This window comes from Somniosus microcephalus, chromosome 6, assembly GCF_052327205.1.
Source record: "Somniosus microcephalus isolate GS21.2 chromosome 6, FLI_Smic_1.0, whole genome shotgun sequence".
Taxonomy (NCBI): Eukaryota; Metazoa; Chordata; class Chondrichthyes; order Squaliformes; family Somniosidae; genus Somniosus; species Somniosus microcephalus.
Genome location: NC_140992.1, coordinates 189,128,178 through 189,272,356, shown reverse-complemented (window position 1 = coordinate 189,272,356; position 144,179 = coordinate 189,128,178). Strand labels below are relative to the sequence as shown.

Here is a 144,179-nt window from a genome sequence, read left to right as displayed (position 1 = left end):
TGTGTCTCAAATCACAACTGAACAACAGCAGATGGTGGAGACAGGGACAGCCATGGAGACTCCTCGTTGGAGTGTGCAGGACTCTCCCAGCTCTGCTCAGCTGCATGCAGATGCTAAGCCTCAGGGGCCATCGAGAAAGAGGGTGATCCAGCAATGGTGGTGACTGTGAAAGGAATGGATTGGTCATTGTAGGGATGCTTAATGGTGTGGCTATGGGGTGTTGGCAACCTGGCGAAGCATGTGGCAGTCATATGGGTGGACTACATAAAGTTAAGTAAATCTGGCCATGATGAGGCCACCCCGGGCCTCCCGGGCAGCAAGGTGCCATCTGCACCGCAGGTTCCTCCAGCTCCTGCCCTTTCTCGTCTTCCAGCTGATGCTCTTCCTCCTCCTGCTCTGAAGAGGCTGTGTGCTCAGTGCCTTGCTCCTCATGCAGCGCTAATCCTTGCTGCTGCACTATGTTGTCCAGGGTGCAGCAGACCATGATGATTCTGGAGACCCTGGCTGGTGTGTACTGAAGGGCTCCTCCAGATCTGTCAAGGCATCTGAATCGCATTTTCAGCATGCCTATTGTCTGCTCTAGGACACATCTGGTGGTGATGTGGCTTTCATTATATCTCTCCTTGGCCTCAGTACTTGACCTCCTCAAGGGTGTCATGAGCCACGTCTTCAGTGGATAGCCCTCATCTCCAAGCAGCCAGCTGGATGGTATGTCTGGAGGTGCAAAGAGCTGAGGGTGGACTGGCGCAGGACGAAAGAGTCATGACAGCTACCAGCTAATTTTACACACACATGCATGATGATCTTCCAACAGCTGCACATTGAGGGACTGGAAGCCCTTGCGGTTGACAAAGACTCCTGGGTGATGATGGGGTACCCTGATGGCCACATGTATGCAATCAATGATGCCCTGCACCCGTGGGAAGGCAGACAGAGTGGCAAAGCTGAGCGCCTGCTCAGTAACACTGGCTTCATCAGTGGCAAAGTTGATATGATCGGCTGACTTGTCAAAGTGGGCATCTGTGACCTGTGTGTTGCATCTGTGGGTGGCCAACTGTGAGATGCTGCAAATGTCTACTGCAGATCCCTGGAAGGAGCCTGAGGCAAAGAAGTTGAGGGTGCTGGTGACTTTGACAACCACTGGTAAGGCGTGTCCACCCACTCCTCTGGGCTGCAGGTCTTCCGCCAGCAATGTGCTCAGTCATATTGAGGAAGCTCATCCTCTGCCAGTATACCTTGTGTTGGGGTATTGCCTCCAGCACTGTGCAGCCCTGCTGTAAAGAATTAGCACATGCTAGCGGGGCTGGGGTTATTAGTCTCTGGCCAGTCAGAAGCCTCTGAGCTGCTCCAGGGACCCCCTTGTAGTTTTGAAGCGCTCCCCTATTCCTGAGTTCTGACCCCCGGACTTATTCGGTGGTGATGTAGACAGAAAACAACATGACTCGTGGTTTGGGTGCAAAACAGACCAGTATTTATTGAAAACAAAAGAAAGAAAAATCGATATGGCTCTTATGCCTGGTACAGCACTTTTGCTTAAACGCAGTACACTTAGTGTCCACTAGAGGGCTCCCTGCTCAGTGCAACTCTCCTTTGATTAATACACACAGTACACTCAGTGTCCACTAGAGCGCCCCCTGCTCAGTGCAACACTACCTTATTTTAAATACAGTACTTTAATATAGATTTTAAAAAAAAAATAGTTACACTGCATTCACCACAGCACTTCAGCTTGATGCAACACCCCTTTTAATACAGTTTTACATACAGTACTTTAAAACAGCTACTCCTTTTTAATACAGATTTAAATACCAAATTCAGTGTTCACTATAGCGCTTCTCTGCTAGGTGCAACACTGTCTTGCTTAAATAGGGGAGGAGAAACGGACACAATGAAGGAAATTGACTAAAATCACAATTCTAACAAAATTCCCACTTTACTCCCACCCCTATACCTATTCTAAGTTGCCTTGTGGAAGGCCAGAAAAATATATGCTCACCACTGGAAATGCCTGCTCCATGTCCTGCGAACTTAGATCTTCACTGCCCCGAAGTGAAAAACACCCCAGTGTTTTAAAAGTAAACTGCTGGTGTTTCGCTTCTATAGGCAGACTCCCACGCTGTAGAGGGACACGGAGGCGAGGCCAGAGAGAGAGAGAGATGCTTCTGGGAAGCTATCTTTTATACCCCCATTTGGGGCCCACCCAGATCCTGATGTTTCTGGGCTAAAACAAAAGGGATCCAACTGCCCCATTGTCCAGTAATGGGTTTGAATGTGTTCTCCCATTCATTTAAACGGTTTCTCCTCAGTTTGGATGTGTCCACTTGATATACAAACAAATACTAATAGCATTCAATTTCTTTGTAAACAAAGCATTGTCCTGTGGTCATCTGGAACCGCAATTGATTGACAGTCTTGAGTGCTTAGCAAACAAAGTTCCTTTGTTCATGCTGGCAGTTTCAAGCACTTGATCTTAGAGTCAACATTGTAGAACGTTCTGTAAACAGGCATCGATTGTCCTGCTGCAGGGCGGGGGGGGGAAACTCCCCTTTGATTGACATATTTGACTGCCATTGAACCTTTCTTCACAGACACACAAACACAAGCTGTTTCCAAGTCCTTTGCTTTCGGCCATGTGGTCTGACGGCCATCTTTGATCCCTGGAATCTTTTAAAGGCACATCACCCAGGGATTCTTTAATCAAGGAAATTAATCTTCGGAGCTGTAAATTATTGCGAATTCTTACAGTCGGGTGGCTGACTGTGAGATGCTGCAAATGTCTGCTGCAGATCCCTGGAAGGAGCCTGAGGCAAAGAAGTTGAGGGTGCTGGTGACTTTGACAACCACTGGTAAGGCGTGTCCACCCACTCCTCTGGGCTGCAGATCTTCCGCCAGCAATGTGCTCAGTCATATTGAGGAAGCTCATCCTCTGCCAGTATACCCTGTGTTGGGGTATTGCCTCCAGCACTGTGCAGCCCTGTGGTGATGCCCTCTGTCCTGTGGAGCATCAGGCTGTTGAGGAGAAGGCTGGTGGTGTTGTTGTTGGTGCTGCTGGTGTACCTGGTGCTCCTGGTGCTGCTGGTGTTGGGGCTTTTCATGGTCAGATTTTGAGGACCAAGGTGAGACAGTATAAATGGCACCCAGGCTGATGGAAGAGATGGCAGGTGGAGTAGAGTTGACAGAAGCAATCTGTCAGTGGTGAGAGAGGTTCTTCCAATGAGGTGACACTGGATGGAAACTTTGCTGGAAAAACTTGCAGCCTGCAGAAAGCTCAATCTGTGTTGGGAATGTAGTCAGCAACAGCTTCTGCCTGAGGAAAGTCATCAGCTGTCAGGTGGGAGCTATTACTGTACATTTGATGCTGTCAATTAATCAGCTGGAGCAATGGCCACTCAACTCCTGCCTTAGGTTGACAGATGTGGTTCCCGAGCTGTGTGAAACCCATGGCTATGCAGGGAAATTTAAATTGTAGGGAGAAAAAGGCTCTTAAGTGTCTGTAAACAAGCTGATAATGATTTCAATTAGGTCGCCCGCCTCTGCCGGTCGGGTCACTGCTGCACCGGCAAAAACGCCTGTGGGAAAGGCATGTGTGGATGGGATGTTGGCAGGTTCCCATCCTGCTCTGACTTTTTTCAAATTTCCCACTCGACCCGCCTCCATTCCCATCTGCTACCACCCCGGAAAATTCTGGCCAAAGTTTTTTTTAAAGTTGATAATGATTTTAGTAATGATTCCTGCTGTTTTAATGGATTTTCAATTCCTAAGGAAGTTTTGAAGGTACAAAGACTTGGAAAAAATAAATTGAAGCTTCGTTCTTCTTTGATCGGAAACGTTTAAAAAAAAATTCATGTGAAGTGATGCAATTGCATGCGTCTGACAATATTTTGCTCCGCCTTCTTATAAACCTGCAAAGAGTTAACCCTTTCTTGACAGCTGTTTTTCAGTTCACCACACAACAACTTTTATATTGCTGAATGAAATTTAAAGATATTGGACATAATTAAATTTAAATTTCTTAATTTTAAGTGGATATTTCCCCACGGTGCAGAAGGAATTTATGAATTGACAAATTAACCCCTTGGGCTCTTAAGCAGAGCCACATTGGATTCTATGTTTTCTTATCTTTCACACAGGTGACCATGGGTTTTTAGACCACATGAATATTGATGGTGTAGCAAAGGATCCAGCAGTTTTAAAAACTTAAGAATTTATCTGCCGACATCAAATATCACAGCACGGTGATGATTTGGACTAAAGGCTTTACCTTTCAAAGACTTGGGCCTAGAAATTCGGTTGTGGGGCCGCCAGGGCTTTAGCGCCCGAAATTTTGCGCCGGCGTTAATGCCGCTGCGCCCGACGAAAATTCGGTTGCCCCGGGCCCAGACGGCGGCGGGCGCTAATGGAGGGTTTTTGCGCCTCATTATGGGCGTTCAGTGCAGTTTTGAGGTGCTAATCCCCCGCTGCAGCACCCGAGGCGGTGCGGCAGGCTGGGGTACTGCAGGCCTCCTCCTTCTGTTAAGGAGGAGCTGCCTGCAGCCGACCGCTGGCCGGCCGATTCGCCCGACAAATGAGCCCGGCACCTCGGGGAAGAGCCGGGCTCGCGGGCCACACACATCAATGCCGCGGGGGGGTGGTGGAGGAGTCCGGGGAGGGAGGTGCAGGCAGGCGGCCGCCGGGAAAGCGGCCGGCCGCTGCTCCACCTTTATGCGCCGGCGCAAAGGTGTGTAACATCCCTTTCAACAATCGTTGGTTGCGGCTGCCACGGGTGAGGCGGCCGCAACTGAATTTGGGCTTGGGGCTGGGTTACCACGGCAACCGGGACGCTGCGCACACCGATGATGTCATCGGTGCCGGCGCAGCGCTACCGGCTAACGCCGATGGTAGGGCCCAACGCAATTTCGTTACCAGCTATAATTCCGGCGCAAGACCCTCTAACGCCTCTAATTGGGCGCTAACCCCACCGAATTTCTAGGCCTTGGCCTTAACCCATTCAGGGTCATGTGTTATTTTTCATGACAGAATGCTTGAGGAAGGGGTGATATGGAAGTTACCTCCAAACTAATTGCAAGCACTTTTATCTGTAATGTGAAACCGCCATGTAAAACCACCATGCCTGGGCATCTCTTGTTTCTGAAATTGGAACTAATAGAATAAATTAATAAGATAAATTGTGTATAGCAGGAACAATCTACCTGACGTTAAAGGGATAATTCCATTTTCATTAAAAAGAAACTGGTGGAAAGCAGTCTTTGTCATCCTGCCAATTGCTGTGTATCACGGAAGAAAGTCTTTGGTGAAATAAAATTGAACATTGACAAAACCGGTCAGTCCAACAATACTACCATTTGGATTTGGGATCATTTTTGAAATGACAAAATGAACTCAGGCACATAACTGGGACCAGGTGAGAATGTTTGATCTATGTTTTAAAGATATTGAATATTGTATTGGACTGTAATGTTCCTTCAGGGCTCATGAATGAGATAGAATGGCAATTAATGGGTTGTGTAAAATGGAATGAGAGGAAGTGTTTGAAGATTTAAGATAGAAACAGGAAAATTACACCACCAAATGGGAATTTTCCTAACATTCTAGTGAATGTCTGGAAAATGCAGATGAGAATAATTTTCTCTTGGAGATGTTTGTGTCCTTGCCTATGAACTTTTTAAGAAAACTACATTTGATAGTCTGGCCACTACTTGAGTCATCAGGACCATGCAGCGGGAGATGAACAAAGATCTCCAGACAACCCCACAATCTTTTTATAAGACCACCTGAAAGCCCAAGAATGGCTTGCATCGGATGGCACATGTGGCATGATATTTGTGTGTGTGCAGATGTGATTTGATACGTATGAAGCAACTAGCATGCGGAAATGCATTGTGAATTTGCACTGAAGAATGGGTCTCAGACATGCTCAGTTACTTGACAACAACACAATATGAAATGGCTAATGTGGCTCAAGAGAGTAAGACACCTTTGAAATCATCAAGGCACTGACACATACACCATCGAGAAACTATCTAATTAATGAAACAAGCAGGATGGAGTTAAACACACGGATACCTGTCAGAGGGATTGAAATTGAAACTGAAGTGGAGAGCAATATAGAATTTGGATTGGACAATTGGGGGCTAGAGAGAAATCATATGTAGTAAGATATATCCACAAGATGGGTACAAGTAAAGGGAGAGCTGGAGAATTTTTCAAGCCCATGATTTATGATTTTCTTTGTCTGCACCATGATCTGTTGCTTGAAATGTATGTGCTTGGTCAATGTGCTAATAACTTAGAATTAGTGCACATCCTGCAGAAGGAAAATAAATAAGATTGAGTGAGTGGTCAGAGAAGGAGCTCCTCCCCCTCGAGCCGGGGGCTGTAAGATTATCATGGATTAGCTGTTTCTAGAATACTTGCTTTAATATCTTATAATCATTAATATCTTATAATCATCAGTAATGGATTTTAAAATCGTGTGTAAGAATTAAAAGTAGAAGTCTGTAATCATCAATTGTATGCAATGATAACCTGAATTATATATGTAATGTAACCCTTTTGCTTATAATTAAAAGACTGTGAGTAAGCGGTAAGCCAGACAGCATGGGGTGAGAAAGTGAACTGCTACAGTTGAATAGGGAAGCTGTGGGTGAAAGTTGGATATTAGCCAACAGTAAGGATGAGGCATGAGTGCAGCTAGCCTGGGAATGAACATTTCAAATTGTTGGAATGTTATAATGTTTGCAGTGAGTTAAAAAAAATAGGCCTTTCACAGGGCCAGCAAGGGCGTGTGTCATCACAGTATGGAGACATGTTCTTTGTGTTGCCATAATTGCCCCAGATATGAGTCTTGATGGTCAAAAAGAGATGATGTAAAGGGGGTCATAAGACTAGAACCTGTGCAAGCCAAGATGCTGCAGACGTGGCATCTTTATGATTGGATTTTAGGTTTTGGGTGTAAGCCAATGATTGGTTCAATAAGACTGCATAGGTTTTGAATGAGAGTAAGGGTATAAGAAGGGGGTCTCAACAGCCACAAAGTGTAGAAGATTTCAGAATGAATGAAGTAGACACCTGAGAGACAAGGAGAGGCAATGGACAAGAGACACAGGGTGCAGCTTACTTATGGTTGTGGTTTCTACCCAGAGGATAACAGGATAATATAAGTCTCAATTATACTCTGTAAACTGCTGCTTGAATACTGTAATGTATTAAGTCTTGCTTGTGCTGAATAAAGTTAAATCACTGTCAGCAATATGGGTCAACCTCGAATCATTCGGAACCAGGGTCCTTCTGGGATCTTACATGAAAGAGTTGGAGAAGGGTCTCAGTGAAAGAGCGAGGCATTAGATGGCACAGTATCTCTGTGAAAGAGTGGGGAGTTCAGCATTACCAACCCCACTGCCTCATAAATCAGGAGACAGACTCTTAAAAATCATGAGATTTGTTATAGAAATCATGAGTTGCTATTTTTCTCCAACCTGACCCCTCGCTGACCTTTGCTCCTGGACAGAGAGTGCATGCCGCAACTTTATTGCACGGAAAGGGAGTACATTCCGCCGTCACTAACTGCTTACTGACATAAGAACATAAGAAATAGGAGCAGGAGTAGGCGGATTGTTGGCCCGCTATCGCGCCACATGCAGGCTGGCCTTGCTCTACTTTTGACTGTTACTGTTTCCGGAACATAATCTCCTCCAGCCCTGCAACCCTCCGAGATCTCTGCATTCCTCCAATTCTGGCCTCTTGAACATTCCTGATTTTAATCACTCCAGCATTAATGGCCGTGCTTTCAGCTGCCTCAGCCCTAAGCTCAGAATTCCCTCCCTAAACCTCTCCACATCTTTCTCCTCCTTTTAAAATGTTCCTTAAAACCTACCTCTTTGACTGAGCTTTTGGTCACCTGCCCTAATATCTCCTTATATGGCTCGGTCAAATTTTGTCTGATAATCGCTCCTGTGAAGCACCTTGGGATGTTTTACCACTTTAAAGGCACTATATAAATACAAATTGTTGGTGTTGTTGCTGTTGGAGCTCCCCACACTTTCATAGAGACTCTGTATCCCATCCAACTCCCACCCTTTCAACAAGTGGTAATTCACGGATTTCTTCATCTCTAAAATTGAGCTTATCCGTGCACCTGCCTCTACTGCTGTCACATCTAGCCTTATGCTCACCCTGCCCCCGATTCCCTACCAATATGTAGTTTCTCTGTTCTCGGGCCTTTCAAACCATATCTTTTCAATGTTGCTAACATCCTGGTCCCTCCACCCTCTCCTCAACAACTTCCTAAGCACTCAATTACCTTTCCTGACCCATATTCTTCTGCACATTACTCCCTTTGCTGAGTCACAAACTCACTTGCTTTGAAAAACATCAGCATCGCCTCCTTCCTAAAAAAGCACACAATTTACCCATGTATTCTCTCTTGCTGGAACTCTATCTCTAACCTCCCTTTCCTCCCACCCTTTGTTTCCCCTCATTTTACTTACCTAGAAGCTGCTCCTCACTGGGTTTATATGCAGTCTAAGAAATCATGAATTGGAAGAAATAACTTGAGACAAAAAAGTCTCTTCAATAACTGGACAGACGTTTAGAATTTGTTTATCGCACGTTCTTGGTTCCCTGTGGATGTTATAACATTCTGCACTTAGGCCGTGACCTTGTTTCCAGATTAGCTGTTTGCTATTTGTGTGCTAGAAAGGTTGTTGACTGTATCTTTGATAATCTACCCTAGGCCCACCCCTAAAAAGAGAATAAAAGAGATATCTAAAGATCTTTTAGCACAAACGGTGAAGGGAAAAGAAGAGCTGTTCGCACACGCCAGCCGTCTGTCCGATTGGGACCGATACCAGCTGCTTGTCATAGTCGTATGTCTACTATGTCTATCTTGATTGTGTGTTGTACTTAACTTAAACTGCCACTCCTTAATAAAATGCCTTACAACTCCTCAGACCCTTTGGGTAATATGTGTGTGACCTGTGATCCAAATCGTACAGCAGGGACAAGGTCAGATTCCATTAGTATGCTGATGAGATCTTTCAATCACTTCATAGGACTTCACAACTACATGCACGCTGTCAGACTACCTGACTGACATTAAGTCGTGGTCGTGTCAACATTTCCTCCAGTTAGGCTGGAAAGACTTAAATCTCATCAGAAAAGTTATTCTGTTGCCACAGATTACAGCCACTCCCTGGCCAATCACTCAGGCCAAATCAGCCTATGCAAAACCTGGCTGTCCTATTTGATGTAGAGCACAGCTGCAAACATTGCCTCCTACCCATCACCAAGACAGCTGACTTCTCCCTCTGCAGCATTATCTCCTCTCTCCTACCTCATCCCCACTGCTCCCAGAATCATTAGCTACACTTTAGTCACAACTAGATTCGATTTTTCCAACATCTTCTACAGTAGCCTCCTATCCTCATTGCTCCATAAACTTCATGTCCTGCACGAAGCCCTGCTCCCCTGCTCAGCCCTCATCCCTACCCTCCTCCACTCCTCATCCTCAATGGGAAGTGCAGGGGAGTAAGGATGATGGCTCAGCACAGCACAAGATCACTGCTCCCAAAGCACTGATTTTAAACTCTCGTCGTCGTCTTCAAGTCCCTCCATAAACTTACTCACTCTACGTTTGCAACATCCTCCAATGTTATATCACTTCCTGCACCCATCAGGGCATATATGATGCATAGGGGTATGGTACCATAATTACCGGGCTTGTAATCCAGTGGCCTGGAATAATGATCTGGAGATAGGAGTTCAAATCTGAATTAAAATTCAGTTTTTAAATAAATCTGTAAAACACTAAAATCAGTAATGGTGACCATGAAACTGTCATATAAACACATCTGGTTCACTAATGTCCTTTAGGAAAGCAAATCTGCCATCCTTACCCGGTCTGGGTATGTGTCTCCAGATCCACAGCAACATGGTTGACTCTTAACTGCCCTCTGAAATGGCCTAGCAAGCCATTCAGTCGTATCAAAACTGAAACGAAAAATTATAATAAGAATAAAACCGGACGGACTACCCGGTAGCAACCTAGGCACCGGATTCGAAATGACAAAAGCACAGAATCATAAATTTCAGCTAACATCCGAGACTCCCCCATCACCATCCCAATCCCATCAGCAGGACAGACCCACAAGAGGTGGCAGCACAGTGGTATACAGTCGGGAGGAAGCGGCCCTTCAACATTGCCTCCAGACCCCAGGAAGTCTCATGGCATCAGGTCAAACATGGGCAAGGAAAACTCTTGCTGATTACCACCTACCGCCCACCTTCAGCTGATAAATCAGTACTCCTCCATGTTGAACACTACTTGGAAGAAGCACTGGGGGTATCAAGGGCTTAAAATGTACTCTGGGTGAGGGACTTCAATGTCCAATACCATGAGTGACTTGGCAGCTGACTGAGCTGGCCTAGTCATGAAGGACAAAGCTGCCAGACTGGGCCTGTGACAGATGGTAAGAGAACCAACACGAGTGAAAAATCTACTTGACCTCGTCCTCACCAATCTACCTGATGCAGAAGCATCAAACAGTACTGGTAGGAGTGACCACTGCACAGTCCTTGTAGAGACAATGTCCCGTCTTCACACTGAGGACACCCTCCATCATGTTGTGTGGCACTACCACTGTGCTAAATGGGATAGATTCAGAACCAGCAGATCTAACAGCTCAAAACTGGGCATCCATGAGATGCTCTGGGGCATCAACAGCAGAAAATTTTATTCCATCACAATCTGTAACCTTATAGCCTGGAATATTCCTCATTCTACCATTAATATCAAGCCAGGGGACCAACCCTGGTTGAATGAGGAGCGTAGAAGAACATGCCAGGAGCAGCACCAGGAGTACATAAAAAAGTGGTGCCAACCCGGTGAAGCTACAACACAGGACTACATACTTGCTAAACAGCAGAAGCAGCATGCTATAGATAGAGCTAAGAAATTCCACAACCAATGGATTAGATCAAAGCTCTGCAGTCCTGCCACATCCAGTCGTTGAATGGTCATGGACAATTAAACAACTAATGGGAGGAGGAGACTCCATGAACATCCCCATCCTCCATGATAGCGGAGCCCAGCACGTGAGTGCAAAAGACAAGGCTGAAGCGTTTGCAACCATCTTCATCTAGAAGTGCGGAGTGGATGATCCATCTCGGCCTCCTACTGAGGTCCCCACCATCACAGAAGCCAGTCATCAGCCAGTTCGATTCACTCCACATGTCATCAAGAAATGGCTGTGCGCACTGGATACAGCAAAGGCTGTGGGCCCCAACAACATCCCGGCTGACGTGCTGAAGACTTGTGCTCCAGAACTAGCTGCGCCTCTAGCCAAGCTGTTTCAGTAAAGCTACAACACTGCTATCTACCGAAAAGGTGGAAAATTGTCCAGGTGTCTTGTCCACAAAAAGCAGGATAAATCCAATCCGGCCAATTACCGCCCCATCAGTCTACTCTCAACCATCAGCAAAGTGAGGGAAGGTGTCATCGGCAGTGCTATCAAATGGCACTTACTCACCAATAACCTGCTCACTGATGCTCAGTTTGGGTTCCGCCAGGACCACTCAACTCCAGAGTTCATTACAGCCTTGGACCAAACATGGATAAAAGAGCTGAATTCCAGAGGTGAGGTGAGAGTGACTGCCCTTGACATCAAGGCAGCATTTGACCGAGTCTGGCATCAAGGAGCCCTAGTAAAATTGACATCAGTGGGAATCAGGGGGAAAATTCCACTGGCTGGAATCATACCTCACATAAAGTAAGGTGGTTGTTGGAAGACAATCATCTCGGCCCCAAGGCATTGCTGCATGGATTTCTCAGGGAAGTGTCCTAAGACCAACCATCTTGAGCTGCTTCATCAGTGACCTTCCCTCCATGATGAAATCAAATGTGGGGATGTTTGCTGATGATTGCACAGTGTTCAGTTCCATCTGCAGCTCCTCAAATAATGAAATAGTTCGTGCCCGCATGCAGCAAGACCTGGAGAACATTCAGGCTTGGGCTGATAAGTGGCAAGTAACCTTCGTGTCACACAAGTGCCAAGCAATGACCATCTCCAGTAAGATAAAGACTAACCACCTCCGCTTGACATTCAATAGCATTACCATCGTCAAATCCCCCACCATCAACATCCTGGGGGTCACCACTGACCAGAAACATAACTGGACCAGCCACATTAATACTGTGTCTACAGTAGCAGGTCAGAGGCTAGGTATTCTCTGGCGAGTGACTCACTTCCTGACTCCCCAAAGACTTTTCACCATCTACAAGGCACAAGTCAGGAGTATGATGGAATACTCTCCACTTGCCTGGAAGAGTATAGCTCCAACAACACTCAAGAAGCTTGACACAACCAGGACAAAGGAGTCCGCTTGATTGTCATCCCATCCACCATCTTAAACATTCACTCTCTCCACCACTGGTGCACCGTGTCTGTAGTGTGTACTATCTACAAGATGCACTACAGCAACTCTCCAAGGCTTCTTCAGCAGCACCTCCCAAACCCGTGACCTCTCCCACCTAGAAGGAGAAGGGCAGCAGGCGCATAGGAAAACCACCACCTCCAAGTTCCTCTCCAAATCACACAGCATCCTGACTTGGAAATATATAGGCCCATATTTTCCGGCCCCCACGGGTGTGTACGGGTTGTGTACACACCCGTAGGGGCCTCGCAAGTGCCGGTTTCAGATCATCCAGCTGCCCTGGAGATGGGCCTCCGTGGGCAGAGACTTCCACTTTCTGCACAACCTCCGCCCGCTGAAAGCCTTCAATAATCTTATGCCTGGTAAAAGCATAAGAGATTAAGGCCTAGAAATTCACTGGCGCCCCGGCAACCTCGCCAGGGCGCTGGAAGTAACGCCCCGGAAGAAGTCGCGGCCGCCCGCCGCAAATTCAGTTTGCGCGCCCCAGAGGGAAGCGCGGCACTACTCGAGGCACGCTGTGGTACTGCAGGCCTTCCTCCCCTTCTTAAAGGGGAGGGGCCTGCTGCAGTGCGCTGGAAGAGCGCGAATGCCGGCAAAAGAGCCCGGCACCGAGGAGAAGTGCCGGGCTCTTGGGACACAGCCGGCACTCCACGGGGGGGGGTGCTCAGGAGGCCGGGGACAGCGGCGCGGAGAGGTGCTGGCAGGCGGCCAGCAAAAAAAATGGCTGCCCCGCACCTCAGCGCCTCTACCACCGCAGGTAGGCCCCCCTGAACCGGTCGCAAATTGCGACCGGCGTTAAAGCAGGGGGCGCTACCAAATTTCACGATCGGGGTGGTAGCGGGGCGCTGCGCACACCGATGACGTCATCGGTAGTGGCGCAGCACTAACGGCTAGCGCCGCCATTAACGTCCTGCTAAATTTAGCGGGAGGCGTGGCCAGTGGCGTAAAACCCACTAAGTGCCCTCTTTGGGCGCTAATGCTTGGCACAACCCACTGAATTTCTAGGCCTAAAAAAGTAAAAAAATACATTTTTTCCACTCATTTATAATTTTAAAATACTTTTAAAAAAGGTAAGTTTATTTTTAGCCCTGTAAAAAACTTTAATTATATTTTTCCAAAAATAAAATTTTTGTTTAAAATATTTAATTTACTGTAATTTTAACTCATTTTAAATTTGACGTGATTTAAAAAAAATTATTTAATGTTTTAGTGTGTTTTCTGAGTGATCCCCATTCACACTTTTGACATGTCTACGTGGAGACCTGTCAAAAGTGTGAAGGAGGATTCCCTTCTTTGATTGGTTCCCCATGGCCCACGTGATCCCAGGGACACTTGCGAACTGCCTGTGCCACTGGGATACCTGGGCCTCTGCGAGCGCGCACTAGGAGAGTTCAAGGATTTTGACCCAGCGACGATGAAGGAATGACGATGGCCTGGATTTTCCGATCGGAGGCTTCCTGCATGCACGCACACTAGGAGAAGCCCAGGAGCGGAAGTGTCGAGACCTATGGAGCGAGCAGGTAACTTCGTAAATTTTTTCCAGATCAGAGGCAGCCGCACGCAGGAAGCCTCCGATCGGAAAATCCGAGTCATCGTCATTCCTTCATCGTCGCTGGGTCAAAATCCTGGAACTCCCTCCCTAACAGCACTGTGGGAGTACCTTCACCACACGGACTTCAGTGGTTCTCAAGCAATTCTGAATGGGCAATAAATACTGGCCTTGCCAGCGACGCCCACATCACGTGAATGAATAAAAATAATTTTAAAAAGTTCTCTGCCTACACCCTACGACTGGTGGCAGCCCTTTAACTGCCTCAACCCTGCTATCTGGAACTCCTTCCCTAAACGCCAATACCACACTACATTTTTTCATGCGCATGAAGGAGCCCCAGTAAAACTGAAGTCAATGAGGATCAGGGGGAAATCTTTCCAGTGGCTGGAGTCATACCTGGCAGGAAGATGCTTCTGGTTGTTCAGAGGCTAATCGTCTTAGTCCCAGGACATGGCTGCAGGAGTTCTTCAGGGCAGCATCCTAGGCCCAACAGTCTTCAGCTACTTAATGACATTCTCTCCATTATAAGGACAGCAGTGGGGCTGTTTGCCAGCGATTGCACAGTGTTCAGTTCCATTCGCAATTCCTCAGAAGCAGTTCATCCTTGCACACAGCAAGGCCTGGACAACATCCAAGTTTGAGTTGATAACTTACAAGTAACATTCATGCCACACAAGGGCCAGGCAATCACATCTCCAACAAGAGAGAGCCTAACCAGCTCCCCAGGACATTTAACAGGATTACCATTGCTGAGCTCGCACCATTAATGTCTTGGGGATAACCATTGCCAGAACCTGAACTAGAACAGCCATATAAATGCTGTGGCTACTAGATCACATCAGAGGCTGAGTATTCTATGGCGAGTGGCTCACCTCATGACTCCCCAAAGCCTTTGCATCACCTACAAGATACAAGTCAGGAATGTGATAGACAACTCTTCATTTGCCTGGACAGGTGGGTGCAGCGGCAACAACACTCAAGAACACACAGCAGTCCGCTTGATGAACACCTAATCCGCTGGTCTAAATATCCACGCCATCCACAGCAGTGCACTGTGGCTGTGGTACGTACTATCTGCAGCATTCACTGCAGCAATTCTCCAATGCTTCTTCAGCAACACCTCCATCACCTTGAAGGACAAGGGCAGCAGGTGCATAGGAACACCATCAACTCCGTGTTTCCCTCCAAGTCACATACCATTCTGAGTTGGAAATGTATCACTGTTCTTTCATCATCATTGAGTCAAAATTCTGGAACTCCCTATGTAACAGCACTGTGGGAGCACCTACACCACGAGGACTGCTGTTGTTCAGGAAGAAGGCTCACCATCACCTTCGCAAGGGCAACTAGGGGTGAACAATAAATGCCGGCCTTGCAGTGGCGCCCACATCCCAAGAATTAATTTTCAAAGAGATATTTGCAAGGCTCATGTTTTCAGCCAAGCTTTCAGTCTCCTCTTCCGCCATAGTTCAGCCAGAGCAAATATAAGCTTTAAAAGCAGCTATGCTAAATATAATCGGGATAACACGGAAGAAAATTATGTGAAATATAAAAGCTATAGGAAGGAAGCAAAAATGGAGACTAGGAACACAGGAAGAGGAGTATGTCATTCAACTCCTCGAGCCTATTCCACAGTTCTATCAGATCATGGCTAATTTGTACCTCAGCACCATTTACCCACCTTTGATCCATATCCCTTGATACCCTTACCTAATAAAACTCTGTTGATCTCAGTCTTAAAATATTCAACTGATTCAGCATCCACAACCTTTCGAAGGAGCAACTTCCAGATTTCCACTACCCTTTATGGCATAAAGTGCTTCCTGATTCCACTCCTGAATGGCCTCGCTCTAATTTTATGATTCTGCCCTTTTGTTTTGTATTCCCACCCGCATTTTAAATACTTCTCTCAACTTTGTAAACTCAAGGGAATACAAGCCACGTTTATGCAACCAGTCCACATAATTAAACCCTTTACGGTTTGGTATTCTGGTGAATCTTTGCTGTACCCCCTTCAAGGCCAACATATCCTTCCTGAGGTGCAATGACCTAAATCAAATCCAGTACTCTAGAAAGGGTCTGACTGAAGACATCCAGAGGCTCTTGCTCCTCCACAGTTCCTAGTCTCTCACCATTAAGGAAATATTCCAATCTGACTTTTTAGATGCAAAGTGGTTGCCCTCACATTTCCCCACATTGAACTCCAACTGCCAGAGTTTTGTGCACTCACTTAATCTGTCTATGTCCTTTCATAAGTTCCTGCTCCCATCCACATAACTTACTATACTCATAACTTAGTGTCACCTGCAAACTTGGATATACAACTCTCTAGTACTTCATCCAAGCCATTGATATATATGGTGAAAATCTGATGTCCAGTACATAACCCTGTGGAACATCACTTGTCACATCCAACCAATCAGAGTACATTGCCTATACATAGGAACTATATTGCTGTCTAATAATCTACAAATAATGAAACAATAACTAATAGCTACAGCTGTAATATATACCATGATGATACTGGAATGTGTTACATCTCGGATGCATGGTGATTGGATAACAGCATAACACATATACATGCACATGGGGGTAACACCTTCACCGCTTGGACAGTAAACTGGCACAGTGGATTATTGGCCTGTTATAGAACTACACCAGATTTTCTTTTCCATTGTACTCAATGGAGTTGATATGGCAGCAGAACAAATCAATATAAATAGGATCACGAGTAGGCCATTCAGCCCCTCAAACCTGTTCCACCATTCAGTGAGATCATGGCTGAACCGTATCCTAATTCCATCCACCAGTCTGGCTCCATATCTCTTAATAATCTTGGCTAACAAAAATCTATTGATCTCTGATTTAAGATTAATTGCATCTACTACTTTTTGTGAGAAATAGTTCCACACTTCTACCACCCTTTCTGTGAAGAAGTGTTTCCTAACTTCTTTCCTGAATGGCCTGGCTCTGATTTTAAGGTCATCTCCCCTTGTCCTAGACTCCCCCACCAGCGGACCAAGTTACTCTCTACCTACCCTATCAATTCCTTTCAAAATCCTAAAAACCGCAAACAAAGCACCCATTAACCTTCTGTAATCAAGAGAATACAGGCCTAGTTTATGTAATCTCTGTTCATAATTTAATCCTTGGAGCTCAGGTAACATTCTGGTCAATCTGCTCTGCACTCATTCCAATGCCAATATATCCTTTCTAAGGTGCGGTGCCCAGAACTGTACACAGTACTCCAGATGTGGTTTAACCAGGGCTTTGTATAGCTGTAGCAAAACTTCCTCTCCTCTATATACTAGCCCTCTAGTTATAAAGGCTAATATTCCATTAGACTTCTTGATTATTTTTTGTGCCTGACTACTACATTTTAGTGATCTCTTCACATGGACCCTTAAATCTCTTTGGACCTCCACTGTTCCTAACTATTCACCATTTATAATATATTCAGATCAATCGTTTTTGGTCCAAGATGGATGACCTCACACTTACCTGTGTTGGAATCCATCTGCCACAGTTTTGTCCACTCACTTAATCTGTCAATTTCTCTTTGTAATTTTATGTTCCCACCTACACTACTTACAATGCCACTAATCATTGTGTCATCACCAAACTTTGATATATGGCTATGTATTGTGTTATTTGTCGTTAATAAAAATATCAAATAGTTGAGGCCCCAGCACATATCCTTGTGGGACACCACTAGTCACTTCCTTACAATTCGAGTACATACACATATCTCTGCTCTCTGTATTCTACCACCGAAGCAATCTCCTAACCAGGTCAATAATTTGCCTTTAATTCCATGAACTTTAATTTTAGCTAACAATCTTTTATGTGGAACCCTTATTGAATGCCTTCAGGAAGTCCATCTAAATTACTTCCACGGACATTCCCTGGTCTACTACTTTAGTTACTTCCTCAAAAAAATCAATTAGATTCATTAGACATGACCTATCCTTTACAAATCCATGTTGGCTCTCTAATCAGCTCAAATTTCTCTGGTGTTCAGTCCTTAATTATAGATTCCAATAACTTCCCTAGAACAGATTTTAAACTAACAGATCTATTATTTCCTGGTTTCCCTCTCTTGACTTTCTTAAATAATGGTGTTACATATTTTCTCCATTAACATTTTTTTACTGATATTAAATCCATGATGTTCCTCTCCATGACTTATTTCAGGTTCCCTTGCAGTACTGGTATTTTGTTCTATTCCTCTAGTGTGAAAACAGATACAAATTATTCATTCAACAAGTCTGGCATTTTCTTATTATCCATTATAGTCTCACCTGAAGGAAGAAAGACTTGCATATATATCACGCCTTTCACAACCTCAGGATGTCCCAAAGTGCTTTACATCCAATGAAATACTTTTGAAGTGTAGTCACTGCTGTAATGTAAGAAATGCCGCAGCCAATTTTCCCACAGCAATGTGATAATGAGCAGATAATCTGTTTTTTTTAGTGATGTTGGTTGAGGGATCGATATTGGCCCCTGCTCTTCTTTAAAATAGTGCCATGGGATCTTTTACGCCCACCTGAGTGCAGGTGGGGCTTTGGTGTAACGTCTCACCTGAAAGACGGCACCTCCAACAGTGCAGCCCTCCCTCAGTATGCACTAGGAGTGTCAGGCTAGATTTTTGTGCTCAAGTCTCTAGTGTGGGACTGAAACCCAAAAATGTCTGACTCAAAGGCGAGAGCGCTACCCACTTTTTAAAAATTATATTATTTACTGAACATAAAGAACATTTGCAACATCGTGGTCATTCCATTGTATCATTCAAATCCATTCCACCGCTCTGCACAGCCATTCCTCCACCACATATTAACATCAAAACCTGAAGTTTGATTTGTCTCCTGCAACATATAGTAATCGATTGTACTTTAAAAATTGATCGTAAAATACTATCTTTAAATTCCTTTCTGAATAAAACATCCACAGAGCCTTATAATAATCTTTTAGCTTATATTTAAAATACTCTTTTAGATTGATTCTCCTCCCCTTAAAAAAACAGCATTCCTTCATTGCACAATCACGAATCTAGCCAAACAGAACATTAAATTAATTGCTGTTCCGCTAGACTCGGGCAGACACTCCTGCAATCCCCATCTCAAAATTGAGTCCCACGGGATTCCCATTCTCGCTCTTCGGTCCCCACCCAGCAAAAAAACCTCACACAACTGTCGAACATAGTACTTAAAATCATTTAATTGCGGACATAACACCAGTAAATGGGACAGAGTCTCATCCCGTGTCCCACACACTGGGCAAGTTGCCCCCTCTACTTGTGTAAGAATTCGCAAGAGCCAGCCAGGAGTGGAGGCAGTTTTTGATTTAATAAGTGGTCTGGATCTGGTGAAAGCATCAGCTCGTTTCTCTCATTGTTTTCAGTATGTGGGTAGCCCTGCGGATGTTAGCAGCAGCGTGTAGGCTGACCTATCGGGGTATAGGTGGCTGGGTTAGGAAGGTTGTGAAGAGAGAGCAGGAGGAAGGTTAGGGAGGTAAAGGCAGCTTATAAGCTGGCCTGGGACCTAAGGATTGAGGAAGTAGATCATGGCCCCTGTAGAGCAGGTCCAGTAGCAGAAATCCGGGACAAGGCACACAGGGGATAGTTTTGGACCCAGACCAAAGGCAGGTCCGAGTCCAAAATTCCCCATTTAAAGCCACCCGGGTAAGAGAACATGAGTTTGCCCACCAGACAAGTTCAAGTTCACCGCCTGTAAAGACAGGCACTGTGGCTTGTTTTAAGGGTAAAGTTGTCCAGCCCACAAATTGGGACACTTCCCTACCCCAGTGCGACCCTAATTCAAACCAAAGTTTAAATTTGGAAAGGTTATGTGGCTTAGAAATGGAGAAACAGCAGCCTGGGATCAGAAATCAGCAGGCTGCTGCCCATCCATTCACAGATCGCTTGGAGACTGCCCGCGCATGTGCAGTCGCTGGTCTGGAGACGGGAATCCCCCAGTCGTCTGAGCAGAAGGTTCGCGCAGGCGCAGTCATGCGCCTGAGGGGAGAGTTTTGCCAGGATCAGGTTCGCGCAAGCGCGGTTCCACAGCACGTACCCCCAGCGGATTTTCTTAACTTTTCCCGCACAGGCGCAGTCGAGCGCCTGAGGGAAAAGGTTCCCCAACACCGGGTAGGCGCAGTCGCGGACCCGGAACTCCGAGAGGCCCTTAGCTCTCCCGCGCAGGCGCGGTCGCGCGCCCGAGGGGAGAGTTTTGCGAAGAGGAGGTTCGCGCAAGCGCAGTCGGCCGTTTAAAGATACCAGCTTCCCAGAATAGACGCGCAGGCGCAGAAGCCTGCTTGGAAGACCCAGCGGTTCTTCCAACCTTTTTTAAAGAGACCAAACGCGCAGGCGCGGTTGCCTGCGCTAGTGTAGCAGTTCCCCAACCCTGTAAAATGCTTGTTCGCGCAGTCGCCTGCGGCACCCCAGCGGCTCTTCCTAAGTTTTCCTGCGCAGGCGCAGACGCCTGTTTGAAGCCAGAGGCTTCACAGCCTCTGCAGCGGGACTCCGAGAAGGAGGTCTGCGCATGCGCAGTTGCCGGCGGGCCACAGTGGCTCTTTTGCAGGAGGTTTGCGCAGGCGCACTCGCCTGTTTAAAGGGACCAGCTTCCCAGCCAGCCTCTAGAATGGTTTTCCCCATGATGTGGGACCCTGGGGGTGCAGGGATAGCAATTCCTCTTGCAGGGGAGCTGACACCAGGTTTTAAACAGGGGGAGGAAAATTTCCAGCCACCAGCAGCGGGTGGTGAGAGTATACCTGCCCCCAGCACAGGAGCGGGCAGGGAAGAGCAGACAAGCCCAGAGAGAGATTTGCACCGGCAGGCTGCCAGGTACATTATACAGTGCGGGCTATTTGGACATGGGGGAGAAGGTTCCCAGCCAGCTGGGGCTGTGACCCAAGCTCAGAGTCTGCCAGCCAAAGTTTCCCCCAGAGAGACACCCCTCAGAAGGTCTCAGCGGGTGCCCCAGCCTAAGAAAGCATGGTCACCCACTTTACAGTGGAGTAGGACGGTTTCCCAAGCCAGGGAAAAGCCAGAGAACAGAGGCCCCCACTCAACAGCCATAAGCTGCGGGGGACCAGAGACAGGAGGCAGTCCAGCTTCGCTGCAGTCAGCAGCAATCTGCGACAGTGCCAGAGATTAGACTGGCCGTCCGGAGACGGGCGGCATTTGTATTATAGCTATGTGTGTGTATATAGCTTGCTTTAAGGTGTATTTTAAGTTTTGTTGATTTAACTAGTTTGTTAAGTATGTTTAAAGAGTTTAAGTTTACATGTGTGCCGAATGTTTGTATTTTGGTCCGAGGTCAAGGGACCCGACCATGTCTCCACCTAAGGCAGCAGGTCAGTGAGACCTGGCTGCATGTCCCTTTTAAGTTTTTGCAGGAGATGGGAAAATGAAGCAACCATGTCCGAGCTGGACATCGAATGAAGATACGGAATGTTGGGGATCACCGCGCCACTGGACGAATCCAGGAGACCCCGCAGCAATCTTCGGGGAAAACCGGACAGAGTCTGGAGGAACTTGCCTACTCCTCCTACGGGGAGGAGATGGCCCCAGCTGGGTGGGGCATGGCCCCCAACCCAGCACTATCTTGACTGAAGTTCACGTGCGGGAGACCTCGCTGTTGAGGAGTCACGATGGGGAAGCGCGGGCGCCTTGTGATAGGGACGCGTTCCCCGGGGGTGGGTGGTGATGGCCCGGGAATGATTGTATGGAGGAGGGGGAGACCCAAAAGTCGCGTGGGTGTGGTCGGGGGAGGGAGGAACTCACCCGGGGGCCCACGGGCCAAGAAGAGAAGTTGTGGCTGGGAAGGATGAGTGGGTGGCCGGATCAGTGTGGGGCCAGAGAGTGCCGCCACACAGGCACCCATCATTTTCTGCAGCCAGTCGAGGGAAGACGGGAGGGGGAGGGACTGGGAGTCATGAGATCCCATACTCCCCGGTCTCGGTCTGTGGAAGGTAATTTTAAACGTGAGGGGTACCCCGCCTCCACAAAAGGACAAGGGAACGGCTCGGGGCTGTCGGAGCAGGCTGGTCGCTAAATCCATTCTGCCTGTTTTAAAGTTTAAGCCGATCAAAGGAGGGTGGAAGGTACTTTTACTGCCCGAGTGGGAGGAGCAATACCCACTCGAATTTCGCGACCCATCATCGGCACGTGATGATCGGGGTTCACTTAAGCGTGTTGTTTAATGATTTTTTGTATTTTGTGTTGCAGCCCCAAGTTGAGCAGAGGCGTGAGGTCCTCTCCGTGCTTGGGACCAGTTTGTGACAACTCCAAGTTGAGCAGAGGCGTAGGACCCTCTCCGTGCTTGCGATAATTTTTGAGTACATTGTGTAACTAAGATTGCAACATTTTGTAATAACTTATGATGGAAAAAAAAAGGTGATTGTAAATTTGGTTTACACTGTATAATTTTACAAGCGTGTAGGGGTATGAGACCCCTTAGTGAAAACTGAAGTATCTGTAAGATGCCTACCGTACCATGGTTTTTTTCTTGAATTTAAGGGGAATAGACGGGACGGGGATCAGTGGCAGATAGCTATTAGGTAAATACAGGGGATGGTTGTTTGTGGGGGGTCAGAAATTATTGCTCATTTCTTCAAGAGGATACTACAAGCAAGCTGGAAGTATCCAAGGGCGGACTGTAAGAATTCACAATAATTTACAGTTCTGAAGATTCATGTTTTTGATTAAAGGATCCCTGAGCGAGGTGCTTTTAAGTTTCCAAAGATAAAATGGCTGTCACACCACATGGACAAAAGAGGTTTGGAATGCAGCTTTCTGTGTCTGGAAGTAAGGTTCAATGAAGACAAAGGACAATGCTTCGTTTACAAAGCAACTGAATGCTATTAGCATTTGTTTAGATACACCTGAAACTGCAGAAGAGACGTTTGCACCTTGAATGGGAAGCGTTAACATCTTGAATGGGTTTCCAATCACCCAGTACTGGACTATAGAGCAGATGTATCTCCCTTTTGTTTCAGCAAAGGGGGCTCTGAAAATCACATTAACTCAATCTAACCACTTTGAGTTAGCCTATCACAGCTTTGGGGTTAATTTTGCACACAGCCTGTTAAGTCTGTGAGTTGTTCAAGTAATTAATACTCAGACTTAATCAGTAACAATAAAACAGGTCTTTACTGGTTGGAGGTAGGGACTACACTGAATACAAGATTACTGCACAGTGCTTATATACCGGTGTGTTCACCCCCGGTATTACGTCTACAGCAGCCTGAGAAAGTAGTACATCTCTTAAGGTGGAACAGGCTTAAGCTCTCTTAAGGTGGAACAGGTTACATACACAACACTCCTCCCTTCTTAGCTTTATAGTCATCCCCCCCATTTAACATAACGTAATAACATATATACATATATAACTTCATGTTTAACGTAACATATCACAGATTCAGTCTCTGCGGAAAACAGTTCACAGATTCAATCTCTGTGGTGTAGTCGGTTCACGTTACTCATTCAATAGTCCTTTCATGGATTTAACAGCTTGAACTTCCGAACTGATTTGGCTCCGTTCGGAGGGACCACGTGTGTGATCTGGTAGAGGTGATAATGGTTCAGATGGGTCATCTTCTGTTTTTACTTTTCCTTTTCTGCTTCTTGGAGACTCTCTGGGCTCCATTGTCAGCTGCCACAGCTGCCAGCTGCATGCGCAGTTCCTCCTTCTCTTCCTCCTTTTTTCGTAGTAGAGCCACCTTCTCCCGATGTTCCGTAGACTTTTGGTGCTCCTCCATGATTTCTGTATGGTGGGAGTCGAAGTTACAAGTTGGGCAGGACAGGACATAGTAATATTCGGAGTCGTCCGACAGGTCAGCGAGAGGGTCGTCTATTTCCTCCATACCCAGCTGGACGTTAGCCAGCTCTTGTTCCAAATCCAGACATCTTTCCTGAAGAGACTTCTTCATGTGTACCTCTGCATCCAGCTTTTTCTGGGCTTTCAGCAAGTCGTTTACTAGTGACCTCATTTGTGATTTTAATACTTCAACTTCCTTTGGAGATTGATTGATCGGACTATGCAATCCCTCTACCGGAGCAGCTGTTTCAGCGGTCTGTTGTTCTACATTGACGTGAGTCAGTGTACATTTGGCATCCAATGGCTGCTCTGTTGCAGTCGTTTCAGTCTGTGTCGTCACATCAGCCATCTCAATGACTTTTGAGAGCTCCGAACCCTTTTCCTTTGAAGATCGCAGCTCGTGTTCAAGTTTTTCCCATTTCAGAGTCTTGTCCCTCAGCATATGAAGGAGTTGGCTGACCGTTAACTCTTCTGACACCAGATTATGGCACGCACCTTCAGAACCTGAATCAGCTTTGATTCGTTCGGCCTCCTCGCGCAGATGGTTGGTGTGCTCCTGCTCCATTTTCTCCATCAGTTGCTTCTGTTGCCTTTCCAGATTCTCCCACTCTGTAACAAAGAACTTTTTTTATTTCATTCATCTCTTGCTCAAAACGGCGAATCATTTGTTCTAATTGCTGTTGTAGTTTGAAATGGAGTTGAGTTCGAGCCCAGTGTCCCTCAAAAATGTGCATATCAGTAGACTTGACAGACTCAGAATTCTCTGTTAAACTATGTTGTTGTTGCTCAGTGGAATTCTGTGCTGAAACTTTGTCTTTTGCACATGGATTGGTCTTACCATCATCAGTTCTAGAGTCTGGGCTGATTATCTGCACCGAGTTCTCACTCTTTATGGCTTTTAGCGAATGCCAGTCCATATTTATGTTTCTAAACCACTCCCGGCCTAGTAGTGGTGGACCTCCCTCCGGTAGCACATATAAGTCCATTATTTGACTTCCTGCGCCCTTGTTGGCCACTGCAACCTTTATTGTCCCGATGGGGTACACTCTCTGCCCCGTGTAGGTTGTCAATATAATCTCCGTATCCTGTAGGGGAATATGTTGGAATAACCTTCTGTAATCTTTCTTATTCATGACCAACAATGCCGATCCAGTGTCCAATTCCATTTTTACTTGGACTCCTTCTATCTGAAGAGTAACCCAAATTGTCTGGAGGTCTGCACCCTTACCAACGTTGAGTACCCTTAAGCTAGCCAGTTCAATACTGCTTAAGCCAGCCAGTTCATTACTGCTAGCATCTGCATCGGACTCCTGTTCGGCCACCTTGTGTACTTTTGCATATTTTCCTTGCGGTGACTTCTTGTTGCTGGTCTTCTTCCCTGACCTGCATACTCTAGCTATATGTCCAAGCCTACCACAAGTTCTACATTCTTGGTTTTTAAACCAACACTGGTTCTGATCATGCGTTGTCTTTCCACAACGATAACATTTGCCAGAACTCACACCCAATTTGTGTGCACTGAGCTCCGGTGACCGTAGCTGCATTACTGCCGTGCCTCTCGCTGCGGCTTCGTGTGCTGCTGCCATAGTGACCGCCTTCTCAAGCGTCAGCTCATTCTCCTCGAGCAGTCGCTTTTGTGTATCCTGTTTAAATAAACCACACACAAATTTGTCTCGTAGTGCATCTGTCAGTCCCGTTCCAAACTGGCAATATTTCGCTAATTTACGCAATTCCAGCAAATATTCAGCATTGCTTTCATGCTGTAGCTGCCTTCTGTCGTAAAATTTAAATCGTTCCACTAGCATCAGCGGCGTGGGGTTTAGATGATCTTTCAGGACAGTAACAATCTCATCGAACGTCTTATCCGCCGGTTCATCTGGTGATAACAGGTGTTTCAATTGCCCGTATGTTTTCGCACCCATTAAATTTAATAATGTTAGAGCTTTATCTTGGTCACGGATTTTATTGGCCTTACAATAATTTTTTACTCTTTCAACATATATGGCCCAATCTTCGAGGTCACTATTAAAGGTGCTAATATTCCCGTGTTTAGGCATTGTAGATTTGCAATTTCTCAGATTTTATTTTCTTTACTTGTTATCAAAGATGGCGGCTTCCCGCTCTTGCCGTCGTCCTCCGCCCACAAAATGGCGGTTTTCCCGCGCTTGGCGGTCTTCACCCGTCCCCCGACGCCGTCTCCCTTCAGCCCCCGAGTGCGGCCCTTATCTTCGCCGCGATCGCCCGAGTGCGGCCCTTATCAGCGGATGCGATCGCTGGATCGCGAAGTGGCTCCCGACCGAAGCGGCTCTCGGCCCTTATCTTCTGTGCGATCGATAGCCCGCGCTGTGCACTGCGGCTCTCGCACCTTGAGCTTCTGCAGCCGCCGCGCCTTTCAGTCCGAGTGCGGCCCTTATCTTTGGTCCCGATCGCTGGCCCGCGCTGCGCCTCGCACTTGAAGCGGCTCCCGGCCTCTGGCTCACCCGCTCGCGCGGCTCTTGCTCGCTCCCTCCCGGGCTCTGGCTTACCCACGAGGTTATGGAGGCTTCAGGGTCCTAATGCCTGTCGCTTCCAGTCGCTGGAAGCTGTCAGGATTTCTGCTGCCCTTCAGTTTTGAGTGGGGTGTTGAGGATTGAAACCTCTCTTCAACGTCCTGTCTTTGGACGAAGCCGCCGTGGAATAACTGCCGCAGGGTTCGAACCGACTCATCGCCAGTGTTAAGTCTGTGAGTTGTTCAAGTAATTAATACTCAGACTTAATCAGTAACAATAAAACAGGTCTTTACTGGTTGGAGGTAGGGATTACACTGAATACAAGATTACTGCACAGTGCTTATATACCGGTGTGTTCACCCCCGGTATTACGTCTACAGCAGCCTGAGAAAGTAGTACATCTCTTAAGGTGGAACAGGCTTAAGCTCTCTTAAGGTGGAACAGGTTACATACACAACACAGCCCTTGCAAGGCACGGATGTGAGGGGCTCACCAGGTATAAAAAAAGGGCTGAGCAGCCAGCTCACTCTCTTGGCTCTTGGCTCTTAGCCTCTTGACTTCCTGGGACGATAAGGTGAGCTCTCTCTCTCTCTCTCTCTCTTCGCTGGACCATGTGAGCAGAGATTTTCTGACTCTCAACAAGGCAACCTAGCAGGAGTTAAGGGGGGATGGTGATTTAAGGGAATTGCTAAGATTGTTTAAATACATTGTAGCCATTGTACCCCTCGTTTTTGCCGTGTGTACCCCCTTGATATATAGTTTTACAATTTTACTGTGTTCGTGTGGGATAGTTTGATATTGTGATTATAGTTTCTTTTAGTTAATAAAGATTGATATTTTTCTCTCATCCAAACCACGTGTTCCGTTTTAATATCATTAATTATAAGTTCCTCCACTCAGAACTAAAGGAGGGGTAGCGATTCGAAACCGCTGTTTTAAAATTGGTTTATAGTGCAGCAGCAAAAAGGACTGCTGGCCAGGTAGATTACCTTAAACCAGTTTAAACGAAGCCCCCGAAATCCTTACACTTGCCCAATCTTACACAAGACCGTCATGGTAAAAATCCAGTTATGAGCCAATTTGAAATCCAGTTTAATCCACTCTGGACATTTAAAATTCGCCCACATTCCCTTCCAAATCCTGTTGAAGTCCAGCTGTGGGTATATACTCTGACAAAACTCCTGACCAGCAGGTGTCTTGAATCTCCATTCTCTAAATACCTCATAGAAATCTCGAGTATTACAGTTGTCAAATTGTACCAACTCTCCCCCTTTCTCCAGCAGAAAGCTTGGAAAAGCGGGACACATTTTACTTCCTTTGGAGATTTCTGCATTTATTTCTTCCATTCAATCCTGTGGCATTGCCCTCACAATCTTCTCATACATGATCCCTATTGTTTTTTCCTCTACCTCCTGATCCTTTTCCCACACCATGTCCCTCACTATCGCTTCCGGCAACCAACCTGGAATTATGACGTATAATACATCTTTCACACATATAATACCAGCTTTTATAAAAGCTTGATTAAATAATACCTCTCCTTCAATGTTGACCCACCTGTTCAAAAATAAGGGCTGTTCTAAAAATTCCACAGTACCCTTGGGCATAAACTGCACACTTTTTAAAAATTGGGCCGATGTCTCGACAACCCCTTTATAAAACCTAGGGAGAGGTTTAATTGATTTCAAAAACATATTATTGTATTCCATATACAATATCCCCATCCCTCCTATCCCACTTTGTTTTTAAAAAATGCTCGAAACAACTCTTCCAAAAACTTGTATTTGACTTCTGAAAAAATCTCTTCACCCATTTGATGCTAAAGGATTTTTTCTGGGCAAACTCCTTGATTTCTCCATCCAATGATGGTATTGTAAGCAACCAAGGCTGATTTCCCTTCCCATAAAAACCTCACGCAAGCCTCTCGGATGGACTTTTCCGCCCACTCAGGAATATCCTCCACCGTCAATAAGTACCATAGCTTAGATGGCAGGAGAGCGGACACTACTGTCGCTCTTCCTTGCACTTTCAACCACCTTCTTTCCCACCTTTACAAAATCTTTTTAATTTTCATAACCTTTGCTTCCCAATTTAATCGATCCACTTCATCCCTGTCTTTCTTGCACCCCATATGCACCCCCGGAACTTCCAAAACCTCCACCACCTTAAAGGGACTTTCCTCCAACCATTCCTCCCTACCCCTTCCTGCAACCAGGCATTGGGACTTACTATAATTCACTCTGGCACCTGAAGCTCTACAATACTCCTCCACTACATCCATAGCTTTCCTCACTGACTTCCCATTTCTCATGTTAAGGTTGTGTCATCTGCATATTGGTGTATCACCGACACCAGCCTGGAACTGGGAACCGCAATCCCAACTACACCTTGTTTCTTTCACATCATGTAACCTAATGGTTCTGCTACCAATGTGTACAACAATGGGGACAGGGGACAACCCTGTCTCACTGACCACTATATTGGAAAATACTTGGATAAAAAACCATTACATTTAACACAGCTAAATATGTTTGAATAAAAAAATCTTTATCCACTCAATGAAATTTTCCCTGAAACCAAAGGCTTCCAAAACCATCAATAAAAACTCATGAGAGACCGTATCAATGGCTTTCTCTTGATCTATCTTTAATACATAAGTCTCCCTCCCACTCTCTTCCATGAGCTCCATCGCATCTCAGATTGAGACCACAGGGTCTGCGATCTCCCGGCCTATGACTCCATAGGACTGAGAGGGCAAAAATATCTGCGGCAACACCTCCTTCATACGATTTGCCATAACCCTCGCCAAGATCTTATGATCCACATTTAATAATGTGATGGGCCTCCAATGCTTCAGATCCCTTCCATCCCCTTTATTTTTATAAGCTAAGCTTATGACACCTCTCCTCATAGATGGGGCCAGGCTTCACTCAATTTTAATGTCCTTAAAAACCTCTAAGAGCAATGGACTTAAAATCTCAAAAAATTCTTTATAAAATTCTGCACTTAGTCCATTGGACCCTGGGTTCCCTCCCCCCACCTTCGTTCTATTTATTGCTACTTTTATTTCCGCTAATCCTACTTCTTTGTCACACATGCTTCTCTCATCCTCCTTTAAGCCCTCTTCAATAAAAGCTCTAACCTTCTCCATCGCCAAATTGGAAATGTCTTCTTTTGTGTATAACTCTTGATAAAAGCTGCTAGCCGCCTCTAAAATCTCCCCACTTTCATTAATAATCTTCTCCCCAACCTGCAACTCTCCAATTAATGATAATCTCTGTCGCAGCTTCTCTTGCTCTAGAAAATATCTAGTGCATCTTTTGCCCTCCAATGTATCTTTAGCCTTTGCACGGAGAATGGCCCCTTTGCATTTTTCAGCTTGCAATAATTCCCACTCTTCCTTTAAAACCCGGAACTTAGCCTCAGTTCCCTTATCCCCTCCGTCAACTGCTTTACAGACATCTGTAAACCTTTTGTTTATATTCTCTTCTCGACGCTGGTTAGCTGCCACTCTCTCTTTCCCATAACGTACCAACATTTTTTTTACCTCATATTTGAAATTGTCCCACCAAACTCTTCTTTCTTTCAAGAACAAAGGTTCCTTCTGAGCATTCTTTATTATATATAAAATCCCATCTTTATAAGCAATTTCTTTCAGGTATTGATTGTTTAAAATCCACACCCCTGAACCGATCTTAACCCTGCTGTTCCTAATTCTAAGAACCAAAGCTGAGTGGTCACTAACAAATAATTTTTGTAATAAATCTTCATCACCTCAGAACTTAACCCTTCCCGCATTAACACAAAATCTATTCGGCTCTGTTTTAAAACATCACCCACCAACCTGTTCTGAAGAACTCTCTTTTTATGGGTTTCCGGTCCCTCCATAAGTCTCTCAAATTTAAATTTGCCATCATTTTTACAATCATCCTTCTGGAGTTATCATCCGTAAAGATCATCTGGGCTGAAATGTCCATACAAAAGGTAAATTGTGCTTGACTAATCTACTGGAATTTTTTGAGGATGTAACTGGTAGAATAGATAAGGGAGAACCAGTGGATGTGGTGTATTTGGAATTTCAAAAGACTTTCGATAAGGTCCCGCATAAGAGATTAGCGTGTAAAGTTAAGGCACATGGGATTGGGGGCAAGGTATTGACTTGGATAGAGAACTGGTTGGCAGACAGAAAGCAAAGAGTTGGAATAAACGTGTCTTTTTCCGAGTGGCAGGCAGTGACTAGTGGGGTACCACAGGGATTGGTCCTTGGACCCCAGCTATTCACAATATATATTAATGATCTGGACGAGGGAACTAGATGTAATATCTCCAAGTTTGCAGATGACACAAAGCTGGGTGGGCGTGTGTGCTGTGAGGAGGATGCCGAGAAACTCCAGTATGATTTGGACAGGTTGGGTGATTGGGCAGAAGCATGGTAGATGCAATATACAGTAACGTGGATAAATGCGAGGTTATCCACTTTGGTGTCAAAAACAAGAAGGCAGATTATTATCTGAATGGCAATAGATTGGGAGAAGGGGAAGTGCAACGAGACCTGGGCGTCCTTGTGCACCAGTCGCTGAAGGTAAGCATGCAGGTGCGGTAGGCGGTTAAGAAGGAAAATGGTATGTTGGCCTTCGTAGCGAGAGGCTTTGAGTACAGGAACAAGGATGTCTTGCTGCAGTTGTACAGGGCCTTGGTGAGACCACATCTTGAGTATTGTGTGCAGTTTTGGTCACCTTATTTGAGAAAGGATGTTCTTGCCATGGAAGGAGTGCAGTGAAGATTCACCAGGCTGATACCTGGGATGGCAGGAATGACATATGAGGAGAGATTGGGTCGATTGGGCTTGTACTCGCTGGAGTTTAGAAGAATGAGAGGAGATCTCATTGAAACTTATAAAATTCTAACAGGACTAGACAGACTAGATGCAGGAAGGATGTTCCCGATGGTCGGGGAGTCCAGAACCAGGGGTCACAGTCTAAGGATAAGGGGTAAGCCATTTAGGACAGAGATGAGGAGGAATTTCTTCACCCAGAGAGTGGTGAACCTGTGGAATTCTCTACTACAGAAGGCAGTAGAGGCCAATTCATTAAATATATTCAAGAAGGAGTTAGATATATTTCTTAAGGCTAAAGGGATCAAGGGATATGGGGAGAAAGCAGGGACAGGGTACTGAATTTGGATGATCAGCCATGATTGCATTGAATGGCGGAGCAGGCTTGAGGGGACAAATGGTCTACTCCTGCTCCTATCTTCTATGTTTCTATGTTTCTATGAGATACAAATACATTAAAATCCCCCACTATACAAGGGTTTTCCACCTCTGCCACTTCAGTGAATAACCCCCGAAAATACTCGCGACGCTTGCAATGGTCATTCGGTGCATAGATATTAAAGAGATTGCAATTAAATTCCCTCATTTTTACCCTTAGCCGTAAAAATCTCCCCTCCACCAAGGCAACGTTCTTTTTTGTAGACGGACTCACCAAAACAGCCACCCCTCTACAGTTATTGCAAACACCTCTCCCTTCCAAACCTTCCGAACTCTTTCGAGGATATCCTCATCCTAAAAGGTTTCTTGCAGACACAATAAGTCAGTGCCTTTAAAACACTGCAACAACTGCTGCAATTTCTTCTCACCCCTCCGTCCGTTCACATTAATCGAGACCAATGTAATCATGGCTCCGAATAAGGGAAGTATGCCTGATAATCTCCCCATCATTTAATCTCTGGCCCTTCCCTCCTCTCATGCTCCCTCCCAACTTTTTGGGCAGCTGTTGCTTTTTCCTGCAGCCTCTGGCTCTTTTTCACCTCCTGTTTGAACCTTCCCTGCTGTTTCAGCCTCTTCCTTGCATTAAGTTTGGGCCAAGGAGCTGCCCCTTTTCCTTCCTTCTGCTCCTCATTAACCTTTCCCTTTCCACACAATGCCACCCCACCCCCCACTTCCATGTCTCTGTCCCCCTCTAATTCCTCACTCTCGAGCTCTTTTTTAATTTTCTGTTCCTGCTCCCCATCAAATGCATAATCCGGCTCCCTGTCAGATACACCATCTCCTATAGGGAGTCTTCCTGCTACTGTGGTTTCTCCAACAGTGCTGTTCCCTTCGACCTCATCTCCACCGCTGACCCTTGCTCCCTGATCCTTCTCTCTCTGCGACAATGGCACAGCTATATTGCTCCCTTCTGGCATCTTTGTCCGCCACTTCCGTCTTGCTGCTGCTTTAAGGCTCCTGCCTCTTGCACCCTCTCCTTGTGTGATGAAATAACTCTGTGTTCTGGCATTTGTATTGTCTGTTGTTGTTGTACTTGCTAATGTCTGGAATGTTTTACAGATGTAACCACTAATGCTCCTCCCTAGCCCCGCCCATCTGGATCCTCCGGATTGGTGTGAGTCTTACTCATAAGGGCTGGGTCGGTGATGAATGATGGCTGCCTTGTGTTAACTTGATGCCATGTTCTTACTTAATAAAAGCCTTTAGTTTTAAGCTTTAACCTCTTGGATTCAGGCAGTTATTTGGCACATCACCTTGTCTTGCCCCCTCCTGCTCACCGAGATGTCCGACTCCCCATCTTTCTTTGGAGTACTTTATATTTACCACGCACCCCGCTCCCGCCTCTTCTCCCCCCGCGGACACCAAATTCTTTAGGGAGAGCTGACCGTATTATGGCTCGACTCTGCCCTCGACCCGTGCTACCCTCTGCTGTCTTTGTCCTTTTCCACTGTACTTGGTGTGTTTTACACCATCTTCATCCTGTTTGCTGCTCCGCAATTTTCTGCCTCTTCATGCACTCTTTTCTCCTTCAATTCACCAGCTGTGTCCTCCACCTGCTCCGCTCCTCCGGCCATTCCACTCATACCTCCTGCTCCTTCTCCCATCTCCTCGTCACTCATAGAGCTTCCTTTTGCCTCACACTCACAGCAGGTGGGCCTTTGTGACACACCCCACAGCTCTCCACCTTGCAGCTCCGAGCGATGTGTCCAGACTCACTGCAATTATAACAGTCCAATTCCGGACAAGTTCTTACAAGATGGTCATGTCCAAGACAATAATAACAAACCTTCACTTGGTTATCATGCAGTACTCGGAAGTACTGCACTCCTTCCATTGTCTCAAATTTCATGCTGTACGGCAATGACTTCACTCCCTCTGGGAACCGCACCTTTATGTAACGGGTTCCATCTGCTACCCGTGTTCCTGGATAGTATCTCCTCTTTACTGCCGAGCAAATTTTAATGTCCCACGACTCCAAAGTTTTGATTAACACATCGTCCTCAATATAAACTGGCAAGTTTAAGAATGAGACCACCACCTCTTCCGAATATAGCAGCGATACCTCCAAAACTTATCACCAACCTTCAAACTGAGTAAAAGTCTTTCCACCTCCTCTCGGCCACTGACCGTCACCTCGAACCCAACATTTGGCTTTGGTCGGCAGGCAAAGCAGCTTCCGTCAACACAGTCCTCATGTACTGCATGGATAATATCGCAAGCTCGTATCTCCTTATCCTCGCACTGAACCACCACCGTGTTTTCTTTTCCAACAACAGTTTCTCCCCTGATTAAATTCATCTTGGGAACACTATCCTCTGAGTGGCCCAGCACTCCGGGCCCCTCAGCAGCCACCTGGCTGCTGTTTATGGGGCAAAAAGGCCATAAAACCTGAAAAAAACAACCAAAAACCCACCACCAACTTTTTACAAGCTCACTCCAACTCCCTGCAGTAATCAGGCAACCAGCAGCACCTGCTCACTCCTAGCCCCTCTCAACTAGAGAGTGCTAGCCACGGAGCCACAGCCAACACACCTACACCTGTCTTTAATGGGACCACATTCTCCATTAGCATTAACTTTCTCAACATTATTAAAAAAAATACTGTTAGCTTTGATATTCCTTACAAGATTCTTCCATGCTCCCTTTTGGCAGTTCTTGTTATTTTCTTTGTATCCCTTTGTTGGTTTTCATAGCTCTCCCAGGCTACTAGATTTCCAACTAGGAAGGCTATGAAGTGCTATAAAAAGGGAAATAACAAGTGGTTTTATAGAAGTAAAATGATCATTAAAGAAGGGATGCTTACTTAGCAATAAAGGAAGCATTTTGTACTTGGCAGTGGGAGAATGGCACAGATACTTAGTAAGTATGTTACACAAGTTTTTACAGAGAAAGCTGAAAGTAGGAGTGTCTGAGGGGCATGTGGAACAGCCAGTGCTGGAGATAAAATGATTGATTATCCTTACGTTTGCCCATGAGAATGTTCATGTCCCCAGGCGCAAGGGTCAGGCGAAAGGGCAGAGACTCGGATGACCTTCCCTTCAACACAGCGGCAGTAATTCTGGGCATTGCCTTGGGGGGTGAAGTATAACCTGTACCTGAAATAAACACAGGCCTGTCAGATCTATTCTAAAGAGGCAGGAGAAGTTCCTGGCAAACCACTTCATTTCCTAATCTCTATACTTGTTGGGTATCCCAGCACAGGGGCATCCAGAAAAGGTGGTTCTGTGGCCTGACCGTGAATCCCCACCCATCAAAGGGTTTATGGGGTGTCCCAAGGTAGGCTGAAGAACTGTAGGTGAATGCTGTATGAACGTTTACACCCCGAAAATAAAAGTGGGAGCCAAAAGATCCCGATCCCCGAGGCCTGCAGCTGATACCTGCTCTGGGCCCTGGCTGAGGGCGGGCGTGCACTCGAGCTGCCCTCGGAGCATTTAAATGGTACAGGACAGGAAAGCCAGATGATTCCTGTGTTGAACATGAGCGTTGCCCTTGTTTAGAGTCCAGACATAGGGGACCCATGACAATCAGCGCAAAATATTCAAACTGAAACTGTATTTAAAAAGTTAATGGCCTAGAAATTCCATTCGGGTTCTTCCACTTTAATTTCAACGGAAGTTTGGCGGAACACCAGGAAAAATAAGCTATTTAGCCATTTCCAGTGGTTTTCCTGAGGACTCCGCTGATCTCCCTTGAAAGTTATGGCGGGATAGCCCGAGAAGCCCCCGCGGAACTTCAGGGACAGTGGGACTGTGGTAAACCACTGTTTGTATTCCACTGTGTACATGCCTGGACATGCCTCGGCTGACTCCTCCCACAAGTCCTAGTATAAAGGTGACTGCTCCCCAGCCCTTTGTATTTCTGGACCGGTCGACCACTCGAGGCAGACCTTCATTCTTTTGTTAATAAAAGCCTTTAGTTACTCTCTTAACTCTCAGTCTTTTATGAGTAATTGATAGCACATCAGGGACTAAAGATAGAAAAGTCAGCAGGTTATGCGACATAGGGAGGTTGGGGTGTTGATAGCAGAGGAATGAAGGACAGTTTTGCTAAAGGAGTAAAGGGCAGCAAATGTTACACCCTGTTCAAAAAACGGAAAGGGAAATTATTGCCAATTAGTGTTACCTGGGTTGTGAATAAAATTCCAAGCCGGGATCTTTCACCCAGCCCTCCCAATTATTCGGCGTATCTGAAGTGGGCAGGGAGAGGTAGTTGTCCAGGGATGCACTGTGCAGTATCCCCACATTGCCGCAATGTGCCCTGTCATCTGCCACTCCGCAGGCCTAGCAGTGGACAGCAAATCCACCCATAAATGGAATGGCGTATGGAAAGCCAATAATGGCGGGACATGGCCTTCAATGATTTCCTCCCTCCCAATTTGCATCATTATTACACTTGAGGCTAGGGATGCTTATTAGTCCCATCGCACGATGGCATGCATATGTCGCTAGCCTGAAAGGCAACAGGGTCATGTGAAAGTACCCTACCATCCTACTAGTACTGGGCACTGGCTCTGCATGATAATGGTGGGAAATTAGACCTAATGGTACCAATATCACCTGTGTAGCACTGAGAGCTGTCTGTCTATATCACTCACTAAACCTGTCAAATCCAGAAGAGACAGCCTTCTTCACTGTGGTACCTGTGACCTCTGTACCCGAAGTTTCCATTGGTGGATGCTAAAATGGTCTTTCGGGGATGAGGGCCTTTGCTGAAGTTCATCCCGGATCTGCCACTTGCGCTAGGGTGATTGTAATGTAGAGAAACCAGCCATCCTGCTGCTTGGGATGGATGTCGTGGATTCCTCCAATTGACCCGCAATGCGCTAAGCATTGTTGCAGACTGTCCACTGCAAAAGTACATTTTATGCTCCACAATGATCCTTTCATTAAAAGCAGGAGTCATGTGATCTGTGTGCCAAGACTCTTAAGTCAAGGGTGACGTCTTCAGATACTCTCGCCAGTAATGTTGTCCTCCAACCCCTGCTCCTCTGGGCATCGCCCTCTGGATCATTCACTAATGCCCCTTGGGTGGATATCTCTGGGCTGGTGCTTTGTAGGGAGAGGATGAGTGATAAGAGGGTGAATGACAATGAGTGCAATGAAGTGCTAGCAGGGCCAGAAGAAGAAAAGCTTTGGATATCATCGTCCTCTGTCTCTTCTTGCTGTGTTACATCTAGACGAGGAAGTGAGAAGAGGTTAGAATGGGCTATTAAAGAGCAGATTTCAAAGGTGTCTTTCAGTAGAAGCAGAAATATGAGCATTTCATGATCTAGTTTGCTGACAGGTGCCATATGATACCATAGCATCAGAAGGAAGATACACAGAATGTCATAAAGCTGCTGCTTGCACCTGTCCTCCAGATTCCCCATCTCTAACTTTGTTTGATGGGTAAGTCACAAGGCAGATTGCCAGGGTTCAAAGCTTTCTCCACATAGAGATGAGAGGGTAGAGGTTGGAGGGCTCACGGCTATAGTCAACACATCTCCCTAGCTTATGGGCTGCCCTCTACATTAAGATAAATGTAAAATGTATGAATGCTCCTTGGATGTCATGAGATGCAGTCAACCCCAAGTGTCATCAGGCAGGCCACAATGGAGGTGATGATCGGTAGATGATTTTAGGATTGATTCAACGATTCTGAGTGGGAAAGCTTTATCCACATTAGGACTGATTTTCTGAATGGGGAGCTCTCTACACATTAGGACTGATTTTATGAATGGGAGATATCGTTGTACATTAGGACTGATTTTCTGAATGCGGAGCTCTATCCACAGTAGAACTGATTTTCTGAATCAGGACTTAGTATAGAGTAGAACCAACTCTGTGAATGAAGCAGCTCTGTACACGTTAAAATTGATTTTCTGAATGAGGGAGCTCTATATATTAGAAGCAATTCTGTGAGTGGATGAGTAATATACACATTAGGATTGATTTTTATGAATGGGGAGATTTATACACATTGGAACCAATTTTATGAGTGGGGACCTCTACTTTTGAGTTAATTTTTTGAGTTTGCTTGCTGACGGGGAGCCTCATTTGCCAGTAACATATATTGAGAAGTCGTAGCCACTCTGCTCACAATTTTCCATCCAAATGGGCAGCATGCCTGCGAGTTCCTGATATGTGCTGCCAGCATCGAGACTACAAACATTGCTCCTATTGTCTGCTCTCAGGTTACCTTTTATCCATCAGTTCAACACCATTAAAAAAGACACCAGAAAGACATCATCAATGGCCAGTGGGAGCAGTGCTGTGATTGGTTCAGTTTCCATTGTTATCCAATTACCTGGTTTATTTGGGGGAGGGGAGCACATATGTACAAGGGGTGAATATTCACAAATCTTTGAATGTGGCAGGGCAAGTTGATAAGGCAGTTAAGAAAGTGTATGGGATAGTTGACTTTATAAATAGGGGCATTTAATACAAAAACAAGGAAATCATGCTAAACCTTTACAAATCACTGGCTAGATATATCACTCCCCCATCCATTCGCTGCAATGCTGCAACCCTCTGGGATGTCCAGTGAATCATGGAAAATGAATGTCTCCCCATCGACCAGGCTGTCAACAATATCCATCACCACTGCTTGAACTCACAAAAGCCCTTTTGAACCCATGGGCTTAACCTTCGACAATATGACTTGAACCCTGATGATGCTTGGAAGGCGGAATGTAGTTCACAAGAAGTCACAAACAAACGCCTCGTGAAAGAGCCGACATGGAAGATCCCTGGTTTAGACCTTTCACGAAGCTTATGGGCAACTCTAAACTGCATCCGCACAAACCATGGCAGACATGGATACTTGATGCACAAATGAAAAATTGAAAACTTTCCAGTGTGCGACTGTGGTCACCCAGAACAGACCATGGATGTCCTGATTTTTATATATGTAGTCTTGCAATTTTTGTGCATTGCGGTTTGAATTTTCTGTGTGATCAGGGCTTACTATAGTCACATTTGACAGGAGAATTTGGGCCCCAGCTCCAAAAGGTTGGACATCCTTGTTTTAAGTTGACTCAACTGTGTTGTTGCATATATATTGAGGCATGGTAACATTAGCAAAGGCCATTGAGCATGCAATTGTTTTCCACTATGTTACACAGTAACCTAAATAGTTGACCATCTGCTCAAAGCTGAGTAGCCACAAAATCATTCCTTTTCTTAGCCTGAGTCTCCAAACAATAGTTATGAACAGTGTGAAGGTCCCAGGAGTATAATACAAACTTCATATTTTGAAGTAGAAACTGCAGCTGCTTCCTTTCTAGGTAAATTTCTGTTTATTTAAACGGTAAAGGGTAGTATGTCTTAACATTTAAGCCTTTCATTACTGGAAAAACAGTTGAAGTGAAAAGGTTTATTGTGTTGACCACTAATGGGAACTTATGCTTTAACATATAACCTGGTGATGAGGACGATTGCTGTGCATTTTTTATTATTTATTCTTGGGATGTGGGCGTCACTGGAAAGGCTGACATTTATTATACATGCCTAGTTTCCCTGAGAAAGTGATGGTGCGTCTTCTTGAACCACTGGAATTCTTTGTAGCAGTTCGATACAACTAAATGGCTTGCTAGGCCACTTCAGAGAGCAGTTAAGAGTCAACCGCGATGGTGTGGGACTTCAGATACATATTGTTTTGAATGGGTGCTAGAATTCTGTACAGTGTTTTTGAATGGGTGCTAGAATTCTGTAGTGTTTTTGAATGTGTGCTAGAATTCTGTGCAGTGTCTTTGAATGGGTGCTAGAATTCTGTAGTGTTTTTGAATGTGTGCTAGAATTCTGTAGTGTCTTTGAATGTGTGCTAGAATTTTGTACAGTGTCTTTTAATGTGTGTTAGAATTCTGTGCAGTGTTTTTGAATGTGTGCTAGAATTCTGTACAGTGTCTTTGAATGTGTGCTAGAATTCTGTACAGTGTCTTTGAATGTGTCCTAGAATCCTGTACAGTGTCTTTGAATGTGTGCTAGAATTCTGTACAGTGTTTTTGAATGTGTGCTAGAATCCTGAGCCCTTGCTATATAATGAGTCTAATTCCGATTCCGCCGAAGTTGTGCTGGCTCTTTTCCAAAATCCCTCTATTAATTCCCGCATGATCCTCCCATTTAACCCCGCTGTCTCTGGTTTGCACCAGTCCAGTAGTCCCACCTCAGTCAGATTCAATATTACTGGCACCACCTTGTGTGCACATCATGTTACAATATCATCCAAACTGGGATTACCACTAACACATTTGTCGGTCCTGGGGTGTGTTTGGGACAGACAACCCGGGTTTCTTGCTTTATTCGTGGGGGGTTGGGGGTGGGGGGCGGGGGGGGGGGGGAGTTTAGGACGGACTTTCAATTCCACCGTATTATTCCATTTTCACATTCCTGCACATGTGTGTAACCCTCCGAACCCGTACACGACTTTCCCTCCCCGTCCACGAACCATTGGTAGGGACTGTCATCTAATCCATACACTTGGATACTTGTCCCATCTATCCAGTGGACGGGAACTCCACAAAGCGGCTCTGTGGATATAAAACTATGGTTTGATAGCATCCCCTAAGGGTTTATGCATCCATAGATTCCCTCATGCTGCTGCCACCACTATGCCCAACAGAGTGTCTCCCGCTGCTCGGGATTGGGTCAGGCTTCCTACATTTCCCCGAGGGTTCCCTATCTGATAATGCCTTTGAATGTTTACCTGGTTCTGCTTGTAAAAACCACACCCTTGGCCCAGTGGGGCGATCTTTGCATTTTATGCATACCCTCCCTACCTTCCTGGACTTCATAACTGGTAACCCATACTGGCCCTGAACACGCGGTTTCGCAATCACCTTTGATGCACTGGAAGGTAATGTTTTGAGTGGTGTCCCGGGGTGGTGTCTCCGGGGCAACTGCAATCGAACTATTATAGGGAAAATAGTTAGTGGTGGTCCAGCCTGCCGAATAGGCTGATGTGGAATCTTCGAGATAGAGCAGAATCCCGATCATTGCCCAGAATATGGCAGCATGGTGGCATAGTGGTTAGCACTGTTGTCTCACAGCGCCAGGGACCTGGGTTCGAATCCGGCCTTGGGTGACTGTGTGGAGTTTGCACATTCTCCCCGTGTTTGTGTGGGTTTCCTCCGGGTGCTCCGGTTTCCTCCCACAGTCCAAAGATGTGCAGGTTAGGTTGATTGGCGATGATAAATTGACCCTTAGTGTTAGGGGGATTAAATACATGGGGTTACGGGAATAGGGTGGGATATGTGTTGGTGCAGGGGTTACGGGGATCGGGTGGGATATGTGTCGGTGCAGGCTCGATGGGCCGAAATGGCCTCTATCTGCACTGTGGGGTTTCTGTGATTCTGTGAATAATTATTTCATTTTATATAGTTCAGGCTCTCAATACTGATTTTTTTTAAAAACAAAGCAAAATGCGACTTCCTACTTTTCTTTTTCTGTATAGGGCAATTTTCGACTCCTACCACTATACTTCAAGGGTGTCTTTTTATTTATTTTACTACGTCGTGGGGTAGGAGGGGTCTGTTGGACTCGTCTGTGGATAGGACGTGGTTCCGGACCTGGGGGTGAGGAGATTTCTGAAGCTGCCATGTCCTGTCCACCTTCATTTGAATTATACTGTACCTATGGAGCTGCCAATTCAGGCAGGGGCGCCTCATTGGGTGGTGGTGTCCCGTTAGGCACCCCTTCTTCATCATCCCATAGAAGCGGATGATTCAGTCTCACCATGCTCATGATCATGGCTTGCTGTCTTCTTGACCTGCTTGTGGGCTGAAAAAGCTTCATCTGATTAATGTGAAACCATTGATTTTCTTAGGTAACTGAACCGCATATACCGTAGGACTAACTTTGTCAACAATGTTATATGGCCCCTTGGTGAGGGGTTCAAAAACTCCCACCCTCGCATAGTTTCGTACCATTACCTGGCTCTCTACTTCCCACTCCTGGGGTTTACTCGGAGCCAGGTGTAATCGGTTACATTGGTGTGCCTCCCCAATGTTGTGGGCGGCCCTCAAGTTCAGTTCTTTCAAAGTTCATCACAGGTCACTCAGTAATTTGTCCCTAGTGACTTCTTTCATTTGTTTATCAGTCAGAGTGGGGACCAACAGGTGTGTGGGGGTTTGCATGGGCCTCCCTGTTACCAATTCATGAGGGGAGAGAACTGTTCCTTTGGATTTGTTACTACATATCCCCATAAGGATTAGGGGAAGCACCTCATCCCACTTAGTGTGCTGTTCATTGAATTCCTTTCGCAGGGCCAACTTCAATGTACGGTTCATTCTTTCCACAGTCCCTGATAACTGCGGGTTATGGGTCACGTGCCATTTCCCTTCAATTCCAAGCAATTTCAGAGAGGCTTGCATTACCTGCCCTGTGAAATTACTTCCCTGGCCTGACTCTACCACATCTGGAGAATACCTCTCTAACTAGGGTCTTGACCATCCATGAGGCTGTGGCCAACTTGCACGGGAAGACTTCTACCCACCTGGTAATCTTGCACCATCAACACTCATCTGGCCCCCTGCTCAAAAGAAAAAACAGACAATCCATTGTGGCTTGCCTAGTGCCCAATGGGTTAATTTGTCAATTCCTGATTCCCTTCTGTCACTGTGAGGAAATATTCACTAAAATTAAGAAATTTAAATTGAATAATGTCCAAGATCTTTACATTTCATTCAGTTGTGTGGTGAATTAAAAGAAAACCCAGCTGTTAGCGGAAAGGGTTAACTCCTTTCAGGTTTGTAAGAAGGTGGAGCAAATTGTCAGGCGCATGCAATTGTGTCACTTCATGTAAATATTAAAAAAACTTTCCTGATCAGAAAAGACAGTTTGGTTTTCACAATTTGAAACTAAGTTTAGTTAACATTTTTCTAAAGAAGACTAACCAAGATACCATCAATCTGTGTCAACTTGTGTCACACAGCTTCTCGCAGCTTTCAGGTAAATTGAAAACAAAATCTTTGCGCCTTTAAAATTGTGTTACTACTACAAACATTTTGTAAAACAACTTCACACACACAAAAGCATTTCTATTTTTTTCCAGGTCACACACACTTGAAATTGGTAAGAAATGTTAAAAATACCAATTGTTGTGATTGCCTCATGCCTGGAACTAGAGGCTTTCACACATTTTACACCAACCAGAATTTCACCGTGGCCACAATAAAAGTCTGGTTTAAACAGGTTAATTAACCTCAATAACTCCAATTCAATTCAAACCAATATTCCAAACTAACCAGTACCGCTTGAAAAGAAACATTCATAGAAGTTTTTTCAGACACCGCTACACTAAAAGTAGAGAAGGGGCAGAACCTTTCCTTTTCTCCTTTCCTTTTTTTCACCATCGGCTACTTGTCAAAAACTTAGAAAGTGGATGTCTTGGACTTGCAGTAACCAAATTAAGAAGACAGTGCTTTGTAAACATTCAAATTGAGTTAAAATAAAATCAAACAAAAGCCTTTTTTTTGTAATCCAATTAAAACGAAATACTTTCAAAAAAGTTCAAATTCTTTTTCTACCAGACATGATTAGAAACCATGGCAACTGTAACTTAAAGGCTGAAGTTTATCTTTTGTAAAACAAACTGCCTCCACAGCTTGCTGTACAAGCTTGCTGTCCCAGTCAAAATATATCCATAGCAGTGTCTTTAACTTAAACTGCAAATCACAAAGTTTCTCCCAATTCTAGGCGCACAATCTTAAATTGAAATGAACATATTTAACACATCCACACTTTCACACACACTTTCACACAAACTGAAATTCACACAGCTTCTTTAAGGTTCCTTTCACTCAGCAAATCTTGTGTTTTATTTGTCTCAGCACAATCGGTAAAACTATGGGCCGGATATTCCGATCCCTACGGGTCTGTGTACACTCCCGTAGGGACATCGGAAATGCCGGTTTCAGGCATGCACTGAAAACCAGCATTTCCGATCTGTCAAGAATGCTCTTGACAGATCGGACGCCTGCCCTGGAGAATGACTTCTGTGGGCGGATAGTTCTGCTTTCTGGAGACCTTCCGCCCACAGAAAACCCTTGGGCCTAGAAATTCGGTGGGCTGCGCCACCAGTTAGCGCCCAAAGAGGGCACTTAGTGGGTTTAGCGCCACTGGCCACTTCTCCCGTGAAATTTAGCGGGGCGCTAATGGCGGTGCTAGCCGTTAGCGCTGCGCCACCACCGATGATGTCATCGGTGTGCGCAGCGCCTTGCTACCGCCCCGATCGCGAAATTTGGTAGCGTGCCCTGCTGTAACGCCGGTCGCAATTTGCGACCGGTTCAGGGGGGCCTACCTGCGGCGGTAGAGGCGCTGAGGTGTGGGGCGGCCATTTTTTTTGCTGGCCGCCTGCCATCACCTCCTCGCGCAGCCGTCCCAGGCCTCCTGAGCCCCCCCCCGCGTTGTGCCGGCTGTCTCCCAAGAGCCCAGCACTTCTCCTCGGTGCTGGGCTCTTTTGCCGGCACTCGCGATCTTAGCTCACGCTGCAGCAGGCCCCTCGACTTTAAGAAGGGGAGGAAGGCCTGCAGTATCGCAGCGCGCCGTGCCGCAGCATGTGGCGCTGCGGCACGTTGTGCTGTGAACTTCAGTTGCAGCGCCCCAAGACGGATGCGGGGCACCTCGAGTAGCGCCGCGCTTCCGTTTGGGGCGCTCAAACTGAATTTCCGGCGGGCGCTCGCAACTCCTTCCGGGGCGGTACTTCCGGCGCCCTGGTGAGATTTGGGGCGCCACCGAATTTCTAGGCCTTAGAATTCTTACGCCGGGTAAAAGCAGTAAGTGCGTAGATTTTTTCCAGATCGAAGGCCTCCGCACACAGGAAGCCTCCGATTGGAAAATATGGCCCATTAAGTTACTTTTTTTTCGCCTTTTAAATTGTCTCAGCAGCTTTCCCTAACTCTCCAAATCCCTGTTTTTTCCCTTTCTTTGCTGAGTTTTCAGATTGGTTAGCCGGCAACTTCGATCATTTTCCCTCTTTACCTCCCACTCCTTAATCCGCTTATTACATTCAGTGTGGTCCCCACGAGAACTCTGTTCCTCTAGAGCCTGTTTCTGGGTGACCCTTAATGCAAGCTTCAGGTACTCATTGATCTTTTCTGCCTGCTCCCAATGTCTCTGTTTGGATAGTTCTTTTGACAAGGCCTCACACTGATTCTGATTATTAATACACTGGCTTTTGAGTTGTGCTTTATTACACCACTTCTCCTCCTGTTCTAACTTTTCCTTCAGTCTGTTTCTTTGTTCCCTTTCTTCTTCTGTTTCTTTCCTTAACTTGATCTTTGCCCTTTCATCAGATTTAACCTGCCCCGATAGGCCAATAAACAAATGGATTAATCTTTGCTGACACATGGGTGGAGAAATTCGGTATCGCCCCGTTTGGGGCGCAATTATAAGCCGGGTGCAAAGTTTAGCGCCTGGTGCTAATTATCGCCTCTGACTGCAAACTTGGCTTCTATCGCCCCTGGAGGTGATTGGAGCGCTAAATCAGGCGCTACATATCTCTTTTAAGGTGCTAACGCCGAGGAGTGAGGCGCTACCTCAGAGCGCTGGTGAAACTCATGTGATGTCAGTCAGCAATGGAACATAGACACACTGGCGCCAGCCAGTTCTTAAAGGGGCGGATCGATCTTGCTCTCCATCCACACCCTGCTCATTGCAGCCTTGAACCTTGGCCTGGAGAGACCTGTACATCAAATCTGTTGGAAAGAACAATGAAGAGGCCCAGGGAAAGAGCTCAAAGTGCAGTCCCCATTACCTCTTCTAAATTTATGCAAGGAAGATCAAATCAAAAAGAACCTGCAAAGTGCTGCCCAGTACCAAAAACTCCTCAACACAGCTTTGAATATCTCCTGCAGTTTCTCTTTCTCACACAGAATGCGTGGTGCAAAAATTTCGCCGACAAAAAAAGGCAGGAAGCGGTCGCCTTTAAATAACGCTCTCCCAGTCCCTTCCCAACTGCAAAACGCTCCCCTCAACCTGTCGTTGCTAGCGGCAGGCGGTCAGACAGGGGCGCCACTCAATATCCATTCCAGGGCGCTACCAGGGCGTTGCATGCTCGACTGACGTCACGATCTGCGGGTGCAGTAGATCGTGGTGGTAGAGTTTAGCGCCGCCGCAAAATGTCTAGTCAATTTTGTGCGCGGCGCAAACATCGCCGCGCACGGACGCTAGTTGCTTTGCGCCCCATTAGCGCCCTCTTAAGGCGCTAACGGGAGGCGCAAACCAACTGAGTTTTTTCCCCATGGACCCTTGTTCAGCCTCCAGTACTGGATCATCACTGTCTATAATGACCCGTGCCCACCCCTCCCTGAGGAGTAACTTCGCTCTCACATACTTCGTGACGAACTCATCCATTGTTTTTGCCATTGTTTGTTCCGAACGAGTCCCTGTTCGGGTGCCACTTATCTGTATGATGTTCTGATTGTCTGACAGTTTATAGAGTTCAGACTCATGGAACAGATAACACAAAACCCAATGAATTTGTGAAACTACTTTTACTGAAAAATCCACAAGATGTTACAAATAATTACCAGAATACAAACAGTACTCAATTCATGAACTTATCACAACAAGAATCTGAAATCATTTACTTTAAGCTCAGGTGATTATAGGCAAAACCACATACATACTATTCACCAGATGAGAGGTCAATTCAACAATGATTAGACATATGACTACTTTAACTGGCAACTGACTAAATCACCATCGACTATAGCCCCAACTGCAGCGCCAAATCTTTTGAAACAGTACCTTTTATACCCCCAAATTTGGCAACCCTCCCACTGCCTATGTGTCCCTAACTATACGGCATAATGGTTGGCAGTTGTTTCCCAGACCCTCTTATCATTAGTCTGTTAGGCAACTGTGGGCCTTCAAGGCTAGGTACATTCCATAGTCTGAAGATATTTCTGTTATTGCACTGATTTCACAGTCAATAGCATGTTCCCACAGAACTTCAATAAGCTTGCTTTCTATATCTGTTGAAAGACAATTGGCAGCTTTTACAGCTTACAAGTCAAACAGTTTATTTTGCAAAGTTCTCATAGCAACCAGTCTTTGTCCTCGTGTAGCATGATGGTAAAATTTGGTCAACTTTTATTGCAAATGGAGATTCAGTTAAGTTTACCACGACAGTGTTACAGGGTGCTAGAATTCTGTGCAGTGTCTTTGAATGGGTGCTAGAATTCTGTGCAGTATCTTTGAATGGGTGCTAGAATTCTGTGCAGTGTCTTTGAACGAGTGCTAGAATTCTGTACAGTGTCTTTTAATGGGTGCTAGAATTCTGTACAGTGTCTTTGAATGAGTGCTAGAATTCTGTACAGTGTCTTTTAATGAGTGCTAGAATTCTGTACAGTGTCTTTTAATGGGTGCTAGAATTCTGTACAGTGTCTTTGAATGGGTGCTAGAATTCTGTACAGTGTCTTTTAATGGGTGCTAGAATTCTGTGCGGGGTTTTTGAATGGGTGCTAGAATTCTGTACAGTGTCTTTGAATGGGTGCTAGAATTCTGTACAGTGGATTTGGGTGTTAGAATTCTGTACAGTGTCTTTGAATGTGTGCTAGAGTTCTGTACAGTGTTTTTGAATGGGTGCTAGAATTCTGTACACATGGTGTGAATAGGCAATGGATTCAATCCACTGAGTGTAAAAAGGAAATTGACATTCAACACAGTGGGTGTGACTAGGGCACTGAAATTTTATGCAATGTACAGCATCTAAATAAGCAGTTAAATTCTATACACTGCATGTGAAGGAGGCAATACAATTTTATATACTGGATGGAAATGCACATTAAAATTACGTACAGTGTGGGCAATTGACTTCAACAGAAATAAGAATTGGGACAGAGGTAAAACGGCCTGTCGATTCGTTGTCACCCATTTTACATTAACGCACAAAGCCAAAATTACCCCTAGTGGGAGCGAATAAGGCCCCGAATTCCATACAAAGGGTATGAATGGAGACTGAAATGTTATATACTGGGTGTCAATGTGGGACTCAAATTCTGTATACTGGATGTGAATGAGGCAATTTATTCTATAAACTATAAACTGCAAGTGAATGGGCATGGAAATTCCTTACTGTGGGTGTGGCTGGAGCACTGGGATTGTGTTTATCTCACTTTCCTATGTGGGGGACTCCTTCAAAATTTAATGCACTCACAGTGATCTCCAGTAAAATATGAACATTCTTCTGAAGTTTCGTGCCCTAAATACCAAAAGCGATCAGAGCAAAGAGTACTGTATTATCAATTCAGAAATATTAGCACAGAGAACAGAAATTATGTTTTAGTAAGTTAACAAATACAGAAAAATGCAGTAATCTAATGACCTCGCAGACTTCCTGGGATTCTCTTGTTGACTCACTTATGGTGTATGCTGCACATATATTTGAAGGCATCCTTTAAAAAGAACATTTGATTATTATACAATGCTTTTCAAATTTTCAGATTGGCTCAGAGCAGATTACGCAAGGCCTCATTTGAACGTTGTCTTCATGAGCTGTAAGAAAAACAGCATGAAATTTATGGGACAAAATGCTCATTGAAAAATATAAGATGCTGATGTGTCAGTAAATTTATTGCATGGTGTGATGCGGAACCATGTTGAACAGGAAGATTTATATTGTAATCTCACCAAGGTGCTGGTAGGGCCACTGAAATTGCCCTCCGCACCCATGGGCTAGGAAGTGGGAATGTCAGGCAGAATTTCTACTGCTGTCATTGCTGTTACAAAGTGCACGTGTAAAAAATCAGGTTACAGCAGGATCAGGAGCTGCCTCCCACAGCTTAATGGCTTGGCTAGCCTTACAAATGAAGAATGGCAATTTGGAAGAAACACATGCAAAGATTATGCCTCCTTGCTGGATTTCCATACTGCAATACAAAGTTTTAAAGTTCATGGGGGAAAAATTCAGTTGGTTAGCGCCACCGGGGGTGCTAATGGGACGCTAATGACTTACCGCCCGAGCGCAGTGATTTTAGCGCTGCCCGCGAAATTCACCTGGCGGTTTGTGGTGGTGCTAAACACTACCGCCATGATCTCCTGTGCCTGGCATGCAATGCCCCAGTAGCGCCAGGGACTGGAAATTGATTCTCACCCCCTGCCTCAGCGCCTGGTGCTAGGAATGACAGGTAGAGAGGGACGTTTTGCCGTTGGCTGAGAACTTGGGTGAGCGCCATTTAAAGGCATGTGCTTCCTACTTTTTCCTGTTGGCAACATATCGTGCATACGAAGGTTGAGAGAGGCATCAGGAGACATTTAACGCTGTCCTACAAGGAGTTTTGTTCCTCAGCAACACTTTTCAGGTTCCCATTTCTGTCAGCTTTATTACTACCATATTAAGAAGATTAAATGGGGGCTGCACTAACACGGGGCATCATCCTCCAGTTTCATCTTCAGAGGCAGCAGCGGCGCAGAGAGATTGGCAAATGTGGCCAGAGGAGGGTCAACCGGACGCTGCAAAGGAGACCTTACCCTCCCAGGGTATTCCCGGAGCAATTCTCATACATCCATTTGTCCGAGGAGCAGTGTTTTAGAAGGCTCCACTTCAGCAAGGAAGTGGTCACAGAGCTCTGCCACCTCCTGCAGCCAGAGCTCCAGCCTCAACTCAGGAGCAGGACGTCTCGTTGATGGCAGTGAAGGTGATGGTAGCTCTCAATTTCTACGCCAGAGGCTCATTCCAGGCTTCAACTGGGGATATTGCGAACATCTCCCAGTTCGCCATCCATTGTTGCATCCAGGAGGTCACAAATGCTCTATACCAAAGAAGAAGGGAGTACATCACATTTCCCAAGACCCGAGACAAACAGCGTGAATGCGCATGTGGCTTCGCAAGGATAACGGGCTTCCCCATGGTTCAGGGCACCATTGACTGCATGCATGTGGCATTGCGGGCTCCTCATGAAAATGCAGGGGTTTTCTGCAACTGCAAAGGCTTCCACTTTCTCAATGTCCAGTTGGTTTGCGACCACAGACAGCCCATCCTCACAGTCAATGCCCGCTATCCTGGCAGGAGCCACAATGCAATCATCCTGTGCCAGACTGGTGTCCCAGACCTACTCCAACCACCACATCAATCTCGTGGCTGGTTCCTCGGGTACAAAGATTATCCACTCTGCACCTGGCTGATGACACCGCTCTGTAACCCCAACACTCCTGCTGAGCTCGCATACATTGAGAGCCATAGCACCACTAGGAACCTCACTGAACAGACAATCGGCGTCTCAAAGCAATAGTTCTGGTGTCTTGACCACTCTGGAGGAGCCCTGCAGTACTCCCCCGATCAAGTATCGGTTTTCATTGTTGTGTGCTGCATGCTTCACAACCTCACAATTCTAAGGACCCAGACATTGCCACCAGGCATTGGTGCACTACCAGGAGAAGGAAGAAGGAAGAGGGAGAGGAGGAGGAGGAGGATGAAGAGGAGGATGAGCAGCAACAACGTGAGAGGGAGGCGCTCAAAGTTAGCACCCATGCACCATAAATTCAGTGGTAGCACCCCAAGCAGAAGGTGGGACACTACTGGCAGCGCTCCACCTCCTTCCTGGGGTGCTACAACTGAATATTGCGGTGCTATGTGCAACAGCACCACGTGCGTCGGCACATAGCGCTGTGGTATTACAGGCCTCTGTGATAATAATAATAACTTCTGGGAAGTTATGTCATCACTTCCTGTGAACTATGAACTATGAACTGTGTACATACCTCACTTCCTGTCATATGTCACTTCCTGTTGGACTGGTATAAATACTGGACTGTTCAGTATTGTAAGAGGCTTCTACCAGAGGCATGGTAAAGACCTCTCTTGTATATAGTGTGTTTGTAAGTTGCTTAAAGCTTACCTTAAAGTTACTTGATGTGTAAGACTCCTTTTCTTACATCAATTTAAGCAACTTAGTATTTACACTCACAAATACTAGACCTTCGGACAAACTCGGAGTTAAGGATCCAGGGAACCACCCATCATGGAGAGAATCCTTAGACCTATTCGTCTGGACTTGGACCCGAATACACCAGCAGCTGGCAGGGTATGGAAGCATTGGTACCGTACTTTTGAGAATTTTCTGGATGAATGTGAAGCGGATGCTCCTGCTAGATTGAGGATACTTATCAACTATGTGACCCCAAAAGTGTTCGAATATGTTGATGAATGGGATAATTACAATGAGGTGATTCGGGCACTTAAGAAACTGTATGCCAAGACTCCAAATGAGGTCTATGCTAGACATCTACTGGCCACTGCCCAACAAGGGCCAGGGGAATCGATTAACGAATTCCTTCAAGAACTTCGCAGGCTCAGCATAGATTGTAACTTTCAGGCAGCCTCAGCTGAGCTGTACCGCGAAGAAATGATTCGTGATGCTTTCATCTGCGGGATTGCCTCTCCATTTATACGCCAGCGTCTACTAGAAAGTAAAACCCTTGAGCTACAAAAAGCTTTTGACCTAGCTTGTTCTCTGGATTTGGCAAAGAGAAATGCAGACCTCTATCAGCTGCCCAGATCTCGATCTGCTGCTGTAACAGCAACCAGACAATTCAAGCGGTCTCAGGTGAACCCTATCATGGGGGAATCTAATTCTGATAATTCTGATGAAGAAGAGGAGGATGACCCCACTTTAGCAGCCTCTTGGCAATCTAGGAGGGAATGCTTCTTTTGTGGAGATGCTTTTCACCCTCGAAAAACCTGCCCTGCTCGCAATGCAATCTGCAGTTATTGCAAAAAAAAAGGACACTTTGCTAAAGTTTGCCTATCAAGGACCTCTACGAGGGCCAATCTAGCTAAGGCCTACCGAACTGCCCCAATTAGGGCCTATCAAGATGCTCCAGCTAAGACCTATCAAGCTTCCTCTCGAGCTCTCTCCCAAAGAAGCACACCGAGAGTTTTAGCCACTCTCTGTGCAACGACACCAATTACAGCTGCTTGCCCACAGAACCTGTCTCATGCAGCTACAAAAGTTTCAATTAAAGGGCATACCTTAGATGCCTTAATTGACTCAGGAAGTACTGATAGTTTCATTAAGGAACAGATTGTTGCGAAATTGAAACTACATGTCTTCCCATCGGACCAGGCAATTGCGATGGCTCAGTCATCACTGAATACCAGAATCTCCGGCTTTTGTATTGTTGATATGACACTTAATGGTCGCATGTATCCCTCCACCCGACTTTCGGTACTCAAGGACTTATGTAGTGATCTCCTCTTAGGGCTGGATTTCCAGAAACAGCATAAGAAACTCACTATTGAGTTCGGCGGATCCAAACCTGGTCTTACTATTTCTAATATGCCGTCTAAATTACCGTTTTGTGCATTATCAGCAGCTTCACTGGATGAACCCTCATTATTTGCCAGTATTCCGCCTCGATGCAAACCAATAACGAAATCGCGGCGCTTTAATCAGGAAGACCAATCTTTTATTGAGGCTGAAATCTCTCGACTTCTAGCAGAGGATATCATCGAACCATGTTCATCGCCCTGGCGGGCTCAAGTCGTCATTGTCAAGAACCCTCTAAAACCTCACAAACAGCGACTATGCATTGATTATTCGCAAACCATCAATCAATATACCGACTTGGACGCCTACCCATTGCCACGCATTGATGATATGGTTAATAAACTGTCCAAATACAAAGTGTTCTCAACTTACGACTTAAAAAGTGCCTATCATCTGGTACCCTTGAAGGTCTCAGATAAGCAGTACATGGCCTTTGAGGCTAATGGACGGCTGTACCAATTTCGTCGCCTCCCATTCGGGGTTACTAATGGAGTGGCTGTCTTCCAATGGGCAATGGATGGCCTGGTTAAACAGGAAAACCTAAGGGATACTTTTCCCTATCTTGATAACATTACCATTGCAGGTCACGATCAACAGGAACACGACGCCAACCTCCAAAAATTTTGGGATGTCCTCCATCGCCGTAATTTAACCCTGAATGAATCCAAATCTGTTGAGTCGCAACCGACCATCAACATCCTTGGCTACTGCGTAGGCAATGGTATCATTAAGCCAGACCCAGAAAGACTTCGCCCGCTCCAAGAGCTCCCGTCACCTAAGAATCCGGCTTCTTTACGTCGGGCTCTCGGTCTGTTTGCATACTACGCTAAATGGATTCCTCATTTTTCGGACAAAATCCAACCCTTGCTGCATGCTAGATCATTTCCACTGGGAACAGCAGCTGTTGCAGCCTTTAACCTTCTCAAAAAACAGTTGGAGAAAGCGGCTCTTCACTCCATCGATGAGAATCTCCCTTTCGTGGTTGAATGTGATGCCTCGGAGGTGGCGATCTCGGCTACTCTGAATCAGGAAGGTCGTCCTGTAGCATTTATGTCCAGGACCTTACAAGGTGCTGAGCTACATTATCCTCCGGTTGAGAAGGAAGCCACAGCCATCATAGAGGCAGTACGGAAGTGGAACCATTTTCTAGCTCGCCAGCACTTTACATTAATCACGGACCAACGATCAGTCGCCTTCATGCTCGATAATCGAAAACGAACCAAAATTAAGAATAATAAAATACAACTTTGGAGGATGGAACTGGCCTCTTTTGGTTATACCATTCTCTATCGGCCAGGCAAGGAGAATGTGGCCCCGGACACCCTCACACAGGCATTCTGCTCCACTATGTCGTCCTCGACTCTCATGGATGTCCACAATGGATTGTGTCATCCTGGCGTTATGCGCATGCTACATTTCGTACGATCACGGAATCTCCCTTTTTCCACTGGAGATGTAAAGAAAATATGCTCAGAATGCCGGCTTTGTGCGGAATTAAAACCTCAGTTCTTCCGCCCCTCAGATGGTATACTCATACATGCAACCCAACCGATGCAACGACTTAGCATCGATTTTAAGGGCCCAGTGCCCTCTTCAGCTCGAACACATATTTGCTCACCATGATCGACGAATATTCACGTTTTCCGTTTGCCTTCCCCTGCTCCAATATGCTGGCGTCCACAGTAATCTGCTGCCTTGAGCAGGTATTTTCTCTCTGTGGCATGCCGGCTTATATTCACTCAGATCGGGGTCCATCCTTTATGTCAAGGGAACTCAAGGACTACCTCTCAGAACGGGGAATTGCTACAAGCAAAACAACACCATACCATCCCATCGGAAATGGGCAGGTAGAGAGGTATAACGGTATCATCTGGAATTCCGTATGCATTGCACTCTATACGGTCCCTGCTTTCTACAGCCACAAATACTACACCTCATGAGCGGTTCTTTGGATTCCAGCGTCGCTCATCTCATGGGACATCACTCCCATCATGGCTAACTACTCCTGGACCTGTATTACTCCGAAGATACGTTCGGACGTCTAAAAATGACCCTCTCGTAGACGAGGTCGAACTAACCGATGTCAACCCCACCTATGCAAACATACGATATTCCGACGGCCGAGAATCTACCGTATCATTACGGGATCTGGCTCCCTGCCCACCAGGACCTAGTGGGACATCGGGTGATGGCATTTCACCAGGAAACTCTTGGGACCTATCGGGTACCCCTCTCCAGGGTCCTGATCGGACACCAACTAGCTTGGTGCCGGTAGAACCCCGTACTCAAAGTTGCGACCCTCCCAGTACCGCGCATGAAAGTACTGATCCGCCACAGACCAGCTCTGCACCTCCCTCTGAACAGAGGCAGTCCGACTTTGAACCTATTGGGGCTCGTACATGGAGCCATGATCTCCCCGACCCTTCACAGGGTAATCCAGGCCACACAGGCTCTGATCAATGGCCAACCGCATGTAAGCGGACCAGCGACCCTCTACGACGGGAACCCAAACGGGTGCGACTCTTCCTCGTTCGGCGGCTGCGGAACAAAAGGTAGACCACAGCCTCCTAATCCTGCAGGAGGGAAGAATGTGATAATAATAATAACTTCCGGGAAGTTATGTCATCACTTCCTGTGAACTGTGAACTATGAACTATGAACTGTGTACATACCTCACTTCCTGTCATATGTCACTTCCTGTTGGACTGGTATAAATACTGGACTGTTCAGTATTGTAAGAGGCTTCTACCAGAGGCATGGTAAAGACCTCTCTTGTATATAGTGTGTTTGTAAGTTGCTTAAAGCTTACCTTAAAGTTACTTGATGTGTAAGACTCCTTTTCTTACATCAGCCTCCCTCCCCTGATTAAAGGGGAGGGTCCTAACGCTGCTCGCACCGGGACCCTGCTGGACCACTGGGGAGCAGGGTGCTGGGAAAGCAGCCCAGCACTCAAGAGGATTGCCAGGCTGAGAGATCGCGGCCGGCACCCCGAATAAAAAAAGGGAAGGGGGCCGGTGTTGGCAGTCGGTCCAAAAAAATGGTCGCCTGACACCTGCCCTTTAACTTGCGCTGCCACGGCTGAAAAATCGCTTCCTTGACCCTGTCGGACAAATCGTCCAGTGATAGGTCAGGGGGTGCAAATGAAGTTTGTGGTCGGGGCACGAGTGGGGCACTGCGTTCGGCGATGACATCATCGCCGGTGGCGCAGCGCCATGGGACGCTACCGACTACCGCCGCCGCTAACCCCCGCTGAATCTTGCAGAAGGCGTTAGCGGCGCCATGCCCGGGCGCTGGGGGTTTTGCGCCCTGTTAGTGCCCCCAATTTTATTGAAAACAAAGAACTGCTGAATGTAGAAGAAGTGGTGTTTGGCATTAAAGGAGAAGTCAAGCTTCTTGGAGGCAACATTTAGTGGTGGAGACATAGGAGTTTCAGTTAGATAAAGAGAGATAACAAAGACAAATAATTCAGTGGATGAAGGACAAAAGATTGAAAAAAAGATGTGTTACTTGTTGGTTTATTTGCAAGCAACATAAAGAAACTGTCTTTGAAGAATTGAAAAAAGCTTTTTGTTGCATTGAACGCTCTGTTGTAAACTCATTTGTGTAATTATTTACAGGGCAAGGTGCAGAGTCAGGCAGGTCTAGAAAGGACAGTAATGATAGGAGAGGAAAATTGTGAGCAAATCAGACTTAAAGGGATGGGGACAATTAAGCGCAGTGTCACACTAGGTGACAAAAATTCAGAAAGCCTTTGGAGAGCTCAAAAGCCATCTCAAGCCCTTAGCAACATTTGCCAAGGCTGAAGGGAGAGGGAATTAAGAAATAGTCTGCAAAAATAAAGGGAAAGGGAACCCTAGGTGTAGGCATGAGTCTGCAGACAAGTGGTGGGGAACCACAACACCCAACCTCTTGTAATAATAATAATAATAATCAACTTTATTGTCATTGTTAGTGCACAAGTGCAGTACAACGAAATGTAGGCTTGCGGCTCCCGAGAGTGTACATTTAGATTAAGACATTTGAACATTCAACATACATTTGGCTTGTAATACATTAACATAAACATAACCATAATAAAGTGCATTGGCAGATGTGCAGGCTTTAGAGTGTGGGGGACTACGGTCTCCCGTGTAAAGAAATAGGCAACACAGCGAGCTACAAGAAATAGGTCTTTACTCCAACTCTCACAATACAGTACTGAATTCGTGAAGCCCGCGAACCTGTGATGACTCACAGATTGGTCACCTGCTGGAACCTGATTGGTTTTCCTTCTATCCGCAGCAGGCAAGTCTGAACGTGCCTTATTCCTCTCAGCTTGCAACTGTCTTGTGGGGGGAGGGGAATACAGCAGTTAAAAGGGGATTATACAGGTTTATCTACATACACACAATGTTTCCCCAATGTGGCAACGCCACATACGCACCCCCAGAATCCTCGTTAACTATAAAAATCAGTCTCTGCGGAGGTTTGACCAAGCGGCCGTAGCGGCTGTAGTAGCCATCTGGCGTGTGAGGAGGGCTGTCTGGGAGGTCGGCCGGTTGGCTCGTCGGCTGGTCTGGTGGCTGGTCTGCCGGTGGGCTGGCTGGACGGGCTGCCGGCGAAGGTGGGGCGGCGGCCGGAAAGTAAGGTTCTGGCGTGTCTTGGTCCTCTTGTGAGGCTGCCGCCAACGCGGGAGGTCTGCCCCGCCGTGGGGGAAGAGCCGGCCGAAACGGGAAGCTGAGGTCCAGGTGCGCCGGTTTGAGGCGGTCTACTGAAATAAGGTCCGGCTTCCCGCCGACATCGATAAGAAAAGCTTTGTCCCCCGTCTCCAATACTGGGACGGGGCCGGTGTATGGTGCCTGCAGCGGGCCTCTGTGCGCGTCGCAGCGCACGAAGACGAACTCCGCATGTCGTAAGTCTCGAGGCACGTAGGACGGCTGCGGGCCGTGTTGCGAAGTGGGCACTGGACGGAATTGCTGGGTCGCGTCCTGGTGCAGGGAAAGCTGTCTGGCGGCCGACCACGGCTCCGTTGTCAGGGGGAGGAAGTCGCCTGGTACTCTGAGTGGTTGGCCATAGACCATCTCGGCCGCAGAGGCGCGGAGGTCCTCTTTGGGCACGGTACGCAATCCCAGGAGAACCCAGGGTAGTTTGTCGATCCAGCTGGTGTCGGCCAGGCTGGCGCGGAGGGAGGCTTTCAAAGAACGATGAAAGCGCTCGCAGAGCCCGTTGGCCTGCGGGTGGTAGGCTGTTGTCCTGGGCAACTTGGTGCCGAGGCCGGCGATGATGGCATTCCACAAGTGGGAGGTGAACTGGGGGCCTCTGTCCGAGGATATGTCGGTCGGCACGCCGAACCGGGCCACCCATGTCGAGACGAATGCTCGCGCGACGTCGGTCGTGGTGGTGGAGGCGAGGGGAACCACCTCGGGCCATCTGGTGGTGTGGTCGACGATCGTGAGCAGGTGTGTAAAACCGTGCGACGGCAGCAAGGTGCCTACCAGATCGACGTGGACGTGGTCGAAACGCCTCTCGGGCACCGGGAAACACTCCAATGGCGCCTTGGTGTGCTGCTGGACCTTAGCGCGCTGACACGGCACGCATGTGTTGGTCCAGTCTCTCACATCCTTGTGGAGTCCAGGCCAGATGAACTTGGCGGACATAAGCTTCTGAGACGCACGCATCCCTGGATGTGAGAGGCCGTGGATGATGTCGAAAACTCACTTGCGCCAGGCGGATGGAACGACCGGCCTAGGCAAGGGGACTGAGACGTCGCACAGGAGGGTTGTGCCAGCTGCGTGGAAGTGGATGTCGGCCAGGGTGAGGCTGGTAGTTGATGTCCTGAGGGCCTGGATCTCTGCATCGGCAGCCTGGTCTCTCGCCATGCTGGCGTAGTTGACGCCCAGGTGCACTACGTGGAGCGAGGGTCTTGAGAGGCAGTCGGCCACCAAATTATCCTTGCCGGCGACGTGGCAGATGTCCGTGGTGAACTCCGAGATGAAGTTGAGTTGGCGCTTTTGGCGTGCGGACCAGGGTTCGGTTACTTTGGCCATGGCGAAAGTGAGTGGCTTGTGGTCCACGAATGCGGTGAACGGCCGGCCTTCCAGAAGGAAACGGAAGTGCCGGATTGCCAGGAACAGGAGCTCTCTGTCGAACGTGCTGTAGGCCTGCTCGTTCTTGCGCAGCTGTCGGCTGAAAAATGCCAGTGGCTGCCACGCGCCTTCGACCCACTGTTGCTGGACGGCGCCGACGGCGTAATCCGAGGCGTCCGTGGTGAGGGCGGTCTTGGCGCCCGGGATGGGGTGGGCCAGTAGTGTGGCGTTGGCCAAGGCGCTTTTGATCTGGTGGAAGGCTGTCGCCATCTCGCTGGACCAGGTGAGTTGCTCTTTGCCCGTTTTGCCCCTGGTGGCTTCGTAGAGGGGGCGCATGAGTGCGGCGGCCTTGGGCATGAACCGGTGATAGAAATTGACCATCCCCAAAAATTCCTGCAGCGCCTTAACCGAGGTGGGCTGGGGAAAGTCCGCCACCGCCTGCACCTTGGAAGGTAGGGGAATGGCTCCCCTTGGCGAGATTCTGTGGCCAAGAAAGTCAATTTGGGCTGCTCCGAACTGGCATTTGGCCGGGTTGACGATTAGCCTGTGTTGGCTGAGGCGCTGGAAAAGGGAGCGCAAATGCGCGATGTGCTCAGCCTTGCTGGTGCTGGCCACGAGGATATCGTCCAGATAGACGAACAGGAAACTCAGGTCCCGTAGGACGGAGTCCATGAGCCGTCGGAAGGCCTGTGCGGCATTCTTAAGCCCGAAGGGCATGCGCAGGAACTCGAACAGTCCGAAGGGGGTGATGACCGCCGTCTTCTGGACGTCTGCATGGTGGACGGGGACCTGATGGTAGCCGCGAATCAGGTTGACCTTGGAAAAGACGGACTTTCCTGCTAGGTGTGCCGAGAAGTCTTGGATGTGTGGAGTGGGGTATCTATCGGGCGTGGTGGCGTCGTTGAGCTGTCTGTAGTCACCGCAGGGGTGCCAGCCACCGCCCGGCTTGGGCACAATGTGGAGGGGGGACGACCAAGGGCTGTTCGAGCGGCGGATGATGCCCAGTTTTTCCATCGTGGCGAATTCTTCCTTGGCCACCGCCATCTTGGCTGGGTCCAGGCGTCTGGCTCGAGTGAACACTGGTGGTCCCGTAGTGGCGATGTGGTGCTCGACCCCATGCTTGGCTGCCGCGGCTGAGAAGGTCAGTTGTGTGAGCCTCGGGAAATCTGCGAGTAGGCGGGCGTAGTCGTCATGCGCCGGGGCGGAGCAGGACCCAATGAGGGCCGGGCTGTTGCTCTGCTGGCAGGCCAGTGAAGCGAAAGTTGCTGCGTCGATCAGGCGCCTGTCGCGGACGTCGACCAGGAGTCCGTGGGCGCAAAGAAAATCAGCGCCCAGCAAAGGATGTGCCACCGAGGCCGTCACGAAATCCCACGTAAATCGCTGGCCGTTGAAACAAACCTCGGCCCGTCACTTTCCGAAAGTAGCGATGGCTGCGCCATTTGCCGCCACGAGGGGTGGGCCGCTGCGGCCTGCCTGGATGTCGAGCTGGGAGGCAGGAATTATGCTGCATTGGGCTCCAGTGTCGCAAAGGAATCTGCGCCCTGAAAGAGAGTCGGTTATGTACAGCAGTTTACCTGCGGTGCCGATGGCCATCGTGGCGGTGGGGGTGCGTTAGAGCGGGCCTAGGCGGCGGCGCGGGGCTGGCGCGTTGGGCTGGGTGGCCATCTTGGTTTGATCGAAAGAGCAGGGTGCTCTGCAGCGTTGGGCCTTGTGGCCGAAACGCGCGTGGTAGTAGCATAGTTCTGCCGCCTGGCGTGGCAGCGCGCGCTCGGTGGTGTCGGGGAGCCTCGCGGCTGCACAGCCGAGTTGGGCGACGGCGAAAACTTTGTCTGCGGCGGCTGCCAGTTGTACGCAGTCCATGATCGGGGACCCCGCGAGGGCAGTCTGTTCCTGCTGAGGAAGCAGGCTGAGGAAAAGGGCCCGAAACAAAAAGCACTGCGGTTCAGAGCCCAGGAGCGCAAGCATCCGGCTCATCAACTGGGTCGGGGTAGAATCGCCGAGGCCTGGTAGTGAGAGAAGCCTGCGGGCCCTCTCCTCCTTGGACAGGCCGTAAGCCTGCAGCAAGCGGCCCTTAATGGTTGAGTACTTGCCGGTCTGTGGTGGGTTCCCCAGCAGGTCGAAAACTTCGGCGGCGGTAGAGCTTGCTAGTGCTGAGACTCCGTGGAGGTACCTTTCTTCATCGTCTTGAACCCTGCGAAGGGTGTATTGGGCCTCCGAGTGTGCGAACCAAGCTGGTGCTTGGTGTTCCCAGAAGGTGGGGCGCTTCAAGGACGCGGCGCCGGCCGACATCAGGCTGCTGCTGGTTGCCATCGGGTTGTTGCTGGCCTCTGTAGGGCTGCGTGAGTCGGGGGCTTCGGCCGCCGACATTCGGGGTCACCAATGTGGGGGACTACGGTCTCCCGCGTAAAGAAATAGGCAACACAGCGAGCTACAAGAAATAGGTCTTTACTCCAACTCTCACAATACAGTACTGAATTCGTGAAGCCCGCGAACCTGTGATGACTCACAGATTGGTCACCTGCTGGAACCTGATTGGTTTTCCTTCTATCCGCAGCAGGCAAGTCTGAACGTGCCTTATTCCTCTCAGCTTGCAACTGTCTTGCGGGGGGAGGGGAATACAGCAGTTAAAAGGGGATTTTACAGGTTTATCTATATACACAGTGTTTCCCCAAGAGTTTATTTGTGGAGTTCAGTAGGATGACAGCAGGAGGTGTAACTTGTGGTGGTACTGCTTGAGATTCTTGTGAGGTGAAAGCCCTCTGCACCACTCCATGGTATCATATCTCCGTAGGCCAGCATTGCAGCAGGCCCCCAAAGAGGTTCAGCCAAGTTTCAGGCCACAACTGACTGTTACTATCTCTGTGTGTGCTAGTTTTAAGTTGCATGGTTGCCCCAGCTGCCTTTGTAGATGATGGCACAGCTCTGCATCTGCCTCTTTGTTGGCCCAGCCATTAAAGAGACTGGCTCCCATAGTGATTGCCACGTATGTGTACCAGGGCTTGCAGAAATGTTGCTGGATATTTGGCAGGTAATGCTAAGTCTTGATCACCTTGCCATTCATTCTTTCATGTAGTACAACGTAAAGTCTGACTTGCCATCCAGTGTAACAGTTAGTCAGGGTATAGTAGTGACATCATCTGCTGACACAGCTTCCTTTTGGGACTGGATCCTCCACCAGCATTATATCTGCCAAAGTGAAGGAGTTGTTGCTTTTTGCCTACACTACTTGTAGTGCTTTGTGTTACAGGTAGATATTTAATTTCAGTAACCTTAACTTAATCTAGATCAAGTAAGTAGTTAGGAAACTACAGTGTAAACTAAGTTACCTAATTACAAATTTAATTAAATAAATCAAGGTCATATAGGAATGGCAGTGCAGGTCGTGTGCCACAACTGCAGCATGTGGGAGTTTGTGGAGAGCATTGTGATCCCGGACAACCATGTTTGCAGTAAGTGCCTGCATCTTGAGGAACTTCAGCTTAGAGTTTTTGAGCTGGAGTCTGAGGTGCAGACATTGTGGGGCATCAGGAATGGGGAGTTACCTGAACACTTTGATCCAGGAGGCAGTCACACCCCTTAGGTTAGGTAGTGGTACAGGTCTGGTTAGTGGTCAGGGACAGGAGGGTGTGACTGCGACTCAGGCAGGTAAGGCGACCCCAGGTGCAGTGCTGGAGGAGCCTCAGCCTTTGCCTTTGACCAACAGGTATGAGGTTCTTGCTGCCTGTGTGGATGAGGGAAAAGCCTATAGGATGGATGAGCAGGCTGACCATGGCACCATGGTGCAGGAGGCCATTCAAGTGGGGGGGGGGAGGTGGGGGAGTGAAAGGGAATGTTTTTGTGCTAGGGGACAGTATAGTCAGGGGGATAGATACTGTTCTCTGCAGCCACGACCCGGAGTTCCGAAGGTTGTGTTGCCTGCCCGGTGCCAGGGTTAAAGACATCTCCTCATGGCTGGAGGAAAACCTAGAGTGGGAGGGGGAAGATCCAGTTGTCGTGGTCCACGTAGGAATCAACGACATAGGTAGAACTAGGAATGAAGTTCTGATGAGGGAGTTTGAGGAGCTAGGATCCAAATTAAAAAGCAGAACCTCAAAGGTAATAATCTCTGGATTGTTACCAGAGCAATGCACAAATTGGCATAGGGACAAACAGATTAGAGGTTTAAATGCGTGGCTCAAAGAGTGGTGTGGAAGGGGCTTCGGTTCATGGGGCACCGGCACCAGTACTGGGGAAAGAGGGAGCTGTTCCACTGGGACCAGTGTCCTGGTGAACTGAATAACTAGGGCAGTAGACAGGGCTTTAAACTAATGAAGGGGGGTGGGGGGGGGGTGTGGGGGAGCGGCCTGGAGAATTCAGGAAAGAGTAAATTTAAAATCAGCGAGAGAAATGTCAATGCTCTAGAGCAGAGTAGAGTTTTGGGCAAAAATAAGCAGAGTGGGTCACAAAGGGACAGAGAGCAATAAAGGAAAAAGGCATCAGTAACTAAGGTGACATCAGGGAAAAAGAGAAATAAGTCATAGCTAAAGGCACTATATCTGAATACGCGAACAATTCTCAACAAAATAGATGAATTAATAGCACAGATAGAAATTAACAGGTTTTAATCTAATAGCCATAATGGAGACGTGGTTGCAAAGTGGCCAAGGTTGGAAACTAAATATTCCAGGATACATAACTTTTAGAAGGGATTAACAAAATGGAAAAGGAGGAGAGGTAGCCCTGATAATAAAGGATGGGGTAAAGACAGTAGAGAGAAAGGATCTTAGCTCCAAAAATCAAGAAGTAGAATCAGATTGGGTGGAGCTAAGAATCAGCAAGGGGCATCAAGCATTGGTGGGAGTTGTTTATAAGCCCCCAAACAGTAGTTGTAATGTAGGGCAGCGTATAAATTAGGAAATTAGAGGTGCATGTAACAAGGGTAATACAGTAATCATGGGGGACTTTAATCTACATATCAACTGGGCAAACCAAATTTGCAGTAATAGTGTGGAGGACGAATTCATGGAATGTATGCAAGATAGTTTTCTAGATCAGTATGTTGAGGAACCAACTAGGGAACAGGCTATTTTAGATCTAGTATTGTGCAACGAGAAAGGGTTAATTAATAACCTTGTAGTAAAGGGGCCTTTAGGGAAGAGTGGCCATAATATGATAGAATTTTATATTGAGTTTGAAAGTGACTTAGTTAAATCCGAAACTAGGGTCTTAAATCTAAACAAAGCAAACTATGTAGGTATGAGAGGCGAGTTGGCCAAGATAGATTGGGAAACTACATTAAAAGATATGACAGTGGACGAGCAATGGCTAGCATTTAAAGAATTAATACATAATTTACAACAAGTATACATTCCTTTAAGGCACAGAAACCCCACAGGTAAAGTGATCCAACCGTGGCTAATAAGAGAAGTTAAAGATGCTATTGATCAAAGAAAGAGGCTTATAATGCTGCAAAAAAGAGTAGTTAGCCTGAGGATTGGGAGGATTTTAGAATTCTGCAAAGGAGGACCAAGAAATTGATAAAGAAAGGGAAAATAGAATATGAGAGTAAACTAGCGAGAGACATAAAAACAGACTGTAAACGTTTCTATAGGTATGTAAAAAGGAAAAGATTAGTGCAAATAAATGTGGGTCCCTTACAGGCTGAAACAGGAGAAATTATAATGGGGAATAAGGAAATGGAAAAGAAATTAAACAAATCCTTTGTGTCTGTCTTCATGAAAGAAGATGCAAAAAACTTCCCAGGAATAGTGGACAACCAAGGGTCTAGCGAGAATGAGGAACTGAAAGATATTAGTATTAGTAAAAAAGTAGTACTGGAGAAATTAATGGGACTGAAAGCCAATAAATCCCCTGGACCTGATGGCCTACATCCTAGGGTTTTGAAAGAGTTGGCTATAGAGATAGTGGATGCATTGGTTGTCATTTTCCAAAATTCCATTGATTCTAGAATGGTTCCCGCGGATTGTAAGGTAGCAAATGTAACCCCACTATTTAAGAAAGGAGGGAGAGAGAAAATGGGGAACTACAGACCAGTTGGCCTGACATCAGTAGTAGGGAAAATGCTAGAATCTATTATTAAGGACGTGGTAACAGGGCACTTGGAAAATAATAATAGGATTGGGCAGAGTCAACATGGATTTATGAAAGGGAAATCATGTTTGACAAACCTGTTAGAGTTTTTTGAGGTTGCAACTAGCAGATTAGATAAGGGGGAACTAGTGGATGTGGTGTATTTAGATTTTCAGAAGGTGCCACACAAGAGGTTATTAAACAAAATTAGGACTCATTGGGGGTAATGGACTAGCATGGGTTGAGGATTGGTTAACGGACAGAAAACAGAGAGTATGAATAAACAGGTCATTTTCGGGTTGGCAGGCTGTAACTAGTGGGGTACCGCAAGGATCAGTGCTTGGGCCTCAGCTATTCACAATCTACATCAATGATTTGGATGAGGGGACCAAATGTAATATATCCAAGTTTGCTGATGATACAAAGCTGGGTGGGAATGTAAGTTGGGAGGAGGATGCAAAGCGGCTTCAAGGGGATATAGACAGGCTAAGTGTGTGGGCAAGAACATGGCAAATGGAATATAATGTGGAGAAATGTGAAGTTATCCACTTTGGTAGGACAAATAGAAAAGCAGAGTATTTTTAAAAGGTGAGAGATTGGAAAATATTGGTGTTCAGAGGGACCTGGGTGTACTTGTACAGGAATCACTGAAGGTTAACATGCAGGTACAGCAAGAAATTAGGAAAGCAAATGATATTTTGGCCTTTATTACAAGAGGATTTGAGTTTAAGAGTAGAAATTGGGTATAGCCCCGCTTGGGGCATTAGAATTGGCGGAGCGCAAATTTTATAGCCAGGCGCAACTTAGCGACACCTCGTGCGATATTGGGTTGCAGCGCCCCAAAGGTGATTGAGGCGCGAAATCAGGCGTTACACGGGGCACCTAAGGCGCTAACATGCTGGCGCTACTCAATATCAGGGCGGGCGGGCACAGTGCAGGTGCTCTCAATTACCGATGACCACGAGACTTCCTGGCACCGGCCAGCTCTTAAAGGGGTGGGTCAGGCAGCTCCAGCATCCACACTCTGCACCTTGTAGGCCTGCAAATCAGCGCAGGCCCTTCTCTGGCGCAACAAATTTGGATCCTATGGAGAGGGTGAGGCAGAGAGCAGAGCGCTGCAGCACTGAGTCTCTGGAGGAATTGGTGTCCGCAGTGGAGCGCCGGCGAAATGTCCTATACCCAGGAGGACTACCGACGAGCTTGGAGGGATGTTTCTCTGAGGGTCAACTCCAGCAGCATGGCGACCAGGTGCCCTGTCCAGTGCCGGAAGAAATTCAACAACCTCACTCGGGTCGTCAGGGTGAGTGGAGTTAATGTAAACTTATGCATCCCTTCATGAGCACCTGACTTTATGGCTACAGGGTGCGCGATACCCCAATGGCCATCTGTCAGCAAGCACCCATGGCCCTTTCTGGTCACACACATCCACATTTGACTCAGGGCATCATGTAAGGGCTCTTCCACCATGGGGGGCATGAGAACATCACTCAGGGCATCATGTAAGGGCTCTTCCACCATGGGGGGCATGAGAACATCACTCAGGGCGTCATGTAAGGGCCCTTCCACCATGGGGGGCATGAGAACGTCACTCAGGGCATCATGTAACATCACTTCCCGTCCTTTGCCCTGCAGGCCAAGCTGGCGCAGAATCGAAAGGAGCAGCTTCGCACCGGAGGAGGCCGTCCTCAAGTGGAGCCTCTGACGGATCTCGAGGAGAGAGTCCACCAGATTGTGGGAGGACGTCCGAGTGGTCCTGTCACCACTGCAGCTGCTGACCCCATTGTCCACAGCGATGGTAAGTTTCTCAACTATTACAGCTGTCACCTTTCAGTTGTTTCCCCCGCCAGCATGCTTTCTCAATGTGGACCCATGTCATAGCATTGCCGCACTGTTGCATCCCTTGCTGCCAAACTGTCCTTTTGCTAAAGCCACTCTTCAACCTCCCTGCTTTCAGATGCTGCATCACCAGCTCGGGAGCCGGCCCCTCAAGCTGCCAGTGCAAGTGCCTCCGGAGGCGACGACCAGGAGGAAGCCGGACCATCCGAGCCGGCCTCAGGGGAGCCACCGCATGTGGAGACTGGGGATAGTAGTTCCCTTGAGGGGAGGGGGGGGCTCTGATGAGGAGCCAGTTGCAGGGACCAGCGGCCTGCAGCAACGCGCGGGGGGTAGGGACGCTCGGGGGCCGTCTCCACGGAGGGCGAGGCAGGTCACCATGACTGCTGCACAGAGTGCAGAGGAGGTGCGTAGCCTTGCGGAAATGAGCGCCCAGGCCCGGCTCAGGCACACTGAGCTTATGGCTGCAGCGGGGAGGATGCCTGAGTCCATCGACACTCTGGCAAAGAGTGTGGTGGACTTTGGGGCAGCAATGGAAAGGACTGTCCAGGGCTTCGGGGCAGCAATGGAAAGGTCTGTCCAGGGCTTCGGGGCAGCAATGGAAAGGTCTGTCCAGGGCTTGTCCGAAGCAGTGGAAAGGACTGTTCCGGCCTTGTCCGAAGCAGTGGAAAGGACTGTTCCAGCCTTGTCCGAAGCAGTGGAAAGGACTGTTCCGGCCTTGTCCGAAGCAGTGGAAAGGACTGTTCCGGCCTTGTCCGAAGCAGTGGAAAGGACTGTTCCAGCCTTGTCCGAAGCAGTGGAAAGGACTGTTCCGGCCTTGTCCGAAGCAGTGGAAAGGACTGTTCCGGCCTTGTCCGAAGCAGTGGAAAGGACTGTTCCAGCCTTGTCCGAAGCAGTGGAAAGGACTGTTCCGGCCTTGTCCGAAGCAGTGGAAAGGACTGTTCCGGCCTTGTCCGAAGCAGTGGAAAGGACTGTTCCGGCCTTGTCCGAAGCAGTGGAAAGGACTGTTCCGGCCTTGTCCGAAGCAGTGGAAAGGACTGTTCCAGCCTTGTCCGAAGCAGTGGAAAGGACTGTTCCAGCCTTGTCCGAAGCAGTGGAAAGGACTGTTCCGGCCTTGTCCGAAGCAATGGAAAGGACTGTTCCGGCCTTGTCCGAGGCAGTGGAAAGGACTGTTCCGGCCTTGTCCGAAGCAGTGGTAAGGACTGTTCCTGCCTTGTCCAAAGCAGTGGAAAGGACTGTTCCGGCCTTGTCTGAAGCAGTGGAAAGGACTGTTCATGGCTTCTCAGAAGCACTGGCACCTGCCATGCAGGTCCTCACTGCTGCCACGCAGTCACTTGCTGGCCTCGTCCACACGCAGATTGAGGCCACGCGAACACTCACTGCTGCCACCGTAGCTGCATCAGGCAGGATCACCCCAGGCCCTTGCAGCACCACAGCAAGCCATGAATCTGTGGAGCAGTCGATAGCGGCGGATGATCCGGTGCGGCACCGTCAGAGTGCCAGTGTGTCGGCCGACCACGGGACAGGTGTCCCCTCTCTGCATGTGACCAGTCCTGATGCCAACTCTGGCACGTCAGCAGAGCAGCTGCCACCACCTGCGCAGCACACTGCTAGCAGACATGCCCAGTTGGAGCAGCCTGCTTGCGGGACCTCCAAGCCCAGAGGTCGGCCAGGCCGTCCCTCAGGGGCTTCAGTGCGTCCACTCAGCAGGCGTCCCGCAGCCTTGACCCAGCCACTGGGGTACAATTACGGAGGAGCTGCAGGGAGGGAAGGGGCCGACCTCATAAGAGGAGTCAGTCTCCATCAAGGGGTCACCAGTAGAGGGAGGTGCTAAGACGTTTCTTTTTCCAGTTTTAAGGCAGTCCACACATGTTGTGTTTGTTTGTTATGGTTTGGTTAGTTTCGCTGGGTTGCCACACAGTTATCTGTTAGTTTGTTAGTTATGATTTCTGTTGCCATTACATTGTCATGCTGGAAGGAAGCACTTGTTTGAAAATAAAGAAAACTTTTTATTTACAATCGAGCTGTACACTATTTACAATCATCGTTGCCTTCATAGGCTTACAGCAAACCGGAGGGCGCTGTTCGATTCACAGCCACCATTCCGTCCGAGGGGCCTAGAACCGAGTCCTTATGAGCCTCTGACGAACGGCCCTTCCAGTTTCTGGAGCCCTCCCATCTTCCTCCTCCTCCTCCTGATCCTCCTCGCCCGCATGCTCCTCCGCCTCCTCCTCCTCCTCCTCCTCCTCCTCCACCTCCTCATCCGCCTGCTCTGCTGGACCTTGACAGTCAGCTGGCATTGGCTGGGTGCGTCGAATGACCAGGTTGTGGAGCATGCAGCAGACAACAACGATGCACGCCACATGCTCCGGCGAGTACTGTAGGGCGCCCCCCGAATGGTCTAGACAGCGGAAACGCTGCTTCAGCACACCAATTGTGCGCTCCACAATGTTCCTGGTGGCCTGATGGCTGCTGTTGTAAAGCACTTCTGCCGGGGTGGTGGGCATACAGAGCGGGGTCATGAGCCATGGGCAGAGAGGATAGCCCTTGTCGCCCAGAAGCCAGCCTCGTGGGTGATCCGGGGCCTCAAAAAGGTCAGCCACTGAGGTCTGCCGCAGGATGAAGGCATCATGGCTGCTGCCAGGGAATTGTGCGTTCACCGCCATGATCATCTGCCGGTGATCACAGACCAGCTGCACATTAAGGGAGTGGAAGCCCTTTCGGTTACGGAACTCCTCCGGATTCTGCAATGGCGCCCGCAAAGCCACGTGTGTACAATCAATGGCCCCCTGCACCATGGGGAAATCCGCAATAGCCGCGAAGCCCTGTGCACGCTCCCCCTGCTTCTCCAGGGTCAGAGGGAAGGTGATGAATTCACGCCTCTTTTTGTAGAGGGCAGCTGTAACTTGCCGGATGCAGCAATGCACCGCAAATTGAGATAGTAGAAATGTCCCCAGCTGCTGCCTGAAACGATCCGCTGGCATAAAAGTTGAGCGCAACAGTCACTTTCGCGGCCACCGACAGAGAGGTCCTGCACCGTATCCGCGGCTGCAAATCCCCAGCAAGCAGGTGGCACAGCTCAGAGACAACATCCTTACCAAATCTCAGGCGTTGCAGACACTGCTCCTCCGACATGGCAAGGTAGGAGACCTGCTGCCTGAAAACCCTGGCAGCGTATGGTCGGATTTGGCGACGTCCATTGGCCCTCCTCCTTCTGGCCAATCCCAGCCCTCTCTCCCTCCGTCTCTGTGCCCTTGCCAGCTGTTCAGCAAGGATAACGTGCCCCTCCAAAGCAGCTCCCATTATTCTGTCCGATGAATAAGACGCAGTCAGCTTTCTGGATCCAACTGCTCTGAACAGGGCTGAAGGTCCCAAGGCTCCTCTGGCTCAATAACAACAAGTCCTTGCCACTGAAGGTCTGCAACTCTCTCCAGCAGCGAGCAGAATGGCCAGGCCAAATGGCTGCCGGTTTTATAGTAGTGCTGTCCACTTTAAAGAGCGCCCCCCGAGTACGAGATGGACCTGGTAATGTTCCACCCAACTGTCACTAATAGCGCCAGGCGAAACGGAGGGGGGCGCCACTGAATTTCCGGTACGGGGCGCCAAAAAGGCATTGCACAATGAAATGACGTCATGATTTGGCTGCGCCCGCGAACGGGCGCAAATACTTAGCGCCGGCGTGAACAGGTTACTCAATATGGCCGGATGCGCTAGGATCACTGCGCACGTCCGAAAATTGGGTAACGCCCCAAATCTCGGGCTCTTTAGGCGCTAATCGCTGGCGCAACCAACTGAATTTCTAGGCCAAGATGTCTTACTGCAATTATATAGGTCCCTGGTGAAACCACGCCTGGAGTATTGTGTACAGTTTTGGTCTCCTTACCTAAGGAAGGATATACTTGCCATAGAGGGAGTGCAACAAAGGTTCACTAGATTGGTTCCTGGGATGGGGCGATTGTCCTATGAGGACAGATTGAGTAGACAAGGCCTATATTCTCTAGAGTTTAGAAGAATGAGAGGTGATCTCTTTGAAACATACAAAACTCTTACTGTGATTGACAGGGTAGATGCAGGGAGGATGTTTCCCCTGGCTGGGGAGTCTAGAACCAGGGGTCACAGTCTCAGAATAAGGGGTCGGCCATTTAGGACTGAGATGAGAAGAAATTTCTTCACTCAGTGGGTGGTGAATCTTTGGAATTCTCTACCACAGAGAGCTGTGGAGGCTCAGTCGTTGGGTATATTCAAGACAGATCAATAGATTTTTGAATATTAAGGGAATCAAGGGACATGGGGATTGTTCAGGAAAGTGGAGATGAGGTAGAAAATCAGCCATGATCTCATTGAATGGCGGAGCAGGCTCGAAGGGCCAAATGGCCTACTCTTGCTCCTATTTCTTATGTTCTTATGTTCACCTCTCTCTCTCTGTAGATGTGCTGCCGGGATGGTATTGGGCACCTATCAGCTGGATCTGCCAGATAACCCACCGCAGGTATTCCTTTTCTGCCAAACATGTCAGCTCAGTAGATTCCCATTGGAAAACCCATTGGTGCCAATAAAAGTACTGGGGTCAACAAAAAAAATTAAGGGCAAGTGGCATAAAAGCTCAGGAAAGCTCCAGTGTCAACATAGAAAAAGAGAATTTGCCTAAATGACCAAGAAATATCCTAAAAACATTAAATCCCTTTAAATATCTGAAAGGTCCACCCATAGAATGGTGTATGCTTGTTTTCTTGGGTATGAGTTGGAGTTTGTTCTCAGCAGGCCTACCAGCTAACCAGAAAATTAAACAGGGATCTCCACAGACCCATTTTAAACTGCTAAGTAAGTTCTTACCTGCTTCAAATTGAACTTCTATCAGACACTCCCAACCTCAAGAGAAATGTATACAGAAATAACAACAGAAAATTCTGGAAATACTCAGCAGGCCAGGCAGCATCCGTGGAGAGAGAAACAGAGTTAACGTTTCAGGTCTGGGACCCTTCATCAGAACTGGAAAAAGCTGGAAATGTAACAGATATTAAGCAGGTGCAGGGACGGGGGGGGGGCCGGGGGCGGGAGGGGGGGTTAAGGAGGGGAGGAAGGAATTGAAAGAACATACTGTGAAAATGTTGCAAATGGGAATGGCAAAATCATACAGCATGAAAAATGGGGGCAGAGATTATTATCTGAAATTGTTGAACTCGATATTGAGTCCAGAAGGCTGTAAAGTGCCTAATCGAAAGATGAAGTGCTGTTCCTCGAGCTTACATTGAGCTTCATTGGAACAATGTAATAGGCCGAGGACAGAGAGATCAGAGTGGGAGTGAAGCGGAGAATTAAAGTGACAGGCGACCGGAAGCTCAGGGTCACCCTTACGGACTGAACGGAGGTGTTCTGCAAAGCGGTCGCCCAAACTGCGTTTGGTCTCCCCAATGTAGAGGAGACCGCATCGTGAGCAGCGAATACAGTATATTAAATTGCAAGAAGTACAAGTAAATCTTGTTCTACTTGGACCCCTCCCTCTGGCCTCTTACCCTCTCTAGATCTTTTCATTGCTAACTGCTGACGTGAGAACGGCCGTCTCCATTTCTCTGCTCCCCTTACTCACTCCAACCTACCTCCCTCTGAACTTGCAGCACTCTGTTCTCTCCGATCCAACCCTAACATTATCATTAAACCTGCTGATAAGGGTGGTGCTGTTGTTGTTTGGCGAACCGACCTCTACCATGCGGAAGCTGAACGCCAACTCTCCGACACCTCCTCCTACCTTCGCCTGGACCATGACCCCACTAGCAAACATCAAGCCATTGTTTCCAAGACTGTCACTGACCTCATCTCCTCAGGAGATCTTCCCTCCATGGCCGCCAACCTCACAGTCCCCCAACCCCGCACAGCTCGCTTCTACCTCCTTCCCAAGATCCACAAACAGGACTGCCCTGGTAGACCCATTGTTTCATCCTGTTCTTGCCCCACGGACCTTATCTCTTCCTATCTCGACTCTATTTTTTCTCCCCTTGTCCAGTCTCTTCCCACCTACATTCGCGACTCTTCCGACGCCCTCCGTCACTTTAACAGTTTCCTGTTTCCTGGCCCCAACCGTCTCCTTTCGCTATGGATGTCCAATCCCTCTACACCTCCATCCCCCACCAGGACGGCCTTAGGGCATTCCGTTTCTTCCTTGAACAGAGGCCCAACCAGTCCCCATCCACCACCACCCTCCTCCGCCTGGCTGAACTTGTTCTCACATTGAACAACTTCTCCTCTGACTCCACTCACTTCCTCCAAATTAAAGGTGTTGCTATGGGAACCCACATGGGCCCTAGCTATGCCTGCCTGTTCATGGGATATGTGGAACACTCTTTGTTCCAGTCCTACTCAGGTCCCCTCCCTCACCTCTTTTTCCGATACATTGATGACTATATCAGTGCCGTTTCCTGCTCTCACCCTGAACTAGATAAGTTCATTCACTTTACTTCCAATTTCCACCCTTCCCTCACCTTCACATGGTCCATCTCCGACTCTTCCCTTCCCTTCCTTGACTTCTCCATCTCCATTTCTGGCGATCAGCTTTCGACAAACATCCACTACAAGCCCACCGACTCCCACAGCTACGTGGACTACACTTCCTCCCACCCGGCATTCCTGTATGGACTCTATTGCATTCTCCCAGTTTCTCCATCTCCGCTGCATCTGTTCTGACGATGCCACCTTCCATACCAGTGCTTCCGACATGTCTTCCTTTTTCCTCAACCGAGGATTCCCTTCTACTGTGGTTGACACGGCCCTTGACCGTGTCTGTTCCATTTCCCGCACTTCTGCTCTCACCCCTTCCCCTCCCTCCCAGAACCACAATAGGGTTCCCCTTGTCCTCACCTTTCACCCCACCAGCCTTCACATTCAACGGATCATCCTCTGCCATTTTCGCCACCTCCAACGTGATCCCACTACCAAACACATCTTCCCCTCAGCTCCCCTTTCAGCATTCCAAAGGGACCGCTCTCTCCGCGACACCCTGATCCATTCCTCAATCACCCCCAACAGCCCTTCTCCTTCACCTGGCACCTTCCTGTGCAAGCGCAGGAGATGCAACACATGCCCTTTTACCTCCTCCCTTCCCGCTGTCCAGGGCCCCAAACACCCCTTCCAGGTGAAACTGTCCTCGGCCTATTACATTGTTCCAATGAAGCTCAATGTAAGCTCGAGGAACAGCACCTCATCTTTCGATTAGGTACTTTACAGCCTTCCGGACTCAATATCGAGTTCAACAATTTCAGATAATAACCCCTGCCCCCATTTTTCATGCTGTATGATTTTGCCATTCCCATTTGCAACATTTTCACAGTATGTTCTTTCAATTCCTTCCTCCCCTCCTTAACCCCCACCCCGTCTCTGCACCTGCTTAATATCTGTTACATTTCCAGCTTTTTCCAGTTCTGATGAAGGGTCCCAGACCTGAAACGTTAACTCTGTTTCTCTCTCCATGGATGCTGCCTGGCCTACTGAGTATTTCCAGCATTTTCTGTTGTTATTTCAGCTTTCCAGCATCCGCAGTATTTTGTTATTGTAGAAACTTATACAGAGTTGATTTTCATCTAATTTAGTTTTCTTTTGCTCCAGTTTTTGGGGCTATAATGTAGATGCAGGTTGGCCTCGTTGTATTAAGAAACATGAGCTGCGACCCTGGATTCCCCACACATTGTTCTGAATCTCAGATATGCCTTCATATCAGAAGGCAGAGAGAGGAGGGCAAGCAGTTTGCCCCTAAGGAGCTGGGAAAATAAGATTATTCCACTTGGGCTGTTCTCAAGAACTGCCTTGACCGGTATTAGCAGACTCCTGGGAGTAGGTAACCAAACTCACATTTCCACTCTAAATGCAGCATGGAGTGGAGAACAAATTAATTTACTATAGACATAAAATGTGACTGGGTGATGCAGGGATTAGACAGTGCCCTTTGGCCTCTGGAGCCTGGGTTCGATTCAGCCAATATTGATGGGATGTAAGTGTTCTCTATCTGTTGACTGTACGGGTGTTACGAATCTGGGAGTTCTTAGTGCCCAGAATGGAAGTTTTCCAATCTGTGGCTCTAACATTCTTCACCCTGATGAGCTAAAAAAAAATCACACAAAAAACATCCTAAAAAATTGGGGGAATAGTTTTGATCTGGAAGCCTAGTTATTTCAGATTAATATGATTAATTCACTATCCTTTCAGATTGTTATAATTTCTGTATTCAATGTTAATGAAATGAGATGGCTCCCTTACCTTTACATTTACGTTTACAGCATTTACAACAAAGTACTGGTTCAAAAATCAGGAGCAGTAGAGATATTGCTCCACAGAGATAGATCCACCAAGGAAAAGAGGCACTGAAACCATCATCTGCAAGACACATACAAAGCAGAAAAATAAAGTCATTCCCTTTCAGAAGGAAAATGATGGTGCAGCAGGTTAGCACATTTTTCCTTTACCTCTAAGATCCCCAGCTTGTTCGGGTGGATCTATACAGGTTATATTATGAATTTATGCTCCCTGCTCAAAAACGATACACCAATCTTCACACCCAATATTGCAACTAATGCTTCTGTGAATTAATGGTTGGTGTCAGAAGTGCCAAACTCATAAAATTACACCTCATGATCCTTATGTGTAATGATTTGAGAATCTCAATCCAGTTTCTGGTTGGTGTGGGTCAGAACTGTCCACAATTCAGTCCAGATAAGCAATAAATAGGCTCTCAGTTAGAGGATCCACAAGGTTGGCTGATGGGAGTGAAAAATTGACATAGGTATAGTTGATGGTGCTCTTCTGAAGTTGGAGTTAAGAGTGTTTTACTCTGCATCTTACCCACGTCACATTTGACTTGGGAGCGTTTGATGCTCAAACAAGGAAAATGTACTTTTCCACAGCACTTGCCTTGGTTTAACTCAAAATAAAATTTCCCCAAATATATGCATTATTAAAAACTATTTTTAAAATAAAGCAGTAATAAAACATTGTAAATTGAAACAGTGATACATTGGGGAAGGGCAATTCCTCCATTTGCTATCTGTGGCAACAACTTCATAAAAGTTTTTGGGAAGACTTTTGCTGCTCTTTCCAAAGAAATTGTAAGCACATTGGTAAAGAACACATCTACAATTTCACTAGAAATGCTGAACAGAGTAAATCTTTACAAATGCATTCATCATTTTAACTTTTACTATGATGTGTTTTAGTCCAACAAAACAATATCTTGGTTTGCACACATTACAGTAGTCAAAGTTGAACCCTGAACACAGAAATCACATGGCTAATTTGGATTATTATCATACATTTTGTCTGTCTATCCTGCAAATGAAAGAACTTGCATTTATACAGCGCCTTTCACAACCTCAGGACATCCTAAAGTGCTTCACAGCCAATTAAGTACTTTTTGAAGTGTAGTCACTGTTGCAATGTAAGAAACGCGGCAACCAAGTTGTCCACAGCAAGTTGCCCCAAACAGCAATGAAATGAATGACCAGATCATCTGTTGTAGTGATGTTAGTTGAGAGATAAATGTTGTCTGGGACAATGGGTGACCTACCCTGCTCTTCTTTGAAAAGTGCCAAGGGATCTTTTAGGTCCACCTGAGAGGGCAGACTAAGTTGTACAGCTCCAATGGGTTAAATAATTGGCCACACTTGTGGTATAAACTCAAACGTGGATGAGGTACTGAGGATGGGGCAGATGCCGGTGTGTTCAGAAGATGGGGGGGTGGAGGGGGAAGGGAAAAATGAGAAAAAACCAGAAATACACAAAACATGAGGCTGCTGCCAATGGGAATTCATTCTGTCTTTTACAATTTATACTATTATTGGTCCAAGACCCTTTTATCCTGCAGTACTAATTCACATCAAACAGTGAAGCCACTGATCAGCATGGTTTCACTACCTGCTCAAGCCACTGTAAAACGTGGAAGGCAGAGCTCTGCGTACCCACTTAAACTCACGAAGGAGCATCGTCCACTGACTTCCAACTGACAAGTAACTTTTAGTGGTTTGAAAACAATCGATAGGATAGTGAGACAACTGTGTTTCCCAGTTACTCTCACTCTAGCCTTAATCTTTCATCTACAAATTATCATGTCATTTCTGTCTTGTGCTCCTCAGTACTCATCATCTGAGATCTGTAATTCAACCACTCAAGTAGGTGGTTTGGGACAATGGGTGACGTCTGATTCTGGTTCCTCTTGTTCATCTACCCACTGTTGACTATAGATCACAATGGATTGCTGAGTTTGTTTACTTTCTTTTTATTACCCTTCTGCCTTTTCACTACAGTTGTTCAGTCAAAAGTATGAACCCTACAGAGCAAAGGGACCCAAGTTCAACTAATGACCTGTGTTAGGTTAGCTAGACCGAGCAGCTGTTGTGGTGCTACAAGTGGTCTCCGTGCAGTTCATCTAGTCAGGCTAATAGAACAGATCAGCCAAAATTCCTGACTGATTTCTAGTACTATTAGTGGAATGTATGTGTGTATGTATGTGTATTTGTGTGTCTGTGTATGTGTGTATGCATGTATGTAGGTACGTGTGTAAATCTGTGTGCATATGGGTGTGTCTAGGATGAAAACATAAGTGGACTTGGTTGTGGTGGTCTCCACATTATGATCACACTTGAAGAACGAGTAATGAAGTGATGTACCATGGGGCTTCCAAAACCTGTGCAACAGTATCTCAGCCAGAGACAGTGCACCCAGGAAAGAAGGAGAAAAAAGGGAAACAAATTAGTAATAGTGACCTTTAAAAGTAGTGTAACATCATGCCGCTGAGCTCAGCAGCTGCAGCTGCTACAAAGTGCTATCAGTCTAAGCCTGCTCCACCAAGCTCATAATTTCTGTAAAATCAGCGGCATTGCACTCACTGCCTGTGTGGCATTATTACAGTGCAAAAATTTGACCTACAAATGCAGTGTAACCGCGGTATACAATGATTTCACACCAAACTAGGTGTTGTTCCTACCTGCAATGCTGACAGTGTAATTGACCCAAGTTGGAACCGTGAGGGTAGAGTGAGATACCTCACAGATATAAGTAGTCCCAATCGTAACAGGCTGTGGCCCTTCCAAATAACTGGAAACTTCATATAGTCCCTCAGCATTCTGCTCTCTGAATGTCCTTACTCCAGTCACAACTTCTTGACCATCTTTACGCCAAGCAATGGTATAATCAGCAGTGTAGAACCCAGACGTTTTACACAAACATGTTAGAGAACCATTTGTAAACAGCGCTGGCAAAATCTTCAGAGGTTTTGGAGAAGCTACAGAAAAATTAAAAAATAAATACATTTCTTGATTTTCTGTGTTGGATACAATATACTGATATATGCTCTTGGCACCATTTAACAATATTGCAGTAGTGCGTTAACTATTAATATTTAACTGCTCCACAGTTCATAGAGCCTGCTTTGGTTTACAACACAAAGCGGTCCCTAAAGCTGTACTAATTGTTATTGTCACGGAGAGAGAGCACAGTATAGCTGCTATGAGAGATGTAAAAAATCCACACTGCTACAGTAGAGGGGTGCTCTTCCAAGATCAGGGCTGGAGCAGGTGGTTGGAGCAGAGCGAAATGTTTTACTCTGCATTTGGCTATGCTGCCTGTAGTGATCTGGGAGGCCTGATGCTAACACAGCCTGAAATGGGAAGAGTTCCATTCTCCAGCATTAACCTTGATGAGCACATTTTTTAAATCACAAAAAGTGTTGAGTTTTGTGATGTTATATTTTGTCAGGAACTAAACTAAAATATTTGCATCTGATTTTTTCCAATTGTCAGATGAAATTCACAACACTGCCAAAGCAGAACTTGCATTTATTTAGCACCTTTTATGATGTTCCAAAGCACTTTGCAGCCAACAAAATACATCGCAACCAAGATGCCCACAGTATGTTCCCACAAACAGTAATGAGATAAATGACCAGTTTTTGACGTGTTAATTGAGGGCTAAATATTCTTCTTCAAACAGTGCCATGGGTTATTTTACTTCCATCTGAGTGGGCAGTCACGTACTTGCTTTAACACTCTGTCTGTAGTGCACCGAAATTTCAGTTTAGATTGTGTTCAAGTCCCTGGAGTGCAAGCTTGAACCCACACCCAAGAGTGCTACCACTGAACCATGGCCAATAAATAAGAACATCTACATCTCATTAAGTGTGAGAGATTTAGGACAAAGGGCAGAATTATTTTTGACAAAGAGGGTTGTGAGGCAGTAGAATGAATGCACTACTGGAGTTAGTGATTGAAGCAGAGACAAAGTTAACATTTAAGAATAGGTTAGAAAGGTGGGTGAAGGAAAGGGGATAAAGGGATATGGCAACAGGGTGGGCATTTGGGATACGGACTACTGCTTATGTGGAGAATAAAGAGCAACACCAACTAGGTGGGCCGAACGGCATTTCTCCCCCGTTATATCTATGTAATTCTATACGATAAATAATTTACTTTCAACAATATGAAGCACCCTTTAATTAAACAGTAGCTTGGTGCCATGGGCTAAAGGGAGGTTGTCGGGTTAAATGGCAAGTCTGTCAATTCCCTAAATCTCTAGATATTTTGAACGTTACGATAAAACAGGAATGCTGAAGAAAATGACTGTATAAAAGTCGTCACATTCTTTGCATTTACGATGGGAGCTGTTTGACCTCAGGCCAGTGACAGTACTTTTAAACTACACCAACATCCCATCGAATAATGGAAATAAGAATCTAGTGAGAAACGATGGCTGGAAGCTAAACAGGATATTCTAAGATCATAAATTACAGGACATAGTTTGTATAACAAAATAAATCCCACGCCTGATCCCCAATGTGGCCCTGATTTAAATGATGATTAAAGCCCCAATGTCCCAAAATTGGACCTTGAATTTTCTTACCCAATTACAGTTGGCACCTCTACTCATTAGAGCTGTTCCACTGGAGTGCATCAAAGTTTGAAACACTAATGTGAGTTGAATGATTGGGCTTGAACCCATTGAATTGTCCATTAACAATTTGAGAGGAACATACATTTGACACGAAGCTGAATGGTTATATGTTTTATCATTTAAATACTAAGGCCTAAAAATTCGGTTGCTTTGCATCTCCCATTAGTGCCCAAAGAGGGCGCTAATGGGGCACAAAGCAACTGATGCCTGGGCGTGGCGCCACCAACGCCTCCTGCAAAATTCAGTGGGAGGTTAGCGAGGTGGTAACCGTTAGCGCTCCACGGTGCTGCGCCGCTGGCAATGATGTCATCGCCATGCGCAGCGCCCCGCTCGCAATCTTCGGTAGCGCCCCCTGACTTACTGCTGGACGCTATGTTGGACGGGGTCAGGTGGGCCTACCTGCGGCCAGGGCGGTGCTAATTAAAAGGGAAGTGCCGGGTGGCCATTTTTGTTGCTAGCCGCCTGCCAGCACCTGCCCCCTCTGCTGTCGCCAACCTCCTCTGAAGCCCTCCCCGCAGAGTGCTGGCTGCGCTCCGTGAGCCTGGCACTTCTCTTGAGTGCCGAGCTCTTTTGCCGGCACTCCAATCCCTGGTGGCCCATCTGGGCCCCGGGTCATGCTGCGCTAGGCCCCTCCCCTTTAAGAAGGGGAGGGAGGCCTGCAGTACCGTGGCGCGACATGCCACAGAGCGTGGCGCTGTGGCACGTAGCACTGTGATATTCACTCGCAGCACCGCAAGAGGGAGACGGGGCGCTTCCAGTAGCATCCCGCTTCCCTCTTGGGGTGCTACCAGTGAATTTCAGCCATGGGGGTGCTAATTTTTTCAGGGCACTAAAAGTAGCGCCCCGGTGAAGTTAGTGCCCCAAGGGGGGGCGGGACTCAATTTTCCCCTCTAAATGTTCTGATTGGAATGATATTTCCTATTACTTTTCAGTGATTGAGTGGTTTGTTATTTAGATTTGGGACTAATTCATGACTAGAGGAGTGAGTGCATGCTAGAGCCGGCGGACCAGATGCAGTGGACGAGTCCTTGCAATCCTTTCCCTGTTGAGAGACTCACCCTCTTGAAGACCACTCCTGAAATATCAGCTGCAGCACCAGCAGACCTTAAAATAGATTTTGTAACTTTGTTTGGGGAGGAATTGCTCTCCTGTTTAATTCAGGAACTTCGGTGTTTGGTATTGTTATTCTTTATATGTGGCCCGTGGGCCTCCAAGATATATAATTAAGTGACCCATTAACACAGAGTTTTGGACAGCTGATGTCATGAGTTGTAATTTGTTGTAATAATTTGCAACAATAGTTAAGAACAAAGAACATAAGAAATAGATGTAGCAGTAGGCCATTTGGCCCTTCTTGCCTACTCTATCATTCAATAAGATAATGGCTGATCTTCTGTCTCAACTCCACCTTCTGGCACTATCCCCATATCACTTAGTTCCCTTATAATCCCAAAATCTATCGATCTCTGTCTTGAATATACTCAAAGACTGAGCATCCACAGCCCTCTGGGGTAAAGGATTCCAACGATTCACCACCCACTGAGTGAAGTAATTTCTTCTCATCATATTCCTAAATTGCCGACCCTTTATTCTGAGACTGTGGCCCGTAGTTCTAGACTCCTCAGCCAGGGGAACCATCCTCCCAGTATCTAACCTGTCAGGCCCCTTAAAAATGTGATACGTTTCAATGAGATCACCTCTCATTCTTCTAAAGTGTAGGTAGGGAATATAGGCCGAGTCTACTCAATCTCTCCTCGTAGGATAATCCGCCCATCCCAGAAATCAGTCTAGTGAACCTTTGTTGCACTCCCTCCAAGGCAAGTATATCCTTCCTTAAGTAAGGAGACCAAAACTGTACACGTTGGGGGTAATTTTGATTTTGTGCAATAGTGTAAAACGGGTGATGTCACTGGAATTAAAACTTGGGAGAGATGTAAAATGGGCTGTCGATTCACTAACATCCCTCTCAGTAGAGAAACGAACCTCTGAATGCATGGAGGGTAATTTTAATTTTTGGTGATTGTGTCAAATGGATGATATTGGCTCCGCCGCCTGCTATGCACCTATTCAGCATTTTTTTTAAACAAATTAAATGAAGGCAGAAGAGCTGCAGGTACATTTAATACAGACTGTGTCACTTAATATGTCACGGTAACAGTATTGCCAACCTCACCACCTTATAAATCAGGAGACAAACTCTTAAAAATCATGAAATTTTGTACAGAAAGCAAGAGTTGCTATTTTTTCGAACATAAATCAATATAGACTGAGAGTTGGTTTACATTTCCTGGCATGGCTTCAGCCCCATTCAGTTGTTGCTTTCTTCTCCCCTTGCTTTCACTGGCGAGTTCCAGGAAGCCCAGGAAACCCGTGGAGACAAAGTTAAACTCCAAAACCCACGTTAGAATGGCTGTGATTGAGTGATTAACATATTGGCCCACAATTTGCCATTGTAATAACTGTCAGTGCTCACTGTCATTACTGTGTAAAACTGATAGCAACATCTGGCATCCGCACATACGCAATTTAACATTGAAATCCGGAAGTTCCTGTCAGTGATACCCCTCTCCTCTACAGGGTGCACTGCTGCAGTCTTGGAACATGGAATCTGCACAGAATCACTGATTTGACGTGAACTTCAACTATTTACACAATATTCTCACTGTAAAAACCAATGGAAATGTTAAAACCTTGTTCAATCAGGAGTAATTGAATTTTTAACAATGTACTAAGTCATAATTACTGGTGAACAACCTCTCTGGCCCTGAAAAACTAATTTTAAAAGTGTGGAGTCTCATTTCCTCAGAAGAACATTTAAAATTTGCAGATTTTTTAAACAATAAAAATTAATTTATATTTTATTTTTTTAAAGATGGTTTTATGATTTTTAAGTTTCTCCCTTAATTTTGCTTTCTGTACAATGAGTTATATGTGAATAATATTCCCTGCTTCTAATTCTTGATTTGCTGTCTGTGAGAATTCTTCAATCTAATTGGCTGATCAACCTGCCTGCTGTCTGGACAGCACAGATCCACTATAGATAGCACCAAATTCAAAGTGACATTGGAAATGAGGAAATCTATACTCCAGAGCCCACTAAATCTTTGTGGCCAGCATTTTTTGAGGTCAGTGGTAAGCGCTGTCCCTTCACTGCTGACTGTTTTAAAATCTGGACCTCTGTTTTGCTCTCTGTAACAGTTTTAAAAAGTCGGGATAAAAGCAGGTTCTCATTTCCTGCTTCCCAGTCTATGAGAATTCTGGAATGTGATTGGTTGCTTAGACAGCTTGTTGACATCACAGTAGATCGTACTAGGGAACCCCCACTATACTGCAAAGACATCACTTACGTGACGATAAAGGCTAACTTCTCACCACAGAGATCGCAAGATGGGCAGCTTTCTTTGGGGCAAGTGGCGAACTGCTTTACTACTGACCACAAATTCTGGGCCAAAATGGGAGAAGAATGTTATCCTCAGTCAGTTAAAGTGTCAGCTGTGGCTCAGCTGGTAGCACCCTCGCCTCTGCGTCAGAAGGTTGTGGGTTCAGGTTCCACACCAGAGACTTGAGCACAAAAATCTAGGCTGACACTCCAGTGCAGTACTGAGGGTGTGTTGCACTGTTGGGGTTGCTATTTTGGGGATAAAATGTTAAACCGAGGCCCCGTCTGCTCTCTTAGGTGGACGTAACAGATCCCATGGCACTATTTCAATGAAGAGCAGGGGAGTTATTCCCGGTGTCCTGGCCAATATTTAGCCCTCAATCAACACCACTAAAACAGCTTGGCCTAGAAATTCACTTGCGTTTGCGCCCAATTAGGGGCGAAAGAGTGGGTTGCGCCGGAAGTTGCGTCGCGCCCGAAATTAGGTGGGCCCTAACATCGGCGTTAGCCGGTAGCGCTGCGCCGGCACCGATTACGTCATCGGTGTGCGCAGTGCCCCGGTACCGCCCAAAACCACGCCGATCCCCATCTTCAGTAGTGGCCGCCTCATCCGTGGCGGCCGCTAACAACATCGGGAGACCGGGTCCTTACAGCAGCCTTAGCGGGGCGCTTTAAGGTGGAGGTGCGGCCGGCCGCTTTTTCGGCGGCCGCCTGCCCGCACCTCCTTCCCCGGCCTCCTCCACCGCCCCCCCCGCGGCATTGCCGGCTGGTTTCCGTGGAGCCCGGCACTTCTCCGTTGTGCCGGGCTCTTTTGCCGGCACTTGCAATCGGGGCTCTGGCCGTTGCAGGCACCTCCCCCTTAAGAGAAGGGGGAGGCCTGCAGTACAGCAGCCTGCCGCACCGCATCGGGTGGCGCAGCGGGACCGGCAGCGCTGAAATTCACTTTCAGCGCCCCAAGCGGGGCGGCCAAACCCTGGAACAGTGCCCGGTTCCGCTTTGGGGCGCTGAAAGTGAATATGGGGCGGGCACAACTGGCTCCGCGGTGGGCGCAAAATTTACGGCGCAAACGAGCTGGCGGGGCTATACCCAATTTCTAGGCCCTTGTCTGGTCATTATCCCATTGCTGTTTGTGGGAACTTGCTGTGCACAAATTGGCTGCTGTGTTTCCTACATTACAACAGTGAATACACCTCAAAAGTACTTCATTGGCTGTAAAGCGCTTTGGGATGTCCAGTGGTCATGGAAAGCGCTATATAAATGCAAGTCTTTTTATTCTCAGTCGCTCCCTGTTTGTTAGTAACTCTAGGTCTGTCTGTTTGTCTCCCCAAGAGAGCTGTGTATATGGCAGGAGTGACGCATTAATAGAAAAGATTTTCAGTCAGTCATTGATGGCCCAGAACTGATGACAGTGAACTGGCAGCGTTTGCATTCAGTTTACCTTTGAAACTGACCGCAATTTCAGGATTTAGTGCATGCACAGCCTAATGCAGAAATCCTGAAGTTGTAGGCAATCATTCACTGCTCTGACACTGGCTGTGCTGTGCCCCTCTCCCCTCCCACCCCACAGCCAGCAATCAGTGAATTCTGTCAATTCCGGGAAACTAATGAAAACTTCGGCTCTTCTGCGGTAATACCACTGTTAAATACCCCATTAAAAGTTATACCCTTTTGGATTAGGTGTAACTGGGGTTTTACCAGCATATTGGCTGCTAAGCAAAGGTTATGGCCCTGTAAATCTAATATTAATTTTGTGGAGTGTCAAATTTATCCATTTTAATTAAAAAAAATTTTTTTAAGAAACTTAAAAAGTAATTTTAAAGTTTGTTCATCTTTATTTCAGGTTTACTTTTTCTCCATGTGAGAGCCCAAATCTTTGTTTTGCTCTCTCTAACATTTTTAAAAAGTTGGGCCTAGAAATTGGACATTGCCAAAAATCTGCCAGTGTCACTGCGGCCTTGGGTTTACAGCTGCTGATAATGACTGCAGCACTACTGGGCAAAAATTTGTGCTGGGACCTAAAGATTTTTAGCCCAGCACTAACTTACAGTGTAATGCTCTCCTGGTGACCTTAGTGGAGGCATCTGACCCGAAGTTCCAGTCCAGGAGTGGTGGTCCAGCTTCTTACAACCTCTGGGAGCGAGGCTGTGGTGTTCACAAGAAATTGTGGGCAATTAGAAGGGTAATGAATTAAAGGGACAAATCGTTCAGAACTAATAAAAATTAAAATGAAGTGAAAATGCAGTTTTCAGCCCTTACTGCCCTTTAATAAAAAATAACATTAAGAAGTCCCAAATGGGAGTCTTCAGCATTAAAGCTGAATTCCCTTCCGAACCTCAAAAAATTGGGAAAAGTGCTTCAGCACTAACACAAATGGCTCAGCAAGTGAGGGAAGGGACACTCAGGGTCTTGTGCACAGCACTCCAGCTTTGTGCAGGGGGTCAAAACTGCAAGAGATGTCCTCTACCCACAGGGGCCAGGAGGCCCTCCAGAAAGAAGGATGTGGGATTACATCACCGAATCCGTCACTGCCAGCAGTGTCGCCCCCCCACTGCCTGGCTCCAGTGCCCAAAGAAGCTTTATGACCTCAGACCACTGGTCATCTCCTACAAACTGAATTACTACCTCACACACTGTTCAATGCAAGATTCCCCCCCAATCACTCACCTACCAACAATTTGTACCTATTATGAGGCACATCTCCCTCACCTCACCCCCTTGGAAGAGACTGTGCAGGCCATTCTTGGCAGGGGCATGGCTGAGCCCTTGGTCAGTGGTGGGGCAGCAAGGATAGAAAATGCTGGTATCCTCATATGTTATCCTCTTTCTGGCATGCACCTCTTGCTTTCCTGCCCTCCCCTCACCACAACTCCACCCTTGTGCCTTCCTCATTTCACACACCCAAGAAATGCAGCCTGCCCAGCCAATAGCTGGCCAAAAAGAGGGAGAGGAGAGTGAAGAAGAAGAAGAAGAAGGAGAAATACCGTCACTCAATTTCACACTCCCAGCCAATAGCTCCTCAAGGTCGACCATCAAGGCCATTTGCAGTGACCCCCACTGAAAGTCAGCAGCCATTCCGCAGCCACTGAGGTAACACTGTATGACATCAGTAGAACAGGTAAAGGCACACACAACACAGTTACTGAGAGAATGCATAAGGGTGATGAGTTGATTTCTTGATGTCATATTGGATGGATAGATGTATAAAGTTGGATTGGAAAGTTTGCTTTCTGGTGGCTTTTATTTCAGCACCATCGCCAAGAGGACACAGTAATGGTCAGTAACAGAGGGAAGGTAAGGTGTGGGACTAATGTTGAAAGGGGAATTGGGGTTGTGGTTACTGGGACTGTGGGTAGCTGATTCCATCCCAGATATTCCAGCCAGAAAGGGGTTCTCTGGGTTGCATCCTTCCTTCTGCTTCCTCCTCTTCTGCTCCCTCCTCTTCCCTCTGCAAGTGGATGCTGTAAAACTGAAATGCCAGCATAAAATGCTGGAAATATTCAGCAGGTCAGGCAGCATCTTTACCTGAGACGTGAACTCTGTTTCTCTCTCCACAGATGCTGCCTGACCTGCTGAGTGTTTGCAGCATTTTCTGTCTTCTCAGAGGCCTTCCTGTTATGTATTGTGTGTTCTCCTCCCACCTGTGGTGGTGCTGTCACAGCAGATAAATGGTTGGGTGTTCTCTTGGTTAAGTTTAGCTCACTTTGTTTGGAACTCTCCAGAACTTCCTTTTCCCTTCGAATAAAGCACTTCATGTTTGAATCTCTGAGTTCTGAGTTCTAATTGTGTCTAGGTAAAAAGGTACCGACACAACAAAGTGGCGACGAGGAGCGGATGAATCTGCATACATTACGGGTGCAGTGAGTAAACAGAAATTTAAATTTGAAACGTGAGATGGCTACTATATTAGGAAACATCGGTGATTTTGATGAAAATGTGGAGCAATGGAGCGCTTATACGGAACGTTTAGACTATTTTGTCTTGGCGAATGCGGTGGCAAACGAAAAGGTTGTGCCTACCTTTTTAAGTGTAATGGGGCCAAAGACATTCAATTTACTTTGCAGCCTTGTACAGCCAGATAAGCCAGGAACTAAAACATATAAGCAACTAGTGGAAATTCTTGGAGCACATTTTTCACCAAAACCTCTGGTTATTGCTGAGAGATTTAGATTTCACAAATGGAATCAAGAGGAGGGGGAATCAGTGACGATGTTTATTGCTGCTTTAAAAAGGTTGTCGGAACACTGCCAGTTCAAGGAGGTGCTGAATGACACTATTAGAGACAGACTCGTGTGTGGTCTGCAAAGTGCAGCCACACAGAAGCGCCTTCTTATTGAGGACAACCTTACTCTTGAAAAGGCCATTGAAGTTAGTGTCTCCATGGAGATGGCGGAAAAGGAGGCTCACCAGTTGAGTTCAACAGGGAGTGTTCACAAGGTGTCGCCTGAGCTTAAAGGTGCGCGGAACGGCACATGTTACCGTTGTGGGAAAACGGGCCATCACGCTAATGACTGCTGGTGTACAGAGCTGGAATGCCGAAATTGTGGCAAAAAGGGTCACATTGAACGTGCCTGTAGAGGTAAAAAAAGAACAGACAGAGCTGGGAAGCATGGAAGCATAATGTCTGTATTTGGACAAGAGAGGAAAAAGAGTGTTCATTCAGTGCAGTATGATGGAACAAGCAAAACAGAGGGGAGCGACACCTCTGAGGAGGAAGAGGTGCACATACTGATGGTTGCAGGTGGTTCAAATGACTACTGGGTGTCACCACTGGTGGAGGGACAATCAGTGCAGATGGAGGTGGACACAGGCATGGCTGTGTCCCTTGTTTCAGACACTGTCTACAACAAAATGCTAAAGCATCTTACCCTTCAGCCAACAAACATTGTGCTAAAGACGTATACCGGCGAACCTGTGGCCGTGAGAGGCGCCATTGAGGTGACAGTTAAATTGAATGGACAGACTGCAAAACTGCCACTATATGTGGTAAAGGGAAATTACCCATTGCTACTGGGACATGCGTGGCTAGAGAAAATCACACTGGACTGGCCTGCAGTCCGCATGATGTCAAAAGGGGAGTCAGGTCTGACTGCAGTGTTAAACAAACATGCAGAACTCTTCAATGGGGAACTTGGGAGCATGAAAAAGATCAGCGTGAGACTGGACATTAAACCTGAAAGCAAGCCGAAGTTTCACAAAACCCGACCTGTACCCTATGCAATTAGGCCAAAAGTTGAGGCTAACTTGGAGGCCTTAGTCGAGAATGGAGTCCTGGAGCTTGTGAACATGAGCAAATGGGCCACATCCATTGTTCCTGTCCTGAAAAAGGATGGATCTGTTCGAATCTGCGGGGATTTTAAAGTGACTATTAACCCGGTGCTGTCTGTGGAACAGTATCCTCTTCCCCTCATTGATGATCTTTTTACGGGCCTGGCCGGAGGGCAAAAGTTCAGCAAAATAGACTTATGCCAGGCTTAACTACAAATGGACTTCCAAAAGGCATTTGACAAGGTTCCACACAAAAGATTACTGATCAAGATAAAAAATCACGGGATCGGGGGTAATATACTGGCATGGGTGGAAGATTGGCTAGCTAACAGAAAACAAAGAGTTGGGATAAATGGTTCGTTCTCGGGCTGGCAATCAGTAACTAGTGGTGTTCCACAGGGGTCAGTGCTGGGACCCCAACTCTTTACAATCTATATTAACGATTTGGAGGAAGGGACCGAGTGCAACATATCCAAGTTTGCCGATGATACAAAGATGGGAGGGAAAGCAGTGAGTGAGGAGGACATAAAAAACCTGCAAAAGGACATAGACAGGCTAAGTGAGTGGGCAGAGATTTGGCAGATGCAATATAATGTTGGAAAGTGTGAGGTTATGCACTTTGGCAGAAAAAATCAAAGAGCGAGTTATTATCTAAATGGAGAGAAACTGCAAAGTGCTACAGTACAAAAGGATCTGGGGGTCCTGGTGCATGAAACACAAAAAGTTAGTATGCAGGTGCAGCAGGTGACCAGGAAGGCCAATGGAATCTTGGCTTTTATTGCAAGGGGGATGGAGTATAAAAACAGGGAAGTCTTGCTGCAGTTATACAGGGTATTGGTGAGGCCACACCTGGAATACTGCATGCAGTTTTGGTTTCCATATTTAAGAAAAGATATACTTGCTCTCGAGGCAGTTCAGAGAAGGTTCACTCAGTTGATTCCAGAGATGAGGGGGTTGATGTATGAGGAAAGGTTGAGTAGGTTGGGACTCTACTCATTGGAGTTCAGAAGAATGAGAGGCGATCTTATTGAAACATATAAGATTGTGAGGGGGCTTGATCGGGTGGATGCGGTGAGGATGTTTCTACTGATGGGTGAGACTAGAACTAGGGGGCATAATCTTAGAATAAGGGCTGCTCTTTCAAAACTGAGATGAGGAGAAACTTCTTCACTCAGAAGGTAGTAAATCTATGGAATTCGCTACCCCAGAGAGCTGTGGAAGCTGCAACATTAAATAAATTTAAAATGGAGATAGACATTTTCCTAGCAGATAAGGGAATTAGGGGTTATGGGGAGAGGGCAGGGAAGTGGACGTGAGTCTAGATTCAGATCAGCCATGATCCTATTGAATGGCGGAGCAGGCCCGAGGGGCCGTATGGCCTACTCCTGCTCCTATTTCTTATGTTCTTATGTTCTTAAATGCATGTCGATGACAAATCAAAGGAGCTGCTGACAATTGTGACACACAAGGGGCTATACAGGTACTGCCGCCTTCCATTTGGAATTACGTCAGCCCCTGCTCTATTCCAAAGGGCAATGGATCAGATTTTGAGTGGACTGCCAGGAGTCCAGTGCTACCTGGACGGCATCCTTGTCACTGGGACAAATGAGGAGGATCATCTTCTGAACTTGGATGCGACACTACAATGACTGAAAGAGTACGGACTCAGAGTTCATAAAGACAAATGTGAATTCTTTCAGTCTTCAGTTGAGTACCTGGGGCATGTGATTGATGCTACTGGCCTGTATAAGGCACCGTCAAAGGTCAAGGCGATCGTGGAGGCCCCAGCACCCCAGAATGTGAGCCAGTTACGTTCATTTCTGGGGCTACTTAACGACTATGGGAAGTTTATTCCAGACTTAGCAACATTGCTGAAGCCGTTACATCAGTTGCTATGTCAAGGCAAAACATGGAAATGGACTGAACTGTGCAACGAAGCTTTCGCCCAAGCAAAGAAAGCATTGCTGAAATCGGAGGTCCTGACACACTTCGACCCAAAGCTACCCGTGCAGCTAGCATGTGATGCATCACCATATGGTGTGGGAGCAGTCATATCCCACATCATGCCTTCGGGTGAAGAGAAACCTATCGCCTTTGCATCACGCACCTTGAACAAGGCCGAGAGTAACTATGCGCAGATCGAGCGCGAGGCCTTGGGAATCGTTTTTGGAATTCGAAAATTTCATCAGTACCTGTTTGGGAGAAGGTTCACACTTCTGACAGACCACCGTCCATTGACTTCAATCTTCGGGCCCCACACCGGAATTCCGTCTCTCGCTGCAAGCAGAATGCAAAGGTGGGCTTTATTGTTGTCAGGACACACATACGACATCAAATATCGCAAATCAGACTTGCACGGCAACGCAGACGGTCTCTCGAGGCTACCCTTGCCTGTTACTCCCCCAGAGCATCGTCAGATAGACATCTTCTACTTTAGACAAGTGGAGGGAGCACCTGTCACTGCAGTTCAGGTGCGAAGGTACACCCGCAACGATCCAGTCCTGTCTGAGGTAATGGACGATGTCATTCGAGGGAGAGCTATAGGAGATTCTCCTAGTTTGAAACCTTATGTTTCAAAAAGAAATGAGCTCTCCGTCCAGGCAGGTTGTCTTCTTTGGGGACACCGTGTCATCATTCCGCCACCTCTGAGGGAACCTATACTGCAACAACTTCATACAGGCCACAGTGGGATGGTTCGGATGAAGGAAATGGCAAGAAGCTAATTCTGGTGGCCAGGTCTCGATGGGAATATTGAGGAGAAAGCCAAAACATGTTCCCCATGTCAAAGGGTCCGGAATGTTCCACAGCTGGCAACCCTACACCCTTGGGGTTGGCTTGCAGGAGTGTGGCAGTGAGTACATGTGGACTTCGCCGGTCCTTTCGAAGAGAAGGTGTTTATGGTGGTTGTAGACGCTCATATTAAGTGGCCGGAGGTTGCTGTGATGAGGTCTACCACGGCAGAGAAAACAATTGAGAAACTTGGTGACATGTTCAGCCGTTATGGCTCACCGGAACAACTCGTAAGTGACAACGGTCCACAATTTGTATCACAGGAGTTTGCAACCTTCCTGCATGTGAATGGTGTCCAACACATCAGGTCTGCGCCCTATCATCCCTCTACTAATGGCCAGGCAGAAAGGTTCGTGCAAACTTTGAAGCACGCCTTGAAGGCATCGCAAGGTCAGGGCTCAATCCACCAACGTCTGAACAGCTTCCTCTTGTCCTACAGGAACGAGCCGCATGCCACAACCAAAACTTCCCCCGCCTCGCTCATGATGAAGAGGCAGTTGCGGACAAGTTCTGACTTACTCAAACCTCCAAGGGCAGAGCAAGATGTCAGTCATCAACAAGCTCAAGTTGAAAAGAGAGAGAAAATAGCCAAGGAGAGACGGTTTCATCTGGGAGAGCACATCCTAGCTCGAAACTACAACACTGGACCGAAATGGGTTCCTGCTACGGTGATCGTGCAGACGGGCCCTGTGTCTTACATGGTTGAGACTGCTGAGGACATCGTCTGGAGAAGACACACAGATCAACTGTTGCTAGGAGCAGAGACAGCCACAGAGGCTCCAACGGCTGGTTGGCCTGAACTGTTTCCGGATCATACCGCAAACCAGCATCCTTTGCCACAGTGCTCTTCTCCAACACAGGAAGTCAAAGAGACTGTTCCACCTTTGCAAACTCCGGACTTTCGACTGACACAGGCACCTTCTCCATCTAGGCCTGTGTCAATGCTTACTGCTGTGGAAGCCAGCGATGACCGCCGGTATTCTGTCAGAGAGCGGCGGCCTCCAAGACGCTTGGATCTGTAGGCTTAGCGACTTACCCACAAGACTGGGGCAGAATAAACCCCAGGGTAAAGTCAGGGGTTGAGGCAGTCGACCTCTACCCTAGGTTAGTTGAGTGCATTGAAAGTAATTTACATGTTGAGGAATAATGTGGACCTTCCATTTAAGAGGGGAGGAATATGTTATGTATTGTGTGTTCTCCTCCCGCCTGTGGTGGCGCTGTCACAGCAGATAATTGGTTGGGTGTTCTCTTGGTTAAGTTTAGCTCTCTTTGTTCGGAACTCTCCAGAACTTCTCTTCCCTTCGAATAAAGCACTTCATGTTTGAATCTCTGAGTTCTGAGTTCTAATTGTGTCTAGGTAAAAAGGTACCGACACAACACTTCCTTTACCATCTGAGGCCTTGAAAGCATAAAGCAGCAATCCCTGCACACTTAAAAACTTATAGGGTCTATTGCAGCAAGCCACTACTTCAGTAAAATCAAATAAACCCAGCCCAAAACCTTAAATGCAAACTTACCTAAAACATAGAAACATAGAAACATAGAAGATAGGAGCAGGAGTAGGCCATTTGGCCCTTCGAGCCTGCTCCGCCATTCAATGAGATCATGGCTGATCATCCAAATTCAGTACCCTGTCCCTGCCTTCTCCCCATATCCCTTGATCCCTTCAGCCTCAAGAAGTATATCCAACTCTTTTTTGAATATATTTAATGAACTGGCCTCCACCGCCCTCTGTGGCAGAGAATTCCATAGGTTCACCACTCACTGGGTGAAGAAATTCCTCCTCATTTCAGTCCTAAATGGCTTACCCCTTATCCTTAGACTATGACCCCTGGTTCTGGACTCCCCGGCCATCATAAACATCCTTCCTGCATCTAGTCTGTCCAGGCCTGACAGAATTTTATAAGTTTCGATGAGATCCCCTCTCAATCTTCTAAACTCCAGTGAGTATAAGCCCAATCGACACAATCTCTCCTCATACGTCATTCCTGCCATCCCAGGTATCAGCCTGGTGAATCTTCACTGCACTCCCTCCATGGCAAGAACGTCCTTCCTCAGGTAAGGCGAACAAAACTGCACACAATACTCAAGGTGCGGTCTCACCAAGGCCCTGTACAACTGTAGCAAGACATCCTTGTTCCTGTACTCGAACCCTCTTGCTACGAAGGCCAACATACCATTTGCCTTCTCAACCGCCTGCTGCACCTGCATGCTTACCTTCAGCGACTGGTGCACAAGAACACCCAGGTCTCTTTGCACTTCCCCTTCTCCCAATCTATTGCTATTCAAATAATAATCTGCCTTCCTGTTTTTGCCACCAAAGTGGATAACCTCACATTTATCCACAGTATAGTGCATTTGCCATGTTTCTGCCCAATCACCCAATCTGTCCAAATCATACTGGAGTTTCACGACATCCTCCTCACAGCTTACCCTCCCACCCAGCTTTGTATCGTCTGCAAATTTGGAGATATTACATCCAATTCCCTTGTCCAGATCATTAATATATATTGTGAACAGCTGGGGTCCAAGGACCGATCCTTGCGGTACCCCACTAGTCACTGCCTGCCACTCAGAAACCGACCCGTTTATTCCAACTCTTTGCTTTCTGTCTGCCAACCAGTTCTCTATCCAAGTCAATACCTTGCCCCCAATCCCATGTGCCTTAATTTTGCACGCTAATCTCTTATGTGGGACCTTATCGAAAGCCTTCTGAAAGTCCAAATACACCACATCCACTGGTTCTCCCTTATCTATTTTACCAGTTACATCCTCAAAAAATTCCAGTAGATTAGTCAAGCATGATTTACCTTTTGTAAATCCATGTTGACTTTGTCCGATCCTGTCACTGCTTACCAAGTGCTCTGCTATTACATCTTTTATAATAGATTCTAGCATTTTCCCCACTACCGATGTCAGGCTTACCGGTCTATAATTCCCCGCTTTTTCTCGACCACCTTTTTTGAATAGTGGGGTAACATTACCTACCCTCCAATCCATGGGTACTGTTCCAGAGTCTATCGAGTTCTGGAAGATGACCAGCAATGCATCTACTATTTCTAGGGCCACTTCCTTAAGCACCCTGGGATGTAGATTATCAGGCCCTGGGGATTTATCGGCCTTTAGTCCCATCAATTTTCCTAACACCATTTCCCTACAAATACTGATTTCTTTCAGTTCCACCCTTTCATCAGGCCCTATGTTCCCCAGCATCTCTGGGAGGTTATTTGTGTCCTCCTTTGTAAAGACAGAACCAAAGTATGAATTTAGTTGGCCTGCCATTTCTTTGTTTCCCATTATAAATTCCCCTGATTCTGACTGTAAGGGACCTACGCTTGACTTCACCAATCTTTTTCTCTTCACATATCTATAAAAGCTTTTACAGTCAGTTTTTATGTTCCCTGATAGCTTACTCTCATATCCTATTTTCCTTTTCTTAATTAATCCCTTTGTCCTCCTTTGTTGAATCCTTAAACTGCTCCCAATCCTCAGGATTATTGCTTTTTCTGGCCAATTTATATGTCGCCTCCTTGGATCTTATGCTATCCCTAATTTCCCTTGTTAGCCACGGTTGAGTCACCTTTTTTGTTTTATTTTTATGCCAAACTGGGATGAACAAATTCTGTAGCTCATCCATTTGGTCTTTGAATGTTTGCCATTGCCTATCCACCGTCAACCCTTTGAGTGCCATTCCCCAATCAATCCTACCCAACTCGCTCCTCAGACCATCGTAGTTTCCTTTATTTAAATTGAGGACCCTAGTTTCTGAGTCAACTACTTCATTCTCCATCTTAATGAAGAATTCAATCATATTATGATCGCTCAGACCCAAGGGGCCTCATACAACAAGATTGCTAATTAATCCTTTGTCATTACATAATACCCAGTCTAAGATGGCCTGATCTCTGGTTGGTTCCTCGACATATTGGTCCAGGAAACCATCCCGTAAACACTCCAGGAATTCCTCCTCCACAGTATTGTTACTAATTTGGTTGGCCCAATCTATATGTAGATTAAAGTCACCCATGATGACTGCTGTGCCCTTATTGCACGCTTCTTTAATTTCCCTTTTAATGCCATCCCCAACCTTCGCCTTACTGTTGCGTGTGACCCTTTAAGAGGTGCTGACAGCGCCTCTGTCAATCTGCTTGCAGGCTGGGTTCTCCCGGCGTGCTTAGAAACCAGCGCTGAACTCAGCGCTAGGGTCAAAGTTCACCGTGGTGATGTTAATTCGGCGATGCACATCGACTGACGTCACCACTCCACCATTTTTCTTTGCAGGGCAACAACTCTTAATGGTAGTGCTACTGGGACTTTGAAAATGGAGGACGCTGCAGGACCCGTCACCAGTTGGTGAAAGAGTGGTGGCTGCCATTGTCTTTGTGATGAAATATATGCCTTCATCAGCCCCTGTGTTTTACCTGCTTTGTATTGTGTGTACCGCCCCCTTTTTCCTATTGTGTGTATTGGCTACGCCCCTGTCTTTTGTCATATAAAGGTCTCAAGAGCTGTATGAGTCATTCTATCAGACGAACCCGATGTGGAAAGACCTGCAATGTTCTTAGTGATTAAAAGCCTTTAGTTGAATCCTTTAAACTCCTTGTCTTTGAGTTATTGATGGCACATCAATTTTAATCACTAAAACACCAAGATGGATCGACTCCTGAAACCAGAGCGCTTGGATCTGGACCCCCATGCCTCAGACGCAGCCACACAGTTCGGACACTGGTCCCAATGCTTCGAATTTTTCATCGCAAACTCATCCACCGCCATAGCAGCCGCAACCACCACCGGAGACGTGAAACTAGGAATCCTGCGAAACTGGGTGAGCCATCGGGTCTCCCCTCTCATCCAAGATGCCACCAGCTACGGGGATGCCTGCACCATTCTGAAGGCCCACTAGGTGCGGCCAATAAACGAGGTGTACGCCAGGCATCTTCTGACTACTCACACGCAGCGGCATGGTGAGTCACTAGAGGACTTCATGCTAAGCCTAAAAGTACTGGGCAGACACTGTAACTGTAAGGCCGTGTCTGCCACCGTGTACATGGAGGAGCTGATCCGAGACTCCTTTATTGCGGGCCTCAGTTCAAATTACATTTGGCAGAAACTGTTTGAAAAGGAGGGACTGGACTTAAAACAGGCTATGGGCATAGCGCGATCGCTGGATATGGCCCAGAGGAACTCTGAATCCTGTTCCTCAGGTCACGCGGCCCACTCCGCCTCGTGCGCGCCGTGGGGGCCGCCATCTTGGAAGCCATCTTCACCTCCCAGGTCTCAGGCCAGCCCAGCACCATCGGAGCCCCAGCCCCCACCCAGGAGCCCCACTACTGCCGCGATGCATCGGGGCCCGAAATGCTACTTCTGCGGCCAGGACAAACACTCCAGGCATCTGTGCCCAGCGAAGGGCACCACCTGTTTTAAATGCGGGAAGAAAGGACATTTCAGCAAAGTCTGCAGAGGGAACCCCACCTCCAACTCCACCACCGCCGCGTGCGCGCCGTGGGGGCGGCCATCTTGGACGCCATCTTGTCCACCCTCATGGAGTCCACCATCTTGCCCCGACTACACGGACCTCCAGGGCCCACTGGTGGCCTCGATCACAGTGGATCAATCCAGGCCGCATCCGTTGTCTAAATCGATGATGGACATAGAGGTAAACGGGAACAAGGTTAAATGCTTGATTGACTGTGGGAGCACCGAAAGCTTTATTCATCCTAGCCTGGTAAAATGACTTTCACTAACGATAGTCCCCACACAGGGCAAAATTGCCATGGCTGATAAGACTCATACCTCAAAAATTACAGGTTTCTGCGCGGTTATGTTGTCGGTAAAAGGCACTGATTACAGAGATTTTAAACTATTGATAATGCCAGATCTCTGTGTGAGCGTGATCTTGGGTCTGGACTTCCAGTGCCACCACCAAAGTATCACGCTTACCTACGGTGGGTCCCAGCCGCCCCTCACAGTGTGCGGTCTGGCTACCCTGAAGGTCAAGCCGCCCTCTCTGTTCGCCAACCTCGCACCCAACTGTCGACCCATAGCGACCAAGAGTAGGCGGTACAGCTGGGAGGATAGACGGTTCATTGCATCGGAAGTAGAAAGACTCAAGCGGGAGGGTATCATCAAATGCAGTACCAGCCCGTGGCACGCCCAGGTAGTAGTAGTTAAGGGTAGCGAAAAGAAGCGGATGGTGATAGATTATAGCCAGACGGTTAATCTATACACCCAGCTAGACGCCTACCCTCTGCCCCGCATAGCGGATATGGTTAATCAAATTGCGCAATACCGGGTGTTTTCCACCATCGACCTAAAATCGGCATACCACCAGCTCCCCATTAGGCCAGAGGACCGTCCATACACAGCCTTCGAGGCGAATGGACGCCTCTACCACTTCCTCAGAGTCCCCTTTGGGGTAACGAATGGGGTCTCGGTCTTCCAGCGGGAGATGGACCGCATGGTCGATGAGAACCAGTTAACAGCCACCTACCCATACCTAGACAATGTCACCATCTGCGGCCACGACCAGCAAGACCACGACTCGAACCTCGCGAGATTCCTGAAAACCGCCCTCAGACTCAATCTCACCTACAACGAGGATAAGTGTGTCTTTAGCACCACGCGCCTCTGTATCCTGGGCTGCGTGGTGGAAAACGGGGAAATCGGTCCAGACCCCGACCGATTGCGCCCCCTACGGGAGCTACCCCTACCAAACACTCCCAAGGCCCTGAAAAGGTGCCTGGGGTTCTTCTCCTATGACGCCCAATGGGTCCCCAATTATTCCGACAAGGCCCGTCCCCTCCTGAAATCAACGTCCTTCCCGCTCACGGCCGAGGCCCACGCCGCCTTCAACAGCATTAAACATGACATTGAGAAGGCCGCGCTGCAGGCAGTGGATGAAAACATCCCTTTCCAGGTCGAAAGCGATGCGTCCGACTTCGCTTTAGCAGCCACCCTCAACCAGGATGGGTGGCCCGTAGCCTTTTTCTCAAGAACCCTCCAAGGGCCCAAGATCAGGCACTCCTCAGTAGAGAAGGAGGCCCAGGCCATAGTGGAGGCAGTGCGGCACTGGAGGCACTACCTAGCCGGCAAACGCTTCACCCTGCTTACCGACAAGCGGTCGGTAGCCTTCATGTTTAACAACAAACAGAGGGGGAAGATCAAGAACGACAAAATTCTCAGGTGGCGGATCGAACTCTCCACGTTTGAGTACGACATAATATATAGGCCAGGGGCCCTCAACGAATCCCCCGACGCCCTATCACGAGGGATGTGTGCCAGCATCCAGGGGGACAGGCTACAGGGCCTCCACAATGGCCCCTGCCACCCGGGGGTCACCCGGCTATTTCACTTTATAAAATCCCGTAACCTCCCCTATTCCATCGAGGAGGTCCGGTCGATGACCAGGGACTGCCGCACCTGTGCGGAATGCAAGCCCCGTTTTTTCAGGCCCGACCGAGCCCACCTGATCAAAGCTACATGGCCATTCGAGTGCCTGAGCTTAGATTTCAAGGGACCACTCCCCTCCACCGACCGCAATGTGTACTTTCTCAACATTGTGGACGAGTACTCCCGCTTCCCATTCGCCTACCCCTGCCCAGACATGACCAGTGCCACGGTCATCAAGTGCCTCGGCAACCTGTTTTGCACGTTCGGCGTGCCTAACTACATCCACACTGACAGGGGGGCGTCGTTCATGAGCGACGAACTGCGCCAATACCTGCTATTGAAGGGGATAGCCATGAGTCGGACCACTAGTTATAACCCCCGGGGTAATGGGCAAGTGGAGAGGGAGAACGCGACAGTGTGGAAGGCGGTCACCTTAGCACTAAGGTCTAAAGGCCTCCCCACCTCCCGCTGGCAAGAGGTCCTCCCAGACGTACTCCACTCAATAAGGTCGCTACTGTGTACTGCTACTGATGCCACTCCTCACGAGAAGATGTTTGTTTTTCCCCGCAAATCAACCTCAGGAGTGTCCCTACCCTCGTGGCTCTCCACCCCAGGGACAGTCCTATTACGGAAGCATGTGAGGGGCCACAAAACGGATCCCCTTGTGGAGGCAGTACACCTACTCCACGCAAACCCACAGTACGCGTACGTCAAGCATGCCGATGGGCGTGAGGACACCGTGTCCATAAAGGACCTCGCCTCGGCAGGAAGCGACGACGACCCATCACCACCACCCCCAGAAGAACCTCCACCATCCCCAGGCTCACCACCCCCAGAAGTACCTGCAACACCCCCAACACATGGGTATGCCCAGGAGGGCACCACGGACTCCCGGTCGGAACCCGAGGTACTGTTGCGACGTTCAGGAAGGACTATCACACCCCCGGACAGACTAAATCTGTAGAAGGGGTGAATGTGATGAAATATATGCCTTCATCAGCCCCTGTGTTTTACCTGCTTTGTATTGTGTGTACCGCCCCCTTTTTCCTATTGTGTGTATTGGCTACGCCCCTGTCTTTTGTCATATAAAGGTCTCAAGAGCTGTATGAGTCATTCTATCAGACGAACCCGATGTGGAAAGACCTGCAATGTTCTTAGTGATTAAAAGCCTTTAGTTGAATCCTTTAAACTCCTTGTCTTTGAGTTATTGATGGCACATCAGTCTTGACATTACGCCCTGCTAACGTGTGGCGATAAGGTAGGGAATTTCTGTCCCTTAGAATCAAAGAATCTTAGCCACTTCCTGGTTTGCTGGCTCTGAGAATGCTGCATTTTGATTAGCTGCTTAGACAGCTTGTTGAGGTCACAGCAGCTTGTGTTAGAAATTCCTCACTAACTTGCGTTGATTCCAATTACACGTCGGAAAAGCCGAACCTCTCGCTAGAGAGCGCGCGAGAGCTTTGTGGGAAGCTAACTTCACCGCCAGCAGCAAACGCCTTTGCTTCGCCGCTGACCACAAATTACTTGCTATTTGGAATTTGTTCTGTAACTTCCATCATCACAAGTCTGATGTAAAAACATTTTGTGATGAATCCAGTAACATGCTACTTAATCTGGCTAATATTGATGGAATTTTACACAACTCAGCAAATGTAACGTCATGTTGTGCCGTATAATTATTAGTTGTGTGCAGAGTTTGACTCTTAAGACTTCCTTGACGGATCACTGCGCAAAGATAGATTCCAGAATCCTGGGAAGTCACATTCAGCAACTCAAAGAAACCGACTCCATTATCTTTCAGACCAAATATGAACAAACTCTATGAAATACCCTTTCAGAATTTAACAGTAGCTGACCTCACTTCTTGGCCTCTTAGCCGCGTACCTGGGTCAGAATTGGCAACAGTGTGGATGAGAATGGCGGGAGTCCGGAGGGAGGCATGAGATACCAAACAGATGTAAACAGCCCCCCGTTCGGCACAGGCTGCGTCTCTTCAAAAGGGCTGGAAACTTCATACAGTCCCTCAGTGTTCTGTCGTTTAGTGGAATTTATCCCAGTTGCGGTTTCGAGGCCATTTTTATACCAAACGAGGGTTAAATCGCCCGGGTAAAACAAAGCCGTTTCACATACAAGAGTCAGAGACACAGCTGAATTGATCTCGGGTGTCCCGGGGGAAATCTTCAATGGAGTTGGGGCAGCTGCGGAACAGAGAATGGAGAAAAATCAGGTTACTGGGGCGATATTAAACATAAGATATGGGAGAAGAATGGTATCCTCAGTCGCTCCCTGAGAGAGGCGTGTTTAGAGCGGGAGCGGCGCATTAATCGAAAAGATTTTCAACCAGTCATCATTGGAATTTGTTCCGCAACTTCCATCTTCAGAAGTCTGATGTAAGAAATACTTTGAAATGAATCGAGCAACATGTTACTTACTCTGGTTAATATTGTTGGCATATTACACAACTCAGCAAATGGAACGTCATACTATATGCCATATAATTAGCAATTCTCTGCAGAGTTTCACTGTAAATGTATTAATATAATAATTGTTTGATAATATCAAAGACGGTGCAGTAAAACAATGACAAAACATCATCCGTGTTACATTTGATACATTTGGACGTTCCCGTTGACTCCGGTCACTTGCCGGTCACAGTTAGATATAATCCTGTTCCAATTCCAATAATTTCTCCCTGATGGATCACTGCGCAGTGATGCATTCCAGAGTCCCGGAAAGTCACGTTCACTAACTCAAAAAAAACGATTCCAATATTATCTTTTAGAGTAAATAGTTTTCTGTTATCGGCTCCTCTTTGCAGATATTCATTCTTACCCTGTTTACCCTGAATTGTCAAGGGGCCGGGGGACTAAGCACTGGAAGGTGTTGTCTGTCCCCCTTAATTTAGTTACTTGTCTGGGAGTTTGAGGCAAGCTGATCGAAGTGCGCGCAGCAGCTGTTAGAAAATATATTCAAAGTTTAGTTAATTGTATTCTGTGCGGAACCAGATACTTTGGAACACATTACTACATGGAAATGAAAATGGAGTCTAGTCATCAGGCGACACAAGATTAGAAGCTGTGTGATATCTGGACCAGTGCATGCAGACATAGCTCTATACCCATTTAAAGTCATATACATTTTGTCCTGTAAATTCCGATATTCATATTTAAAATGAAAAGTTCCTATGTTAAAACGGTTAGGCTGCAATTACACCCTCCTGCCAGTGGCGGCGCTGCAATGCCTCTAATGCGGAGAGGGCGCAATTGCCGCTTGACAAACTTACAGAAGCAATTTGCATTATAAATAGTAAAGTTGACGGGAAATGTCCACTGATATAATATATGGTACTGAGGGAATTCTGCCTGGATTGAACTGCCATCTTTAAGGTTAACTAAGGAACCGTCTGCCTGTTTGGGTAGAAGTAAAAGATCCCAGGATATTTTTGAAGAAGAATGCACAGTTCTCCCAGTTTCCCAGTCAGCAATCCTTCCCAAATTAACATTCAATATGCTGGTCATTCAACTTATTTGCTGTTTGTGCGACCTTGTGTCCACATTCTGCGTTTGCCGACATAACAGCGATGGCATTTCAGAAAAAAATCCATTGGCTGTGGACCGCTTTGTGAGATCCCAACAACGCGATGATGTGAAATGTAAATTAAAGTTCGTTCTTTCAAATCTTAATGACAGCTCATTTTACATGCTACCAGTTTCTACAATGAAATATAACGTATTTCGGATTGTAGCACTAAGTCTTTTAGGTTTATTGAACATATGACACCACAGTTAATATCTACACACCGCTAAATTAAATCAGCATTTGTTTCTGTGTCTACTTATACTCAACACATCAAGTGCACAACCGAAGTGTAATCTGTTTTTGAATATTTCTGATTTTAGTACAACTGCACATCACTCTATTTCCTCCTTTTAAAAATCTGTTCGGGTGAATTTTGCATTAATCCCAGTGAAGGATGGGAGGGCTGAGGAGTGGGACGGTTTCCTGCTTTACTTATGCGCTTTGTGCTATGTATAACAGAATTCCGAACCCGTTTATAACAACAGGTTTACAATTTCGTTACATATAATAGAGACAATGTTATGATGTCAGCATGATCCTGAAGCAAGGCAGGCCTGAGTTCACCACATGGCTCAGCCTCAACCTGAGCAGAAATCTGGCATGTAGACCAGGAAGATTTTTTTCACGCCCATACTAATTATCCTGTGATAACAATAGAAAATGCTGGAAAATCTCAGCAGGCCAGGCAACATCCGTGGAGAGAGAAATAGAGTCAACTTCAGATCGAAACCCTTCATCAGGACTGAAAAAACACAGGAAATGAAACAGATTAAAAGGACAGTTTGGGGGCTGGGAAATGGGGATGAAAGATCAAAAGAGAATGAAGAGACATTAAGAGGTATTCAAAATGAGACGAGATGGTGGTAGGACTAGTAAAGAGACAAAAGACGGCTCTAGATTAGGTGTGAAATGCGCTGGCAGAATGAGAGACAGCTGTCATGTGGGAGAGAAAAAAGGGGGAAGGGCACACAAAGGTGTGGCTAAAAATATATATAAAAATGTAATAGGGGCCGAGGTTATGATCTGAAATTGTTGAACTCATATTGAGCCTGGAAGGCTGTAAAGTGCCTAATCGGAAGATGAGGTGCTGTTCCTCGAGCTTACGCTGGGTTTCCGTGGAACAATGCAAGAGCCCAAGTACGGTGAGGTCTGAGTGGGAATGGGGCAGTAAATTCAAATGATTGGCGACCGGAAGCTCGGGGTCACCCTTACAGACTGAATGGAGGTGTTCAGCAAAGCAGTCACCCAATCTGCATTTGGTCTCCCCAATGTAGAGGAGACCACATCGTGAGCAGCGAATACAGTATACTAGATTGCAAGAAGTACAAGTAAATCGCTGTTTCACCTGGAAGGGGTGTTTGGGGCCCTGGACAGTGGGAAGGGGGGAGCTATAAGGGCAGGTGTTGCATCTCCTGTGCTTGCACGAGAAGGTGCCGCGCGAAGGGGAAGAGGTGCTGGGGGTGATAGAGGAGTGGACTAGGGTGTCTCGGAGGGAGCGGTCCCTATGGAATGCTGAAAGGGGAGAGGATGGGACGATGTGTTTAGTGGTGGGATCACATTGGAGGTGGCGGAAATGGCAGAGGATGATCCATTTAATGTGGAGGCTGGTGGGGTGAAAGGTGAGGACAAGGGGAGCCCTATCATGGTTCCGGGAGGGAGGGGCAGGGGTGAGGGCAGAAGTGTGGGAAATAGAACGGTTATGGTAATCAGGGGGAAAACTCTTGGAGGAAATGAGTGGAGTCAAAGGAGAAGTTGTTCAATGTGAGAACAAGTTCAGCCAGGTGGAGGAGGGTGGTGGTGGATGGGGACTGGTTGGGCCTCTGTTCAAGGAAGAAGCGGAGCGCCCTCAGGCCATCCTGGTGGGGGATGGAGGTGTAGAAAGATTGTACGTCCATGGTGAAAAGGAGGCGGTTGGGGCCAGGAAACTGGAAACTGTTAAAGTGGCAGAGGGCATCAGAAGAGTTGTGGATGTAGGTGGGAAGAGACCGGATGAGGGGAGAAAAGATAGAGTCAAGTTAGGAAGAGATAAGTTCCATGGGGCAAGAACAGGCTGAAATGATGCGTCTACCAGGGCAGTCCTGTTTGTGGATCTTGGGAAGGAGGTAGAAGCGGGCTGTGTGGGGTTGGGGAACTATGAGGTTGGTGGCCACGGGATGAAGATCTCCAGAGGAGATGAGGTCAGTGACAGTCTTGGAAACGATGGTTTGATGTTTGGTAGTGGGGTCATGGTCCATGGTGGAACATCAAACCACCGTTTCCGAGAGTGTCACTGACCTCATCTCCTCTGGAGATCTTCGCCCCCCCCCCCCCAGCCACCAACCTCATACTTCTCTTTTGTTCTTTCATCTCCTTTTCCCAGCCCCCAAACTGGCCTTTTAATCTGTTTATTTCCTGTGTTTTTTCAGTCCTCACGAAGGGCTTCGACCTGAAACGTTGACTCTATCTCTCTCCATGGATGTTGCCTGGCCTGCTGAGTTTTTCCAGCATTTTCTGTTGTTATTTCGGATTTCCAGCATCCGCAGTATTTTGCTATCTTACTAATTATCCTGTGGTTTATCTCAGTGAGAGTGACAATCGGTTCCAAACTGGGCCATTTTGTTCTGTGACCCACGCCCAGCAGGAACAGGCAAAACCTGTTCCGGACGTTTATTGTCAGGATCAAGGTAACCTCTGCCATTAAATTTCAATGTCATAGAGTTGCACGTTGCCAGCGAACGGAATTTCTAGGAAGTTCGTGAGAGTTCTTGAAAGCAACTGTTTTAATCGGTTCCTGAAAATTTCTAATAATTACCCAATAAAAAAGGCGTTTTTCTCTCCCAATGCAGGGGATATAAATAAATCACTTTCTTTCAATCACATAGCACAGTAACATAAATATTTAAATATGTGCATGTATTATCTGTAGTTACATAAATCACCAACTGGTTGAAAACTGTTACTTAAGGACTTGTTCAAAACTTCATATTTTATATTGCTTTAAAATTCCATGCAGAAAAAATGCAGCTATGATTTAAGTATTCAGTGAGGTAAATATTTACCTTTCTGCTGTCATGATCGCTCAGCAATGCCTCTTCCATTGAAGGACAGTGGGAGGTGGAGATGTTTTTACGAAACAGAAGATCTGGCGTGTTCTGAGAAGGGTTGTGCTCACTGAACTCAGAAACGAGCAGCAATAAGTGCATGCTCGGAATTCTATACACAGACTATTACCGGCAGTCACAGTGCTGCTTCTTGGGAGCTGTCGGCTCCTGCCTTTTTGGGCTTTATCAGCTGACAGAGTGCAATCGCTGGAAAGCCCCTACACTGTAAGCTCGAGCTTCTCAGAGAAGAGGGAGCTTCCATCCGAAATGTTCTCAGAATCTGATGAAAAACAGATAATTCTATTGCATCAATTGGGCTAAATATTTTCTTGTAAAATTTGTAATTATGGTGTTACAAGTCTTGTTTGCAGTTGTAAGCCTCAGCTCAATGCTGAAATTAAAAACAAATGATTGTCAAGAAGTCGAGTAATTTGATTGGTTCCTCTTTATTTAATTTTATACTTTTCTGACTGATCATGCTTTATTGTTTTAATATGTTCTTAGTAATTCATAATTGGTGTTGTTTGTACCCTCCTTCTGCACGTTTAATTTAGGTGAATTTAAAGGCCCGGAATTTGTGGTCTTGCGATCTCTGTGGCAAGAAGTCTGCCTTTTTCTACGCGAAAGTGATTTCAGAGCAATATAATGGGAAATCCATAACGCAATCTGCTGTAACATCAACAAGCTGTCTCAGCAGCTAATCATGCTGCAGGATTCTCAGAGATAAGGAAGCAGGAAGTGAGAACCTGCTTTTAGCCCGAATTTTTTTTTACAGAGAGCAAAACAAAGAATTGGGCTCTCACATGGGGATAAGGTAAACCTGAAATAAATATGATCACACTTATAAAACTCCACAAAATTAAAATTAGATTTTCAGGGCCATAATGTTTGATTACCTGTCAATACACTGTTAAAACCCCAGTTACAACTAATGCAACAAGGCCTTACATTTAATGGGGTATTTAACAGCGATATTACTATGGAAAAGCTGAGGTTTTAACTGATTGCTGGCTATGGGGGATGGGGGTCCGTGGGGTCCACGGCAAACCCAGTGTTGGAGCAATTAATGATTGAATGAAACTTCAGGATTTCTGCATTTAGATGCACATTCGCTACTCCTGAATTTGTGGTTGGATTCAAAGGGGTAATAACGGCAAATGCTGTTAGTTTGCTATTATTCCCCACTGCAAATTATGGCCCATTCATTCATGTGATGTGGGTGTCACTGGCAAGTCTAGATTGTACTGACCATCCCTAATTGCCCTGGAGAAGGTGGTGGCGAGCCATCTTCTTGAACCGCTGCAGCCTGTCATAGAGTCATAGGCCTAGAAATTCAGCTGTTTGCGCCAGACGTTAGCGCCAGATTTCCGGCGCTATCCACTTAGCGCCCGGGCACCGCCGGATCTGCGCCTACGCCGAAATTCAGCTGGGCTTTAGCGCCGGCGCAAAGTGTTAGCGCCCGGTCAGCTGCGCGCGCATCTTATGACGTCATTCCGTCGTGCAACGCCGTTTGTGCGCCCCAAACCGGAAATTCAGTGGCGCCTGGCCGATGTTGGCGTGGCGCTACTAAGAACTGTGAAATGGAACTCAACAGAGGCCCTGTGGGATTCGGGGAGCGCTAATTAAAGGGCACATCCACTCACCCATAAAAGCTAGCCATTTCGCTGCAATGACTTGACTGGTTTGGATTTCTGCACAGAGAGCAAGGCACAGAGATTACTGATTTCGGACACCATAGGAGAGGTCTTTTTGGCTTCTAGCCAGTGCTTTGACATTTGCATCCTTGTGATTTTGCTGGTTGGAACTTTGTAATGGGGGCTGCATGGGGGGCCAACCCTCAGTTGCGACATTTTGTGCGAAGGGCTGGCATACGCTTTGAGACAGGCCCAGGCATGGCTAGACGCAGAGGGGCCATTAGGCGTCGCCAACGTAGGCCTTACCCAGTCAGGCAATACCGGGAGCAGGTCTCATATCTCACCATGACTGCGGCGCATTGTGTTAAGAGGCTGCGCTTCAGAAGGGAGGTGGTTGAAGAGATCTGCCAGCGGCTTCATGCAGATTTGCAGCCACAGCTCATGTCCAGGGCGTCTCTCTCGGTGGAAGTGAAGGTCACGGTGGCTCTCAGCTTTTATGCAAGCGGCTCCTTCCAAGCCGCTGCTGGGGACATCGCGACCATCTCCCAGTTCGCCGCGCATCGCTGCATCCGACAGGTCACTGAAGCACTTTTCGCGAGGAGCCACCAATTCATCTCCTTCCCCATGACCCAACACAAGCAGGAGCAGCGTGCATTCGGATTTGCCAGGATCGCGGCCTTCCCCATGGTGCAGGGCGCCATTGACTGCACGCATGTGGCTATGCGGCCACCTATCCGCAATGCCGAGCAAGACCGCAACCGGAAGGGCTACCATTCCCTAAATGTGCAGCTGGTGTGTGACCACAGGCAGCGCATCCTAGCTGTCAATGCCCACTTCCCAGGAAGCATCCACGATGCCTTTATCCTGCGACAGACTACTGTGGCTGACATGTTCCAGGCACAGCCTCAACCAAGGGGATGGCTTCTCGGGGACAAGGGCACCCTTTGTGCACATGGCTCATGACCCCGCTCCGCGCGCCCAGGACCCCAGCGGAGCTGGCATACAACGAAAGCCATCAAGCCACAAGGAACCTAATAGAGCAAACGATAGGCGTCCTCAAGCAACGGTTCCGTTGCCTGGATCGTTCGGGCGGGTCTCTTCAGTATTCGCCGGATAGAGTCTCCCAGTTCGTCGTGGTCTGCTGCATGCTCCACAACCTGGCTATCCGCAGGACTCAGGCACTGCCACCTGACATTGGGCCACCACCTCAGGAGGACGAGCAGGAGGACCCTGAGGAGGAGCAGCACCAGGCCAGGAGGGAGCGACAAGGTCCAAGGGCCGTCCGCCGGGGGCTTATTGCTCGACACTTCTAGGCCCCCTGTCAGGGAATGGCCTGGCCCACTGAACGCAGCCGCTTCGCAAGCCCTCAGCCGGTTAACCCAACAACCACTTGAAACATGACACCTGCACATGGTGAATAAATAAACATCTTTATTTGAAAACCTCAGGGCCCTTCCCACATGGAAGAGCAAAACAGAGAAGACCCCCAAAAAACAGTAACAAACTTCTGTCACTCCCAAAACCTGGGGAGGACTAACATAACATCAGCATCCAAATGGCCTCGTCACTGGCCTAACAAAAACATGCCCCCCCAACAACACAAAGACCCCCATAAAACAAAAACACATAATGCCCCCCAGAACAGAAGCCCCCGCATCACCCAAACCCTCGGTGAACACACTCTATTGGGTGTGGCGAGAGGGCGAGTGTGTGGACAGGCGTCTTTTGCCCCGGCCCGTCCTGCTGCTGCGCCTCAAGCTGGGCCGTGAGGCTGTGCCGAGGCTGGGGGAAGGATCCTCAGGGCGACAAGGCGTCTCGCCAGATGCCCTTGGGGGTCGGCCTACACGAGGGCGAGCCCGGGAGGGGCCGGCTGGTGGCTGCTGCAGCTGTGGGTGGCCCTCTTCAGTGGCTGCAGGAGCTCCTTGCACCGTGGCTGGGGGAGTGGCAGGCTCGCCTGCACCAATGGGTACAAGGTGGGTGATGCCAGGCGCGCGCTGGTCGCCAGACACACATGCACTCGGGCGGCCTGGCCGGGGAGCAAGCGCGCCAAACTGTGGGTGGCCAGACCGGTGTGCGGCAGCAGGGCGGCGCCTGGCCTGGCGACGCCTCCCCGCCAGTGCGAGGGTCGCAGAAGTCAGTGCCCCAACTGCGCCGGCATGTCCCCGCATCTGCAGTCCCATTGTCTGGACAGCACCTCTCAGCTGGCGACTGGCATGCTGCGCTGCCTCGAGTTGCTCGACCCCCCTCTCATGCGCTGCCACAAGGAGCTCCACCCCCCTGGCGTGTGCTGCAGCGAAAACCTCGAGGCCCCTGGCCTGGGCTTGGCCGAAAGCCACCACACTTTGAGAGAGGCTTTCGATGGCCTGAGGCATCTGTGCCAGCACCTCCATGATTTCCACGTGGCGGCGCTCCGACGCCGCCGACATCTCGTCCAGGAGGCGCACCTCCTGGGCGACGTCCGAGTCCGGACTGGAGGGCGCCTCCACCCTCTGGCCAGAAGGCTGGCGTGCCGCCGGAGCGCTGCCGCGTGCGGCCACGCCACTGACACCAGGTTCTGCCCTCCCCTCCACCGCCTCACCCCTCTGGGCAGAAGGGTCGCGTGCCGCCGGAGCCTTGCCGCGGGCGTCCATGCCACTGGGACCAGGTTCGGGGCTCCCCTCCCCCGCCTCCCCCTGGCTCTCCGGCACGCCAGACGTATCCCCTTCATTGGCATGTCCTGGAGCGGAGGAGGGTTCCCCCGAGGTGGCGCCTTCCTGCTGCTCCTCCACGTCCTCCTCCTCCGAGGGCCTGGCTGTGTGGGCTTCAGGGAGCACCTCCTCCTCACCAGCTGAAAGCAGGAAGGCACAAGTGTAGCTTTAGAGTGAGGACAGGCCGACAGCGAGGGAGGCCGCACTGGTGCATTATGCGCATTTATCGGCCACTGGGGAAGGATGTAGATCTGATGCGCGAGGGCAAGGATAGAGGTGCAGCCAGTCCTGTCCTTACCAGTGGGCTCCAGTATAGGGTCGGCGTCGCCGATCGCCACAGGCCCAATCACCGGGTGCCGCAGCAGTCGGGCCACCCTCTCTTCCAGAGGCGTCAGCTCCTGGAACTCGCGAGGGCCTCCACCAGTGACACGGAGGCTCCTGGCGTTCCTCGCCAGCTTGGCCTGCAAGAGAAAGGAGGGCGTCTAAGTACAGTGTGGTGCCCTGTAGCTGTGTGTGAGGCCTGCCATGGTGGAATAGCTTGCACAGTGTGGTGCCCTGTAGCTGTGTGTGAGGCCTGCCATGGTGGAATAGCTTGCACAGTGTGGTGCCCTGTAGCTGTGTGTGAGGCCTGCCATGGTGGAATAGCTTGCACAGTGTGGTGCCCTGTAGCTGTGTGTGAGGCCTCCCATGGTGGAATAGCTTGCACAGTGTGGTGCCCTGTAGCTGTGTGTGAGGCCTCCCATGGTGGAATAGCTTGCACAGTGTGGTGCCCTGTAGCTGTGTGTGAGGCCTGCCATGGTGGAATAGCTTGCACAGTGTGGTGCCCTGTAGCTGTGTGTGAGGCCTCCCATGGTGGAATAGCTTGCACAGTGTGGTGCCCTGTAGCTGTGTGTGAGGCCTCCCATGGTGGAATAGCTTGCACAGTGTGGTGCCCTGTAGCTCTGTGTGAGGCCTCCCATGGTGGAATAGCTTGCACAGTGTGGTGCCCTGTAGCTCTGTGTGAGGCCTCCCATGGTGGAATAGCTTGCACAGTGTGGTAAGTGCAGAAAGAGCTCTTGATTAACATGCAAGTGCCATTGCAGCGGCAGCAGGGCTGGCCATTAGACCTTGGATGTCCCTTTGGCCCTAATGGGAGGTGCACATGCAAGGATGAGGGGGACATTGGAAAGGGTACTCACCTTGACCAGCCGACATAGGTCGTTGTATTTCTTGCGGCACTGGTCCGCACTCCTGGGAACATCTGAGCTGGAGGAGACCCTCCGGGCAATTTTGGTCCAGGCCTCCCTGAACTGGCTCCTGGGAGCCTTCCTGCCACTAGCCGGGCAAACGACCCGCCTTCTTTTGCGCACCCCATGAAGGAGCACACCCAGCGCATGCTCAGAGAAGCGTTCGGCTCTTTCACGGGCCCTCTCCATGTCCTCCAGGCGTTGATATGCCACACAACCACTCCTGAGGCCTAGTTGCAGGGCTACAGCATGCAGGGCGTGGCTGCAGTCAAAGTTGACCCTTCCCCCTTTAAGAACTGGCCGGCGTCAGGGTGTCTGCTGACACTCACCACATGATCGCACCTGCGCTGCGCCCGGAATCGGCGTTATTAGGCTGCATCGCTGGATTAGCGCCTGAACACAGGGTTCCAACGCCTTGTGCAGCGCTCGGCCAAAAAGTTGGCCAAATCTACTGAATTTCGGCGAGCTCGCCTGCACTTTCCGGCGGGCGCTAAATTTGACGAGCGCCCGACTTTAGCGCCGCAATAGCGTCAGAACTGAATTTCTAGGCCATAGAGTCATAGAGTTATACAGCACAGAAAGAGGCCCTTCGGCCCATCGTGTCTGCGCCGTCCATCAATCCCTGTCCAGTCTAATCCCATTTTCCAGCATTTGGTCCATAGCCTTGTATGCAGTGGCATTTCAAGTGCTCATCCAAATGCTTCTTGAATGTTGTGAGGGTTCCTGCCTCTACCACCCTTTCAGGCAGTGAGTTCCAGATTCCAACCACCCTCTGGGTGAAAAAGTTCCTCCTCAAATCCCCTCTAAATCTCCTGCCCCTTACCCTGAATCTATGCCCCCTTGTTATTGACCCCCCTACTAAGGGGAAAAGTTCCTCTTTATCTACCCTATCTATGCCCCTCATCATTTTGTACACCTCAATCAGGTCCCCCCTCAGCCTTCTTTGCTCCAAGGAAAACAACCCCAGCCTGTTTAGTCTTTCTTCATAGCTGAGGCGCTCCATCCCAGGCAACATCCTGGTGAATCTTCTCTGCACCCTCTCCAAAGCAATCACATCCTTCCTATAGTGAGGTGACCAGAACTGCACACAGTACTCCAGCTGTGGCCTCACCAGTGTTTTGTACAGCTCCAACATAACCTCCCTGCTCTTATATTCTATGCCTCGGCTAATGAAGGCAAGTATCCCATATGCCTTTTTAACCACCTTATCTACCTGTTCCGCTGCCTTCAGGGATCTATGTACATGTACACCAAGGTCCCTCTGACCCTCTGTACTTCCTAGGGTCCTACCACTCATTGTGTATTCCCTTGCCTTATTTGTCCATCCAAAATGCATCACCTCGCACTTTTCAGGTTTAAATTCCATTTGCCACTTTTCCGCCCATACTCCCATTGTGCTGTTAGCTAGGGAGCTCCATGATTTTGACCCAGCGCCAATGAAGGAATGGCGATACATTTCCAAGTCAGGGTAATGTGTGACTAGGAGGGGAACTTGGAGGTGGTGCTGTACCCATGCAGCTGCTGTCATTTTCTTTCTAGGTGGTAGAGGTCGTAGGTTTTGGATGTGCTGTCGAAGAAGCCTTGATGAGTTGCTGCAGTACCTCTTGTAGATGGTACACATTGCAGCCACTTTGCACCAATGGTGGAGGGAGTGAATCACAGAATCACAGAAACCCCACAGTGCAGATAGAGGCCATTTCGGCCCATCGAGCCTGCACCGACACATATCCCACCCGATCCCTGTAACCCCACGTATTTAATCCCCCTATCACTAAGGGTCAATTTATCATAGCCAATCAACCTAACCCGCACATCTTTGGACTGTGGGAGGAAACCGGAGCACCTGGAGAAAACCCACGCAAACACATGTATTGTCTCTCCTTGTACTTCCTCCAAAAATGTACCGTCTCACAGTTTTCTGCATTGAATTTCATCTGCCATGTGTCTGCCCATTCCACCAGCCTGTCTATGTCCTCTTGAAGTCTATTACTATCTTCCTCACTGTTTACTACACTTCCAAATTTCATGTCATCTGCAAATTTCTAAATTGTGCCTTGTATCTCCAAGTCCAATCATTCATGTATATCAAAAGCAGCAGTGTTCCTCGTACTGAACCTTGAGGAACACAAATATATACCTCCCTCCAGTCCGAAAAACAACCATTCACCACAATGCTCTATTTTCTGTCTCAATGCTCTATTTTCTATCCAATTTTGTATCCATGCTGCTACTGCCCGTTTTATCCCAAGGGCTTCAATTTTGCTAACCAGCCTAATATGTGGTACTTAACATGGCTTCCTACATTGCAACAGTGACTCTACTTTAAAAGCACTTCATTGGCTGTAAAATGCTTTGGGCCATCCTGAGCTTGTGAAAGGCGCTATATAAATACAAGTCTTTCTTTTTATTTTATCCATGCCTTTTGAAAATCCATATACACAACATCAACTGCACTGTCCTCATCCACCCTCTCTGTTACCTTGCCAAAAAATTCATATCAAGTTAGTCAAACTTGATTTGCCCTTAACAAACCCGTGCTGGCTCTCCTTTATTAGTCCCTCCTTGTCCAAGCCGCCGTTAACTTTCTCTTGGATTATTGTTTCTAAAAGCTTCCCCACCACCAATTTTAAACTACTGGCTTGTAATTGCCAGGTTTATACTTCTCCCCTTTTTTGAGCAAGGGTGCAACATTTGCAATCCCCCAGTTCTTTGGCACCACCCCTGTATCTAAGGAGGATTGAAAGAATGTGGCCAGCCCCTTCACAATTTCTACTCTTACTTCCCTCAGCAACCTGGGACAAATTCCATCTGGTCCAGGTGACATATCCTCTTTAAGTACTGCCAGCCTTTTTAGTACCTCTGCTTTATCTATTTTTATCTCATCCAGTATCCTGTCAACCTCCTCATTTACCACAGGTTTGGGAAAGTCCTCTTCCTTCATAAGCACACTGCAAATTACTTATTTACTACCTGCCTTCACCAATAGTTTTCCTTTTTGGTCCCTAATTGGCCCCACCGCTCCTCTGACAACCTTTTTACTCTGAATATGCCTATAGAAGACCTTTGGATTCGCTTTAATGCTAGCCACCAATATATTCTTTTACTGTCCCTTTGCCCCTCTGATTTCCTTTTCCACTTCTCCTCTGTACTTTTTATATTCTGACTGATTCTCCCTTGTATTAAGAAGCTGGCATTTGCCATACGCTCCCTTCATGCTACCCTCTAACTCTCTTGTCATCCAGGGAGCTCTGGATTTGGTTGCCTTCCCTTCCCCTCTTGTGAGAGTGTACCCAGACTGTACCTGAACCATCTCCTCTTTAAAGGGTGCCCATTGCTCCAATACATTTCTGCCTGCCAATCATTGACTTCAATTTACCGGTGCCAAGTCCCTCCTCAATTCACTGAAATTAGCCCTCCTCCAGTTAAGTGTTTTTATTTTAGATTGCTCCTTGTCCTTCTCCATAACACCTCAACAGGGCCGGGGCCAATATCCTCGCTAGGAGGTTTGCTAGTGCTGTTGCGGAGGGGTTAAACTAACTTGGCAGGGGGGTGGGAACCTGAGCATAGATTCAGAAGGGAGAGAAGCAAAGCTGGAAATGGAAGGCAGTAAATTAGTAAGTTAGTTTGGAAGGCAGAGGAAACAAAGGCTAGAAAATAGACAACAAAGGGTTTTGGAAGTACTTAATAATGGTATATACTTCAATGCAAGGAGCCTAGTGAATAAGACAGATGAGCTCAGGGCACAGATAAGCATGTGGAAGTATGATATCATAGCTATTACTGAAACATGGCTGAAAGAAGAGCAGGAATTGCAGCTCAACATTCCTGGTTACAGGATTTTCAGACGAGTGGGTGATAAAAAGGAAGGGGTCACATTATTGGTTAAAGAAACCATTAGAGCTGTGAGGAGGGATGATATCTTAGAAGGATCATCAAAAGAGACCATATGGGGTGAACTGAAGGACAAAAAAGGAGCAATCACACTGCTGGGAGTGTACTATAGATGCCCAAATAGTCAGAGCGAGATAGAGGAGCAAATATGTAGGCACATTTCTGAGAATAGGGCAATAATAGTAGGGAATTTCAACTATCCTAACATTAATTGGGATAGAATCAGTGTAAAAGGTACAGAGGGTGCAGAATTCTTAAGATGCATTCAGGTTCTGGACTTAGTTTTAGTGAATGAAGCTGGAATGATGGAAGGGGTATCCGTGGGACAGCATTTTGGTGGTTGTGATCACAATTCAGTTAGAATTAGCATAGTTATGGAAAAGGACAAAGATAGCCCAGGTGTAAAAAATCTTGATTGGGGAAGGGCCAATTTTACTAAGCTGAGATGTGATTTAGCAAAAGTGGACTGGAAACAGCTACTTGAAGGTAATTCAGTGTCAGAGCAGTGGGAGGCATTCAAGGAGGTGATAGTGAGGGTTCAGAGCAAATATGTTCCCACAAAGAAATAGGGTGGGACTCCCAAATCTAGAGCTCCTGGATGTCAAGGAGCATACAGGGTAGGATAAGTCAAAAATGGCGAAGCATATGTCAGATACCGAGAGCTAAATACTGCAGAAAGCCTAGATGAATATAATAAGTGCAGGGATGAAATTAAAAATGAAATTAGGAAAACAAAGAGAGGGCATGAAAAAATATTGGCAAGTAACATCAAGGAAAACCCAAAGATGTTTTATAAATACATAAAGAGCAAGAGGATAAGTAAAGAAAGAGTAGGGCTTACTAGAGACCAAAAAGGAAGCTTGTGTGTGGAGACGTAGGATGTGAGTATGGTTCTTTAGGAATATTTTGCGTCTATCGTCACAAAAGAGAGGGACGATGCACACATTGTAGTTAAGGAGGAGCTGTGTGAAATATTAGATGTGATAAACATAGTGAGAGAGGATGTATTAAGAGGTTTACCATATTTGAAAGTAGATAAATCACCAGGCCCAGATGAAATGTATCCCAGACTGTTAAGAGAAACAAGGGAGGAAATAGCAGAGGCTCTGACCATCTTTTTCCAATCCTGTCTGGCTACAGGTGTGGTGCCGGAGGACTGGGGGACTGGTAAAGTTGTACTGTTGTTTAAAAAGTAATTACAGGTCAGTCCGCCTAACCTCGGTGGTGGGCAAATTATTGGAAAATTATGATGGCCAGTATTAAGCATCATTTAGAAAGGCACAGATTAATCAAGATCAGTCAGCATAGGCTTGTTAAGGGAAGGTCTTGTCAAAGAAATAAGTCAAAGCTAAAGGCACTAGACAGAATGGATAGGAAGGACCTATTTCCCTCAGGAGAGAGGTCAATAACCAAGGGGCATAGATTTAAAATAATTGATAGGAGGATTAGAGGGGAGTTGAGGAGAACCTTTTTAGCCCAGAGGTTGATTGTGGGTCTGGAACTCACTGCCTGAAAGGGTGGCAGAGGCAGACACCCTCATCACGTTTGAAAAGTACTTGGATATGCATTTGAAGTGCTGTAACCATCAAGGCTACGGACCAAGAGCTGGAAAGTGGGATTTGGCTGGACACAATGGGTCGAATGGCCTCATTCTGTGTCAGAAACTTCTATGATTCTATGACAACTAATCTAACCCTTAAGGAATAAGCCATATAACCGATTCAGAAAAATATACTATCTTATGAAAGAATTCTGGCCTTATTAAAACATGACAAACTGGGTTTGGAAATTTAGAAATGTAACTACGAAATAGCTATGAAAGCATTCTGGCTATTGAGACAAGACAGTTGTTGACCCTGAATACATAACCTTATTGAAACAGAAGGTGAAGGGCTCCGGCAAGCTGAACTTTTGGGAAAGAAACAATGGTTCACCCTGGATAAGTTGTTCTAATTTACACTTCGTAAAGAAGCACATATGATAAGGAACATCTGCCCTCGTAAAGATGACATAAAGTAAGGAACACCTGCTGTCACACCGTTTTTTATATGGTAAACTTAGAACACCCAGAGATGAGACATGATTCTGGCTGATGTGGCAGTAAGAATTGCAGAAGTCGGCAGAAAGATGACTAGGGATAACTGACTTGCATCAGCAGAAAACCTTAAAGGAAATACCACTGGAAAAGGGTATAAATATTGAACTCTCAAATGGGATAACAGACTCGCTTTAATCGGGCAAAGCGATTCTCGGCTTCAGAGACGGCTCTGTGGTCTACCACTCTTTGTACCTCGGGGATCAAAGGTGTTTGATATTGATGGATATCCTGTAGAAAACTTTAAGAACTGTAATACTGTAGCGAAGTTAAGATTTGAAAGTAAGATTCTCTGTTAAAAAGATCAGGGCCTAGAAATTCAGTTGGGCGCACCAGCCGTTAGCGCCTTAGGAGGAGTAGATCTTGAGCGCTAGGCGCTTAGCGCCCAGGCACAGCGCGATCTGCGCCTCCCCCCAACTTCAGTACACATTTAGCGCTGGCGCAAAGTCTTAGCGCGTGCCCTGCTGCACGCGCAGATCATGACGTCATTTCGTCGTGCAACGCCCTTTGTGCGCCCCGAACCGGAACTTCACTCACGCCGGCCCATTGTGCGCCGGGCGGCCCTAACAACTGTGAAGTGGAATGGTACACAGCCGAGGCGGGCCGCGGGGAGCGCTAATTAAAGGGCACTTACCCTGCACTATAAAGGCCAGCCATTTTGCAGCATTCACTCTTGTGCAACGGTTTTTTGGAGAGAGACCATGGAGGAGAGCTTACTGGTTTGGACCAACACTAGGACAGGTATTTTTGGCTCAGGCCAGAGCTTAGCAATTATCTTTGCCTTCATTGAGAGCTCAGTGTTTGCCAGCATATAATGGGGGCTGCATTGGGTGCCTACGCTGACTTTCAGCCTTATGCCAGAAGGGCTTACAGATGCCGTGAGAGAGTGGCAGCCCTGGCTAGACGCAGAGGGGGCAACAGGCATCGCCAACTGAGGCCTTACCCACCCAGGGTATACCGCCAGCAGTCCTCCTATCTGACCATGTCTGCCGCGATGTGTGTTAGGAGGCTGCGATTCAGAAGGGAGGTGGTTGCAGACATCTGCCAGCTGCTTCACAGAGATCTGCAGCCACAGCTGATGCGCAGGACGTCTCTGTCGGTGGCAGTGAAGGTGATGGTGGCTCTCAACTTCTATGCCACCGGCTCCTTCCAATCCGCTGCTGGGGACATCGCTAACATCTCCCAGTTCGCCGTGCATTGCTGCATCCGCCAGGTGACCGAAGCCCTTTTCAAAAGGAGACAGCAATTCATCTCCTTCCCCATGACCCTGGACAAGCAGCAGCAGTGTGCAGTGGGATTTGCAAGAATAGCGGGCTTCCCCATGGTGCAGGGCGCCATTGACTGCACGCATGTGGCTTTGCGGGCACCTCTGGAGCATGCCGAGGATTACCGCAACCGGAAGGGCTACCATTCCCTCAACGTACAGCTGGTGTGTGACCACAGGCAGCCCATCCTAGCTGTCAATGCCCGCTTTCCAGGCAGCAGCCACGATGCCTTTATCCTGCGACAGACAACTGTGGCTGACATGTTCCAGGCACAGCCTCACCCAAGAGGATGGCTTATCAGAGACAAAGGCTATCCTTTGTGTACCTGGCTCATGACCCCGCTCCGCGCGCCCACGACCCCTGCTGAAGAGGCATACAATGAGAGCCATCAAGCGACTAGGAACATCATAGAACAAACAATCGGTGTCCTCAAGCAACGGTTCCGCTGTCTCGATCGCTCCGGGGGAGCCCTCCAGTATTCGCAGGAGCGAGTCTCCCAATTCGTCGTCGTTTGCTGCATGCTGCACAACCTGGCTATCCGCAGGACTCAGGCACTGCCACCTCACGTTGGACCACCACCTCAGGAGGAGGAGCAGGAGGAACATGAGGAGGAGGAGGACGAGGAGTACCAGCCCAGGAGGGAGGCACAAGGTCCAAGGGCCGCCCGTCAGCGGCTTATTGAACGTCACTTCTAGGCCCCCTGTCAGGGAATGGCTTGTGCCAATGAAAGAACATGATTGCAGCCGCTCCGCAAGCCCTCAGCCGGTTAAGGCAACAAACACTTCAAAGATCAAACATGGACAATGTTAATAAATAAAATGCTTTATTGTACAATCTCAGGGCCCTTCCCACATGAAAACCAAAAACAGACGAAACCCCCAAAAAACACTCAAACACATTACTCGCTCCCACAACCTGGAGAGGATTAACAAAACAATGCAACTAAAATGGCCGTCATCCTCGGCCTTCGTTAAAAACAAACATCACATCCTCGGCCTTCAAAAAACAAACATCCAATTCTTGGCCTCAAAAAACAAACACAACTGGCCACACATTCGACTTTTTGGCCCGCTAGGGTGATGCCTTGGCCATCTTTGTGTGGCCCCTGCCCGCCCTGCTGCTCCTCCTCAAAGTAAGGCCATTGGCTGCTGCAAGGCTGGGGGCAGGCTCCAGAGGGGCACATGTCGTGACGGCAGATGCCCTTGGGGGTCGGCCTAGTCGAGGTCTGGCCGTCGAGCGGGCGGCTGTTGAATGCTGCAGCTGTGGCTGGCCAGCATCAGTCGCTGCAGCAGCTCCTGGCAGCTCCACTGGGGGAGTGGCAGTGGTGGCTGGAGGAATGGGGGCAAGCTGGTGGATGGCAGGCGCTCGCTGGTCGCCTGAGACACTGGCACTCGCCCGGGCCAGCACTGCAGCATGCGCACCAATCTGCCGAGGGACAGACCGCTGTGCTGCTGCAGCGCGCCGGGTGCCCTGGCGATGCCTGGCTGACACAGCGAGTGTGGCAGCAGTGAGTGCCCGTGTTGACCTGTTCAGTGACCTCATCAGAGCACCCAGTGACTGCACGGCACCACTGATCAGCTGCCCACTCGCTGCCTGAGCTGCCCCGAATGCCGCCTGACTCGCTGCCTGCTCTGCCCCGAATTCTGCCAAACTGATGGCTTGTGAGGCCCCGACGTCGGTCACACTCCGAGAGAGGGACTCGATGGCCTCAGGCAACCGTGCCACTACCCCCATGAGCTCCGTGTGCCGGCGCTCTGAGTCCGCGGACAAGTCCTCGAGGCGTTCCATCTCCTCGGCGAAGACCATCTCTGGACTGGAGGCCGGACTCTCCCTCTGGGGAGAAGGCCGCCAAGCTGGCCGACCCTTCCTGCGTTGCTGGACGCCGCTGGGCCCAGCAATTGGACTCCCCTCCGAACCTTCCCCCCTCTGGGGAGAAGGCCGCCGAGCTGGCCAACCCTTCCTGCGTTGCTGGACGCCGCTGGGCCCAGCAATTGGACTCCCCTCCGACCCTTCCCCCCTCTGGGGAGAAGGCCGCTGAGCTTCCACCCCCCTCCCGCGTTTCTGCAGGCCGCAGGTCCCATGAGCTCCCCTCCCCTCCGACACTTCCGCCACGCTCCCCTCCAGGGAAGACGTGTCCCCTACATTCGCATGGATTGCCGCAGCTGAGGGTTCCCCTGATGGGCCGCCTTCCTCTTGCTCCTCCTCCTCCTCCTCTTCTGAGGGGCTGTCACTGGCAAGTTCAGGGAACTCCTCCTCACCATCTGAAAGCAGGAAGGCACAAGAGTAGCTTTAGAGTGAGGAGAGGGCGTCAGCGAGGGATGCATGGGTGGTGGCATTCAGCGCATTGGTTGGACAGTGGCAAAGGATGTAGATCTGATGCGCAAGTGGGACGAGAGAGGTCCAAAAGGTGATGTCCTTACCATTGGTGCCCAGAACAGGGTCGGCATCTCCACATGCAATGGGGCCAATCACCCGGCCACCCATGATGCGCTCCACGCGATGTTGCAGCTCGGTGAGCGGCTGGATCTGGGGTCGGCCTCCCCCGGTCGCAGTCTGGCTCTTCTTATTATTGGCCAGCTTGGCCTGCAAGAGAAAGGACGGCCTCTAAGTACAGTGTGTAGCCCTGATATTGTGTGCACTGCCTCCCATGGTGGAATAGCCTGGCCAGTGTGTCGCCCTGATCTTGTGTGCACTGCCTCCCATGGTGGAATAGCCTGGCCAGTGTGTCGCCCTGATCTTGTGTGCACTGCCTCCCATGGTGGAATAGCCTGGCCAGTGTGTCGCCCTGATCTTGTGTGCACTGCCTCCCATGGTGGAATAGCCTGGCCAGTGTGTCGCCCTGATCTTGTGTGCACTGCCTCCCATGGTGGAATAGCCTGGCCAGTGTGTCGCCCTGATCTTGTGTGCACTGCCTCCCATGGTGGAATAGCCTGGCCAGTGTGTAGCCCTGATCTTGTGTGCACTGCCTCCCATGGTGGAATAGCTTGGCCAGTGTGTTAAGTGCAGAATGTGCAATTGATGTTCATGCCTGTCCCATAGCTGCTGGATGAGGGCTGGCCATTAGGGCTTTCAGGTCCCTTTGCCTATAATGTGAGGTGCACATGCAAGGATGAGGAGGACACTGGAAAGGGTACTCACCCTGACAATCCGAGTGAGGTCATTAAACTTTTTGCGGCATTGGACACCGGTCCTGGGGACCTCGCTGTTGGCTGACACCTTGCTGGCGACATGCCTCCGGGCTCTCCGGTAGACGCGGACCGGCGCCTTCCTGCCATTGTCCGGGTACAAAATATGGGGCCTCGTCTCCACACCACCAACCAGCACACTCAGATCAAGCTCTGAGAAGCGCTGCGCTCGTTCACGGGCCTTCTGCATGGCTTCAGGCGCTATTTGGGTCCAGCAGCAGTGTTCAGGCCTAGCTGGAGGGCTCCACTATCCAGGGCGTGGCAGCAGACCAAGTCGACCCTTCCCCCTTAAGAGCTGGCCGGCGCCAGGGTGTCTGCTGTCAACCACGAGATGGCCGCACCTGTGCTGCGCCCAGCCTGGGCGCTCTCGCTCAGCACCTCCGGCTTAGCGCCTAAAGAGAGGCGTGCAGCGCCAGTTTTAGCGCTCGAGCAAACTCTTAGGGCGAAGCTAATGAATATCGGAGAAGTGGCCTCGATTTTGCGCCGGGCGCAAACCTTAGCGGCCGCCCGACTTTACCGCCCCAAAAGTGGCTACAATGAATTTCTAGGCCCATATGTTTTCTCTTTTTGGAACTGATAAAGTTGCGATTGACTCACCAACTGTAAATTGCATGTTGGTTCTTCAATAAATCTATATATTTTTAGAATTGTCTCACATAAGACTTCTGTATCAAAACCCCACAAACTCAATCTCTGTACACTCTTTGGAGAGGAGTTGCAGAATTCTGAGTGAGTTTTCCGGACCCTCATAATATCTAGAATGTTACAGACTAGCTAAACTTAATTGCCCAGATATTCCCATTCCTATGGGTGGGTACGCACTGCATACCTACCCGTAGGGTCATTGGAAATGCATGCACTGAAAACTGGCATTTCCGATCTGTCAAGAATGCTCTTGACAGATCCTCCACCTGCCCTAGAGAAGGGATCCTGTGGGCGGATAGTTCCGCTTTTTGGAGACCCTCTGCCCACAGAAAATCCTTGCAATTCTTATGCCTGGTAAAAGAAGACGTAAGGCCTGCTTTTACCAGAATAAGAGTTGAAAAAAGTAAAAATAAATAAATGTTTTCACTGATTTATAATTTAAAAATACTTTAAAAAAGGTAAGTTTATTTTAGCCCCGTAAAAAACTTTAATAATTTTTTTCAAAAAATTTAATTTTGTTTAAAATATTTAATGTATTGTAATTTAAGTCATTTTCAAAAGTGATTACAAAAATTATTTAAAATTTTACTATGTTTTTGGGGTGATTTCCATTCATATGGCACGGTGGCATAATGGTTAGCACTGTTGCCTCACAGCGCTAGGGACCCGGGTTCAAATCCGGCCTCAGGTGACTGTCTGTGTGGAGTTTGCACATTCTCCCTGTGTTTGCGTGGGTTTTCTCCAGGTGCTCCGGTTTCCTCCCACAGTCCAAAGATGTGTGGGTTAGGTTGATTGGCCATGATAAAAATTGACCCTTAATGTTAGGGGGAATTAAATACGTGGGGTTACGGGGATAGGGCTTGGGTGGGATGGCTGTCGGTGTAGGGACCGGGTGCTAGGGTTTGGATGATCAGCCATGATCTTGTTGAATGGCGGAGCAGGCTCGAATGGCCTACTCCTGCTCTATGTTTCTATGTATTTGACAGGTCTTCCTGTCAAGTGTATGAAGGGAGATTGCCTCCCCATGGCACACGTGATACCAGGGATGCTGCGAACTACATGCACCTCTGGGATACGTGGGCCCTGTGCACTTGGAGTTTGGAGAGGCCCAGAATCAGAAGCATGTGCATCAGGCCAGTGTCAGCAGCGGTGAGAGCGGAGGTTCATTAATATTTAAACTCACTTTCGCAGGCTTTTTTTCACAGGCCAGTGTGGGGAGCGGTAAGAGCGATGATACAGTAAGTATTTAAACTCTCTTTCACGGGCTTTTTTTCAAGGCTTATCAATCTCGCAGACCGGCGGCAGCATTCCAGAGCCATGTCACGATGCAAAACGTGATGCAGGCAGGAGGAAGCAGTTGATTGGGTGAGTACTTATACTACTCTATCGTTTGACAGTTAAGGTTCATAGTTTATAAAGTTTAGAAGGTCTTAATTTTGTGGTTATAGTTTCTAAGGTCTCTGTTGTGTAGCGGGGAGTGCTACGAAACAAGGGCCCTTGACAGTTAAGGTTCATAATTTATAAAGTTTAGAAGGTCTTAATTTTGTGGTTATAGTTTCTAAGGTCTCTGTTGTGTAGCGGGGAGTGCTAGGAAACAAGGGCCGTTGAGTATATCATTTAATTGTAGTATAATTGGTGGTATTGATTTAATTAAAATTAATTACAGGGTAAGTCATGGCAGCAAAGCTCGGCCCTGTGGCATGCTCCTCCTGCAGTTTGTGGGAAATCAGGGACACTTCCAGTGTCCCTAATGGCCATGTGTGTGGGAAGTGTATCCAGCTGCAGCTACTGGCAGACCGCATTGCAGTGCTGGAGCTGTGAATGGATACATACTGGAGCATTCGCGATGCTGAGGATGTCGTGGATATCATGTTTAATCAGTTGGTCTCACTGCAGATAAAGGCTGCACAGGCAGGAAGGGAATGGGTGACTGCCAGGCAGAGTAGTAGGTGCAGGCAGGTAGTGCAGGGGTCCACTGTGGCCATCCCCCTCTCAAATAGATTTTGGATATTGTAGGGGAGGATGGCTTATCGGGGGAAGGCAGCAGCAACCAACTTCCTGGCACCATGGGTGGTTCTGCTGCACAGGACGGGAAGAAAAAGAGCGGGAGAGCTATAGTGATAGGGGATGATTCTATTGTAAGGGGAATAGATAGGCATTTCTGCAGCCACAAACGAGACTCCAGGATGGTATGTTGCCTCCCTGGTGCAAGGGTCAAGGATGTCTTGGAGCGGCTGCAGGGCATGCTGGAGGGGGAGTGTGAACAGCCAGTTGTCATGGTGCATATAGGTACCAACGATACAGGTAAAAACCAGGATGAGGTCCTAAAAGCTGAATATAGGGAGTTGGGAGGTAAATTAAAAAATAGGACCTCAAAGGTAGTAATCTCAGGATTGCTACCAGTGCCACATGCTAGTCAGAGTAGAAATAGAAGGATATTTCAGCTGAATACATGGCTAGAAGAATGGTGCAAGGGGGAGGGATTCAAATTCATGGGACATTGGAACCAGTTCTGGGGGAGGTGGGACCAGTACAAACTCGATGGTTTGCACCTGGGCAGGACCAGGACTGATGTCCTAGGGGGAGTGTTTGCTAGTGCTGTTGGGGAGGGTTTAAACTAAAATGGCAGGGGGTTGGGAACCTGAGCAGGGAGACATAGGAAAGGGAAGCAATGATAGAAGCAAAAGACAGGAATGAAAAAAGCAAAAGTGGAAGTCAGAGAAATCAAGGGTGTAAATCAAACATGGCAGCAGTAAACAATAAATCTAAAAGGTCATAGAGTCATAGTCATAGAGTCATAGAGTTATACAGCACTGAAAGAGGCCCTTCAGCCCATCGCGTCCGCGCTGGCCAGCAAGCCCTGTCTAATCTAATCCCATTTTCCAGCATTTGGTCCATAGCCTTGTATGCTATGGCATTTCAAGTGCTCATCCAAATGCTTCTTGAATGTTGTGAGGGTTCCTGACTCTACCACCCTTGCAGGCAGTGAGTTCCAGATTCCAACCACCCTCTGGGTGAAAAAGTTCTTCCTCAAATCCCCTCTAAACCTCCTGTCCCTTACCTTGAATCTATGCCCCCTTGTTATTGACCCCTCTACTAAGGGAAAAAGTTCCTTTCTATCTACCCTATCTATGCCCCTCATAATTTTGTACACCTCAATCAGGTCCCCCCTCAGCCTTCTTTGCTCCAAGGAAAACAACCCCAGCCTGTCCAGTCTTTCTTCATAGCTGAAGCGCTCCAGCCCAGGTAACATCCTGGTGAACCTCCTCTGCACCCTCTCCAAAGCAATCACATCCTTTCTATAGTGTGGCGACCAGAACTGCACACAGTATTCCAGCTGTGGCCTAACCAGCGTTTTGTACAGCTCCATCATAACCACCCTGCTCTTATATTCTATGCCTCGGCTAATGAAGGCAAGTATCCCAAATGCCTTTTTAACCACCTTATCCACCTGTTCTGCTGCCTTCAGGGATCTATGTACATGCACACCAAGGTCCCTCTGATCCTCTGCCTTTCCTAGGGCCTTACCATTCATTGTGTATTCCCTTGTCTTGTTAGTCCCTCCAAAATGCATCACCTCACACTTTTCAGGGTTAAATTCCATTTGCCACTGTTCCGCCCATCTGACCAACCCATCTATATCGTCCTGCAGACTGAAGCTACCCTCCTCGCTATTTACCACCCCACCAATTTTCGTGTCATCTGCGAACTTACTGATCATACCTTTTACACTCACATCCAAATCATTAATGTAGACCAGAAACAGCAAGGGACCCAGCACCGAGCCCTGTGGTACCCCACTGGACACAGGCTTCCAGTCACAAAAACAACCTTCGACCATCACCCTCTGCCTTCTGCCACTTAGCCAGTTTTGGATCCAATGTGCCAAGGCACCCTGGATCCCATGGGCTCTTACCTTCTTGACCAGTCTCCTATGTCGGACTTTATCGAAAGCCTTACTGAAATCCATGTATACCACATCCACTGCACTACCCTCATCCACACACCTAGTCACCCCCTCGAAAAATTCAATCAAATTGGTCAGACATGATCTTCGCTTGACAAAGCTATGCTGACTATCCCTGATTAATCATTGCCTCTCCAAGTGGAGACTAATTCTGTCCCTCAGAATTTTTTCCAATAATTTCCCTACCACTGATGTTAGGTCTAAGAGTGTTAAAAAAACAAGCCTGAAGGCTTTGTGTCTTAATACGAGGAGCATTCGTAATAAGGTGGCCGAATTAGCTGTGCAAATAGATGTAAACAGATATGATATAATTGGGATTACGGAGACATGGCTCCAGGGTGACCAAGGCTGCAAATTCAACATCCAGGGTTATTCAATATTCTGGAAGGACAGGCAAATAGGAAAAGGCGGTGGGGTAGCATTGCTGGTTAAAGAGGAGATTAACACAATAGTAAGGAAGGATATTAGCTCTGATGATGTGGAATCTGTATGGGTAGAGCTGAGAAATACCAAGGGGCAGAAAACGTTAGTGGGAGTTGTATACAGACCCCCAAACAGTAATGCTGAGGTTGGGGATGGAAGTAAATGGGAAATTAGAGATGCGTGCAATAAGGGCACAGCAGTTATCATGGGTGACTTTAATCTACATTTAGATTGGTCTAACCAAATTAGTAACAATACTGTGGAGGAGGAATTCCTAGAATGTATACGGAATGATTTCCTGGACCAATATGTTGAGGAACCAACTAGAGATCAGGCCATCTTAGACTGGGTAGTATATAATGAGAAAGGATTAATTAGCAATCTTGTTGTGCGAGGCCCCTTGGGGAGGAGCGATCATAATATGATAGAATTCTTCAATGAAATGGTGAGTGAAGTAGTTGATTCAGACACTTGGGTACTGAATTTAAATAAAGGAAACTACGATGATATGAGGCGCGAGTTGGCTCAGAAGGATTGGGGAATGTTACTTAAAGGGTTGACGGTGAATAGACAATGGCAAACATTTAAAGATCGCATGGATGAACTACAGAATTTGTTCATCCCTGTTTGGAATAAAAGTAAAACAAAAAAGGTGACTCAGCATTGGCTAACAAGGGAAATTAGGGATAGCATAAGATCCAAGGAGAGTACATATAAATTGGCCAGAATAAGCAGCAAACCTGAGGATTGGGAGCAGTTTAGGATTCAGCAAAGGAGGATAAAGGGATCAATTAAGAGGGGGAAATAGAATATGAGAGTAAGCTTTCAGGGAACATAAAACTGACTGCAATAGCTTCTATAGATATGTGAAGAGAAAAAGATTGGTGAAGTCAAGCGTAGGTCCCTTGCAGTCAGAATCAGGGGAATTTATAACGGGGAACAAAGACATGGCGGACCAATTAAATACATACTTTGGTTCTGTCTTCACAAAGGAGGACACAAATAAACTCCCAGAGATGTCAGAGAACATAGGGTTTAATGAGAGGGAGGAACTGAATGAAATCAGTATTTGTAGGGAAATGGTGTTAGGGAAATTGACGGGATTGAAGGCCGATAAATCCCCAGGGCCTGATAATCTACAACATAGGGTACTTAAGAAAGTGGCCCTAGAAATAGTAGATGCATTGCTGGTCATCTTTGAAAATTCTATAGACTCTGGAACAGTTCCCATGGGTTGGAGGGTAGCTAATGTAACCCCACTATTTAAAAAAGGTGGTAGAGAAAAAATGGGGAATTATAGACCGGAAAGCATGACATTGGTAGTGGGGAAAATGCTAGAGTCCATTATAAAAGATGTAATAGCAGAGCACTTGGAAAACAGTGACAGGATCGGACAAACTCAACATGGATTTACAAAAGGTAAACCATGCTTGACTAATCTGCTGGAATTTTTTGAGGATGTAACTGGTAGAATAGATAAGGGAGAACCAGTGGATGTGGTGTATTTGGACTTTCAAAAGACTTTCGATAAGGTCCCGCATAAGAGATTAGCATGTAAAGTTAAGGCACATGGGATTGGGGGCAAGGTATTGACTTGGATAGAGAACTGGTTGGCAGACAGAAAGCAAAGAGTTGGAATAAACGGGTCTTTTTCCGAGTGGCAGGCAGTGACTAGTGGGGTACTGCAGGGATCGGTCCTTGGACCCCAGCTATTCACAATATATATTAATGATCTGGATGAGGGAACTAGATGTAATATCTCCAAGTTTGCAGATGACACAAAGCTGGGTGGGCATGTGTGCTGTGAGGAGGATGCCGAGAAACTCCAGTATGATTTGGACAGGTTGGGTGATTGGGCAGAAGCATGGTAGATGCAATATAACATGGATAAATGCGAAGTTATCCACTTTGGTGTCAAAAACAAGAAGGCAGATTATTATCTGAATGGCAATTGATTGGGAGAAGGGGAAGTGCAACGAGACCTGGGCATCCTTGTGCACCAGTCGCTGAAGGTAAGCATGCGGGTGCGGTAGGCGGTTAAGAAGGCAAATGGTATGTTGGCCTTCGTAGCGAGAGGGTTTGAGTACAGGAACAAGGATGTCTTTCTGCAGTTGTACAGGGCCTTGGTGAGACCACATCTTGAGTATTGTGTGCAGTTTTGGTCGCCTTATCTGAGAAAGGATGTTCTTGCCATGGAAGGAGTGCAGTGAAGATTCACCAGGCTGATACCTGGGATGGCAGGAATGACGTATGAGGAGAGATTGGGTCGATTGGGCTTGTACTCGCTGAAGTTTAGAAGAATGAGAGGGGATCTCATTGAAACTTATAAAATTCCAACAGGACTAGACAGACTAGATGCAGGAAGGATGTTCCCGATGGTCGAGGAGTCCAGAACCAGGGGTCACAGTCTAAGGATAAGGGGTAAGCCATTTAGGACAGAGATGAGGAGGAATTTCTTCACCCAGAGAGTGGTGAACCTATGGAATTCTCTACCACAGAAGGCAGTAGAGGCCAATTCATTAAATATATTCAAGAAGGAGTTGGATATATTTCTTAAGGCTAAAGGGATCAAGGGGTATGGGGAGAAAGCAAGACAGGGTACTGAATTTGGATGATCAGCCATGATCGCATTGAATGGCGGAGCAGGCTCGAGGGGACAAATGGCCTACTCCTGCTCCTATCTTCTTTGTTTCTATATCCCGGGAGCGCTCAGGTAAGGGCGTAGATTTCTCCAGATCGCAGGCCTCCGCATGTGGGAGGCCTGCGATCTGAAGATATGGGCCATTAAAAGCCCTATCTGGAGGACGGTAACATTCTCGGGTTGTTCGCTTCCTTTAGGGAGACATAGCCCGGACCTTTAGACCCAATTAAGCGTCTTTAGGATTCGGCTACCTCAAACTTTAGTTGAAAGTGAATGTCTGAGAAATATGCCTGATCCGGGGTTGCCCTAAAGGGGTTAGGTCAAGTAAATATCCCTTCCACCACACCATGATTACTATTCGCGAGATGCTCCCTGATTGTGACATCTCCACTTGAGGCACTTTGATCCCCAGGACTAGATCCAGCAATGACTCCTTCTTCGTTGGGCTGGAAAAATACTGCTTATGAAAACTAGTGCTGTGGGAGAGGGTTTAAACTAATTCGGCAAGGGGTTGGGCAGCAAGATGTAGTACTAAAAACTAGAAACAAGGTGCGCAGAGGACTGGGAGAGACTGTTAGTTTTAGCAATAATACAGAATTAGGTTGGATCATAGAAAATACAAAGAGGTCTATGTCATTTTTGGAGTGCATGTATGTAAATGCGCAAAGTGTGGTTAACAAGTTTGGTGAGTTGCAGGTGCAAATGGCCACGTAAGACTATGGTGTAGTGGCGATAACTGAGATCTGTGTCAAAAAAGGGGAGGATGGATGCTTAATATTCCTGGGTACAAGGTATTCAGGAAAGATCGGGAAGGAATAAAGGAGGATGGGTAGCAGTTTTAATTTGGAAAATATTACAGTGCTCGAAAGAATGTCCTTGAGGGGTCAAATTCAGAATCTATTTGGTTGGAGTTAAACAACAATATAGGAGCTATCTTGGCTGTAGTGCTACATGTGTTCTGAATCTATCCCGTTCAGTATGGTGGTAGTGCCATAACCTGGTGCGTATCTGCTGCTTGATTGTCGATGACACCTCCCATCACTTTATTGGTGAATGAAAGTAGGCTGATGCGACAGTAATTGGCCGGATTGTATTCATCTTGCTTTTTGTGGGCAGGGCATAACTTGGCAATTTAACACTTTGTTGTGTAAATTCCAATGTTGTAGCTGTACTAAAACAGCTTTCTAGAGGCACGGGTAATTTTAGAGCACAAGTCTTCAACACTACAGCTGGGATGCTGGAGGGGCCCTTAGCTTTTGCACTCAAGTGCTGGGCACCACCATTCTTGAGGATGGGGATGATCATGAAGCTTCCTCCTCCTGTTCGTTGTTTAATTGGCCACCACCATTTATGACTGGTTGTGACAGGATCTTTGATCTGATACATTTGGTGTGGAATTGCTTGGCTCTTTCTATAGCATGATGTTTCTACTGTTTAGCATGCATGTAGTCCTGTGTTGTAGTTTCATCAGGTTGGCAACTCATTTTCAGGTACACCTGGTACTGCTCTTCTATACTCCTCATTGAACCAGCATTGTTCGTCAGGTCCCATGGCAATGCTACAGTAAGGGATATGCCTTCTGCTGCACCACATGGATGCCCAATTTTGAGCTGCTAGATCGGTTCTGAATTATTCCCATTTATCACGGTGGTAGTGCCACACAGCAGAATGGAGGGTGTCCTCAGTGTGAAGATGGATCTTCGTCTCCAAAAGGACTGTGCAGTGGTCATTTCTACCAGTACTGTCATGGACAGATGCAGCTACAACAGATAGATTGGTGAGGACAAGGGCAAGTAAGTTTTTCCACGACATCTACTATCTCTATCATTGATGAAGCAGCTGAAGATGTTTGGGCCTAGGATGCTGCTCTGAGGAACCCCTGCAGCGATGTCCTGGGGCTGAGATAATTGACCTCCAACAACCACAACCATCTTCCTTTGTGCTAGGTATGACTCCAGCCAGTGGAGAGTTTCCCCCCTGATTACTATTGACTCCAATTTTACTAGGGCTCCTTGATGCCACATCTGGTCAAATGCTGCCTTGATGTCAAGGGGCAGTCACTCTCACCTCACCTCTGGAATTCAGCTCTTTTGTCCATGTTTGGAACAAGGCTGTAATGAGATCTGGAGCAGAGTGGTCCTGGCAGAACCCAAACTGGGCATCAGTGAGCAGGTTATTGGTGAGTCAGTGCTGTTTGATAGCACTGTCGACGACACCTTCCATCACTTTGCTGATGATTGAGAGTAGACTGATGGGGCGGTAATTGGATGGATGGGATTTGTCCTGCTTTTTGTGGACTGGACATACCTGAGCAATTTTCCACATTGTCCGGTAAATGCCAGTGTTGTAGTTGTACTGGAACAGCTTGGCTGGAGGCGTGACTACTTCTGGAGCACAAGTCTTCAGCATGACAGGCGGAATGTTTTCGGGACCGATATTATATTCTGTGTCGAATGAAATAACAATGGGACTGGGTAGTAATGGACACCAGCCACAGTGTAAGTTCATTTATTGCAATACAATGCTGATAAAAATAATACATATGCCTCAAATATACAGAATCCTTGGTAGCCGAGCACCCCACCTGCAAGTTGTAGATATAGGTTACATGAAATGTTGAATATTCTTAAAATACATGAGAATATAAGAAAGTCAAGGATGAGAAAAGGCATTTGAGCATGACCTAGCTCATCCCTCTATTGCATTAAGTAGCGTTTTGAGTTTCTTTGTAATGTGTGGCGCGTTGCAGCTCCCAGCCTCCACATAAAACCTACGGTTCAAATCATGTAAGTTAAATTAATGGTTTAATATGGACAGTCAAGTACAAGAAAAAGATGCAAACTCACTCTTCACGTTCCTAGCTGATCTAGCCTAGCATCCTCCTGCATCTAAATCTTTATCACACTTACAGTAAGTACCAACTTAAAATTATGTTTTCCCAATTGAATGTAATGCAACCTGGCCCCACTAACCTGTATTAACGATGATGCAATATCCTGAATTTGCTTTAATAAGAACATAAGAACATAAGAAATAAAGCAGGAGTAGGCCATATGGCCCCTCGAGCCTCTTCTGCCATTCAATAAAATCATGGCTGATCATCGACCTCACCTCCACTTTCCCGCCCGATTTCCATATCCCTTGATGCCCTTAGAATCCAAAGATCTATCTATCTCAACCTTGAATATAAAAAGACTCAGCATTCACAGCTCTCTGGGGCAGAGAATTCCAAAGACTCACAATCCTCTGAGTGAAGAAATTCCTCCTCATCTCAGCCTTAAATGGCCTACCACTTATCCTGAGACTATGCCCCCTAGTTCTAGACACTCCAGCCAGGGGAAACAATCACTCAGCATCTGCCCTGTCAATCCCCTTCAGAATCCTATATGTTTCAATGAGATCACCTCTCATTCTTCGAAACTCCATAGAGTATAGGCCCATTCTACACAGCTTCTCATCACAGGAGAGCCCTCTCATCCCAGGAATCAATCTAGTGAACCTTCGTTGCACCGCATCCAAGGCAAGTAAATCCTTCCTTAGATAAGGAGACCAAAACTGTGCATAGTACTCTCGGTGTGGTCTCTCCAAGGCCCTGTACAAGTGTAGCAAGACTTCCTTACTCTTATACTCCAACCCCCTTGCAATAAAGGCCAACAGGTCATTTGCTTTCCTTATTGCTGTACCTGCATGCTAGCTTTCTGTGTTTCTTGCATGAGGACACCCAAATATCTCTGAGCACCAACATTTGAAAGTATTTCAGCATTTAAAAAATATTCTGTTTTTCTATTCTTTCTACCAAAGTGAATAACCTCACATTTCCCTACATTATAGTCCATCTGCCATCTTACTGCCCACTCACTTAGTCTATCTATAGCCCTTTGCAGACTCTTTGGGCAGGATTTTCATTGGGCCATGGAGTTGGGATTGGAGGCGTGTGAGGGGTTAAATTCCCGAAATCAGGGGTCCCGACCCCATCCCGCACCCAACCCGCCTCCATGCCAGTTTCAAAGGAGGCGGGTACCCGCCCTGCACTGGGACCCGCCTACCCGAGGCAGGAAGGGATTAGTGCCAATTAACTGCCTTTTAACAGGTAGTTAACAGGCAGTTTTTAACCTAATCCTTCTTTTTAATGCTGAAGTGTGGGATTCCCGACGGCTCCAAACCACGCCAAGTTTGCGAGGCAGGCTGTCGGGTTGAAGGACTTGGAGGGGTTGAGATGTTGGTGTTCAGGTGAGTGATGTGTGCATGAGTGCAAAGGTAAGTGTGTTTGGTGTGTCTAATGTGTTTAAAGAAGTTTAAATGACCTTTTCAGCCTTCCTTCCTTTAGGTCTCGAGAGTCCCTCATCTCACCGGCACAGAAAGCAGAATGGCTGTGAACTGTTAAAAGTGACAGCCTTCAGCTTTCTGTGCAGGAGAGATTTCTAACTGAGTCTGTGGTGAAGGACTCAGGTTAGAAGTAAGACTGTCAGTGTTGACGGATGAAATTTCAGTCTGTGATGTCACCTGTTGCCGGGTGGGCCTTAATTGGCCCGCTGAGCACGCTGGGCGGGCTCAACAAGGTCAATCAAGTTAAAATTGCGTGGATTGGTCACAGCTCGATGGAGGCGGGACTACAACCCCGAAAAGTTGTAGTCCCACCTCCTACCCGACTCCTGAATGAAAATCCAGCCCTATGTGTTCTCACAGTTAACTGTTCCACCTAGCTTTGTATCATTAGCAAACTTGGATACATTACACTCGGTCCCTTCATCTAGGTCATAAATATAGATTGTAAATAGCTGAGGCCCCAAAACTGATTCTTGCGGCACCTCAATAGTTACAGCCTGCCAACCTGAAAAAGATCTGTTTATTCCTACTCTCTGTTTTCTGTCCATTAACCAATCCTCTATCCATGCTATTATATTACCCCCAACCCCATGAGCCCTAATCTTGTGTAATAAACCTTATCGAATACCTTTTCGAAATCCAAATATAATACATCCACTGGTTCCCCTTTATCAACCCTGCTAGTTACATCCTCAAGAAACTAATAAATTTGTCAAACACGATTTCCCTTTCATAAAATCATGTTGACTCTGTCTAATCATGTTATGGTTTTCTAAGTGACTTGATACCACTTCCTTAACAATGGATTCCAGCATTTTCCTGACGACTGATGTCAGGCTAACTGGCCTGTAGTTCCCTGATTTTTCTTTCCCTCCTTTCTTGAATAGCGGTGTTACATTTGCGACATTCCAATCCACTGGGACCATTCCAGAATCTAGGGAATTTTGGAAGATCAAAACCAAGGCATCCACTATCTCTTCAGCCACCTCTTTTAGAATCCTACGATGTAGGCCGTCAGGTCCAGGGGAATTGTTAGCTTTTAGTCCCATTAGTTTCTCTAAAACTTTTTCTCTACTTATATTAATTACGTTAAGTTCCTCACCCTCATTAGGCCCTTGGTTCCCCACCATTTTTGGTAGGCTTTTTGTGTCTTCTACTCTAAAGAGAGATACAAAATATTTGTTTAACATTTTTGTCATTTCATTATTCCCCATAATAATTTCTCCTGTCTCAGCCTCTAAGGGACCATTATTTACTTTTGCTACTCTTTTCCTTTTTACATACTTGTAGAAACTCTTACAATCTGCTTTTATATTTCTTGCTAGTTTTCTCTCATATTCAATTTTTTCCCTTTTTTATCAATTTTTTGGTCAACCTTTGCTGGTTTCTGAAACCCTCCCTATCCTCAGGCTTACTATTATTCTTTGCAACAGATTCTTTCAATCTAATGCTATCCTTAACTTCCTTAGTTAGCCACGGTTGGATCACTTTTCCCATGGGGTTTATGTTTCTCAATGCAATGCACTTCTGTTGAGAATTATGAAGTATCTTTAAATGCTGGCCACTACTTATCTACTGCCATACCTATTAATCTCTTTTTCCAATCTACCTTGGCCAACTCACCCCTCATACCTATGTAAGTGGCTTTATTTAAGTTTAAGACTCTAGTTTCGGACTTAGGCAATTCACTCTCCAAAATTAACGTGAAATTCTATCATATTATGATCACTCTGCCCCAAAGGATCCTTTACTATGAGATTACTAATTAACCCTGTCTCATTGCACAATACAAGATCTAAAATAACCTGCTCCCTAGTTGGTTCCATGATATATTGTTCTAGGAAACTGTCCTGAATGCATTCCATGGATTCGTCCTCCAGACTACCTTTGCCAATTTGATTTGTCCAATCTATATGAAGATTAAAGTCCCCTAAGATTATTGCATTACCTTTGTTGCAAGCTCCTACTATTGCTTGATTAATATTCTGTCCAACGGTATAGCTACTGATAGGGTGCCTATATACTACTCCTACCAGTGTTTTCTGCCCCTTGTTAATCCTTTTCTCCACCCATACTGATTCTACTTCCTGAATTTCCGAGCCGAGATCCTTTCTCGCAACTGTCCTTATGTCATTCTTTATTATCAGGGCTACTTCCACTTCTTTTCCATTCTGTCTGTCTTTTCAAAACGTCGAGTACCCTGGAACATTTAATTCCCAACCTTGGCCACCTTGCAACCATATCTCTGTAATGGCTATTAGATTAAACTCATTTATCTCTATTTGCGCCACTTCTTCCTCTAACTTGTTACGAATGCTTTATGCTTTCAGATAAAGAGCCTTTAATTTCAAATTGTTACCATTATTCCCTGCTTTGATCTAATCCTCTGCTGCACTGCTACCATTAAACTCTCTGTCCCTTCCTGTCACACTCTGCTTATTTTTACCCACTCACTACACTGCTCCATTGCCTTGACCTTTCTCTTCAGATTTCTAAATTTCCCCTCACCTGTCCCCTCCCCCCTTTTTAGTTAAAAGCCCTATCTACAGCCCTAGTTATTCAATTCGCCAGGACGCTGGTCCCAGCCCGGTTTAAGTGGAGCCCGTTCCGATGGAACAGCTCTCTCTTTCCCCAGTACTGGTGCCAGTGCCCCATGAATTGAAACCCCTTTTTCCCACACCACTCTTTGAGCCACGCATTTAACTCTCTGATCTACTTGAATGTATATTAAATAAAAGTAAAGAACACAGTTAAATTGGTTCAGGCAAATACACAATTTTACTGCATGATTCAAACGGCTACAATGGTTTTTTTATAGTGTTAATGAGCGTAAAGGAACATGCAACATAACAAACCTGCATTGATAACCATCAGAACAGTGATGCACTGAAGCACAAAGCTCCCAAACATTGTCGAAAGTTAAAATCAAATTGATCACTTCCCGTGAATAAATATGTGGGTGATTACGGTGAACGTCACAGGTTCGCAGCTTAATTAATGAATTGTGGTGACATGTGTCACTCAGTGTCTGATACTGTGGACTCAGGGAGCAGTGATCTGGGATCCACAGGGACAGCTCAGTGCATGAACTGCAAGTGGAGCCAGTTGTAGCTCATGGGCAGCAAGAGCAAAGGAAGTATTTTATTTGAATTCAATTCAAGGTACCGGACTCTTGTAGCTGTTGAATAAGGAAGGTTTGTCGTCAACATTAATTAATGAAAGACAGTGCTGCTGAAATGAACGGATTTGGTCAGTGCAATTTGTGATCGGAGATCATAAATACTCCAGGCTTTAGTTGCACTGGAGCGGTATCTGCTGGGTATTCCATGTTATATTGCAGATTGAGCTCAGTCTGACCTGCAGCCATAACCTCCCCTCGCGGTAGTTAACTTTGAATGTTAGGGAATGGAAGAGAGAAAAGGGGCATCCATTCGTGCTGTAGATTCCGTGGATGTTCTCAGGATCTTCGGTCATCGAAAATAAGTGGAACGGCGGAGAAATTAGCAAATGGCTAACAACGGCCATTTACCTGAACGGCAAGGGAACGGGGGCAGCAGACGAACAGATTAAAGAAAAAGTTGATATCAGGCCTATTTGCTGAATATAAAAAATGGGAAATTAAATTCTTCTAGTTGCTCTGAGTAGCAAAGATTTGATCTGGAAGGAGTAAAAACAGAAAATGCTGGAAATACGCAGCAGGTTAGGCAGCATCTGTGGAGACAGTTAAGGTTTCAGATCGATGACCTTTCGTCGGAACTAGAAAAAGTTAGAGATGTAACAGATTTTAAGCAAGTGCATGGGTAGGGAAAGGGGGAGAGGAGGAAAGAACAAAAGGGAAGGGCTGTGATAGGGTGGAAGACAGGAGAAATTAACAAGGCAAAAGGGACAAACAGAAATCCCGTCAGAGAGAAGAGCAGAACTACTTCAAGGCGGGCATTCCTAGAAGAGAAGTGGCAGTGAATTAAACACTAATACAAACGTAAAATACTTTTGATCTGGAAGGTATTTCCGGCAAAATCATGTTCGCGTCCACAAGAAAAGCAACCCCCACCACGCGCACATATACACACACACACTGGCCCAGAAATTCGGGTGAGGGGCTTCCCGCGGGTGCAAGCCCCCGACCTACACTTACATATCGCGCTGACATTTGAAGGCTGGGCCTGCGTGGATTCTGTGGCCCGGTTCAGCTCCCGGCGCGCTGTGCGTGTCTGATCCAGCGGCGTACTTAGTGCGATGAGCCGGCTGGGATCATGTGGGCACTGGGCAACCAATGGGAGTTTACAAAAGTCCATTCATGAGTTAGACATAAGACCTGTCAAACTCATGAAAAGTCCGGGCGCCCAAAACACTACTTAAACTTTAAATAAAAGTTAAAAAAAACATTCCAATAATTAAATTAACTATTAATAACTTTAAAAAACTATTTTAAACAATTATTCAAATTTCTGCCAAAATTTTTTTTTCAAGAAATCGGGTCCAAAAATACACTTACCTTACTGTAAATTCTTTAAAAATAATAAATCTGTGGAAAAAAAATTCTAACTTTAATTATTAGACCACTTACCTTATAAAACTAAGTCCTTACGTCTGCTTTTTACATTTGTAAAAAGTGGAGGCCTTCACGCACGGACAAACCTGTCAAAAAAACCGAAGTTCAACGCATACACGCTGCCTCAAACGTCGCAAGGGAACCGCCTCTTAACCCCTTGGTTCAGAGGAGAGGAAATGCCAGTTTTCCGCGCATGCGCTGTGCATGCTGAAATCCGGCACTTCCAACGGGCCCACGCGTGAGTACCCCGTCCGTACTCACGCATTGGGACCGGAATTACTGGGCCACAGGCTGCTGATATACTGAATGGCCGATGAAGCGGCTACGAGATTTCATATGTCATTTATGACCCAACCATTGAACTGCAACTTGAATTATAAACTATTGATTATGATGAAATAAAAATCATTAACTTTTGCTATTTTTCAGAATTAACACCTTTTCCTTAATGTAAAAGCATTTGATTTACCCAACTGCCTTTAGGTTGCATTCGCTGAAGGATTCAAAAGCTAATTGCTCGGAGCAACAGGAGAAACAACAGCAACACATTGTTCGCACTTTCTTGGTCATTTCAATGTGAGAACGACATTTGATTTATATAGGATAATGTATAATATAATAGGTTAAAAGTTTCGCATAAGTAAAGTGTATTACAGGGTAATTTGCATAGAGGGCTACAGTAAAAATGAAATTGCAGAAACCAGCGACGTATATTAGAGGTGAGTCGGTAGAAAGCTTAGAACATCTGCGAGAAATAATGAAAATAGTTTAACATTACAGAAGTTTGTATTAATATTTTAGTATTCTGAAAAAGTATTATGTGTGATACTGGCTAACACAGGGCTTAGATAATGCCGTTAGGATTCTGCAACACCACATGGAAGAAGCACTGAGAGTAGCAAGGGCGCAGAATATACTCTGGGTGGGGGGCTTCAATGCCCGTCACCAAGAGTGGCTCGGTAGCACCACTACTTACCAAGCTGGCTGAGACCTGAAGAACATAGCTGCCAGTCTGGGCCTGCGACAGGTGGTGAGAGAACCAACACGGGGGATAAACTTACTTGACCTCATCCTTACCAATCTACCTGTCGCAGATGCAACTGTCCATGACAGCATTGGTAACAGTGACCACCTCACAGTCATTGTGGAGATCAAACAGCATTGGTAACAGTGACCACCTCACAGTCATTGTGGGGATGAAGTCCCATCTTCACACTGAGGACACCCTCCATCATGTTGTGCTAAATGGGATAGATTCAGAACAGCTCTAGTAGCTCAATACTAGGCATCCATAAGGCTCTGTGGGCCATAAGCAGCAGCAGAATTGTATTCCACCACAATCTGTAACCTCATGGCCCAGCATAACCCTCACTCTACCATTACCATCAAGCCAGGGGACCAACCCTGGTTCAATAAGGAGTGTAGACGAGCATGCCAGGAGCAGCACCAGGCATACCTAAAAATGCAGTGTCAACCTGGGGAAGCTGCAACACAGGACTACATGCATGCTACAAAGCGGAAGCAGCATGCTATAGACAGGGCTAAACGATCCCACAATCATCGGATCAGATCAAAGCTCTGCAGTCCTGCCACACCCAGTCATGAATCATGATGGACCATTAAACAACTAACGGGGGAGGAGGCTCCATGAATAGCCCCATCCTCAATTATGGTGGAGCCCAGCACGTGTTCCCATGCGCCTGCTGCCCTTGACACACCACCACCTGCAAGTTCCCCTCCAAGTCACACACCATCCTGACTTAGAAGTATATCGCTGATCCTTCATCGTTGCTGGGTCAAAATGCTGGAACTCCCTAACAGCACTTTGGGAGTACCTTCACCACATGGACTGCAGGTTCAAGAAGGTGGCTCACCACCACCTTCTCAAGGGCACCTAGGGATGGACAACAAATGCCAGCCTTGCTAGTGACACCCACATCCCATGAACGAATTAATAAAAAATTCTGCAAGCCAAAACCACGCAGACACAATGGGCAGGATTTTCATTGGGCCATGGAGTCAGGATTGGAGATGTGCGGGGGGTTAAAATCCTTAAATCAGGGGCCCTGACCCCATCCTGCAGCCAAACCCGCCTCCATGCCAGTTTCAAAGGAGGCAGGTACCTGCCCCGCACTGGGAACCACCTACCCGAGGCGGGAAGGGATTAGTGCCAATTAACTGCCTGTTAACAGGTAGTTAACAGGCAGTTTTTAGCCTAATCCCTATTTTTAAGGTTGAAGTGTGGGATTCCCAATGGCTCCAAACCACGCCAAGTTAGAGGAGGTGGGCCATCGGGTTGAAGGATTTGGAGGGGTCGAGATATCGGTGTTCAGGTGAGTGATGTGTGCATGAGTGCAAAGGTAAGTGTGTTTGGTGTGTCTAAAGTGATTAAATAAGTTTTACATACCTTTTCAACCTTCCTTCCTTTAGGTCTCGGGAGTCCCTCATCTCAGCGGCACAGAAAGCAGAATGGCCGCAAACTGTCAAAAGTGATAGCCTGCAGCTTTCTGTGCAGGAGAGATTTCTAACTGAGTCTGTGGAGAAGGACTCAGGTTAGAAGTAAGACTGTCAATGTTTGACAGCTTCAAACAGCTGTGAAACGCTGATATTTCATCTGTCAAAACCTCTTGACAGATGAAATTTCAGTCTGTGACATCACCTGTTGCCGGGTGGCCCTTAATTAGTCAATCAAGTTAAATTTGCGTGGCTTGCCCGCCTCGATGGAGGCGGGACTACAACCCCGAAGTTTTCAGTCCCGCCTCCAACCCGACTTCTGAATGAAAATCCTGCCCAATGTGTTCAGTTTAAGACAATTTAATAAGCATTTACGTAAAGAATTGTGGATAGTTTGGAGACAGCATTTCAGGTTTAAGTTGTTTTTATTCTGGAAAGATGTGGTATTTAAAATCAGGCAAAACTGTCTTATCTTTTATTGATAATAAGAAATTAAACGGGACTCACTTCTGGTGAGAATGATGTTTATGCAGTGCAACATTGCCATCTACTGTTGCAGTAGCGTATGATACGTCAGGTTCCAGGACAATAACCTCAGAATTTATAGTTTCAGAGCAAGGCGACTGACACTGCTTGAACTGTGTTAATGTCCAAAAATAGGCAATGTTTTCAGTGGTTATTTGATATTTCTAACTGAGAACACGCCTGGATTGGTTAGTAGTTTGCAGACCCCGATGGCTTCTCAAGGGCAATTACGGATGGGCAATAAATGTTGGCCTTGCCAGCGACGTCCACATCCCAGGAATGAATAAAAAAAAGACCCCGATGGATAGACATCGTTTAAGTATCTAGACGTGTAGACTTGCTTGTACTTTCTTTAGACATTAATAAAAGCAACCAGTGATTTATTTCTGGTGTCCCAACCTATATCATTTGAATTAACCTGCTCAGTTGATCTAACAATTTCCAGTCAGGTTCTCTTTGGCTGGTGTCATCTTGTACAGTTTGGGTAAATTTATAAATCTATAAAGGCTATATTAATAAAAAGAACATCACTTTCAAAGGTTTCAGATCAGGAGAAAAGATTGCACAACTCTGGGTTCTTTCAAAAATGTGCCTGCTCAATGTTTTATTTTTTGAGTTAGTTTGAGGAAATGCAGATCATAGAGCTGGCCATCCAGTGAATACAAACCGCCTGAGAGAAGTGGATTCAGTTGCCACTGAGTCCTGGACGAGTCAAGAGCACGCAGACTATTTTCACTATAGATATGATTCGAACTTGAAAACGTTTCAAATTATATCATAGTCCCTGTTCTGCAAAAAAACGCGGACTGTGTAAATTTATATAGCATAAACAATACCAAAGATTAAATAATTGAAAAAAAAAAGAAAATACTGCAGATGCTGGAAATCTGAAATAAAAACAGAAAATGCTGGAGATACTCAGCAGGTCAGGCAGCATCTGTGAAGAGAGAAACAGAGTTAACGTTTCAGGTCGATGACCTTTCGTCAGAACTGGAAAAAAGCAGGAAATGGAACAGATTTTTAAGCAAGTGTAGGGGCTGGGAAATGGGGGAGGGGATGAAAGAACAAAAGGGAAGGTCTGTGACAGGATAGAAGGCAGGACAGGTTAAGAGACATTAAGAGATATTCAAGGCAAAAGGAGATGGAAATGGGACAGGTTAAGAAACTAAGGATGGCTCTAGATGAAGTGTAAATTGCGCTGGTAGAATGAAAGACAGCTGCCATGTGGGAGAGAAGAACAGAAGGCACAAACAAAAAGTGTGGATAAAACATATATATATGATAGGGGCCAGGTTATGATCTGAAATTGTTGAACTCTGAGTCCAGAAGGCCATAAAGCACCTAATCGAAAGATGAGGTGCTGTTCCTCGAGCTTACCGCTGAGCTTCCATGGAACAATGCAAGAGGTCGAGGATGGCGAGGTCTGAGTGGGAGTGGAGCAGTGAATTAATGTGACAGGCGACCAGAAGCTCGGGGTCTCCCGTATGGACTGAAAGGGGGTGTTCCGTAAAGCGGTCACCCAATCTGCGTTTGATCTCCCCAATGTAGAGGAGACCACATCACGAGCAGCGAATACGGTATACTAAATTGCAAGAAGTACAAGTAAATCGCTGTTTCACCTGGAAGGGGTGATTGGGGCCCTGGTGAATTAAATTAACTAGTTCAGGGCGAGAGCAGGAAACAACAGTGATACAGTCTTGACAAAGAGTTTGACTCGAAACGTTTATTATTTTCTCTCCACAGATGTCGCCTGGCCTGCTGAGTTTTTCCAGCATTTTCTGTTGTTATATAGCTAGGACCCATGCGGGTACCCATAGCAACACCTTTGATTTGGAGGAAGTGAGTGGAGTCAAAGGAGAAGTTGTTCAGAGTGAGAACAAGTTCAACCAGGCAGAGGAGGGCGGTGGTGAATGGGGACTAGTTGGGCCTCTGTTCAAGGAAGAAGCAGAGCGCCCTCAGGCCATCCTGGTGGGGGATGGAAATAATTGAATAAATAATTGAAATAATTTAACATTGTCACACAATTCGGTACATGTGCTTCGTAATTCGAATTTGTTGACGATTTTAGATTTCCACTTTTAATGGTATAGCATAAATATTAATGTGCCATAGCCTCGAACATATCTAATATATTAATAGAAATGTACAAATCTTGCTTATTGTATTTTGTAAATTTTATTCCTATAGCCGTGAGGCATCTCAGCGCCCCCGCTGTCTAGAATATCACGTATCATGGACTACAAGCTTTGGTCCAGTTCCGCTTTGGATTCTATTTTCCGGTTGCCTCACTCCGCATCAATCTACTCCTCAATCCAGCCTCACTTCTCTATACAAGATTGTTCCCTTCTGTCTGAGCCTGTTAATAGAAACTCGCTTTCGGCATATCTCCACCAATAGAGACATTCAGATATAAATTATCTTGAAAAAGAGTGGAGAGGATGGAATAGAACGCATTGCTTGTACCAGAGATCACACTGGTTCTTGAAGAGCTTGGGCCACTTGGAACACAGCATCATATCCGCACACAGAGAGGCAACAATGGAAAATACCTGTAAAAGTAATCCCAATGAACTTTATGCACTGAATCAAAACCCACTCATTGACAGAAACTGGCGGCTTGCCAACAATGAACAGAAAACTCTCAAGGTTTGGGGGAAAACTGGTTTGTGTATAATCTGATGTGATCTGTGAAACAATGACATGCGCGTATACACAACTTAAAGTGCCCGTGACCGAGTGTGAAGAGTAGAACGGAAGTCTGTGCTTCAGGAGTGGCTCGGTCGCAGCACTACTGACCGAGATGGCCGAGTTATGAAGGATATAGCTGCCAGTCTGGGCCTGTGACAGGTGGTGAGAGAACCAATACGAGGGAAAATCTACTTGACCTCGTCCTCACCAATCTACCTGTCGCAGATGCATCTGTCCATGACAGTATTGGTAGCAGTGACCACCACACAGTCATTGTGGAGATGAAGTCCTGTCTTCACACTGAGGGCGTGCTCCATCATGTGTGGCACTGCCACCGTGTTAAATGGGATAGATTCAGAACAGATCTAGCAGCTCAAAGCTGGGCATCCGTGAGGTGCTGTGGGCCATCAGCAGTGGCAAAATTGCATTTCACCTCAATCTGTATCCTCATGGCCTGGCATATCCCTCCCTCTACCATTACCTCAAGCCAGGGCACCAACCCTGGTTCAATAAGGAGTGTAGAAGAGCATGCCAGGAGGAGCACCAGGCGCACCTAAAAATGAGGTGCCAACCTGGGGAAGCTGCAACACAGGACTACATGCATGCTAAAAAGCGGAAGCAGCATGCTATAGACAGGGCTAAGCGATCCCACAATCAATGGATCAGATCAAAGCTCTCCAGTCCTGCCACATCCAGTCGTGAAAGGTGGTGGACAATTAAATAACAAACAGGAGAAGGAGGCTCCATGATAATGCCCACCCTCAATGATGGTGGAGCCCAGCATGTGAGTGCGAAAGACAAGGCTGAAGCATGTGCAACCACCTGCAGCCAGAAGGGCCGAGCAGATGACCCATATCAGCCTACTCATGAGGAACCACCATCACAGAAGCCAGTCTTCACCTAATTCGATTCACTCCATGTGATATCAAGAAACGGCTGAGTGCACTGGATACAGCAAAGGCTATGGGCCCCGACAACATCCCAGCTATCATGCTGAAGACTTGTGCTCCAGAACTAGCCGTGCCTCTAGCCAAGCTGTTCCATTACAGCTACAACACTGGCATCTATCCGACAATGTGGAAAACTACCCAGGACAAATCCAATCCGGCCAATTACTGTCCCATCAGTCTACTCTCAATCATCAGCAAAGTGATGGAAGGTGTCATCGACAGTGCTATCAAGTGCCACTTACTCACCAATAACCTGCTCACTGATGCCCAGTTTGGTTCCGCCAAGATCACTCGCTTCCCGAACTCATTACAACCTTCGTCCAAACATGGACACAGGAGCTGAAATCAGACGTGAGGTAAGAGTGACTAAACCTGACATCAAGGCAGCATTTGACCGAGTGTGGCATCAAGGATCCCGAGTAAAACTTAAGTCAATGGGAATCGGGAGGAAAACTCTCCACTGGCTGGAGTCATATCTAGCACAAAGGAAGATGGTTATGGTGGTTGACGGTCAATCATCAGAGCCCAGGACATCGCTGCAGGAGTTCCTTAGGGCATTGTTCTGGGCCCAACCATCTTCAGCTGCTTCATCAATGACCTTCCCTGCAATATAAGGTCAGAAATGGGGAGGTTCACTGATGACTGCACAGTGTTCAGTACCATTCACAACTCCTCAGATAATGAAGCAGTCCATGGCCGCATGCAACAAGACCTGGACGACATTCAGGCTTGGGCTGATACTGGCAGGTATCATTCGCACCACACAAGTGCCAGGCAATGACTATCTCCAACAAGCGATAGTCTAATCACCTCCCCATGACATTCAACGGCATTACCATTG

General features: G+C 47.2%; 1 protein-coding gene across 1 annotated transcript; it reads right to left on the bottom strand.

The window, feature by feature from the left end:
- Positions 1-46,024: 46,024 nt before the first annotated feature.
- Positions 46,025-100,140, bottom strand: LOC147116265 (uncharacterized). The gene is made up of 6 exons (XM_085992035.1): positions 100,130-100,140; positions 99,656-99,723; positions 99,410-99,514; positions 76,742-77,038; positions 74,023-74,139; positions 46,025-48,038 (listed from the first exon to the last, which is right to left on the bottom strand). Exons 1-6 carry the CDS (start codon positions 100,138-100,140, stop codon positions 47,983-47,985), a joined length of 654 nt encoding a protein of 217 aa, XP_085848161.1. The 3' UTR covers positions 46,025-47,982.
- Between the last annotated feature and the right edge of the window lie 44,039 nt (positions 100,141-144,179).

Bases quoted from the DNA above. Each gene is read 5' to 3' on its own strand.
- LOC147116265 (XM_085992035.1), bottom strand. The intron at 99,515-99,655 runs GTATGTGAAACG...CCTTTTGAAGAG, and splicing joins CAGCTGTGTCTCTGACTCTT to ACGCAGCCTGTGCCGAACGG. The intron at 74,140-76,741 runs GTAGGAACAACA...TGTGTCTTGCAG, and splicing joins TTACACTGTCAGCATTGCAG to ATGATGGTTTCAGTGCCTCT.